This window comes from Mobula hypostoma, chromosome 1, assembly GCF_963921235.1.
Source record: "Mobula hypostoma chromosome 1, sMobHyp1.1, whole genome shotgun sequence".
Lineage (NCBI taxonomy): Eukaryota > Metazoa > Chordata > Chondrichthyes > Myliobatiformes > Myliobatidae > Mobula > Mobula hypostoma.
In genome coordinates, this window is record NC_086097.1 from 67,282,418 (window position 1) to 67,426,596 (window position 144,179).

The window sequence follows — 144,179 nt, forward strand, 5'->3', positions numbered from 1 at the left end:
TGGCCTGCTGCGTTCACCAGCAACTTTGATGTGTGTTGCTTGAATTTCCAGCATCTGCAGAATTCCTGTCGTTTGCGTTTAAATATAGACAGTAAGTTTAGATTAAAAATTTTTAATGAAAGATGTTAATATTTCACATGTATTTTCCATGTAGTTCACCCGTTATGAATCAATAACTAGAGGCAGATGGAGTATTTCATATTTGTTAGGGAATTGAGGGAAAATGTCAGGACAAGTACAGCTCCAACAACTCCGAAGCAGCACAACACGATATGAGGCATAGCAGCTCTCCTGATTGGTTCTACTGGAAACATTTATTTTCTTCACCTCTCTTGGAAGGCGAGTTGGACAACATCTTCTAACTCACAACTCTAACACCCACTTCACTTTGTGATGCCCTGTCTTCATTCAGTTCAGTTCTGAATCTGTCCAATCACTTAATGCATCTTCTCCCACTTGACTCAAGTTTGGGTCTATTTTAACAGTTGTTATTATTGTCTCTTCTGTGACGGGGATCACTGACACATTCAGAGTTTATATTTTTCTTTTCATATTCATTGTTGCCTCTTCACAAAGTAATCTCAACTGTATATTTCTATTTTAGTATAAATCAATCGATGACAGATAAATGTGATTTTAGGTGGATCTTAATTTGTCTTTATTTGTGGAATGATTTTATTTATTATTTAAATCTATTTCAAGTGCTGTAGTGAGGTTGCTGGATTAGCCACAGGGACAGAAACATTAGTGCATTTGGGAGGATGTGATAGGTTTGGGGGCACTGGAGGCACAAATTTTGCTAAATTCAACCTGGATCACCACTACGCTGATAAAGGCCATTTAGCTTGGGTAATTTCCCCTCTCACATTTCATGTGCTTTTTTAAATGATCTGAAGTATTGTATCTACAAGTAAGTAGAGTCTCTGGGTGCAGCTGGATCTTTAAAAGATTTACCCTAGTTTTGGTACTTCAGTGTGGATGTTTCAAAGTAATTTGACCCCTATGTTACATCAGTATGGGTAAATTACTCATCTGGAATTCACAAATCACTTACAAAAATATAGGATGCAGAATAAAATCTTGCTCTAATGAAATTTGTGTGAAAGGCTTAAATAAGAGTTGGGGAAAAACTTCATTTATTCTGGACACATAGATAATGCAATTGCATGTAATGGAAAATCATGAAGTGGATTGTTCTCTAGGAACACAACCACCCTCCCCTCACCATCATATTGTGGAGGTCCCCTGTAATCCCAAGACAATCTTGTGCCATTTGATATCTGACACTGATCAGATATCAATGCTATTGATTTAGCAGCAATAGGTTTAGTCAGTGACTTTTAAGACACAGTTTGATGACATAGACTGGTGGTATATGTAATAGCATTTAAAACTATTATCAATATATTTTTATCAGTAATTTGAATTGCAGGCTCTTGTTGGATAGCGTATGTGTCATGCTAGAAGTTACACAAACTGACTTCCATTAAACTCTCAGATCCACGGATTTACCCAACCATTGCATTAAATATGCTTACTGCTGAGTTCCCTGTTAGCTATTTATAAAGGCAGCTGGAAGTTGCTGTTGTAAAGGAACAAAGTGAATATCAGATTTAACATATTATTTGATGTATTCTCTTCTAAGATCCATGAACATTAAACAACTAAAAGCTGTTAGTAGAATATTTGGTTTCTTTTCTGATCTGAAGAACATCAAGTGAAGGTGGTACGAATAGTCTCTTTAAAGGTTCCTCAGCTCAAATGAAAACTTATCTGTAAATAGGAAAGGCGTGTCCTCAGATGTAGATAGCAGTCAGAGATCAGAATGCTTGCATTAGTAATTCACAAAAACCAAAAGGATGGTGGCACTTGAAGATACAATTCATAGAAAGTAAACAACAGAAATCTGCAGAAAATAACTACTTTGCCTCAACATTGGCCAGAGAGACAAAGAGGATAGATTTAAAAAAAGATTTTAAAAAGATACCGCAAGATTTAAGATAGAAAGTGAGGAGATAATAAAGCCATCAAACTTGTAGATAAGACCATTGGTCTATATGGATTGCATATTTATAAATAGTCCTTAAAATCTCTATCATTGTCACAGCTAACAGCTTATAGGTTCTCTATTTATAGAAAGTGAGAGAGAATGTCCATGAAAATTGTAAAGCAGTTTAAATGAAATTGTTGGCAGGAAGTGTAGTAGAATTGTTATTCAAAGATGTAATAAAAAATCTAGAAATTTAAAATAAACCATATACAAGTCAGTGTGGATTTGAAAAGGACAGGTTATGCCTGACTAACCTTATTGGATTCTTTGAAGAAACGATGCATAGATTAGATGAGGTAATGCAGTAGAAGTAATCAATTTGGGTTTTCAAATAGCCTTCAACAGCTACTGCACAGACACATGGCAAAGTATAAAACATGAGGGGTTGAGAGGAGCAGAACAAAAGGAAATCTGGTTAAAAAGCAGAAAGAAGATAATTATTCAGACTGGCAGAACATGAGATGTGATGGGCGTTGAAGACTGGTAGACGAATCACTGTTGCCTATCACTTACAATACATGAACAATTTGAACTTCAACACTTTAACTCCAACATTTCAAAGTTTGCAGATGAATTGGATTGGTTTATTACTGTCACATGCTCTGAGGTACAATGAAAAGCTTGTCTTGCGAACTGTTCATGCAGATCCAATCATTACCCAGTGCATTGAGGTAGATAGAACAGGGTAAAACAATAGCAGAATACAGAATCAAGTGTAGCAGCTGCAGAGAAAGTGCAGTGCAGGTAAGCAATAAGGTGCAAGATAAAATTGGAGTCTCATGAATGTAGAAGAAGGCTATTAAACTACAAAGCAATGTTAATAAATTCACTGAATGTCTATGTGCAGTAAATGCTTATCAATATAATTTTAGAGAAGTGCAAGAGGGTGTATTTCAGTTGAGGTAAAAAATAAACAGCTCTATTCTATTGCCGGTAACTAACTCCCATCTGTTCTGTCTGTCTCCAAATAGTTCCATCCTCACATCTATACGCAGGCACTTACTATATGTCAGATGCTATTCCTGTGTCTGTAGCTGGCTCCAGCCCACCATATATATTTATAACCAGTCCAATTCCCCGATGAAAAGTTATAATACTGAAATTGCAACTGCTGCTTCCTCCGCAAACACTGTTTGACTTGCTGATTTTTTCCCAGGATTTTTATTCATTTTTTCCGATTCTCTATATTTATGTAGCACCATTCCCCTGCACTCAGTTCCATTCCTTGGAGCTGCTTGTATCCAGTTCCATTGTTCTGTTTGCACCCAGCTCCATTCTACTGCATCTGTCAATATGGAGCTCCTGATATATCCCCAGTCTATCTGCATCCAGCTCCAAGCCGCTCTGTCTGAACGTATCCAGGACATCTCCAAGCAGTGATGCCTCATTGAGGACCCTCACCACCCAGGGCATACCCTCTCCTCGTTACTACCATCAGGGAGGAGGTACGGCAGCTCCACAACACACACTCAATGTTTTCGGAACAGCTTCTTCCCCTCTGCCATCAGATCTGTGAATGGACCATGAGCACCACCTCACTTTCTGCTCTCTTTTTGCAATACTTTAGTTATTTTTATATGTACATATTTCTTATTGTTACTAATAGTAATCCTTTATGTAGTGCACTGTACTGCTGCTGCAAAGTATCATATTTCATGCCATATGTGAGTGATAATAAACATTATTCTGATTCTGACTCAATTCCATTTCCTTGTGTCGTCGGTCTCCAGCTTCCTTCTCAACCTGTCTCTACCAAGCGCCATTCTCTGGGGTTTTTTCCTGCTCAGCTCTGTTTCCCTGGACCTATCTGTACCTGGCTCTATTCCCCTGCCTTTATGCACATCTCTTTTCACCCGTTCCTCTCTGCTACCAGTTCCAGTCTCCCAGACAGAACTGTTACTAGCTCCATTCTCTTATATTGGACTATTCCCAGCTCCATTTACCCATGTCTGCCTGTACCTGAGTCCATTCCCCAGTCAGTCCATTGTCCGACTGTTCGATCGCCTGTATCTCTGTATACTGAGGGGAATGAAACAGGGAGCAGAGGCAAGGAACGGAAGTTGTGTACAGGCAGAATAATGGAGATATTCCTCTGCCGCAATCTGTGTCTATATCCAGCTCCATTCTTCAGGGCTTTTCTGTGCCTTCTCCATTGTCCTCGCTACACCTGCCAGCTCCACACATTTGAATTTGTTCTTCATGCGCCTGCCTGAACCCTGCTTCATTTTCCAGTCACTATCCAAATTGCTTGTCATATGTGCCCTCTTTCATAATGGAATAGCTTGCATCTGTAATTAATTGCTGCCAATCCGGGCTGAAACCTTAAAGTTCCTATCTCTCTCACGGCATGATATAATAGTGACATGGTCGTATGATACTCCTCTTCAAGATTAAAGATCCAAGATTGTTTAATGTCATTTCCTGTACATAAGTGTAATGAGAACAAAATAATTGTTACTCTGGATCCAATGCAGCACAAAAAAACTCCCACAAAATATAAAGAACACAATAATAAAAAAATATATAATCATGTAAAATAGCTTATGTACTGTATATAGTTTGATTGTATGTTCATAAGGTGACACTAGGCTGACACAACATGACTGATGGGAAATAATCAGGAAGCGGTGGAGTTAGTGGGTGGAGGTGTTGATCAGCCTTACTGCTTGGGGAAAGTAACTGTTTCTGAATCTGGTGGTCCTGGTGTGGATGTTACGTAGCCTCCTCCCTGATGGGAGTGGGACAAACAGCAGGGTGTGTGAGATCCTTCATGATGTTACTGCCCCTTTTCTGTAAATATGTCCTTGATGGTCACTAGGCTGGTGCCAGTGATGTGTTTTTTTTTTGTTCTAGACCAATGTTTTAGGGGTTGTTCATTGTCTCTGGGTCTCTTGTTATATTTGTGGCTGGCAGAGAATGAAATTTCATATCACTCTTGCTGCCTTCTCCATGGAAGTCACAGCCTCACGTGCCCTTTATGTTCCCGGTGGGTTTGACTGGATTGCTTCATTTTAGTTTGTGCATAACTTGTTTTTGAGTGCCTGATCCAAAATATCTTCAAAGTTATAATATGTTAATGCAGCACTATAATACTCTTAGTTTTCAACTGCATGTTGGAATTTATAACTCTCATTTTGCCAAACATCTGTGGATTAAAAGTATTCTCCCAACCTTTGAACTATGCTTGCAAATGATATATCTTGAACTTTCCACGGAGCTACAGCTGGGAGCTACTTTCTGTGAGTAATTTAAGTTGCTAAAGCTTCCTTACACATCATTCAACGCCTGCTTTTTCTTCCACACTGTTTACTAGTTCAAGAATATTATTGACGTCAAAGAACATCTCCATTACTTCTGTCAATTTTCATGTATCCTCAAGCGGATTTTGGATACTGCTGGAGTTCTAAGCAGATCTACTTACCATAGCAGTCACAAGACACAGGAGGTGGATTCAGGAGTCGAACAGCAAGGGTCCCTTCCTTTTCCCGGTGATTACATCGTCATGTGTTAACATCATACAATTGGGTGACCTGATTTACTTACATGATTATACTAGTATGACAAGAGAAATTCAGGACATAAAGGATAGATGGATTTAAGGGGTGGCAAATTAGGGAGTAAAGAATAGGAGGTTAAACGGTTGGTTTTACAAAAAATTAGAGTAGCTGGAGGTCAGTGTGGGGAATGAATGTGAGCACAAATCAGTGGGTTTCTGTGCTGTAAATTTGGAGGCTTTCACCCCTCGTCCCTCACTTCTGTTTAGTATTCACTCAGCTGGTCTATCAGGTTGAGAATGTCCCTTTCTCACAAAGCAGAGCCTTGAACTGTGCCAGTCTTCTGTGATGAAATTAGATCCCATGGGTAGTCAGAGAAAGACTGAGCCATGATATAGCTGAGAAAAACTTTGTTAGATTGAAAGTCACACCTTCAACATTGTCATCTGTCAAACCCATTGAGCTGATGGATTTCTGAACATTACTGGAAACATTCTAATAAAACATAATTTTTGAAAATAATGTCATCTAAAATTCTTAAATAATTAAGAATATTATTTAAAAATGTAAGATTTTAATACTTATTTTTCATACTTGTAAAATCTCCATTGAAAGTAATAAAAATGCCATGTGATTCGACATCCTTCTGGGATCTCAATTATCATAGAAGTCTACAACAAATTCAGTTCACTCCTTGTGATAACAAAAGTGACTGAGAGTACTGGATACAGTAAAGGCTATGGGGCTTACAACATCTCAGATGTCATACCATAGGCTTGATTTCCAGAACTAGTTGTACCTTTACCAAGCTGCTCCAGAATGGTTGCATCACTGTCTGACAAGGTGGAAAATTGCTTGGGTCTGCCTTGTTCGGAAAAGGCAGGACAGATCCAAACCAGCTAATTAACAGTTAATCAGTCATCCAAGTGACGGAACATGTTGTCAACACCGTCACTGAGCATCACTTACTCACCAAACAAGCTAGAGATTGGACTCTAACCTAGGCTGGGTCCAAAATTGGATAAATAAAGGGTTAATTTCACAGGTGAAGTAAGAATGATTACCCTTGACAGCAAGGCGTCCCTGTCTAGATAAAGTTAATGAATATCAAGGGATAAGGTTTCAATGACTAGTCGAACAACACACAGAAGAAAATGGTGATGCTTGTTAGTGCAAACAGCGTATGTGCTGGGAAATCAGAGCCAGTTCACATCCAGCAATGGAGCATTTTGAAAGAGTTTCTGGCTGAAATCTGTGAATAAGTTTGGGACTTCCAAATTTGACTGCACATGTGCCAAATTCCTGGACTTACTTGCATTTATCAGGAAGATTTATCCTCATGTAATTTAAATTATTGGTATAAATTTATATTAAAACAGTGACAGTTTATGACAGTTTTTTGTCAATCAGAACTCTTCAAGAATTAAATTTGGAAAATAAATATGATGTTGAACTGCTGTGAATTGGAATAATTTTCCTAGATATTGCAAAACTAATTGACTGTTGTTATTTTACAGTTAAGAGTTAAAATGGGAAAACAAAGATGATGTTGAACTGCTGTGAATCAGATCTGTCTTACTGGACTTTTCGAGACCCCATTGACAGGCATTTGTGCCTTGATTTTATAATTCAAGGAAGGTAGATGTGTAACGATGCTTCAGGCAAACGGACCCAGGTGCAGAGTAAGCTAAGGACTCACTAGTAAAAATTAATAATGTAGATTTATTCAGAGAATAACACAGGGAATAATCAAGTTAAGAGCACACAGAACTCAAAACCAGGACTCAGTGATCAGTGCTGGTCCAGAATAACCTTAAATAGAACATAAAACACAGGAAACCCTGGTGGGTTGAAATCAAAAACTAATCACTTAAGAATGAAAAGCACATGGAAATGGCATTCACATAATGACTATCACAAAAATCACAGTGACAGTTTAATGATAAAAGTAGTTTATTTAACAACTCCAATAACTCAAATAAATGACGTTCAGGTGTGTCGAGACCTGCAATTACCCCAGTGAACGGAAGGGATCCTGACAAGAAGAAATATATTTTAAAAATCATACATTAAAGGTAATGTGTTTTCTTTGGCTTAGCTTTTGTAGTTATGGTGAGACAAACAGCACCTGTAATGGAACCTGATTTAACTGGAAAGTCATTTCAGAATCTCAGCCCCTGTTTTGAATCTGGGATATATATGATCGGGTAAATCAGTGATGTGTGTCTTTAACAAATCGATTTATAGAACTTTGATGTGTCATGCAGCATCTGAACCAGTAAGTCAATATTAGTTCAGTACCAAATGGTGTACAGAATATCGGAACATTAAGTGGAGGAATAGAGAATTGGAATTGGGCAGAGAGAGGTAAAAGAACAAAAAAGGTGTTAAATACATCAACAAAATTACTTTCAAATCTCCAACATTAAAGTAATTCAGAAGGGTTAAGGAGCTATTTTCCCAAATGTTAATTTTTAATGTTGGGGAAGTTATTTTGCAGCGATGGCACATTAATAAGCATGAAGTAACTTTTCTAGTGCATCCACTGGGTACCTTTTACATGACAAATAAGAGAAAATCTGCAGATGCTGGAAATCCAAGCAACACGCACGACACCTTTTATATGAGTATTGCATTTCCTGCTCTTCCATGTATTTTTTAAAATGTAGATTCAATCCGATCTGAGTCTCTACTAAGATGGTTGCACTATTATTTTAAATGCAAACTCAAGCTTACTATTTCTTGCCTGTACCATATTACATGCTTTAGACTACTCATAGTAAAAAAATATTTTACATTACAAAGAGATCAAAGACCCTTGTCAGTGCCCTGAGATCACTAAGACTGCCCCTGGAGCTCCAGTCTAAAATGATTTGGACACGTATTCCCCTCCAAGTTGAAGAACACAGCACATGAATTATCAATTCTTGCTGCAGGGCATCTATTGGAAAAAATCATGTATATTCTATTTAAGAAGTGAGCTTGATGAGTATTGCTAATAACGTTGGAAAATGCAACACCAGTGAGAGATGATGGGTCAGTTGAAGATCACAAATGCTTGCATCCATTCTTAATCTGAGTGCCAAAATGGACACCTGTTGAGAAGATGTCTCAACTTAGATACCAATGCATTGAAAAGAGTACTGAAAGAAAGGAGAAGTGTGCCTGATTATAATTATGTCACTCAAAAAATTATCCCAAAACATCTTCACAGATAACAATTTAGATCTCTGGAGTCTAAAGATGTATTTGTTTTTACTATTTGAATGCTGACAAGGGATTTATTGGGGAACAGACAATGAGTTGGATGATCAGCATACCTGAGGCTGCAGCAGGACACAAGCTCCATAGTTGCACATGTGGCTGGGCAAAGGTTACTTCCACTACAGGCCTGAAAATACATCAGGGCAGGAAAGGATGCCTGAAGAAGGGGCAACAGGGACCTCGCATCGACCGCTACTTTTTGAGAAGCAGGTCGAGTCAGTCAACTGAAGTTCGGCAGCAGGACAAAACCCAAAGCGTGCAGAAAGTCAATACCCCTATCCCAGCGGAGGAAGAACAAGGCACAGGAGAGCAACCCGAACCCAGCCCATTATGACCTGCAATGGAAAAGAAGATCCGGGGAGAAAGCCATTGATGAAGTGGCCAAAATCCTGCGAGAAGACAATGTGGGAGGAGGTCAATGCTGACCTCTCCAACATCTTAGAGATGCTCAGAGGCACCACCATGAAGAAGTTGGAAAGAGTGGGGGAATTAATCTATAGCTATAGAGTGGAACGTTTTGGAGTGGTAAAGAGGAAGAGAACTACATTGACGATCCCCACTAAGTCCAGGAGGCACAAGGAAATAGATCGTCTAGTCAGAGAGAGGAGGCAGCTGAAGAAACAATGGAGGAAGGCCACAGAGGAGGAGAAGGAAGGCATAAACCTGTTGCAAGCAGACATCTGGAGCAGGCTTGCGACACTGAGGAGAGCTGAGAACCTGGTAAGGAAGCGCAGGAAGGAGGAGCGAACAAGAATTCAAAGATATATAAAGATCTCTTCAAGTTTGTGAAGGGTCTCTTTACAGGGGAGAAGAGTGGAAGTCACTCAGCGTCAAAGGCAGAACTGGAAAAACACCTGGAAAAGTTATACACAGACCGCCGATGCCATGAAGAGATCATCCTCCCACCTGGCATGCCACCTGTCCATCCACCGGAACACCAACTAGATCACCTAGATGGAGTGAGGTGGAGAACATTGTGCATAGAGCAAGGGCCGCATCAGCCCCAGGTCCCAATGGAGTGCCACACAGACTCTACAAAAATGCACCAGGTGTCCTGCGGTTCCTCTGGAGGCTCATGAAGGTGGTATGGCATAAACAGGAGATACCAACATCCTGGCAGAGAGCCGGAGGAATCCTGATCCCAAAGGAAAAGGGTTCATCAGAAATCGGCCAGTTCCACCAGATTAGTCTCCTAAATGTCGAGGGCAAAATCTTCTTTAGTGTGGTGGCTCATAGGCTGTCAAGATATCTGTAAAGAAACCATCTGATTGATACATCAATCCAGAAAGCAGGGATCTCGGGCTTCTCTGGCTGTCTGGAACACGCTTGCACCATCTGGCATCAGATCCAGGTCACCAAGAAGGAGGGAACAGATCTTCATGCGGTGTTCCTGGACCTCACCAATGCCTTCAGCTCAGTCCCTCATAACCTCCTCTGGACTGCTTTTGACTTCTTCAGGGTCCCAGTGGCCCTCACAAGCCTATTAAGGCCTACTTCTAGGACGTGCAGCTATGTTTGACAACAGCAGATTACACCACAGTGTGGCAACATCTGGAAGTGGGAATCATGGCCGGTTGTACCATCTCCCTGCTAGCCTTCCCCATGGCCATGGTGGTGGTCAATGGCAGATATCCCACCCTGCAAAAACTCATTTCAAGGAGGTAGCACCATCAATTTGTGGGAGACTCCTGGAACTTCTGAGAGAGGTGGGATGTCTGCAATAGAGTAGCTCCTTAGCAGCTAGCCAGCTAGTTTAAATAACGTTAGCTATGCTAATGAATGAATGACACCTGTTAAGCTCACCTCATCATGTCTTTTACAGTCTTAACCCACCAGGGGCAATAGAAAAGTCACTGTTGCAAACAGTGCAGCGAGCAACACTGTCATTATTTTTGACTCCTATTAGGCAGGGGTACACTTTAGTGTAGTCTGGGCGATGTACGTTTTATAATTTCTTTTTTTGGAACACTCTGCCATGGCGCGCTCTCGTGCTCTCTCTTGCTTTCTCTCTCAGTCTTGCGCTCTCAAAAAAATCGATTTCCGGGATATTGTACATAATTTGCGGGCATCAGGGAGCCACTATCAATATGCCGGAGACTCCCGGAACTTCCGGGAGAGGTAGGATGTCTGCGATGGGTGGTTGGAGGACCTGGCCTGAGGCTGCGGCCTATCAGAGCATACATGGATGATCTCACAAAACTCACCACGAGCAAGGGTTATACTGTACGCCCGTTGAGAAAGCTTCAAGAGAATATCGAGCAGCTTCGGCTGAAGATCAAGCCGAGCATGTCCAGAAGCATCTCTATCGTCAAGGGGAAACTGGTAGACCAATGGTTCTACATGGGCGATGAGAGAATTCCAACAGTCTATGAGAAGCCTGTGAAGAGCCTAGGTCGGTGGTATAACGCATCCCTCAAAGGCACAGAGCAGGGAGATCAGCTCAGGAAGGATGCCGTCAGTGGCCTTGACAGCATCGACAGAACCACACTCCCTGGCAAGTTGAAGCTCTGGTGTAAGTAATTTGGGCTCCTTCCACGCATCATGTGGTCACTAACCCTGTATGAAGTTCCAATCTCGAAGGTGGAAAAGCTGGAGCGACTGATCAGCTCATACGTAAGGAAGCGGCTTGATCTTCCCAGGTGCCTCAGCAGCATAGGGCTCTACGGCAAGGGAGTCCCACAGCTACCCATTTCCAGTCTTTCAGAGGAGTACAAGTGCGCCAGAGTGAGATGGGAGATGATGTTAACAGAGGCGATTGATCCACTTGTAGCACAAGCTGCCCACATCCTGGATACTGGGAGCAAATGGACTCCATCAGAAGCAACCGAGTAAGCAAAGGCAGCACTTGAGCACAGGGAGATCGTGGGCCGAGTGCAGCAAGGGAGGAGCGGTCTTGGCCTTGGGGACAGTACACCAGCCTGGAACAAGGCCGTTCCGTCTCAGAGACGCAGGCTCGTGACGCAGGAGAAACGTCGGCAGGAGGAGGCAGCAAGGTGCGCAAAGGCCGTCACTCAGGCAAGGCAAGGACAATGGATGAGATGGGAGGGAGTGGAGAAAAGAAAGATCTCCTGGAAGAAGCTGTGGGAGATGGGGACATTCAGAGCGAGATTCACCATCAGGGCTGCCTATGATGTCTTGCCGTCTCTCATGAATCTCAGCCAGTGGTATGGAGAGGACCCCGCAGGCTCCCTCTGCCTGACTTCAGCAACACTAAAACACATTCTGCTGGGCTGCAAGACCAGCCTTACTCAAGGCCGATACACCTGGCAGCATGACCAGGTGCTACGGTGTCTTACAGCAGTGCTGGAAAGTCGGCGGATGAGCGTCAACGCTCTCCCTCCCCTTTCATCCCGCTGGCTGTTAGCAGCATTTGTCCGGGAAGGTGAGGGTCAAGCCAAACTCGACACATTGAGACCAGACACCGGGTGGCTAGGCGGGGTACGTGATTGGAGGATGGTGGCAGACTTAGGCCAGAGGCTCTGCTTCCCAACTGAAATCGCAGAAACCAACCTCAGACCAGACCTTGTGCTATGGCTGGGCTCACTCCACCTCGTTTACATCATCGAGCTTACAGTGCCCTGGGAGGATGCAGTGGAGGAGGCCGACGAGCACAAGAAGCTGAGGTACACTGAGCTTGCAGTCAATGTGCAACAACCTGGCTGGACAGCAACGGTCCGACCGGTCAAAGTAGGCTGCAGAGGATTTGTAGCCACATCAACATCAAGGCTACTCCGGGAGCTGGGAGTGAGAGGGAAGACACACCAACAAGCAGTCAAAGACCTCTCCAGAGCTGCTGAAAAGGGTAGTCAGTGACTCTGGATGAACAGAAAGGATTCCATCTGGGCCCCCAAGTGAGTGAAAGGCATCTAGGGGGTGAACCCAGGATGCCACGATTCACTGCTGAACCCTCCAGAGGTGTCATGGGCCTATCAGCAAAACACTGAGGAAAGAGGGCGCCCACTTGATAGCCCAGAAGATGCCACCACTCACTTGGCCACCCCACAGAGTCTAGGCAGCATGTCTCAAGGGTGCAAATAAGGAATAGTAACATCTAGTCCTACAAAACATACCTGCTGGCCTAGCAATTCCACTGGAAGTTGTAGCAGCAACAAAACAATGGCTGTTCTGGTCATGGATCTGTTGCTGCAGATTTCTGTCACTGAGAATGAGAGTACAGTAAATGCCAGTTTGCCAACAACATGTCCCATCACTATGATTGAGAATAGTCTGACTGATAATTATCTGGATTGGGGTTGTTCTGCTTTTGGTGAACGTAACTGGACCATTTTCCATATTGTTGAGTAGATGCTTGTGTTGTAAAAATGCATGAATAACTTGGCTGGTGATGTATCTAGCTTTGGAAACAAACATCTTGCCATGTCACTCTATGTCTAGATAATTATTTTGCTTTCATATTGTTAAATCATTTGGTAAACAAAGCTTCAGCCTGTCTACATCATGACAAGCTCTAGTAATAAGCTCTCAGTAACTCTAAATCCTGTCTGCCTGACAATCACCAGGAATTACCTTATGTCAAATGTAAGTTTCTATTTGCATTTTCTTATAGGGAAAGCTTTCAGGCTTCTCAAAATTGGAGTATTCATAACTCAAAAATACATCCCAATTTTAATGTAACCTTGACAGTAAAGGCATTAGCAGTCAGGAGCCAGCTAATTTTACCATTCCTAGCCCAGGGATATCAGAACCCATGTCAGATTCAGCTACAGAATCAGCTGACTCTGTACAGAGCAGACACGATGCAGACAATTCCAGCTCCTGTGTTGTTTAACCACACCGAGCACTGCATTTAACACCGAACCATCAACACAGCTTAATGATTTACTTTCATTCCTGGCACACGATTTGAATTGTACTGAATTTTGCTTGCCATGGTATCTTGCATGTGAATTAACAAGCAGTGGGATTGTTCTAGATAAGCTCTATATTTTTAATTTTAGTTATATAATGACATTAGGATAGGGTTTCAGAGTTATGCTGAAGAATAAGGTCACCTTCATGCTGTTCCAGTGAATTCTGCAGTAAGTCATACTTGAGTCAGCTAATTATTATGCATGATGAATATTCTCAGTCTCCAACCAGCTAATGGCTGGATCATTATTCTTTTACAGAGAAGAGCTGGGTTTCCACTTATTGAAGATGCTGAAGTCCAAGGTAAGATAGTCCACTCTTCCAGAAGCAGTAATCACCATGAGGATATGAGGATATATGACCATTCCACTCCCCATTTCTGTTTGACAATCTGGTCCAAGAAAGATTTAAGTATTTACCAAGGATATATATTTTTAGGCAGCAGTTCTGTTGGCTGGAGCATTTTTTAAATTTGAATTTAGAATCATACGGATTTTGAGGAACTGAAACTGTACAGAAATCATTGTTCCAAGATGAATGTTTGATTTAACGTGTTTCATAAGGTATTTTTTGAATTTAGTATACACTAAATGGATAATATAATGAGAAAATCTTTTCATGTTCAATAAATTGAATAAATTAGATAGGTTTTGTACTCCTGCCAAAATTTTTCAAATTCATTTTTGGGATGTTCAATCTGTTATTAGTCTAGAAATAAGAGTGCCAAATATATTCATTTAAATTGATATAATGCACATATATCATAAATATTGTTTTCCGTTAATTTATTTTTCCCTTTCTAAATTATTTATTTTATCTTCATGATGGCCTCATTTTCTAGGTGAGGTAACAACAGTAATAGCTGAGGGTGGAAAGTTTTATTGTGAAGATCTGCTGCCATATGTGAGAGGGTACAGAGGTTTCATTAATGTCACCCACTTCTAATATGTTGCAAGAGCAATATTTAAAATATTTATTATTTTTAGTGGAAGCAGCCTGGTTCAGACTTGTAGTCTTTGATTCCACCCAAAAACAAACTTACGGCATAGTTATATAGCAAGGCCATTGACCAAGCCACCTCTGCCAGCAACAAAGGTTCTTTCAGCAGAACAGATCGAGGTGCAACTAATTCACTCAGCTGCAGCTGGGGCTATCATTCACTGAAGCCAATTGCTTACTCTTTAAATTTAGAAACGAAACAATAAAATTGAACTCCAGCTACAAGTTACAAGGCAAAGTTTTTGTCACTTTCTTACTCATAAATTAGTCTGGCTAAGCATAGTCACTTTTGTACTTGGACACGATACCAAAACTTGTGCAACTGTGGTTATAAAGAAGGCCACTGTTGAAAATAAGGGACTGCTCATTTAAAACAGGTGAGGTAGAATGATATTTCTACATGAGGTCTTAAGTCTTTGGAACTGTCTTCCTCAAAGGGCAATAGAAGTAATGTTTCTGAATAGTTTTAAAGAGAGTTTGACCAATTTTTCTTAGACAATGGGATGAAAGGTCTCTGGGAGTAGGCAAAGGCATGGAGTTAGTGTTACATTTGGATTAGCTATAATCTTATGCATTAGGCCACAGGCACAACTTGTGAGGGGGTTACCCTGGTCTTAGTAAGTACGTTATTATGTAGATAGAGCTTGACTTTCCATTTTTATCATTCATTAAACTTCAGTCATCATGTCACAAGGTCAGAAGTGTGGATGTTCGCAGATGACTGAACAATGTTCTGCACCATTTGTGACACCTCAGATAGTGAAGCAGTTCATACCCAAATGCAGCAGGACCCGGACAATATCCAGGCTTGGGCTGACAATTAGCAAGTAACATTTGATATACGCAAGTGTCAGGCAATGACCATCTCTAACAAGAGAGGCTCTAACCATTGTTCCTTGACAGTCAGTGACATCACCATCACTCAATTCCCTACTATCAACTTCCTGGGGGTTACCATTGAAGGAAACTGAACTGGTCTACCTATATAAACATCGTGGCTACCAGACAGGTCAAAGGCTAGATATCCTGTGGCGTCTAACTCACCTCCTGACTCCCCAAAGCCTGTCCACCATCTACAAGGCTCAAATCAGGAGTGTAATGGAATACTCGCCACTCGCCTGGATGAGTGCAGTCCATCAAAAAGCTTGATACCATCCAGTACAAGGAAGCCCACTTGATTGGTACCCCTTCCACAAGCATCCAATCCCTCCACCATCAAGGAACAGTTGCAGTAGTGTGTACTATCTACAAGATGCACTGCAACAACACACCTTACAGACCCACGACCACTACCATCTAGAAGGACGAGATCAGCAGGTACCTCGTAACTCTTGGAAATTCCCCTCCAAGTCACGCATCATCCTGACTTGGAAACATATCACCATTCTTCCATTGTCATTGGGTCAAAATCATGGAATTCCCATTGTACAAACATTGTATCATTTCTTAATGCATACATTACTAAATGACAATAAAAGAGGACCGCGTGTCCTCATAATCTAATCTAATCTAACAGCACTGTGGGTGTAATTATATCTCAGGAACTGCAGTGGTTCAAGAAGGTAACTCAACACTACCTTCTCAAGGGCAACTAGGGATGGGCAATAAATGCTGACTTAGCTAGCGATGCCCACATCCCAAAAATAAGTAAATAAAAAAAAGCTAACTAAAGCATATGGTTAATCCATATGGTCAAGAGAAAAAATCCACACTGCAAATCATAACAATTTATGACATTTGGCAGGGTGTCTCAGATTATGACTTCTGTACGTGAACACAATATGTATGTCCATCGAAGCTTACATTTGGCTTACTTTATGTCATTTATCAGTGTTTGCACCGATTTGCCATCTAACCTTTAGCGGGAACAAAATATCCCAAATCACAGATAGGGAAATTGGGAAAGGAGGAGATTAGTGATACTGATTTAAAAAAATCTAATTTATAGCAATAAAAGGACAAGTTTTCAGAAAGGGTAAACAAGCATTGGAAATAATGTGTGAAGAGTTAAGCAGCATCAGTACATACAGGACTCTGGTAGGGCACATTTCTAGATATTTCATACACTGGTATGTTTGGGGGAAGTTTAAGTTTGGGAAATGTAGAACCATTTAGTGAAATATTGGAAACTTAATGTTCACAAAGACTGGGAGAAACAGAATAGTTCAAGCAAGGAATGTACAGGAGTTCTAAAATATGTTTGAGATATTTTATTAGGAAAAACTGCTTATGGATAATACAATAAATATAGCCAACAATCTTACAAAAAGTCATGATAATGTGACCACACTCTACATTAGGTTAGAAAGAGAGAAAGGAAAGGCATAAAGTTGATATTACATATGATATTAAGTTTAAGTAGTAGAATAAAATTTCAGAGAAAGGATGAAAAATCCAGCACTGTAACCTAAGATAAATTGTTAATGGGTAAATCTACAGCCGAAGAGTGGTACAACTTCAAGGAAGGTTTTGGTACAATATGAAACTACTTCTACTGCTAAAAGAAGCCATTTATGATCTTAACTCTTGACAACAGATAATATGAATGATTAATTCAAGCTAAGACAAATACCTTACAAAGAAAAGTGAAAGGCTTATGAACTGGAAAAGCTGTAAAAATAACTGTAAGTTAATTGAAAATGTTGGCCATTATCTCAAAAAGATTCTGTATTCAACTGTATGAAAGTGTTGTTTCAAATATACAAAACCCTGTTGTTCAATCTCCCGTTGTAATACTGTGTTCCACTTTGGACACTGAATCCCTGAAAGATATATTAACGTTGGGAAGGCTACAGTACAGATTATCAGAAATTACACAAAGGCTCAAAGGGTTAATTTATTAAGGTAGTTTGAATGTAGAAGTGTAAGGGCTGGTCCAATCTAGATGCATAGATTGGTCAAAGGTTTCAATAAAATTGAAAGTTTATTAAAAGATTTAATAAACAAAATAAATTATTTCCCTTCACGAGGAATCCTGAAATAAATATAATTTTAATATTGGAGTCAAGAAATTTCAGAGAGAAATGTGAAAATATTTTATCCATGCGTAGTGGTAACATGAAATGCAGTCCCTCAAATAACATGCGGAAGTTTAAGTTTGATCATCTGTTATTAGTAAATGCTTCAAGGATACAGAACAATGGTAGATGAATACAGCTTATGTACAGCTTAGCTGTGATGGATCTGAATTCTGGAAGAGACTTCAGGGTCTGATTGACCCACTCCAGTTTGCATGTTTGTGTGTTAATGTTTGTACCCCTTGTAAATTGATTGCAGAATTTATTAATTTATCTGTTTTAATTCATTGAATCCAATTATGTTACAGCACAGCGTGATCTAAACAAACTAACGAACAATTCTGCGCATCTTCTCCCAGCTGTACAATGCAAAACACCTAATCTCACTCACCTCCTTACACCCTCGCATTTAATATTCCTCCATTTCAAAAAGCCATCTAATTCTCTTTTAAAAGAATTTATGGACTGTGTATCAATGATGGTCTGTGTTTCAATGATGGTTTTTTCTGTGCAATGAAATTTTTCTTGACCTCTTTAAATCGTTTTGTGATTACCTTAAATTTGTGTCCTCTTGTAACTGTCATGCCAACTAGCGGAAACAACCTGTCACAATTTACCCTGTTATATTGGGTACTACTTTCCAGAGAGCTGCTAGGAGCTGAAAAATGAAATCAAATAATTGTACGCTGGCTTACAAAACTGGTGAGCACTAGTTGTTACCGTGGCAACCTGAGCCTTTTATCTGCTGCTGCATGTTCAATAATGTCAGAACCTCAAATAATTAACACTTCCAAAAAAACTGTGGCAAAATAAATTCTAACTCCTTCAAATAATCAAGTCAATCTAATTGTTTTGTTTAATAAATAAAATGATAAAGAAATCTCAGTAAGTTGGGTAAAATGGACCTTCTCACCACATATACACTGCTTCATTAAATCAGCTGCCACATGTCAATGGGTGTCATCACATGCATATTTATGGTTGGCTGTGGTTAAGCAAGCAACTGCAGTTTTAGGGATTTTTAGTCCCTACCATAAATTGTATCATCATGCACCCTTATACAAAGACTTTTGAAATCAAGTACAAAAGCAGCTTATCCACTGACCAAGGAAACATCAAAAGGGTATTTTACAGAGAGCAGGAAGATATCTACAGATAAAAGGAAGAAACAACAATTTGCCATGCAAAATTTATGCCATCTGACCAACAGCTCTTGAGAAGATTTCTAAAGGTGGAGAGAAAATTTCAGTGTTTGACAGTTTAGGAAATAGGTGTTAGAAAGGAATGCTAAGATAGCTGAAACCTACTTCACTGTTGAGTTCAGAGAGCTATATATCATCTCAGAACTGAAGGCCCAAAGGGCATGGAACAGGAAATAATTTCAGACAATGTGAAGGCCGGTAACAGAATTTTCAACAATAGGGAAGTGGAGATCAGTAAGAACAGGATAAAGTGAAGAAAAAGGAAGAAGCTGGTAGAATTTTTGCAATGTATTATTGGCAATCACATGACAAGAACCCATGTACATCTAAAGGTAACTATGCTGGAAGAACATACTGTAGGTGATTTTAAATATTCTAAATAATACTGAATTAAACTAATACATATCATGAAAGGTGGGGGGTGGATTTTCTTGTAGAAAATGTTCATTATACTTCTAATCAAACAAGGAAATAAGCAATTCCTGATTTTATTCTCAGAAGAAAAAGCCAGTTAACTAGTGTTCACAAGATAGTCAATTTCAGTGCATGAGTGAGAAAGGTCTTAATGCGTGCAAGTATAGATGGGCAAATAGGTCAGTTTGGACAGGATGGGCAAAAGGTCTTGTTTTCTATGCTTACAGCCCTATGATTCCTGGACTACTGGACTGGAGGAAGGGTGAGTTCTTTGAGATAAGATTAAAACATTGGGTTGAATGGCATAAGACCAGTGTCTTCCCTTTGTAGGATGCCAGTGCCCATACTTACCTTTCTCAGCTGTATGGGTACTGGAGTCTGCCTGCACCACCGCTAATGCTGTTCCACAAGGCTCACGCTATAAGAAGACCTTCCAAATGCAAAGTTTAAAATAACAAAAAATAATTTAAAATATTTTTTAAAATAATTAAAAAAATATTCTAAACCACTATTAAACATTGCTATTATTTAAAATAAATGAAGTAAAACTAACCACTTCGCTTTTCAGTGAAGATTACTGAATTTGTTCATCTGAATGGCTGGCTTAAAGTGAAGTGTTCAAGTATGAAGTGTATCTGGCCCTTCTGCTCAGTACATTACCACACTGCTCCTAAAGTAACTATCCAATCCACTGACCACCAGCAAACTCTGTAAGTTCGTTACTGAGTGTGAGAGCATGATGATCTAGAACCCAGCGGCAGGCACACTGCATCTGGATGAGACTTCTCTAGCGGACTGTTGGTTAGGAGTTGGTATAATCTGGTAGAAAGGAAGGTCGTGTAGGATTTAGTGATGAGAAATGAGCTAGCTTTTAACTAAATGCATGAATATTTATTTAATATCAATCATAATGTGATCACATTTTTTGCTGTACTCAAGGAGAAAATGTGAAGAAACTAGTAAAATCAAAGTTTTATGTATGAGTGACTTCCAATCAATGAGACAGGCTGTTCATGGTAAGCATGAAAATCTAAAAATGAGTAGAATGTCAGACAATTAATGGCAGGTATTCAAAAATTATTTAGTGTGATCGACAATCTGTTTGAAACTTATAGGGCAGAGCTCCTGAAGCCCCCAAAACCATAGACAACTAAAGAGATAAGGAACAACATGGAACATACAAAACAAAGGCACAAACTAACAGAGATGCCCATTCGTGGGAAAAACAACGAGTGAAGAAACCAAGACAGGAAAAACAAAGAGCTATGAGACAGGACAATGAAAAGTAACTTGCAATGAAATCAAAAACAACACTCAAAGCTAAGGGTGGGCAGAAGTAACATGAGCACTTGAACATTTGTGACAGAAATATTGTAAATGATGCATATATGCACGTGAGATAATCGCTATTTATGATAGAAGATGGTTACATGGCAAATCTCTCAAGAAACTGAATATATAATAAACATGAGGCCTCAACACAATCAATGTGCGGCAAATAAATTTAATGGACAAAATGCACTATAGACAACTAAGGAGGGAGCTTGAACAACAGCCAATCGGAGTTTGGAAGCAAAAGGTAACAGTGCCTTCACCCAGGTCGAGGAGGAATCTGTTTTCTTTTCGGAGCTTGAACAGCACTATTTGGAATTTAGGATTAATTAGCAAGATCAAATAAATATAAGGCAGGGTCTAGCAGAGTGGTTATTGTCAGAGTGGGACGGTGTTGGAATGGGGAGACTTGGCTTTGTCTCAACAGATTTGGGCAATAACAGGTGTGGGCCGCGTAAGTATCTGGTAAGCTTTTTTCTTGCACGTTTTTCATCTGTAAGTATATGGTCAGGCAGTAAGAATGGCTCTAGGGCCTATGTTTTTTGTTCTTTGTGTGAGATGTGAGAATTCTGAGAGATCTCCAACCTCCCAGATAATTACATCTGCACCAGGCGCTCTGAGCTGCAGCTCCTCAGAGAACATGTTAAAGAACTGGAGCTGCAACTCGATGACTTTGAGGAGGAACTGAGGAGATGGTAGGTAGGAGCTACAGGGAGGTAGTCCACCCCTAGGTTGCAGGAGACATGTGAATGGGTGACTGTCAGGAGAGGGAAGGGAAATAGGCAGCTGATACAGCGTACCACTGTGCCAATTCCCCTCACTAACAAGTGTACCATTTTGGATACTGTGTGTGTGTGTGTGTGTGTGTGTGTGTGTGTGTGTGGGAGGGGTGGTGGTGGTGTGGAAGAACCTACCAGGGGAAGCTGCAGTGACTGGATCTCTGATACTGAGACTGGCACTGTGTCAGAGGTGATAGGAGGTTCCATAGCTAGAGGAGTAGATAGGAGAGTCCGAGGAGTGATAGAGAGACTCAGATGCTATGTTGCCTCCCAAGTGCTAGGCCAGGGATGTCTCGGATCACATCCACAACATTCTAAAAGAGGAGAGTGAACAGCCTGATATCTTGGTACATATTGGTACCAACAACATAGGAAGGAAAAGAGAGAAGGTCCTAATGAAAGAATTTGGAGAACCAAGTAGAAAGCTGAAAAACAGGACCTCCAGTGTAACAGTCTCTGGATTATTGCCTCTGCCAATAATGGTTTGGCAGATGAATGTGTTGCTGAGGAACTGGTGCAGATGAAGGTGTAGCTGAGGAACTGGTGCAGGGGGCACGGTTTCTGATTTCTGGCTGGGATCTGTTCTGAGAAAGGTATGAACTGTATGTACAAAAGGGATGGGCCACACCAGACCCGAGGGGGACCAATATCTTTGTGGGCAAGTTGGCTAGAGTTGCTGGGAGAGTTTAAACTTATCTGGTGGGAGGATGGTAACTGGAATGATAGGGCTGAGGGTACGGATGTTGGTTTACAAACAGAGGTAGTGTATAGTGAAACTGTCAGGAAGGACAGGCAGATGATAAGGCAAAATTGTGGTCAGTGGGATAGAGTTGCAATGAAAAAGGGGGACTAAATTGAAGAGGGTGACAAATCCAGGACTGAAGGTGTTATATTTGAATGCACACTGCATACAAAATAAGATACTGTTGATCTTGTAGCACAGTTAAGGATTGGCAGGTATGACATTGTGGGTATCACAGGGTCATGGCTGAAAGACAGTTGTAGTTGGGAGCTTAATATCCAAGGACACACAATCTGCACAGACAGGGGATTAACAATTCTGGATTTGGTGTTTTGTAATGAATCGGATATGATTAGGAAAGTCAAGGTAATGGAACCCTTGGGAAACAGTGATAATAATATGATAGCATTCACCCTGCAATTTCAGAGGGAGAAACGAAAGTCAGAGTAGCACTAATACAGTGGAGTAAATGGAATTGCAGAGGGCCAAGAGAGAAGCTGCCAAAGTTGATAGGAAGGGGACACTTATGGGATGATAGCAGCGCAGCAATAGCTGGAGTTTCTGGGGGCAATTTTGAATATACAGGATAGATACATCCCAAAGAGGAAGTATTCTAAAGGCAGAACGAGGCAACAGTGGCTGACGAGGGAAGTCAAAGCCAACATAAAAGCAAAAGAGAGGGCAGAGGAGGACAAAGGGCTTAATTAGGAAGGGGAAAAAAGACTATGAGAGAAAACTGGCAGAGAACATAAAAACGGACTGTAAAAGCTTTTATAGATATGTAAAAAGGAAAAGACTGATAAAGACAAATGTAGGTCCCCTGCAAACAGAAACAGGTGAATTGATTATGGGGAGCAAGGACATGGCAGACCAATTGAATAATTACTTTGGTTCTGTCTTCACTAAGGAGGACATAAATAATCTTCCAGAAATAGTAAGGGACAGAGGGTCCAGTGAGATGGAGGAACTGAGTGAAATACATGTTAGTAGGGAAGTGGTGTTAGGTAAATTGAAGGGATTGAAGGCAGATAAATCCCCAGGGCCAGATGGTCTGCATCCCAGAGTGCTTAAGGAAGTGGCCCAAGAAATAGTGGATGCATTAGTGATAATTTTTCAAAACTCGTTAGATTCTGGACTAGTTCCTGAGGATTGGAGGGTGGCTAATGTAACCCCACTTTTTAAAAAAGGAGGGAGAGAGAAACCGGGGAATTATAGGCCGGTTAGCCTAACGTCGGTGGTGGGGAAACTGCTGGAGTCAGTTATCAAGGATGTGATAACAGCACATTTGGAAAGCGGTGAAATGATCGGACAAAGTCAGCATGGATTTGTGAAAGGAAAATCATGTCTGACGAATCTCATAGAATTTTTTGAGGATGTAACTAGTAGAGTGGATAGGGGAGAACCAGTGGATGTGGTATATTTGGATTTTCAAAAGGCTTTTGACAAGGTCCCACACAGGAGATTAGTGTGCAAACTTAAAGCACACGGTATTGGGGGTAAGGTATTGGTGTGGGTGAAGAATTGGTTAGCAGACAGGAAGCAAAGAGTGGGAATAAACGGGACCTTTTCAGAATGGCAGGCGGTGACTAGTGGGGTACCGCAAGGCTCAGTGCTGGGACCCCAGTTGTTTACAATATATATTAATGACTTGGATGAGGGAATTAAATACAGCATCTCCAAGTTTGCGGATGACACAAAGCTGGGTGGCAGTGTTAGCAGTGAGGAGGATGCTAAGAGGATGCAGGGTGACTTGGATAGGTTGGGTGAGTGGGCAAACTCATGGCAGATGCAATTTAATGTGGATAAATGTGAAGTTATCCACTTTGGTGGCAAAAATAGGAAAACAGATTATTATCTGAATGGTGGCCGATTAGGAAAAGGGGAGGTGCAACGAGACCTGGGTGTCATTATACACCAGTCATTGAAAGTGGGCATGCAGGTACAGCAGGCGGTGAAAAAGGCGAACGGTATGCTGGCATTTATAGCGAGAGGATTCGAGTACAGGAGCAGGGAGGTACTACTGCAGTTGTACAAGGCCTTGGTGAGACCACACCTGGAGTATTGTGTGCAGTTTTGGTCCCCTAATCTGAGGAAAGACATCTTTGCCATAGAGGGAGTACAAAGAAGGTTCACCAGATTGATTCCTGGGATGGCAGGTCTTTCATATGAAGAAAGACTGGATGAACTGGGCTTGTACTCGTTGGAATTTAGAAGATTGAGGGGGGATCTGATTGAAATGTATAAGATCCTAAAGGGATTGGACAGGCTAGATGCGGGAAGATTGTTCCCGATGTTGGGGAGGTCTAGAACGAGGGGTCACAGTTTGAGGATAGAGGGGAAGCCTTTTAGGACCGAGGTTAGGAAAAACTTCTTCACACAGAGAGTGGTGAATCTGTGGAATTCTCTGCCACAGCAAACTGTTGAGGCCAGTTCATTAGCTATGTTTAAAAGGAAGTTAGATATGGCCCTTGTGGCTACAGGGGTCAGGGGGTATGGAGGGAAGGCTGGGTTCTGAGTTGGATGATCAGCCATGATCATAATAAATGGCGGTGCAGGCTCGAAGGGCCGAATGGCCTACTCCTGCACCTATTTTCTATGTTTCTATGTTTCTATATAATAAAGCAAAATTATTGGGAAGCTAGAGGATTGGGACATTTTTAAAAAACCAACAGAAGGTAACAAAACCATGGTGGGGGGGGCAGGGGGACGATGAAACAAGAAGGTAAGCTAGCCAGCAATATCAAAGAGGATAACAAAATTTTGTCAGATATATAAAGAGTAAAAGAGAGGTGAGAGCAGATATTGGACCTCTGGAAAATGATGCTGGAGAGATAGTTACGGGAGCAAAGAAATGGTGGGCAAACTGAATAAATATTTTGCATTAGTCTTCACTGTGGAAAACACGAGTAGTATCCCAGAAGTTTGAGAATGTCAAGGGGCAGAAGTGAGTACAGTTGCTATTACCAAGGAGAAGGTGCTTGGAAAACTGAAAAGTCTGAAGGTAGATAAGTCACCTGGACCTGATGGACAACACCCCAGGGTTCTAAAAGAGCAAACAACAGAAATTCTGCAGATGCTGGAAATTCAAGCAACACACATCAAAGTTGCTGGTGAATGCAGCAGGCCAGGCAGCATCTGTAGGAAGAGGTGCAGTCGACGTTTCAGGCCGAGACCCTTCGTCAGGACTAACTGAAGGAAGAGCTAGTAAGAGATTTGAAAGTGGGAGGGGGAGGGGGAGGGGGAGATCCAAAATGATAGGAGAAGACAGGAGGGGGAGGGATGGAGCCAAAGGCTGGACAGGTGATTGGCAAAGGGGATATGAGAGGATCATGGGACAGGAGGCCCAGGAGAAAGACAGGGGGCGGAACCAGAGGATGGGCAAGGGGTATAGTCAGAGGGACAGAGGGAGAAAAAGGAGAGTGACAGAAAGAATATGTGTATAAAAATAAATAACAGATGGGGTACGAGGGGGAGGTGGGGCATTAGCGGAAGTTAGAGAAGTCATTGTTCATGCCATCAGGTTGGAGGCTACCCAGATGGAATATAAGGTGTTGTTCCTCCAACCTGAGTGTGGCTTCATCTTTACAGTAGAGGAGGCCGTGGATAGACATGTCAGAATGGGAATGGGATGTGGAATTAAAATGTGTGGCCACTGGGAGATCCTGCTTTCTCTGGCAGACAGAGCGTAGGTGTTCAGCAAAGCGGTCTACCTCGACACGGTTTTATCCCCCCTTGTTCAATCCCTTCCTACCTATGTTCGTGGCAGTTCTCACACTCTTAAACTTTTCGATGATTTTAAGTTCCCTGGCCCCCACCGCTTTATTTTCACCATGGATGTCCAGTCCCTATATACCACCATCCCCCATCAGGAAGGTCCCAAAGCTCTCCGCTTCTTTTTGGATTCCAGACCCAATCAGTTCCCCTCTACCACCACTCTGCTCCGTCTAGCGGAATTAGTCCTTACTCTTAATAATTTCTCCTTTGGCTCCTCCCACTTCCTCCAAACTAAAGGTGTAGCTATGGGCACCCGTATGGGACCTCGCTATGCCTGCCTTTTTGTTGGCTTTGTGGAACAATCTATGTTCCGTACCTATTCTGGTATCTGTCCCCCACTTTTCCTTCGCTACATTGACGACTGCATTGGCGCTGCTTCCTGCACACATGCTGAGCTCGTTGACTTTACTAACTTTGCCTCCAACCTTCACCCTGCCCTCAAGTTTACCTGGTCCATTTCCGACACCTCCCTCCCCTTTCTAGATCTTTCTGTCTCTGTCTCTGGAGACAGCTTATCCACTGATGTCTACTATAAGCCTACTGACTCTCACAGCTATCTGGACTATTCCTCTTCTCACCCTGTCTCTTGCAAAAATGACATCCCCTTCTCGCAATTCCTCCGTCTCCGCCGCATCTGCTCTCAGGATGAGGCTTTTCATTCTAGGACGAGGGAGATGTCTTCCTTTTTTAAAGAAAGAGGCTTCCCTTCCTCCACCATCAACTCTGCTCTCAAATGCATCGCCCCTATTTCACGTACATCCGCTCTCACTCCATCCTCCCGCCACCCCACTAGGAATAGGGTTCCCCTGGTCCTCACTTACCACCCCACCAGCCTCCGGGTCCAACATATTATTCTTCGTATCTACCGACACCTTCAACGGGATCCCACCACTAAGCACATCTTTCCCTCCCCCCTCTCTCTGCTTTCTGCAGGGATCGCTCCCTACGTGACTCCCTTGTCCATTCGTCCCCCCCATCCCTCCCCACTGATCTCCCTCCTGGCACTTATCCTTGTAAGCGGAACAAGTGCTACACATGCCCTTACCCTTCCTCCCTTACCACCATTCAGGGCCCCAGACAGTCCTTCCAGGTGAGGCAACACTTCACCTGTGAGTCGGCTGGGGTGATATACTGTGTCCGGTGCTCCCAATGTGGCCTTTTATATATTGGTGAGACCCGATGCAGACTAGGAGACAGCTTTGCTGAACACCTACGCTCTGTCCGCCAGAGAAAGCAGGATCTCCCAGTGGCCACACATTTTAATTCCACATCCCATTCCCATTCTGACATGTCTATCCACGGCCTCCTCTACTGTAAAGATGAAGCCACACTCAGGTTGGAGGAACAACACCTTATATTCCGTCTGGGTAGCCTCCAACCTGATGGCATGAACATCGACTTCTCTAACTTGCGCTAATGCCCCACCTCCCCCTCGTACCCCATCCGTTATTTATTTTTATACACACATTCTTTCTGTCACTCTCCTTTTTCTCCCTCTGTCCCTCTGACTATACCCCTTGCCCATCCCCTGGTTCCCCTCCGCCCTTGTCTTTCTCCCTGGGCCTCCTGCCCCATGATCCTCTCATATCCCCTTTGCCAATCACCTGTCCAGCTCTTGGCTCTATCCCTCCCCCTCCTGTCTTCTCCTATCATTTTGGATCTCCCCCTCCCTCTCCCACTTTAATATCTCTTACTAGCTCTTCCTTCAGTTAGTCCTGACGAAGGGTCTTGGCCTGAAACGTCAACTGTACCTCTTCCTAGAGATGCTGCCTGGCCTGCTGCGTTCACCAGCAACTTTGATGTGTGTTGCTTGGGGGTTCTAAAAGAGTTAGCTGAAGGGATTGTGGAAGCATTAGTAATGATCTTTCAAGAATCAGTAGATTCCAGCATGGTTCTGGAGGACTGGAAAATTGCTAATGTCACTCCACTCTTCAAGAAGGGATAGAGGCAGAAGACAGGAAATTATAAGCCAATTAGCCTGATCTCAGTGGTTGGGAAGACGTTGGAGTCGTTTGTAAACGATGAGGTTTCAGGGTATATGGAGGCACATGACCAAATAGACCAAAGTCAGCCTGGTTTTCTTTAAGGAAATATCTTGCCTGACAGAAATGACAAGCAGGATAGACAAAGGAGAATCAGTGGATGTTGTGTACATGGATTTTCAGAAGGCCTGTGACAAGGTGCCACACACGAGGCTGCTAAAGAAGATAAAAGCTCAGGGTATTACAGGAAAGATACTAGCTTGGATAGAGCATTGACTGATTAGCAGCAGGCAAAGAGTGGAGATAAAGGGAGCCTTTTCTTATAGGCTGCGGTGAACAGTGGTGTTCTGCAGAGGTCTGTGATGGGACCACTTCTTTTTATGTTATATGTCAATGATTTAGATGATGGAATTGATGGCTTTATGGCCAAGTATGGAGAGGAAGCAATGATAGGTGGAGGGGCAGGTAGTTTTGAGGAAGCAGAGAGGCTGCAGAAGGACTTAGACAATTTAGGAGAATGGGCAAGGAGGTGGAAGATGGAGTCCAGTGTCAGGAAGTGTATGGTCATGCATTTTGGTAGAAGGAATAAAAGCCTAGTCTATTTTCTAAACAGGGAGAAAATTCAAAAATCTGAGTTACAAAATGATTTGGGAGTCCTCGTGCAGGTTAACTGGGAGGCTGAGCCACTGTTGAGGAAAGTGAATGCAATGTTAGCATTAATTTCAAGAGGACTAAAATATAAAAGCAATTATGTAATGCTGAGGCTGTATAAGACACGTTGTGAGGCCCTCAGTTGGAATATTGTGAGCAGTTTTGGGCCTCTTGGCTGAAAAGGATGTGCTGACATTGAAGAGGGTTCAGAGGAGGTTTACAAGAATGGTTCCAGGAATGAAAGACATCACATGAGCAGCAACTGAAGGCTCTGGACCTGCTGAAAGGCCTAGCTAGAGTGATTGTGAAGAGGATGCTTCCTTTGGTGGGGGAGTCTAGGAGCAGACAGCACAGTAGCAAAATAGAGGGATGTCCATTTAGTATAGAGATGAGGAGGAATTTCTTTAGCCAGAGGGTGATGTATCTGTGGAATTCATTGCCACAGTTGGCTATGAAGGCCAGGTGCATTTAAGGCGGAGGTTGATAGGTCTTGATCAGTCAGGATGTGGAAGGATATGGGGAGAAGGCAGGAGAATGGGGTTAAAGAGGAAATGGATTAGCCGTGATAAAATGGCGGAGTAGAGTGAATGGGCCGAATGGTCTAAGTCTGCACCTATGTCTTGTGGTCTAAACATTGTCAAATGGTTTCCATTCCAGAATTTTAAAAGTAGTGGCCTAGAGCATTGTAGGTGCCATGCTATAATTTTTCCAAAGTTCTCCTGAGTTGGGAAAATTTGCATTAAAAATGAGCATGTCTCTACCATTTAAAGGAAGATGGGAGAGGGAATCAGGTGAACTGTTAGCCAGTCTATTTCTTGTAAAAATACTGGGATCTATAACTAATGGTCAAAAATTAACTGCAGCCAAAGTGGATTTGTAATTTAATTTTAGTTATGAATGTACAATTAGAATTCATTTGAGATACGGTGGATTCTGGTTAGTTGGGGCAGCTGCTTATTTGGGACAACTCTTAAAGAAGAAAAGTAATCAAGAAAAGAGTTGCGATTCCCTTCATTTATCTGAGACACAATGCGGCTTAATGAGGACAAGAGACTGTCACCGAACAGTTTCTAACTAGCGTCAGTCATGTGAACTTGTGTGGCCGTTTGATATTACATCGTGCTTAGAGCAAACAGTTTTTCAATAGCATTCCATGTTTGTGTCCAAAAAGCAGTGATTTTGTCACTGACAGTTGGCAAGAAATAGGCAGCAAGACCATTTAGAATTGTTTTGCTCACTGCACTTCCAGGCATTCAGGCTTGGAGATGCCAGAAATGGCCAGGTGTGAAACTGAAATGGTTTCACTTCTTCAACAAGTTGGGAACTATGAAGTATCAACAATCACCTTGAATGTTACAATGAAGATTTGGAGGCTATAATCTTCAAAAGCATTCTATGAAGGTAGTCCATTATCTACACTAGGTGTCTGTGCTAATTTTGTTCATTTACAGTCAATCAATAGAACATGGCAGTGTGTTGGTTGTCCGTTGTAGCCGACGATAACAGTGAAACCTGTGCGGAAGAGTTTTAAAGTGGAAAAGCCTTTGCACTGCGACAGCTCCACTCTTTCGATATCAGAAGTCCAGGTCCAGTGGTACAAGTAGTCGTCACAAATTGTGGTCTTCCTTGCATGCGGTGGGTAACCCTCATGACTTCTGTGCCTATCAAGTCCCTTGCTCCCCACAACGTGTTGTAGAACTGCCTTCCTGGTCGTCGCATCTCACTGTCCATCTCATCTGCCAAGTACGCTGGAGCTGCCTTCACGTGCAACGACTGCCGTGTGCCCACTTCACCGCGGTATGATGCCCGCCGGCTATCCTCACTTGCTTTAGCATGCCTATTGAAGCAGTCTACCAAGGTGCGGCTGCTGTCACATGCAAACAGCTATTTCAAGCCACAGGTGAGAGCTGTGTGTCCAGTGGTGACCGAAGGTGAGTGAGCTGCCCCAGAGTGGACATAACAAGCCCCTTCACCGGAGGTGCTACCACTCCCTGGACAGGGTAGCATAAGCTGGAAGACTATGAGGGACTAATACACAGTTCTATAGTGTTCTAATTTGTTGTGTATTTCATTAAATACATACTTTGTTACTCAGTTAAGCAGTAGTCTCTTTTTTACACCTTTTTAATTATTTCCATGAAACTTTGGCTAATTGGGGCAGCCACTTAATTAACCAGTTAACCAAAATCCACTGTATATAAAATTCTTAATTTTACCATTGAAAATGCCAGGGATAATTTAAATGAATAAACAAAAATCTGTTAAAAAAAGCTAAATATTTGGGAAATTGGATTTATATTGTAAATGAAGTTATCTAAATGGGGAGAAAATTCAAACATCAGAGGTGCAGAGGGACTTAGGAGTCTCTGTGCAAGGCTCCCAGAAGGTTAATCTACGGGTTGAGTCTGTGGTAAAGGAGGCAAATGCAATGTTGGCATTTATTTCAAGGGGAATAGAATATAAAAGCAAGGAGATAATGTTGAAGCTTTATAAGACATTGGCCAAGCCACACTTGAAGTAAGGCCAACAGTTTTGGACCCATATCTCTGAAAGGATGTCATTGGAGAGAGTCCAGAGGAGATTCAGGAGGATGATTCCAGGAATGAAGGGGTTAACATATGAGGAACGTTTGGCAGCTTTGGGCTGGAATTTAGAAGAATGAGGGGGGATCTCATTGAAACCTACCAAATGTTGAAAGGACTAGATAGGGTGGATGTGGAGAGGATGTTCCCTATGGCGGGGGTATCCAGAACTAGAGAGCACAGCCTCAAGATTGAGGGGCGGCCTTTTAGAACAGTTATAAGGAAGAATTTATTTAGCCAGAGAGTAATGAATCTGTGGAATGCTCTGCCATAGACTGCCGTGGAGGCCAAGTCTGTGAGTATATTTAAGGTGGAAGTTGATAGTTTCCTGATTGGTCAGGGCATCAAAGGATATGGCGAGAAGGCTGGTGTATGGGGTTGAGTGGGATCTGGGAGCAGCCATGATGGAATGGTGGAGCAGAATGGATGGGCTGAATGGCCTAATTCTGCTCCTATGTCTTATGGACATAGGTACTGCACGTATATTTTACTCAAATACCTTATAAGAGTTTGTATGACTGGAAAGGTAACTAACATACAAGAAAGATGGTTGTGATATAAGAGTATCACTAGGAACTTTAAGGGCTGGATGCAATTTTATTGAACGATCAATGATAGGTTCCACTTCTGATCATAGCAATGTATTAATGATTTGAATTTGTACACAGGGGACATGATTTTGAAGAAGGACTTTAGTCTGAAAAGAAAGTGGTGAAGGAAGCTAGGATCTTACCAGGTTTTGGAGTTTAGGATACTTCATCATCTCTTAAATCTGTTAAAAATATAAACATAATTTTAAAATATACTTGCACTCAAAACAATTATAAGGTAAAAAGTGACAGAGAAATAACTTCACTGCTAGCGGCTGGCTCTCCCATTCATGTGAATGGTGTATGGCAGTGTTTGGGCCAGGTTCACTGTGCAGCTGGGTGCTGGACATCCTAACCAACAGACCTCAGATAGTCAGCATGCACAAGTGTTCCTCCCTCCCCAACATCCTCGAGACAGGTGGCCCCCAGGTCTGTGTGCTGAACCCACTGCCCTACACTCTGCTCACACCCGACTGCATTGCCAGACGCCCAAGTAATCACATTGTTAAGTTGAGCAGTGACACGATGGCAGTGGTGGGCTCATCACCAACAATGATGAGATGGTCTACAGGGAGGAGATGGGAGAGCTTGAGGCCTGGTGCCCAGCAAATAACCCCTTCCTCAATGTTAACAAGACAAAGGTTATGGTTATTAACCAGAAGAACTTGCACTACCCACTCCCCTCTTTACATCAGCAGCAGTGAGCAGTTTCAAACTCCTGAGAGGGCACATCTAGTACAACGTTTCATGGTCTCAGAACACATCCTACACAATCAGGAAAGCTCACCAATGCCTCTACTTTCTATGGAGGCTGAAGAGGGCTGGACTACGTATATCTAAACTCACTTCATGCTACAGATGCAGAGTAAAGAGCATTCTTACAAGTTGTTTTCCTGCATAGAGTGGAAACTGCACTCCAGTGGACAGGAGGGCTTTACAACAGGTAGCCAAAACTGCCCAACATATCACTGGCTCCAGCCTACCCACCATCAAGGACATATATACAGAAAAGTGCAGGGAAAAGGCCAGTAATATCATGAAGGATCCCACCAACCCAGCTCATGGACTGTTTGCCCCACTCCCACCGGGCAGGAGGTTACGTAGAATATATGCTAGGACCACCAGACTCAAAAACAATTACTTTCCACAAGCAGTAAGGCTGCATCCCTCCACATCGCCAACTACCACTACTTTATCATTTCCCTGTCAGTCACCTTATGTACAGACACTCTGGGCATACAATCAATCTGTGTAAGTAAACTATCTTATGTATTTTTATCTATTGTATTTTTTATTACCATGTTATTTATCTTGCTGTGCTTTTTTGTAATGCATTGGATTTGGTTTAATGTCATTAAACAATCTTGAACCTTTAACCTGGTACAGAAGCAAAATGCAGCAAATACTGGAGATCTGGAAAAAAGGTAGAAAAATTTGGAAGTATTTAGCAGGCTTGGAAAGAGAAATACCCTCCACTCTCTTTCCTCTTCAATATTATGAAGGGACCATTACCTTTATGGCTTCCTGGTCTGTTCTTCCATCTTAACCACCTTCCTCGCTTCGCATGCAAATATAGCAGCTACAACAATTGTATTTTTACCTCCCCTTCTTCAGACATTCAGAAGCCCTTCTTCCAGATGAGTAAACTATATCCAGTGGCCATTACCTGGTTTTCTGTACTTCGGGGAATGCAGCTTCATTCAGTCCACAAGGGGGAGCCTTGCTTTCCAATTGTCTCACATTTTAATCTTCTGTCCCATTCCCACTCTCAATTATTTGTCTCAGATTTCCTAACTCAAATAACAGCGTCTCATCTTCCGCTGAATTCAGTAATTTCAAAAAGCCAGCAAACCCAGTTTTGCAACTCACATTTCTGGTATTCAGTTTCTGAATTCATTTTTAGCTTAGTCATTTATCAGCCTTTTACACCTCATTTCTCCTGAGTTTTTCAATCTCTCCTGGTCTCTAGCCTATCATAGAAATTCTCATTTGTTCTTTGAACCTCCAGACCCTTCTGTGATTTACAACTTGTTGCATTTCCAACTTTAGTCAGTTCTGATGGTAGATAGTAAACCTAAAACATTAATTTTGCTGCTCCCTTCGCAGATGCAACCAGACCTGCTGAGTATCTCTATCATTTGCAGTTTTTTCCCTCTGTTTCTCCTGTACTGTATTTTGACTGGTTGCAGATTCTTTGGAATACTTGGAAGCTTGTGTTGAGTTCATGCAGCTCTCAGAGGACTCCATAAGACATACAGAGGTAGCTGCATTCCCAGCAGTAGAATGTGGGATCTGTTGTTTACCTAGACCTTTGCCTGCACTGGAAAATAGGGCTTCACTAAGTCCTGGGTTACAGGTCTGTACAAGTATTTGAGCAGAATATTCGCAAAGATTCAAACCATGTGGACTGTAGGCAAAGATGGGAAGGATTGCTATGTCTGAGAACTGTCGAGAGAAAATATAGGTTAGAGAATAGCCAGCAATCGTAAATATAGAATCCTATATTTGCAAATGTTAAAATATGACTTCTTTCTCACTCCTAACCAAATTAGTCTCTCTTGAGATATGCAGCTTCCTGCTCATGAATAAATATACTGTATTCAATAATTTTGTGATTTATTTTCCATTTACCTGTACTCTTTTATGAAATGCTGCAAATTTTATAATGACTAATACAAAATTAATTTCTACTTCCCTTGGGGAATGTTTTAGATTATATTTATTATCTCTCTCACCTCATATTATTTTTGCTCCAGGCTGTTTTACTAAACTGTTTTTTACAACAATATACATGCATAGTGGAAGAAATGAGCTACATTGGACATTTCCTGATGGAAACAGCAGTTCTTGTTCTTTGGGTGTGAAATGAGCTTTATTTTTCTAAAACTTGGTGAACTACTTTCATTAATTTTGTTTGTGCCCACTATACAATGACATTAGTATAGCATTTTAGCTTAAAACTTTATGTCCAACATACTAGCACCACAGTGTTCTCAATTATAAAACAATTGCTGCCTTCAACATTTTAAGCTGTTAATTTCTAGAGCAATGGTAGATTTCTCTGTGGAGATTTACAAACCATTTGTAGAATGTTAGGAATATGTGGCCTAGTATGTGTTAAACTGCTAGCAAACCAACCACAGCTGCCAAAACAATGGACGTGTCTCCAAATTGAATCCTGTTCTGGAAAATACAGGTTTTACATTTTTTTAATACCCTTGAAAGCAGCTGTTTGTTTAAACTTAAAGTCGTCTAGTACGCTCTTTTACCCAAAAATACGGGGATTGAAGTCTGGACTGGGAAGCAATTCTGCAGAGTTCTGCCATCATCAGAAAACAAAGAGGCTGACACAGTGAGCTTGTTGCTTAAGGGCGATGATACTAAGGAAATAGTCGTTACTGGTGAGGCTGTCATTGGGGAAGCCTAAAGAAAAACTGCAGTCTTTAGAGATCTACATGTGCTGGGCTTCCAATTTTCATTTAAAAATGTATTATTTCACCAAAATGTTATGACAGTAACTTTTGAATGTACTGTACAGTAAGCTGTAACTGCTGGGAGCTGAGCAGGTCAATTTTATTGATGAATGAAAGAACACAAAACTAATCCCAGCTCATCATCTCAGTAGCAGTTTTCTTTGTGGCAGGAAAACACAATATCAGCCCAGGCTATTATACAGTAAATCACCACACTCCAATGTGTATTCGCCCTTGTCGATTTTGTGGACTTAACTTTCATCAGTTCAGAGACTCTTAAAGAAAGAAACAGCTGTATAAAGGCATGGTATGAATTCATTGTAAAACTACACATTCAGTGCGACTATAATTATAATTTAAAAACTTGCAATAACTCTATTACTCTGCAAAGCTGGATACCCAAGGGTAAAGATAAGATTTGGATCAGGGAAGCTGGAATTTAATTAAAGTTGTAATTAAAGGAGTTTTGAATGCATTGCATAAATAAATATATCTTTATTAATCATTTAGTAGAACTTTGGGGAAATCCTCTATTGCAAATAGCTGCATGTGAATCATTTATTTGGTTAACTACAAAGACACAATGGGGAATATAAACAGGACATTGTGTAATTGAGGTGAAGAACCAACCAGTGTCAAAGGTACAGCTATTAAGACTGCTCAGTGATGGAGCTAAACTTGCCTTCATCTGCCTCACAATATATTAAAACCTGTAATCTGAATGATGAATTTCATCCACACCTCATTATGCCTTGCTTTCAAATATTATACTTTATACTTTATTGTCGCCAAATAATTGATACTAGAACGTACAATCATCACAGCGATATTTGATTCTGCGCTTCGCACTCCCTGGAGTACAAATCGATAGTAAATAGTAAAAATTTAAATTATAAATCATAAATATAAAATAGAAAAGTGAAAGTTAGGTAGTGCTAAAAAACCAAGTGGCAGGTCCAGATATTTGGAGGGTACGGCCCAGATCCGGTCAGGATCCATTCAGCAGTCTTATCACAGTTGGAAAGAAGCTGTTCCCAAATCTGGCCGTATGAGTCTTCAAGCTCCTGAGCCTTCTCGCAGAGGGAAGAGGGACGAAAAGTGTGTTGGCTGGGTGGGTCATGTCCTTGATTATCCTGGCAGCTCTGCTCCGAAAGCGCGCTGTGTAAAGTGAGTCGAAGGACAGAAGGTTGGTTTATGTGTTGTGCTGGGCCGTGTTCACGATCTTCTGCAGCTTCTTTCGGTCTTGGACAGGACAACTTCCATACCGGGTTGTGATGCCCCCTAGAAGAATGCTTTCTACGGTGCATCTATAAAAATTAGTGAGGGTTTTAGGAGACAGGCCAAATTTATTTAGCTTTCTCAGGAAGTAAAGGCGCTGGTGGGCCTTCTTGGCAGTGGACTCTGCTTGGTTGACCAAGTCAAGTCATTTGTGATATTGACCCCGAGGAACTTAAAGCTTTTGACCTGTTCCACTTGTGCACCATCGATGTAAATGGAGTTGTGCGGTCCGCTACTCCTTCTGAAGTCAACAACCAATTCCTTCGTCTTGCTGATGTTGAGGGATAGGTTATTGTCTTCGCACCATGCCGCCAGGTTCTTAATTTCCTCTCTGTACTCAAACTCATCATTACCCGAGATACGGCCTACAATTTGTGGTGTCATCAGGAAACTTATATATTGAGTTTGATGGAAACTTGGCTACACAATCATGGGTGTACAGTGAGTGCAGCAGGGGGCTGAGCACACAGCCTTGCGGGGCACCGGTGCTCAGAATGATTGTAGAGGAGAGCTTGTCCCCGATTTTTACAGCCTGGGTCCTGTCTGAGGAAGTTGAAGATCCAGCTGCAGATTTCAATGCTAAGGCCCAGGTTCCGGAGCTTAGAGATCAGTTTATTTGGAATGATGGCATTAAAGGCAGAGCTGTAGTCAATGAAAAGGAGCCTTACATATGCGTCTTTATTCTCCAGGTGTTCTAAGGAGGAACGTAGGAGGAATTGACTCCATTTTCCAAACTTTTCACTTATTTTCATGTTACAATTGGAGATCACTTCTTTTGTCAAATAAGTGGACAGATGCAGCGGCCTCCACAACTGCAACTAGGGATGCCATGTCTAGGAGATGAAACTAATGATTGCTGGACACCCTAAGCACATTGCTGTAAGAATGCCACCACGATAATCCGCTCTGCGTCTTGACGTCAGTCGCTAACGTCCCGGTCCAGTCCTGAGGCTCCACCGCGCTCTCCACCACGAGGCTGTACTGTGCTCTCTCCTTCCGCCCGACGGGAACACAGTCCTGTCTTCACCACTACTGTATTAGGTATTGTATATTATACTGCATACAACAATCAGAGACCATCTGAACTGGCTTGGAATTAGCCCCACTCCTGGTACCAAATTTTGCAGCCTGGGGAAAAGTACACACTCGGGACAACAAATACTTTTTCGGGTTTTAATTCCTCTATCTGTTTTAGATGTTTAAGTACCAGAAGAGGGTCGCAAAACAAAACGAATGAATTTACAACCAGTTCTTGCCATTACAATCTCAGTTTAACTTTCGATTCACACCCTTGAGTATGGACAGAATTGCGTATGCAGCATAAAAAATACCAGAACTAATACGGTACTAATACGGTAGTGGCAATCCTGAAGGAACACAATACAAGCAACATTAGAATTTCCCCAACCCTGTATCTTATACATAGCAACGAAAAATGTAAGCGAATACATCTCATCTAAGACATACACACGTGCTGAACTTCCGAACAGAGACTAAACATTCACGTTACGCTGTCACATGCACAATTAGTCATGATACAATAAAGTTAGACAAAAGGTACACTTTGGCACAACTTTTACAGGGTATTGCCTGGTAGTTAAATTACAGGAAGACTGACCTACTTGGATGGTGAGGAACTCTGCACAAGCCACGCGATCCAGCGTTAAGGCTTTTACTCGAGAAAATCTAAAGCATCCACATGTAAAACATGTCAAATTACCGATATTCTTGATTCACCAACAAACATAAACGAATTCACATGGATATCGTCAATTAATGCTCACCTTTCCTCACCATGCCCAGTCTTGGGGAGGAACTCAATTCCAATGCCCCACCAGCTTCTTCAGCAGAAAACAAAATGTTCTCCCTACTCTCCCACACGTGCGTAATGACATCACTGTCTCCCTTAAAGGCACAGACAACTATTCTAGCATTACCCGGATGGATGCCTAAGTACACTTTTAACAATACTGAACAAGATCCGACGGTCACCCGGTTACAGCTGGACACCCGAAGCACATTGCTATAAGAATGCCACCATGATAAAGTAGATCTGCTATTAAACCACAAGTACTCTACCTGAGCAAATTACAAAAAAAAGAGGCATATGTAAAAATAGGTGATGAGGTTCGGAGAGAATTGGTAAATTAGAGAGCACTGGAAGTCATATACTGCAATATCACATTGCATGATAAATTCTTATTGATTTGACCTGATGCAGAACAAATACAAATTTATGCTCCTTCCTCCATTATCACAAAGTTAACATCAGTCAGGTCTAATCACGCTATTCATTACATACAAGTGAGCCTAAGTATGAGTGTGATGAACAATAGCGGAATCTTGATACTGCAGACTGAACTTCTTAAAGGGAAAGTGCTCAGACCCTATAACTGGAGATGAACAGGTTTTGTGAGCTTGGCAGAAGTCATGGCAGAGTGTGGTCATGTCAGGCATCAATGTTCAGAACACTTTAGTAGATGAGGTGGAGATAAGAGGAGAAGACGTCTACCAATGGACCCCAGAACACCTACGTGAAGTAGCGGGTGGAAGTTTTGGGTGTAGTGCTACAAGAGCTTAATAACCTTGACTGTGAACATGTCATCAAATAATCTCCCAGCAACTACATCTCTAGTTTCACACCCTGCTCCACACTATACTGTACATGCCAATATAAATCCCCATCAATTACAAATTCCACCTGAAGTTTATATTCCACAGCACAATCAACACTCTTGCCACTGATTGGGTTAAGCTGTTCTCCGATCTTGGCAATTTATTCTGAAACATTTCGTCACCATCCGAGAAGACATCCTCGGTGCACTGTTGATTGTGGTGTGTCCTCTGAATGCTTTGCTTTTATATACTTTTCATTCAGCTGATTGACGTTGTTTTTGAAACTCATTTGTAATGTGGGGAGGAAATTTCATCTCTGATTGGCTGTGTGGCAAACTTTGTGCGTTGTGGTCTGGAATTTTGCCCACATCGGCTCATGAACAGGATCAAGGTTTATGTGTTTGCTTACAAAATTGTTTGCGGAAAACCTCACTTCTGGAATTCCGTTGCATGCCGTGTGTTTACTTGCTGCATAAAGTTCACTAATGCCCAGTGAAATTTGTGCCCTGCTTGATCTTCATTGGTAGAGGTGAGGGAGAGTTGGAGCTTTACAGCCAGCTCAGGCTCATGGATCCTTGCACGTAGCTTTCACCTAGTTTGGCTGACGTAATATTTGCTGTAGATCACATTAGTCTCGTCTAATAGCTTTGTTTGTTCTTTTAGTTGGCAAGAACATAAAAATTCAGTCATGCACAAGCCAATGGCAACGTTGAGGCAACTACTTTGAACACAAAATTCTAAGCTCAAGCAAGCATACTACCAAATGAGGTACAGTTTACACCGCTTTGAACGTTACACAAAATGAGTTAAAAAAAAGACAGGGATTGATAGGTTAAAATTTGTTGTCAGTAAAGGTAGGTTTTGCTTTGTGTAGAATATTTGATGGATTCTATATTTGTGTAGAAGATTTGATGAATTTAAACTCCTTAAAGAACAATAGTATTGATTTTCCTAATGATTCTTACAGTAATTACTGCTATATGTGTTCTTTTAATGAAAAAGTCTTCAATTCTTTGTAGTCACTTTCACAACTTTCTCTTTTCAAAACCAACATATTTTAATTAAATGCCGACTGTGGAGGTTTTTCTTTGCAGTAAATTCAAAAATTGGAAAATTGGTTAATTATTGTTACGCATAATGAAGTACAATGGAAAACTTGTCTTGCATACTGTTCGTACAAACCTACTCATTACAATAGTGCATTGGGGCAGGTCAAGGTAAAATAATAAGAGAGTGCAGAGTAAAGTGTTAACATTACAGAGAAAGTGCATTGCAGATAGATAATAAGCTGTATGGTTAAAAGTAGGTGGATTGTCAGGTTACGAGTCCATCTTATTGTACTAGGGAAACATTTGATCATCTTATAACAGCTGTTAGAAACTGTTCTTGAGCCAAATGGTTCGCTCTTTCAGGCTTTTGTATCTTCTGCCTGACGGAAGGTAGAAGAACAAAGAGTAACGGAGGTAGGTTGACTGGCTTACTGAGGCAGCGGGAAGTATAGAAGTACAGCGGGAGTCCATAGTGGGAGGCTGGTTTCCACGAGGTGCTGAGCTGTGTCCACATCTCTCTGCTGTTCCTTTTGGTCAAGTGCCGAGCAGCTGCCGCACCAAGCCATCGGATTGGATGCTTCCATGGTGCATCAACAAAAATTTGTGAGTGTCAATGGGACACGGCAAATTTCTTTAGCCTCCAGAGTCCTGAGAGAGTACTGAGATGCGCTGTTGTACTTTCTTAGCTGACATATCTATGTGGTTTGACCTAGACAGGCTATGAGTGATAGCCTCCTAGGAATTTGAAGCTCTTAATCCTCTTGTTCTCCGTAGCATGAATCGGTCAGGAGTATGTGCATCGCCCCTCTCGTGAAGTTGATGATTGGCTCCTGTCTTCTTGACATAGAAGGAAAGGTTGTTGCCCTGACGCCATGTTACTAAGCTCTCTGTCTCCTTCCTGTACTTTGATTCATCATTATTTGAGACAAGGTCCATTTTATGGTGGCGTCGTCTGAAAACTTGTAGCTAGGGTAGAGCAGAATCTGGCCATACACTCATGAGTATGTAGGGAGTAGAGTGGGGGGGGGGCACGGGAGGGTTGAGGATGCAGTCCTGCGGCGAAACGGTGTTGAGGATAATCATGGCAAAGGTGTTGCTGCCTATCCTTACTGATTGTAGTCTGTTGGTCTGGAAATCAAAGGGAAATGCTCAACAATTCTAGTGAAAGATATGAGGTTTTTTTGTATTACTTTATGCTTACTTATTCTTTCAGCCATCATGAAGTTATTGCTACCAATGGAACTAACAGTGTTCATTCATTATGAGAAGAATTGGAGCCACTTGCAGTGTCTCATCTTTGGGTTTAACAAGCTAATGAGCCAGCAACTGCTTGCATAGCAATTTTTCTATCTCTGAGCTTTCTTGTTTATTTTCCTTTTAACAATTGAGTATCAGAAGAAAATGCCCTACTTCAAAGAGCCCAGCCTCTCTCAGTTGTGAATAATACAGAGATCTGCCTTTTAAGAGCATTACTACCTCTTCACTGTGCACAAGGGTTATGTTCAGTGACTTGTGATGCCTATTGAAAAATGAGGAAGATAAGTGATTTAATCATGAATCTCTCATTTTCAATGAGTGAAATTAAGGCATAGTGGACATTAAAAGAAATCTTTAATTTTTATTTCATAACAATTGATAAAACCAATAGAGGTAGTCGTGTTTTGAATTTAACTAATATTTCCACTTACATGTTGCTTTTAATGCAATAAACCATCTCTAAGTTCTTCATGGAAGCTTTACCCAACCAACTGCCATTGCTTGGTCAAAGCTAGGTCAAAGAGGTGAATCTTGAATATCATAAATGTGGGGAGAGAGGAAGATGGAATAGCAGATGTTTAGGGCATTGATAGTTGAGGACTGCTACATGTGAAACCACGATGATCTGGAGGTGAGAATGGGATTAGTGCACAGTAGATATGGAATATAGAACAGTACAGCACAGGAACAGGCTCTTCTGTCCATGAAGTTGTGCCAAACTAACTAAATTAGTAATCAAATGAACCACTCTTCCCTCTAAGTTGCGCAAGTGCATGGCCGCACAGTAACTACAATGCTCCCACACACGTAGCCTTTGTGCCGCACAGCTGGAATTTTCTTTCATATAATGTCATTTGAATATTCCACAATTTTCAGGTCATGTAAAAATTTTCTGCTCAGGACAATGGCTGGTCCGTGCAGCTGTTGAAAAAGTTAGCGGGAACATTGAACTGAACTAGTCCCTTCCGCCTACACAATGTCTGTATCCTTCCACTTCCTTCCTTCATGTTCATGTGCCTCCTGAACACCTCTATTGTATTTGCCGTCACCACCACCTCAGGCAACACATTCCAGGCCAGGCACCCACCACTCTGTAAAAACTTGCCCTACGCTTGCCTTTTGAGTTAACCCCCTCTCACCTTAAATGCATGAACTCTAGTATTAGATATTTCAACCCAGGGACAGAGATACTGTCAGTCTACTTTATCTGTTTCTTATAGTCTTCTAAACTTCTATCAGATCTTCTCTGAGCCTCTACCTCTCTAAAGAAAACAACACAAAGTTTGTCCAACCTCTACTTATAGTTCATGTTCTCTAATCCTGTAATCCTCTTCTGCACCCTCTCTAAAGACTATACATCTTCACTATAATGGGTTGTCCCGAATTGAGTGCACTGCTCCAGATGTGGCCTAACCAGAGTTTTATAAAGCAGCAACATAACTTCCTGACTTTTGAGCTGAATTTCTTGACTAATAAAGGCAAGTATGCCATATGCCTTCTTTACCTCCCTGGGAACCACTTCCAGGAAGCTATGGACATGAACTACAAGATCCCTCTGCACATCAACACTATTAAGGGTCTTTGTATTAACACTATCTTTTTGCCATTGATCTGCAAAAGTGCAACACTTTATATTTGGCTGGGTTAAAGTCCTTCTGCCAGTTCACTGCCCATATTTCCAACTGACCTCTACATCCCACTGCATCCTTGGTGAGTCTTCTAAGCTATCCATAACACCACCAATCTTTCTAACATCTGCACTATTACTAACTTGTCCATCTATATTTTCAGCCATGTCATTTATATATATCACACAAACAGCAGAGGTCCTAGTACAAATTCCTGTGGAACACCACTAGTCAGAATAAGTCTCATTGACCACCACCCTCTATGGGCAAGCCAATTCTGACTACAAATGGCCAACTCACCATGGATCCCATGCATCTTAGTCTTCTGGATGAGCCTCCCTTGAGGGACCTTGAGGGATGTTAGACCTTGTAACGTCCACAGCTCAACTATCACCAGCTATCTTTGTCACCTCCTGAAGAAACTCAGTCACTATTTGCTCTGCAAGAGGTCATGCTGGCTCTCCCTAATTAGGTCATGGTTTTCCAATTGCTCATAAACCCTACCCCTAAGAATCCCCTCAAGTAACTTCCCCACCAGTGAGGTTACACTCACCAACCTATAGTTTACAGGATTATGCTTGTTGCTTTTCTTGGATAATGGAGCAACATTAGCTACTCACCAGCACTCCAGGACGTCCCCCATGGCAGTGTGGACATGAAGATATTGATCAAGATTCCAGCAAACTCATCACTTGCCTATCTCAATAACCTGGGATAAATCTTATCCAGCCCTGGGACTTAGCTACCTTAATGCTTTTAAGAGACCAAACACTACCCCCTTCAACTAGAAGTACCTTAGTATAAATGCACTGGAACACCTCACAGTGATCTCACTACCTTCCACACCCTTCTCCTTCGTAGATACTGATACAAAGAGCTCATTTAGGACATCGCCCACATCCTCCACCTCCAGGCAAATGTTCCCTCCTTTGTTCTTGAATGGTCCTACTCGTTTCCTAGTTATCCTCTTGCTCTTGATGTATGTACAGAATGCATTGGAATTCTCTTTATTCCTAATTGCTAAGGACTTTAAGTGGCCCCTCTTGGCTTTCCCAAGTCCTTTCTTGTGTTATTTTCCAGGTTCTTTATAATCCTCAAGAACTCTGTTTGATTTTAGCTTCCCAAACCTTACATATTGCTTCCTTTCTCTTTTTAACCAAATTCACCACCTCTCCAAGATCCAAGGTCCCCTCTCCTTGTCCTTCCTCCTTACTGGAACATACCTGTCTAGTACTCAGTGCAGTTGGTTTTTAAACACTCTCCATTGTGGAGTTGCCCCAAAAAAAGCTGTTCATAATTAACTCACCCTAGTTTCTACCTAATACTCCTGTAATTTGCCCTGCTCCAGTTTAATACTCTCTTCCAAGGTCTTTACTCATCTACAGCTATTCTAAAACTTAAGGAGATGTGATCACTCTTTGTTAACTCTTCTCCCACTGGTAGGTCAGTCACCTGACCAAACCCATGAGCGAAAACCAGGTTCAGTACGGCCTGCCTCTTATCTTGGTGCTTACAAAGCAACTTCAGTGTTGAAGAATTTACTCTATTTTACCGAATTTTTCTGTAAGAGTTTACCCTGTTATCAAACAGAAATAAATACACAGACCGCAGTATAAAGTTCACTCTTTAATACGTGACCATGGGGACTCTGCCAATGTCATGTTACATTTTAAACTTATAAAGTAATTTTGGGCAATAGTCAACAGCTACACATACTTGGTCAGTGATTTCAGGAAGCACATTTTAGGTATCAGCCAGTCTAATTTTGGTACACAAAATAAGAACTGCATGTCCACATTCAGTTTCCCTTTTAGCCAGACAGACAACTTGTTTCTTGGACAAATGTCAGCAATACCTCATTATTGGCATGACTTTTTGTTAGCTAGCACAAGCAAGACAGAGTCTGCGTCCTATCCTGTCACCATCATGACCCAAATCTTGGGCAATGCTTAGATAGTCCAGCTTGCCAACAAAACTTAAATCAAAATTTAATTTTCTTCTACACTAGGTTACCCAATCTTCCCTCCAGCTATCATGAGATTTGCTAATGACTGTTTGTGAAGGTTCCTTAATGTATTTTCAGATCAATATACAGTAGCATGCAAATGTTTGGGCACCCCGGTCAAAATTTCTGTTACTGTGAATAGCTAAGTGAGTAAAAGATGAACTGATTTCCAAAAGGCATAAAGTTAAAGATGGGACATTTCTTTAATATTTTAAGCAAGATTACTTTTTTTAATTCCATCTTTTACAGTTTCAAAATAATAAAAAAGGAAAAGGGCCCGAAGCAAAAGTTTGAGCACCCTGCATGGCAGTACTTAGTAACACCCCCTTTTGGCAAGTATCACAGCTTGTAAATGCTTTCTGTAGCCAGCTAAGAGTCTTTCAATTCTTGTTTGGGGGATTTTCACCCATTCTTCCTTGCAAAAGGCTTCTAGTTCTGTGAGATTCTTGGGCCGCCTTGCATGCACTGCTCTTTTGAGGTCTACCCACAGATTTTCAATGATGTTTAGGTCGGGGGACTGTGAGGGCCATGGCAAAACCTTCAGCTTGCGCCTCTTGAGGTAGTCCATTGTAGATCTTGAGGTGTGCTTAGGATCGTTATCCTGTTGTAGAAGCCATCCTCTTTTCATCTTCAGCATTTTTTACAGACGGTGTGATGTTTGCTTCCAGAATTTGCTGGCATTTAATTGAATTCATTCTTCCCTCTACCAGTGAAATGTCCCCCGTACCACTGGCTGTAACACAAGCCCAAAGCATGATTGATCCACCCCTGTGCTTAACAGTTGGAGAGGTGTTTTTTTCATGAAATTCTGCACCCTTTTTTCTCCAAACATACCTTTGCTCACTGCGGCCAAAAAGTTCTATTTTAACTTCATCAGTCCACAGGACTTGTTTCCAAAATACATCAGGCTTGTTTAGATGTTCCTTTGCAAACTTCTGATGCTGAATTTTGTGGTGAGGATGCAGGAAAGGTTTTCTTCTGATGACTCTCCCATGAAGGTCATATTTGTGCAGGTGTCACTGTACAGTAGAACAGTGCACCACCACTCCAGAGTCTGCTAAATCTTCCTGAAGGTCTTTTGCAGTCAAATGGGGGCTTTTGATTTGCCTTTCTAGCAATCGTATGAGCAGTTCTCTTGGAAGGTTTTCTTGATCTTCCAGACCTCAGCTTGACCCCCACCGTTCCTGTTAACTGCCATTTCTTAATTACATTATGAACTGAGGAAATGGCTACCTGAAAACGCTTTGCTATTTTCTTATAGCCTTTTCCTGCTTTGTGGGCATCATTTATTTTAGTTTTCAGAGTGCTAGGCAGCTGCTTAGAGGAGCCCATGGATGCTGATTGTTGGGACAAGGTTTGAGGCGTCAGGGTATTTATAAAGCTTTGAAATTTGCATCACCTGGCCTTTCCTAATGATGATTATGAACAAGCCATTGCCCTAACAAGCTAATTAAGGTCTGAGACCTTGGTAAAAGTTACCTGATAGCTCAAATCTCTTAGGGTGCCCAAACTTTTGCATGGTGCTCCTTTCCTTTTTTTTACACTAAAATTGTACGAAACAAAAATAACACACTAATCTTGCTTAAAATGTTGAAAAGAATGTTTCATCTTTAGCTTTATGACTTTTGGAGATCAGTACATCTTCTACTCACTTAACTATTCACAGTAACAGAAATTTTGACCAGGGGTGCCCAAACTTTTGCATGCCACTGTATGTTCACTTCATTTGGAGCAGCTTTTATAGTTTTAAGGAGGAGGTTGCTTCACAGAGGTGTTCAAAACCTCTTCACAGCAGATGTTCTGATATTTCTTGAGTGAATGAAGTCAGCACTGGGGCCTTAAAGGACTCAAAGAGGTATTAACTGGCAACACCTGCCAGTATAACTTCCCTTCTCTCAGACCTTTACTTCATCCAGCACCTTGCTATACCCACTGCATCAGGCTTATTGGTCTGTGTTACTACATGTGTTAACCGTGAGCCAAGGGATAATGGTTTTGTGATTGACACCATTTAAGAAGGTTATAACCCCAATCTTATATCTGATAGTAAATGTTCCTCACGAGTTAAAACAAGGATTAAACTGCTGGTAATTAATTTACTTTTCCATTCATAATCCTGAGATTGTAAAATAAAGCAATGCAATACAGACCATGATTTTACTGGAATTCCACTGAATAACAATTCACATCCATCATCTCCGTAAACACTACTTCCTCCTCCAAGCTTATTGATCCTATTGTTATTTGTGCTGTGTGCTATTTGGCTGTCTGTTTCCTATGCTGCAGATGCTAATAGTTTCAAAAATACTTCATTAGCTGCAAACTATTTTTGGATATCATGAGATTACAGAAGGCACCATATAATTGTGAGCCTTTCTTATCAATGACTAACATTTGTCAAGTTTACCAATCCTGGGGGTTGGGTAATGACAGCTCCATAATGGTGATGTAATAATGGTACTCTTCACCACATTTGACTTTCTGTGAAATGGAACAGGATTAATCTACATCCATTATTTTTTCCATGCGTTTGTTACAATTAAATATACAAGGTGTGGCAAACGAGGTTTTAATCTGATGAAAGAGAAAACCTTCATTCAAATCATAAATTTACTGCAACCCCTTTATTGTCTTTCAAATATAAAAGACACTTAAAAGTGATTATGTATTTTTTCCAGTGCTGGCACTGCTGTGCATTTTGAAGAATACAATGAAGGTAAATTGAGTGAGTTGTAATTTTAGAAAAGAAGCAAAATCAGCAGGGGATAAATGATATTGTTATCTAGAACAACAAGATGTAAAAATATCTTGCCAGCTGAGCTGTAAATGGAATTGAAAGCTACTTTCTATCTCTGGTTGATCATTAATGAAAAATTATTCTCGGTTTCTAATAAGGACATCATAATTTGCATCTTGTTCCAAAAGGTCATAAATACTTTTCATAAACAAGAGAAACTCTGCAGATGCTGGATTTTCATGATTTTTTTTTAGTTCCAGGAACATACTGATAAATTCAGATTAATATCAATAGTGAAAAGAGCTGTTCACACTACCTTCTGAGAGAGGAGATTCTGATTGACACTCATATACGTTGTCTTCCACACAAATTAAGGAAACATCTAATTCATTATTTCACGTCAGAATCAGAATCAGGTTTATTATCTCTGAAATCTGTTATTCTTGTTATTCTGCAGCAGCAGTAAAGTGCATGACATAAAAATGACCATAAGTTACAAACAACTAAATCATGCCAAGGAGGAGTAACAAGGCATTGTTCACTGGCCATGGACCATTCGGAAATGTGATGGCTGAGGGGAAGGAGCTGTCCCTAAAATGTTGTGTGTGGGTCTTCAGGCTCCTGTACCTCATCCCTATAAAAGCATGAACCAGGGCATTACAGTGGTAATGAGAAGAGGGGCATATCCCAGATGGTGAATGTCCTTAATAATTCCTTCTTGAGGCACAACCTCTTCAAGGTGCCTTTGATGGCAGATGGACTGGGCCCATGTTGGAGCTGGCTGAAGCTACAACCCTCTGCAGCTTCTGTGATACTACACTTTGGAACCTCCAAATCAGGCAGTGTTGTGATCAGTCAGAATGCTCCCCACTGTATACAGTTATGTGTAGAAATTTGCAGGAGGCTTTAGTGACTTCTCAAACTAATGAAGTAGAACTCCTGGCATGCTTTCTTCATGATTGCATCAGTGTGTTGGGCCCATGATAGATACTCTGAGCCGTTGACACCCAGGAGCGTGAAGCTACTCACCCTTTTCACTGCTAACCCTTCAGTGAGGATCAGTTGTTCCTCCAACCTGAGTGTGGCTTCATCTTTATAGTAGAGGAGGCCGTGGATAGACATGTCAGAATGGGAATGGGATGTGGAATTAAAATGAGTGGCCACTGGGAGATCCTGCTTTCTCTGGCGGACAGAGCGTAGATGTTCAGCAAAGCGGTCTCCCAGTCTGCGTCGGGTCTCACCAATATATAAAAGGCCACATCGGGAGCACCGGACGCAGTATATCACCCCAGTCAACTCACAGGTGAAGTGATGCCTCACCTGGAAGGACTGTATCTCATCTGCCATTTCTTTGCCCACTCTCCTAAACTGACTAAGTCTCTCTGCAACCTTTCTGTTTCTTCAACATTTCCTGCTCCTCCACCTATCTTGGTGTCATCCGCAAATTTAGCCACAAAACCATTTAATCCATAATCCAAATCATCGATATACATCATAAAAAGAAGCGGCCCCAACACCGACCCCTGTGGAACACCACTAGTAACCGGCAACCAATCAGAATAGGATCCCTTTATTCTCGCCCTTTGCTTTCTGCCTATCATCCAATGCTCCACCCATTTCAATGTCTTTCCTATAATTCCATGGGCTCTCATCTTATCAAGCAGCCTCATATGCGGCACCTTATCGAAGGCCTTTTGAAAATCCAAATACACAACATCCACAGCCTCTCCCTTGTCAATCTTATTCAAGATTACCTCAAAAAATTCCAATAGGTTGGTGAGGCAGGATCTTCCCTTCATGAAACCATGCTGGCTTCGGCCTATCTTGTCATGTACCGCAAGATATTTCATAACCTCGTCCTTGAGGATTGACTCCAATATCTTTCCAACTACCGATGTCACACTAATAGGTCTGTAATTTTCTTCATTGAATTGATTTTGGTTAATCTCTATTGGTAGGGTCTGAAAGAGATATAGTAGTCGGGGCAGTATATTCATTTTAATAGATTCAGTCCTTGAACTGAGACCAAGAAAAGGAATTAGGTTCCATCTTGTTATATCTTCCTCAATTTTTTTATATATAGGCTGATAATTGCATTCTGATAATTTTGCCAAATCTTTTGGCATAATAATGCCCAAATATTTGACGGACTCTGTTTGCCATGCCCAAGGATATCTACTTTCAATTTCTCTTGGTGGGCTATAGTTATATGAAAGTAGTTGGGTTTTATCTATGTTGATCTTGTATCCTGATAATTGGCCATATTGTTCAAAGGATTGCATCAATTTAGGTAAAGAGTATGTTGGTTGCCCTAGATAGATCAAAAAGTCATCCGCGTAACAGGCCAATTTATGCTCTTTCCCTTTAGTAGTAATTCCCCTGAGATCTTCATTTTGTCTGATGTGTTGAGCTAATGGTTCCAGATATAATGCGAAGAGTAGTGGTGACCATGCACAACCCTGTCTCGTGCCCCTTTCTAGGGTAAAACTGCTAGATAAATATCCATTGATTTTAATCCTGGCAGTAGGATTGTCGTATAGTTCCTGTATAGTTTTAATAATTGTGTCATGTAGATGAAATCTATGTAAAACTCTGTAAAGAAAATTCCAATTAACTGAATCAAATGCCTTTTCAGCGTCCACGCTTATCACTATTGCTTCAAATTTCATTTTTTTAATACGACCCATAATGTGAAGTGTCCTTTGTATATTGTCTTGTGTTTGGCGTTGTTGTATAAAACCTGTCTGATCATTATGTGTATCAGTGTGGGTAGAAACTCTTCTATTCGTTTGGCCATGATGGAGGTAAATGTTTTATAATCCACATTAAGAACAGATATTGGTCTAAATAACCCACATTCCATTTTATCCTTGCCTTCTTTCGGTACAGCTGAGATTATCACCTCGTTCCAGCTGGGTGGCATTTGTGCCTTTCTTAGAGCCCAGTTCAGTGTGGGGAGCAAAACAGGGATTAACTCACTTCTAAACTCTTTATACCACTCTGCCGTATATCCATCCGATCTTGGTGACTTGCTTAATTTAAGCCTACTAATGGCAGTTTTTAGTTCAGCTTCAGTTATGTCAGCAGTCATCGTTTTATTTTGTTCTTTGCTTAAGGTGGGTAACTCTAAAGGATTCAGGAAGGTGTCAATTTGGGTTATGTTTCCCCCTGGAACTTTGGAATACAGTATAGAGTTTTGTAAAACATTTCAAAAGCTTCTTGAATTTCACTTAGCTTATTTTTTTTCCATCACTTTTGTACTTAGATCCCTTATTCTATGAATTGTATTTTCTGCTATCTTTTTTTTCCAGTTTCCACGCCAGTATTTTCATAGATTTAGATCCACTTTCATAGTGTCTCTGTTTCAGATACATCAAATTTTTTCTAATTTCTTGGGTAGCCAAACTATTAATTTCATTTTTAATTTTTAATTTCCTCCAGTGTATCCTGTGCCAAACTCAATTTGTGTTTTTTTCTAGTTCCTTCAGCTTATGTTGTAATTCCTCTAATGTTTTATTGCTTATTTTTTTTCTTATATGAAGATATCGCTATAATTTTCCCTCTTAAGACAGCCTTCAGAATGGGAGGTGAAACCTCTCCATTATCATTGAATTCTAAGTAAAGACCAATTTCTTTTTTAATTTGTTTCTTAAAATAGGGATCATTGAGTAGACTTGAATTTAGTTTCCAAGTGGTATTCTTTGGCTGTAGGTCAAAATCAACAGATAAATATTCAAGTGCATGGTCACTTACATCTATTGTCCCAATTCCACAGGTGTTTATTTTCTCTTTATCCTTTCCAAATGTTATGAAATAGTCTATTCCTGTATATACGGAATGGGGGGCAGAATAATGAGTGTAATCCCTTCTATCGGGGAAAAGGTCCCTCCATATATCAATTAGACCAACATCCTCAAAAACAGTGTTAACTTTCTTATGTAAGGACTTTGTCTCATAAGTTTTTCTATTGGAAGAGTCTAACTTTGGTTGTAATTGTAAATTTAAGTCTCTCCCACATATCAAGAGACCTTCTGTTTCCGTTACCATAATATTAGTAATTTCCTGGAAGAAACTAATATCACTTCCTGGGGGTGTGTATATATTCAATAAAGTTACTGGATTTGCATCTATATTCCCCCTTACCAGAATATATCTGCCCTCCTTATCTCCCATTTCGAATACTTTTTCAAAATTTAGCTTGCTTGAGATGAGAATAGCCGGTCCTCTTCTATGTCCTGATCTATATGAGGAGAAAAACAAATTAGTGAAGCCCATTCTCTTTAATTTTCCATGCTCATTATCATTTAAGTGAGTTTCCCGTAAATATACTACATGGGCTTGTTCTTTTTTCATTTTTGATAGAATTTTCTTGCGCTTGACTGGATTCAATAGCTCATTGACATTAAAGAAATGAATTTTACTTTGTCCTTATCCATGTGTATTTATCTGTTAGTATATCATTGAAATTTGCAGAATATAACTTAATCGATGTACTCCCTGAACAAATAAGAGCCAAGAAACGTGAATAATAAAAAAAAGGTAACGAAGCTGTGATTCCAAGGCTGGTGTCTCTAGATGACCCTGGGTTGAGCTAGAAGAAACGTCTAGCCGTGGGGGATAGCCCCTCCTACCTGTGAATTGAGGGCCCCCGCTGGAGTACCTATAAAAGTAAGTAAAAAAAATCTATGTCCATTACACAGAAATGATTTCCCTGTGTATTCCTCCCAAGTATATATTCTAATTTAGGTGGAGAAAAAGGAATGAATGAATGAATTTTAAAAAATTGAGTAATATAAGATCCACATTATAATATGTATTTCTCGAGATAGCTATATAACCGTCTATTTTTGCTTCCGTTTAGTTTATCAGCACTTTTAAAGTTAGCCAAACCTTATGGCTTTTCTGGAGGAGGTGAGGGCTGTCCTCGGAGAACTCACAGTCTCTCCCTAATATCCTTCTCTCGTCCTGCTCCCGTCCCCTGCTTTCTCGGTTCTCTTACTATTTCCCAAACAAATTGGGATAACTGCTCACCAGACTTTCCCTTGGTTTGACCACGCTAATGGGCAGTCCTCTGTTCTTCATGTCTGTAGTCGCCTCTTCCACCGTCTGGTAAAGTCGTATCCCTTCTTGGTAAAATACCCTCAGTTTAGCAGGGTATGGGGTTCGGAATTTAACCTTTTCTTGCTTTAATATTGGTTTTGCTTCGGAATATTCCTTCTGTTTCTGTCAGACCGCTGGGGGGTGATCATGATCGAAGTATATTAACTTCCTATTCCAAAAAACCCTCTTCTTACCGCAGGCCCTTCGTAGAATCTCCGCCTTGCTCTTGAATCGAATGAATCTAAGTACTATTGAGTGCGGCTTACTTTCTCTGTCTCCGGGAGGCCTCGGGATGAATGAACAATGTGCCCTCTCAATTTCAATCTCCATAGTCAGGGGAATCTCCTGCGCTTCCCGCAGCAGCTTTTCTACAAAGTCTATCATCGGCAATCCCTCTGCTCCTTCGGGAACATTATAAATCCTGATACTCTCCTGTCACGATCTTCCCTCCTGGTCAAGCAATTTACTTTCCTGTTGACTTAATATTTTTATCGTCTTACCTAGCATCTGTTCCACATTTTGCATGCAATATTCCACCTTCTCAATTCGAGTCTCTGCCACCACTATTTTCTGAATGACGTTGGCGAGCTCTGACTTTATATCATTTAGTTGCTGTTTTATATCTTTTTGGACTTCCCTTATCTCTTCCAGTGTTGGCTTCGCCGCCACGCGCACGTGCAGGAGAGCCGCTTGCTGCACCTCTCTCTTCCGTAGGCTCCACCGTGATGCTTTTTTATCTCCATTCTCTTTCCCCATTCTTGCCCCCTTTATCAATTCACATATTTTCGAAAGATCCTATATTTGATGGATTAACGGGGCAAAGTATGGGTTTTTCCAGAGGAGCTATTGGTTTAAGACGCCATTCTGAACGATGACGTCACTGGAACCAGCCCTCCAATGTACAACAGGTTTCACCAGTGTAGAGGAGGCTGCATCAGGGGCACTGGACACAATAGCAGGTTCGCAGGTGAAAAGTCGCCTCACCTGGAAGGACTGTTTGAGGTCCTGAATGGAGGTGAGGGTCAGGTGTAACACTTTGGCTGCTTGCAGGGCTAAGTGCCGGGAGAGAGATTAGTGGAAGGGACGAGTGGACAAGGGGGTCATGGAGGGGGCAATCCCTGTGGGAAGTGGAGAGGGAGAGGAGGTAAAGATTTGTTTGGTGGTAGTATCCATTTGGAGATAGCAGAAGTTGTGGAGAATGATATGCTGAATACAGAGGTTCTTTCTTTCTTTTTTAATCTTTTTATTAGTTTTCAAGTACATAAACATAATAACAACAGTGATACAAAGAGAATGGAATTACCTGTATCTTATTGTTATTCTGTGTACATAACATATACAAAAAAAGAATACAAATAGTATAAGTGTAATAGATTTCCAAACTCTCGATATAGTTAATCATAGAAGAAAAAATAAAAAGAAAAGGATATTACAAAGAAAACCCCCCAAAAAACCCCAGAAAATGAACCAAAAAAAACTAGTGACTGAACCCAAAAAAAGACAAACAGAACAAAACAGGGCTGAACCAATATATTAAATCGAATACATTCATTAATGTCGCCAACTCCGCTCCTCTGTTCATATATTCTAAGTTAATAAAAAGGATTCGGAAAAGGTCAAACCACATCATATGAAAATGTTGAATAAATGGCTTCCAAGGCTCTTCAAATTTAACCGAAGGATCAAAAATGACACTTCTGATTTTTTTTCGAAATTTAAACATGATATAGTTTGGGAAAACCATTGAAATGTAGTAGGAGGGTTGGTCTCTTTCCAATTCAATAAAATGGATCTTCTGGCCGTTAATGTAACTAATGCAATCATCTGACAGGCTGAAGAGGATAAAGATCCATCATTGGCAAACCAGAAATTGCCATAATAAGATGGGGTTGTAAATCAAAGTGCAAAACTGTTGAAATAATATCACAAATATCTTTCCAAAATTTTTCCAAGAGAGGGCAGGACCAGAACATATGAGACAGAGAAGCCAGCTCAGAGTGATATCTGTCACAAATAGGATTTATTTGGGGGTAAAAATGAGCTAGTTTATCTTTAGACATGTAAGCCCTATGCACTACCATAAATTGTATCAGCGTATGTTTAGCACATATAGAGGAAGAGCTAACTAACTGAAAGATTTTTTTCCCATTTCTCTATAGGTAGATGAAGTTCCCTTTCCCATTCATTTTTAACTTTATCAGATGTACCTGGCTGTATTTTCATAATTGTATCATAAATAATTGCTATTCATTCCTTCTGATAAGGATTTAAACTTAAAATTTTGTCTATGATATCAGTAGAGTGTGGAAGCGTAGGCAGCATGGTATTTAAAAAGTTTTTTACTTGTAAATACCTAAAAAATGGGATCTGGCTAAGTTATATTTATTAGGTAACTGTTCAAAAGACATGAAACAGTTATTCAGAAATAAATCACGGAAACGTTATACCCTTCATTTTCCATATCAAAAAGGCTTGATCCATAACCAAGGGTTGAAAAAAAATTAGATATAATAGGACTTGATAATATGAATTTGTTCAAACCAAAAAATTACAAAATTGGAACCATATTCGTAATGTATGTTTAATTATTGGATTAACCAATTGTTTATTCAATTTAGAAAATACAGGGAAGTGAAGTTCCTAAAATGAAAACCCTTGTACAGAGTATCCTTCAAGGTTTACCCATTGTGGACTTGGAATTATATCCCAATCTTGTGTCCAAAATATTAAATATTGAATATTAATTGCCCAGTAATAGAATCTTAAATTCAGAAATGCTAAACCACCATCTTTCTTGGACTTTTTTACTCAACCTGGGACTTTTATTCTGCCATATATAAGAGGAAATCTGAAAATCAATAGTGTCAAAAAATGATTTAGGAATAAAAATTAGTACCGCCTGAAATAAATATAAAAATTTAGGTAAAATAATCATTTTAATGGCATTGACTCGGCCAGTCAACGATAGAAGGATACAGAGGTTCATGGCGTGGTAGCTAAGGACAAGGGGAACTCTATCCTGTTAAAGCGGTGGTGAGCACGGATGTTTGGGAATTGGAGGAGATCTGGGTGAGGGCAACATCATGGTGAAGGAAAGGAACTGCTGTTCTTTGAAGAAGGAGGACATCTCTGATGCCCTGGAAAGGAAGGCCTCATCTTGGGAACAGATGCGGTGGAGATGAAGGAACTGAGAAAAGGGAATAGCATTTTTACAGGAGACAGAGTAGGAAGATAACTATGAGAATCCACAAGTTTATAAAAGATGTTGGTTGACAGTTTGTCTCCAGAGATGGAGACAGAGAGATCGAGAAAGGGAGGAGGGAGGTGTTGGAAATGGACTGAGTAGACTTAAGATCAGGGTGGAAGTTGGAGGCAAAGTTGATGAAACTGATAAACTTAGCGTGGGTTCATGAAGCAGCTTAACCATACATCTTTGGAATGTGGGGGGAAAGCCACGCAGTCATTGAAGAACATACAAACTCCTTACAGATAGCAGCGGGAATCAAACCCTGATCATACAGCTGGTGCTGTTACAGTGTTACGCTGTCTGTTACATTGTTACGCTGACTGTTACATTATCGTGCTGCCCTAGCACTGATTACACAAAAACTTGGATACAATAATAGTCTACATGTAGAATCTTGCAACAATTTTCTCCTTAGTGTGGCATGACTGAGAGTTTGGACTTGTTCAGACTGAAATGTGGTAATGAGCATTTCAAACTGATTCCCATACCACTGAAAATTCAGCAGCTGTCTGTCCAAAGTGAGTCACTCTGGTGTGCCCAGTGCAATCGGTAACAATATAAGGAAAGTTAAACCAAGTCATCATGACTGTGACCATTCTTCTTCACTCATAGGACTAGGTTTTAATAAACACATGACAGTACAGGATACTGCAGACTATGTCCCAAACTTGCCTTTGATATTTTGTCACAGAGCATCCAGATAGCACCGGTTCCTCTCTCCTCCTGATCTATCCCTTACTACTTATTTCTGAGCCTATTAATGCATAATCTTGACCATCTAATCTTGTTGCAAATCCCCGAGAGCCTGCCCAACAGCAGGTGTTAAATCCACATTTAGCCCATTCTTTCAGGAACAGAGCTGAGACTTGCTAATGAAAGCCTCCAGATTCATTTTGCATTTGGCCTGCAGATGTATGCCAGGTTTTTGCAGGAAGAGTAGGGTTAAAATTGCCCATGATAGGGGTTGAAAAAGAGGGAGAACAATCAGAAAAATGAAAAAGAGGAACACAGCACATTGCAATAACAGTTATTACCTTCTGGTTGCTGCAGGTTTTCACGTTTTAAAGTTTAAATGACACAGATACTGAATTTAACCCTTCAAGGAAATATAAGCATCATGTGCAAACTTGAAGTCTTTTGAGATTGAAGTTAGTTTGCTCTGCAGCTCTGTCCTCTCCATCTCAAAGGTGCTGTTTTTGTCCATTAGTGAGATAGCTTTGTACCGAATCTTGCTCACTAACTTACACAATCTTCACCTGCTGTGCACTTTCATTTTGCTGTTTGTGTTTGATCCCTGTGTGATTCAAGAATCTAGTCTTCAAACATTGCTTTCTTCCTCCTGGCGTGTTTAGAAAAATACATTAAAATCTGTTCATTTAACTCCATTTGTTTTAAAGTTAAATTTATCTAAAATGTTTGGGATTTATAATGGCCATACAGTATGTGCTGCTAATCTAATATACCAGATTTAAGTAAACTTTTAAATCCTCAATTAAAATTGCAATTTTCACCATTTCTCTTTTCTGAAGCCATTGTGTATTAACCTTGTAACCACATGCAACTATCAATGGTTAATGTGACTATTTCTGTTAAAACTTCCCAGTTAGTGTGAGACTGAAGGATTACTAAATGCACTCGATGAAGTTTGACATTATGCAACTGGCTTATTTTTGTGGCACTGTACTATCTTCTATGTGTTTCTCAGAATGAAAAAAAAGGTATGAAATTAAGTTGTATGATCTGACACCAAAGCTGCAATTTTGTATTTACCATCTTAGGGGTATTGTGCATAATTTAATACTTCGATGCCTTTCTTTTGTTAATTCATGGTTGATTTGCTCAAGTTGTATGGATAATTCAGTGTCCTATGATGTTTATCTGGCTAAATCTGGATCAAAGAAATCCTCCAGAGTATTCCTGCTGAAAGAAACATTTGGTTCCCTTTTCCCTCACATCATAAATAATAAATGTCATCTTACTGTTTGAACATTCTGTATCTTTCTTTAACAAAGTAGCGATGTCAAGTTTAAAGTAATATTCTCTAAAGGTAATCCTGATGAGCATTTTAATTTATCTTGTATTTACTGTACTGACCAACATCAGTCAGTGAAAATCTATTATGAATCTTCTATTTTGTTGAGGGTAATTAACTGAATTAAAATCAATTTCCCATGGATCTACTTAAAGTAAAATTGGAATAATCCTTTCCAAAATTACAGAGGTATGTTATTTATGCTCCTAATCATTTTGAGTTAATTTTTTTCAGAACTTGATGCTTTCATTTCTCAACTCTCAACTATATGCACTCATTTTTCTGATATTCACTCCAAAGTTATTTCTATGGTTCCAATAAAACGTTTATGGGTGAAGAGGTGAGGATCAATCGATCAATGCAGGTGACATTGGGAATTGGGAGAATGAACATTTCTGGCTGGTTGGAAACTGAAAGTGTGCACCAATCCTTTCATGCACATCTCATCACTTATCAAAAAATTGGAAATCTATGGCAAGGTAAAACTGGCAAGAAGAGAAGGCTTTTTAACAAACTGAACCTGGGAGGCATTAGAAATGAGCATCACCCCACTGGTCAGACACCGTCAGGAGTCCCAATTTCTTCCATTCCCCTTGCCCCATCTTTCTTTATGAGTACCCAACTCTAAGATAAAATGAAGAGGCGATTCAGATCTAGACTTGTTAAACTCCCTGGCAGGGTGGAAGGCTTGTAAAATGCATAGGGAAAAGGTGATTTGCTGTGGCTAAAGCTTGTAGATGAATTGAAGAAGTAAAATGTCTAATGGTCAAGTATTGAAAGCAGGACTTGTGAATTAAATAGAATAGTTCAGCAAAGTTTTTCTAAAAAAATCTTGCATTTTTTGTTTTCTGAAGGACAAGTAGATATAGATTATGCTAGAAAGGCTGTGGAATATCCATTAAAGTGAACAAAATGGTAAGGGAGCAGCATCCAAAACTGGAAAGGACCCACCGTGAATTCCAGCTCAGACAGAATAAATGCCAGCAAAGGAACAAAAAAACCTGCACCACAGAAGAAGTCCTCTTTGAATAAAGACAGTCCACACAATCTTCCAAGGCAATGGGTTGGTGTCAAAGAGCATTGTAAAGCCTAGTTGTCTGCAGAGCTGTCCAGTTGATTTGGAGATTTGTAGTGGGATTCCAGAGTGCCTCCTGTTAGATACAGTATATTTTATTGAGTCTTCGCTGCTATTAAATCAGAGCAGATTTTATTTCAAACTCACTCTCTTGCCTTCTCCCCGTAAACCCCCAAACCCCCTTACCAATCAAGAACCTATCAGTATACCCAATTAATTGGCACCTACAGCCATCTGTGGCAACAAATGTCACTGATTGACCTTCATGTGGCTCCACTTCTCAGTGTTGATGTGATGTCCTTTTAGTACAAGGCCATGTCCTTGCATCTTAGACTCTCCCATTAACTGAAACATCTTCTCCATGTCCACTTAATTAGTGACATTGCCCCTATGCATCAGTACCAGGTGAATTCGTGAGAATTGTGCAGACAGCAAATGCGGGAAGATGCCAAGTCTTGCATAATTAATTATTTTAAAATCCTATGTGCAGGGTTAAGACCATAAGATATAGGAGCAGAATTGGGTTATTTGGCCACTGAGTCTACTACACCATTACATCATGGCTGATTTATATCCCTCTCAATTTAATTCTCCTTCCTTCTCCTCATGACCTTTAATACGCAAGGACCTATATAAACCTCTGTTTTAAACATACAACGTGACTGGGCTCCACAGTTATCTGTGGCAACAAATTCCTCATTTTCACCACCCTCTGGCTAAAGAAATTCCTCCTCATCTCTGTTCTAAAGGGACGTCCTTCTACTCGGAGACTGTCTTCAGGTCCCAGACTCCCCTACTATGGGAAACCTCTTCTCTACATCCACTCTGTATAGGCTTTTCAATATTCGATACGTTTTAATGACATCCCCCCTCATTCCTCTAAATTCCAGTGAGTATAGGCCCAGATCCATCAGACTTTCATCATTAATAAGCCTTTCATCCCTGGGATCATTTTCATGAACCTCCTCTGGGCTGTCTCTAATACCAGCACATTCTTTCTTGGATAAGAGGCTCAAAACTGCTCACAATACTCCAAATGTGGTCTGACCAATGCCTCATAAAGCCTCAGTATTACATCCTCGCTTTTATGTTCTAGTCCTCTTGAAATGAACGATAGCGTTGCATTTGCCTTTCTTACCTCTGACTCAACCTGCAAGTTAACCTTTTGGCAATCCTGCATGATGACTCTCAAGTCCCTTTGCACCTCTAATTTCTGAATTTTCTCCCCGTTTAGAAAACAGTCTGTGCCTTTATTCCTTCCACCCAAGTGCATGACCATACACTTCTCTATACAGTATTCAACCTGTCAGTTCTTTGCCCATTCTTCTAATCTTTCTAAGGCTTTCTACATGATTCCTGCTACTTCAACACTACCTGCCACTCCAGCTCTCTTTGTATCATCTACAGATTTGGCCACAAAGCCATCAATTATGTCATCCAAATCATTGACATATAACGTGGAAAGAAATGCTCCCAACACCGACCCTGCAGAACACCATTAGTCACCAACACCCAACCAGAAAAGGCCCCATTTATTCCCACTCTTTGCCATATTAACTGTGACTGGAAGATGTTTAAATTATATACACTTGGCCACTTTATTAGGTACACCTGCACACCCGCACGTTAATGCAAATATCTAATCGACCAATCATGTGGCAGCAACGCAATGCATAAAAGCATGCAGGCATGGTCAAGAGGTTTATTTGTTGTTCAGACCAAACAGCAGATTGGGGAAGAAGTGTGACCTAGGTGGCTTTGACCGTGGAGTGATTGTTGGTGCCAGACAGGTTGGTTTGGGTAACTCAAAAACTGCCGGTCTCCTGGTATTTGCACACACAACTGTTTCTAGAGTTTACAACAAATGATGTGAAAAACAAAAAAAAAACACGCAGCGAGTAGCAGTTCTGAGGGAGAAAACACCTTGTTAATGAGAGAGATTAGAGGAGAATGGTCAGACTGGTTCAAACTGACAGGAAGGTGACAGTAGCTCGGTGGTGTGCAGAAGAGCATCTCTGAATGCACATGGTGAACCTTGAACTGGATAGGCTACAGCAGCAGAATATACATTCAGTGGCTACTTTAATAGGGATAGGAGGTACAGTACCTAATAAAGTGGCCACTGAGTTTATGTAATTGCCAAAATTATAATTATTCATGATAATACACTTTTTTATAATCCTACATTTACGGATCAGTCTAGAACCGGGGTTCCCAACTTTTTTAGGCCATGGACCCCTACCATTAACCGAGGTGTCCATGGACCTCAGGTTGGGAACCCCTTCTTTAGAAGCTATCCTGTAAATTATGTTTATATATTCAAAATACATTACATTTTTACTTCTATTTTTAACATTTCCTGGGAGAATGAAACATAATTGGATAAATCTATTAATAGAGGTAGCAATTTCTCTGCATTTTGTGTTCGTTGAGGATTTTTCCTGCTGTGTTGTCATTTTTCCTCTTGTTCCAAATGCGGGAAGATGCATCATGTTCCAACATAAAGTTGGCAGATGGCTGTGGGCGGCTAAGGGTACCTTAAGCATTGTATTGGAGGCAAAAATTTAATCCTCCATACCCAGTTATCAGAGATGTATTACATGAACTCAGATAACATGTAAACATTCTGATCTTCCTACAAGTAGTCAAGCAAACCTCTGATGAAAACATTTTTGAATCATTACTGCAGTTAAGTTGACTTCTTAGCATTGGCAGCTCCAATATTTACATTGTACAGAGATGAGATTAATGCATATTCTGTTTTTACAGGAATGCAGCTGGTCTAACATTACCCACTCAATAGAGAGGCAATAGACAGGTCAGTGTATGCTGCTGACTTATTGTATAGCCAGAGAGAGGAACTGATATCTAACAATGCACTGCCAACGACTCTTCACTTTTAACAACAGGTGCAGTACCACTCCCGTCTATCCCGTCTATCAGAATCAGAATCAAGTTTACTATCTCTGGCATGTGCTGTGAAATTTGTTGTTTTTCCACAGCAGTACAGTGAAAGACATAAAAATCAATAGAAGTTACAAAATAAATAAATAGTGCAAGGGATGAGTAATGAGGTAGTGTACATGGGTTCGTAGACTGCTCAGAGATCTGATGGCAGAAAGGAAGAAGCTGTTCTTAAGGAATTGAGTGTGGGTTTTGAGGCTCCTGTACCTCCTCCTCGACTGTAGTAATGAGAAGAGGGCATGTCTTGGATGGTGAGGGTCTTTAACGTGGGACTCTGCATTCTTGAGGTACTTTCTCTGAGAGATGTCCTTGATGGTGGGGAGGCTGTGCCCACAATGAGTATACAACCTCTGCTGGCTCTTGCAATCCTGTGCATTCGAGGCTCTGTACCAGACGGTGATGCAACCAGACAGAATGCTCTCCACTGTACTTCCATAGAAATTTGCAGAGTCTTTGGTGACATATCAAATTTCCTCAAGCTCCTGGTGAAGGAGAGCCATGGGGTGCCTTCTTCATGATTGCATCAAGATCAAGATTGTTTAATGCCATTTCCGGTACCCAAGTGTAAAGGAGAACAGAATAATTGATTCTCCAGATCTGATGCAGCAGAATAAAAAGGTAATAAGATAGAGAACAGAATAATAAAAAACACAACTAATATAAGTACATAAGATAACCTGTACATAGACTGATAGTATGTGCATAAAGTGATGCTAGGTACAGGAGTACCTAAGGAGACTGACAAGAAACGTTAAAGTGGTGGAGTGGGTGTGGTGAGGCAGGTTAGTAGGTGGAGGTGATGATCTGTCTTGCTGCTTGGGGAAAGTAACTGTTTTCGGGTCTGGTAGCCCAGGCCTGGATGCTATGTCATTTCCTCCATGATGGGAGTGGGACAAACAGTCCATGAGCAGGCGAGATGGGATGCTTCACGATATTGCTGGCCTTTCACGGCACCTTTCTGAGTGTATGTCCTTGGTGGTGCGTAGGCCGGCCGGTGTGCCAGTAGGCAGTTTTGACCATCTATGGAACCTCCCTCTCTGCTGTAGTGCTGTTTCCATACCATACAGTGATGTCCAGGATAGATCCTGTGAGATATCGACACCCAGAAACTTGAAGTTGCTCACCTATTCCACAAATGACCCCTCGACGAGGAGTCATGTGCTCTCCCGACCTTTCCTTCCTGAAGCCCACCATCAATCTCCTGGTCTTGCTGACCTCGAGTGTGAGGTTGACGTTCTGACACCACTCAACCGGCCAATCCATCTCACTCCTCTATGCCCCCTCAGTGTTATCTCAGCTTCTGCCAAAAACACAGGTGTGACTGGCAAAATTATAGATGGCATTTGAGCTGTGCTTATCCACACAGTTATGAGTGTAGAAAGACTAGAGCAGTGGGCTAAACACATATCCACAAGGTGCACCTTGTTGATTGTCAGTAAGGAGGAGATGTTGTTACTGATCCACACTGACTGGTCTCCCACTGAGGAAGCCAAGGATCCAGTTTCAGAGGGTGGTACTGAAGACCAGGTTTTGAAGCTTGTTGATTAGTAGAAGAAGGACTATAGTGTTGAATGCTGAGCTATAATCGTAGACAGCAGCCTGAATCCGCAATTGTCACAATGGGTCCGCAGACCTTGCAAAAGTATGGGTTTCTCAGTATAAATGTTTTGAATTGCCAGCAGGATACTTTTCTGAGCTTTACTGCATTTGCTGGCATTTACCAACAAACTCTGGCCAATATTCTGGAAGATTTAATCTGCTCAGTACAGCATACAAATATTCCTTGACTTTTTCCTGATTTGTATTTGTCATAATACAGTGTAATGTACCTGAATCTTCCCATCGTTTCTGTAATGGTACAGTCCCTCATCTTGTACACATCTCTGGAAAAAAAAAAGCAGGCCTTAGCCCCAAGATACTGAGTCCTGTACGTGAGATTGTTCCAGATGCGTTTACTCAGACTCTCTTCACATTACAGATTTTCAATCACAGTGGGAGACAAAGTTATTACTCTGGTGATACATTTCGATATTTTGGATATCTGAAAAAAACAACAGTACAGAGATTGGCACAGTATTTTCTGTTTCTTTGAATGGCATCAGTACAAACCAAATAAATTGGAAATGTTCCAATACCTGCTGTGCCTAGTTTTCATTAATGTACGTTAAATGAAGCAAAATTTTAACTTTTTTTTTAAGTTTAAAAGTTAAACACATACAGTATATGGTGTGATTTTCCAACAAGTGAGATTCTAATGTTTACCCATACACATAAGTTCACAAGAAGTACTAACATTACTGAAACCATCAGCACAAGAGATTTCCATGAAACAGAAACTCCCATGGTTCCCTTACCCTTTAATGAGTGACTCATCTCCTATCAACTCTGAAGTCTTCCTACCATATATGAGATACAAGACAGAGGTGTCGTGGAATATGCTCCACTCAAAATTTGAAACAATCCCAGATAAAACAAACCATTTGATTGTGCCCATCAACTCTCTCCAGTATAGATTTACAAACACTGTTATGTGTGTATTACCATCTACATTCTCACCAACTCTTAAAATTATTGCAAAAGAATGTTCGTAGAAACAGTAAAAACATTTGCCATGCTTATTACATGGCAAGCAGATAAATAGTTTCTTGACATCAATGCAACAAATAGAGGAACAGGATTACATAAATCAGAAAAATAAAGTGGAAGCAAACATTGGATGTGCAGATCTTCAAACGGGAGAAGAACAAAGAGGTACAGAGTAAAGTCAAAATAGAAATGAGAAAACAGGAAGCATTAAACAACAGGAAAACCATCTGAAAAGTGAATAACAGAGAAAAATCCAAGAGACAGAGGGATGCAGGAATTCTGATAATTTGTGAAGATTCACGATATGAAGTAATTGGCCTTATTTCTCAACAGCTGCAACCATTGTGACCCCATGTGGCACCAGAACTCAGGAAGGCTGCTTTGAAGAGAGAACAAGGTCGTCCTGTTTTTCTTCCTTCAGCGGAGATGCATAGCATTCTACAAGGAAAGGAAATCAAGTTGAGAACAAATAAAACTCGTCCTGTGGGAATAATCAAGTTTGAATGACAGTGGAATCTCACCTCTTGCAAATGGCAATCCATCTTTCATCAGCGGAACATCTGAAATTCTTTTTCAAGTTCCAACGGAGCATTCCAATGCCTTAAACTTATTTTTAGTCCCAATAACAGAAAATTTTATTGAACAAACTAGAATTAGAGAAATTGATGTGGCCTGTACACCTTTTCATTATTTTGTTATATTATTTTAAATCTACAAATGCCTTTGTTTCTTTTCATAAGTTCAATATTTTAAATTGTTTTCTTAATTCAGACAGTTTTCCCGAGAGCTCAGAAGCTGACGGAAGAGATTTAATTCAAGTCACAAAGCAAACTTGTGTTCTCTCAAGGTCCTTTAAAAGATTATTAAGGTCCTTAAAGTATATTTTTGGGAGAAATGTTACAGATACCTTTGTACAATAGATCGTGGCATATTAACAGAGCTATGGCTCCAGGAAGGACGGTGGTCTCACATCTGTGGCTTTTGTTCTAATTAGATGCTTCTCAACTTGATAAAAGTTTGAAAAGCCCAGCAGGGTTCCTGATTAGAGTCCAGTCATAAAGCAGACCTGATGGATTGCTCTATTCTGCCGAGTATTCTGCAAGTGCAGACTTTGCTTAGACCTGTCAGTTAATGAACTTCTGTCTGACCCTATGAAGCAGCTGTGATACAAAGTAATATAAACCAGCCTGCTTTCTAGCACCAGCTATTCAATATGATCCCAGGGGAAGAACCTGAGGTGCATGAAGTCTCCAGCCAAGACTGGTTCCATGGTGACCAGTTCTGCATCACAACATTGGCATGTCTCCTACTATTAGTTTCTAGCAGAACAGGCTGAACAAAGTGCACTGCTCCCTGAATAATCTATGCTAGCACTATGCTCTGCTCTTCTGGTTAGATGAAAAAACCTCATATTTCAAAAGGAATAAAGATTTCAGAATGTGAGGTAAGGGGGACGGAAAAAAAATAACAGTAACACTACAACACCTATACTGTGTACACAGCCACCACACTCTCTTATATGTCATTTACTTTCATATTCTGTCAATCTTATTTTGTTTCCAACAGACCTTGTAATTCTGTATTGTTACTACACTGAGTTTCCTCTCTTGATCAAGTTGGGCACTGCACTCCTGTAGAAACCTATTAATGTTCTTGTTATTTGTTTCCTTTTCATATTCTCTCTGTTGAATAATATTACAAACTATTTTCCCTGCCATTTCATGAAGGATTAAATGGCTTTCTTCAATTTACTCAGACTGACATGATATTGTGAATCACCACTTCTAAAAAAATCATTAAAACCGTATCTCACTTGCATTATTACAGATAGAGTAGCATTCCCTGCATTAATGTTAAACTTACCACTCCATTTTGATGGGAATTTAAAATATGCAGCCCATTTAATAAACGGTTTATGTAAAGAAGGTAGAAATCAAGAGATAAACCATTCAGCTGATACTTTCATTGGTGGGATGTCCACGCAAGGTTATGGGGGGAGTTTGGAGCCAGACACTTATGAAGTTATTCAGAACAAAGCAGATCCTTCAGCCCAACTCAGCTATGTCAATCAAGGTGCTACCTGAGCTAGTCCCATATTCCTGCGTTTAGCCCACATTCCTCTAAACCTTTCCTATTCACGTAGCTGTTCAAATTTCATATACCTATCACCTTCTGATCCCCTTTAAATTGCTCCTCTTTTACCCTAAACCTAGGCCCTCTGGTTGTAGACTTCCCTATCCTGGAACAAAGGCTATAATGTTCTACCCCATTTCTACCCTGACAATAACATTCTGACCCTCATGATTTTATATACCTCTATGAGGTCATATCTCAGCCTCCTTCACTCTGAGGGAGCAGTTCCTCTTCATCTAGAGCAGGGGTTCCCAACCTAGTGTCCATGGACCCCTCAGTTAATGGTAGGGGTCCATGGCATAAAAAAGGTGAGTAGGGTATAGGAAAACCCCAAGGCATTCTTCAATTATGTGAAGAAAAAAAGGATGACAGGAGTGAAGGTAGGACCGATTAGAGATAAAGTTGGGAAGATGTGCCTGGAGGCTGTGGAAGTGAGCGAGGTCCTCAATGAATACTTCTCTTTGGTATTCACCAATGAGAGGGAACTTGATGATGGTGAGGACAATATGAGTGAGGTTGATGTTCTGGAGCATGTTGATATTAAGGGAGAGGAGGTTTTGGAGTTGTTAAAATACATTAGGACAGATAAGTCCCCGGGGCCTGGCAGAATATTCCCCAGGCTGCTCCACGAGGTGAGAGAAGAGATTGCTGAGCCTCTGGCTAGGATCTTTATGTCCTCATTGTCCACAGGAATGGTACCGGAGGATTGGAGGGAGCCGAATGTTGTTCCCTTGTTCAAAAAAGGTAGTAGGGATAGTCCGGGTAATTATAGACCAGTGAGCCTTACGTCTGTGGTGGGAAAGCTGTTGGAAAAGATTCTTAGAGATAGGATCTATAGGCATTTGGAGAATCATGGTCTGATCAGGGACAGTCAGCATGGCTTTGTGAAGGGCAGATTGTGTCTAACAAGCCTGATAGAGTTCTTTGAGGAGGTGACCAGGCATATAGATGAGGGTAGTGCAGTGGATGTGATCTATATGGATTTTAGTAAGGCATTTGACAAGGTTCCACACGGTAGGCTTATTCAGAAAGTTAGAAGGCGTGGGATCCAGGGAAGTTTGGCCAGGTGGATTCAGAATTGGCTTGCCTGCAGAAGGCAGAGGGTGGTGGTGGAGGGAGTACAGTCAGATTGGAGGATTGTGACTAGTGGTGTCCCACAAGGATCTGTTCTGGGACCTCTACTTTTCGTGATTTTTATTAATGACCTGGATGTCGGGGTAGAAGAGTGGGTTGGCAAGTTTGCAGATGACACAAAGGTTGATGGTGTTGTAGATAGTGTAGAGGATTGTCAAAGATTGCAGAGAGACATTGACAGGATGCAGAAGTGGGCTGAGAAGTGGCAGATGGAGTTCAACCCGGAGAAGTGTGAGGTGGTACACTTTGGAAGGACAAACTCCAAGGCAGAGTACAAAGTAAATGGCAGGATACTTGGTAGTGTGAAGGAGCAGAGGGATCTCGGGGTACATGTCCACAGATCCCTGAAAGTTGCCTCACAGGTGGATAGGGTAGTTAAGAAAGCTTATGGGGTGTTAGCTTTCATAAGTCGAGGGATAGAGTTTAAGAGTTGCGATATAATGATGCAGCTCTATAAAACTCTGGTTAGGCCACACTTGGAGTACTGTGTCCATTTCTGGTCACCTCACTATAGGAAGGATGTGGAAGCATTGGAAAGGGTACAGAGGAGATTTACCAGAATGCTGCCTGGTTTAGAAAGTATGCATTATGAGCAGAGATTAAGGGAGCTAAGGCTTTACTCTTTGGAGAGAAGGAGGATGAGAGGAGACATGATAGAAGTGTACAAGATAATAAGAGGAATAGATAGAGTGGATAGCCAGTGCCTCTTCCCCAGGGCACCACTGTTCAATACAAGAGGACATGGCTTCAAGGTAAGGGGTGGGAAGTTCAAGGGGGATATTAGAGGAAGGTTTTTTACTCAGAGAGTGGTTCGTGTGTGGAATGCACTGCCTGAGTCAGTGGTAGAGGCAGATATACTAGTGAAGTTTAAGAGACTACTAGACAGGTATATGGAGGAATCTAAGGTGGGGGCTTATATGGGAGGCAGGGTTTGAGGATCGGCACAACATTGTGGGCCGAAGGGCCTGTACTGTGCTGTACTATTCTATGTTCTATGTTCTATGTAACTCCTGATCTAGTACATAGTTTAAATCTTATTGTAACCTCAGATAATCTTCTCCTCTGCCCACTATGACACCAATGTTGATGCCATCTGCAAACTTTTTTAATCATGCAGTTTCATATAATTTGTTAATATGTATGACAACTAACAGGGCATTCAGTACTGATCCCTGCAGCACACCATTGGTCACAGGTCTCCAATCTGAAAAACAGCGCTCCACTACCAGCCCCATCTCCTACCACCAGACCAATTTTGTATCCAATGGACTAGCAGACCCTGGGTAACATGTGATCTAAACTTCTGAACCATCCTACTATACCCTGTTATATAGGACCCTGTTAAAACCCTTGCCAAATTCCACCTAGAAAACATCTATCTTGGTGCTCCTTTTTATCCTCTTGGGCACCTCTTCAAAATGATCAAACATGATTTCTCTTGCATGAGGCAGTGCTGACTGTTTTAATCAGTCCTTAGCTTTATCAGAATCTCCTCCAGTAATTTTCCTACCACTAGTGTTAAACTCATTGGCTTGTAGTACCTTAGTTAATGGTTACAGGTTTTACTATATAAAGAGACAACATTTGCCATCCTTCAGTCTTTTAGTGCCTCACCTATGGCTAATGATTATATAACGATATCTGTCAGGGCCGCAGCAACTTCTTCCAAAGCTATACCAGTCAGACTCAAGGGATTTGTCCACCCTTATGTGCTTCAAGACCGCAAATGCTTATTTTGTAATGTTGAATTGTGATTTTGGAAAGTCAGAAATATGGGCAACCGGTCTGGCTTGGCTTCCAGTATTAAGCAACTAATACAGAAGAGACTGCAGCATAGGAAAGGGTATGTTTGAGAATGCAGGATCTGGGTCCTTCTTCTCCACGTCCACAAGCTGTGCTGTTACCTAAATGATATACACAGCTTTCCTTTAGCCAGGTTTTCTGGGACCCGTAGCCAATATTGTTTTAAAAATAAGCAACTCACAATCTGCCAGTGAGGCAGTCAACTACTCTCAACCTAACTCTGCTAAAAGTGCAATTATGTGGGTTTGAAACAAGTTGGATTTGAGGTGGGAATAATTACATTTTATTTTCTTGTTAGACACGACTCATCCAATTACCCTCCCACCCCAATGTTCCAACTTTTAATATGTGCAATAATATTCTTAATCCCGTGGTAGAATTTATTACTACATTGGAATTACAATTTGACACATGATTGCAGGATAGGTATTGTAATGTAGTTTACACACGCATGCAGTATTTTTGACTTCATTGGACAACATCAAAATAATATTGCAAATGAATAGTAAGTATTTCCCATATTCATCTTAAGGCAAATGAAGAAGAAGACAAGAATATAAATAGCAATTAAGTTTCTGTAGTCAATGTGAAAACTATTTTTGCAACTGATATCAACATATGGAAATCTACTTTGTAACAATGAGTTACTTTCTTATAATGTTGGCAAATATTCAACTTGCCTTTCAGATGTACTCTTTATGTAAATACACACATTTCAAAGAATTATAATGCAATTCCTGTATATTTAAAGTTATTTGGATTACTTGTTGGCATCCATTCAGTAATGTATTCAGATGAAATACTTTCTGTCTTGCGAAATGCCTAAAATAGTTGGACGGCCTCAGATGCCTTAGCCACTTGATAATGTAATCTAAATGTGGTGAACTGACGTCAATGTGCAGTTTTGTATAAGGCAAAGCCATTAAATAGTTCAGCAAACATTTTCAAACCGGTGGGCAATAAAGCATACAAGTATTGTAGTCACACCTCAAAGAGGCCAAAACTCACTAAAGTCTTTGTTGAGCTTCTGGGAACTGAAAATATCAATATTCTTGTCAGTCTATGATCTGTGAAAGTTTATCTCAAATCACAATCTCTGAAACAAATTAAACAAGTACTGATTAGTACCTTAAGCAGTTTGCCATTTTGTAAAGAATAGGACCGCTGACACATCGTGTTTCACAAGATGGGATACAGGTTTCCCCTGCCATCCGAAGGTACAGCGTTCCTATGAAACGGTTCGTAAGCCAAAATGTCGTAAAGCGAAGAAGCAATTACCATTTACTTATATGGGAAAATTTTGTGAGCATTCACAGACCCAAAAATAACCTACCAAATCATGCCAAATAACACATAAAACCTAAAATAACAGTAACATATAGTAAACGCAGGAATGATATGATAAATACACAGCATATATAAAGTAGTAATACTTTTCCACAATCATTGCCGGCACAGATCTCCGTAGCGAAAATCTCACGCAAGCGCTGTTGGCAAAAACACGGAGCAAGCGCTCTCCAGTAATCTTTAAACTATGAAGCTGCCAAATCATACCAAATAACACGTAAAAATACACAAACAACAGGAATTCTGCAGATGCTGGAAATTCAAGCAACACACATCAAAGTTGCTGGTGAACGCAGCAGGCCAGGCAGCATCTGTAGGAAGAGGTGCAGTTGACGTTTCAGGCCGAGACCCTTCGTCAGGACTAACTGAAGGAAGAGTGAGTAAGGGATTTGAAAGTTGGAGGGGGAGGGGGAGATCCAAAATGATAGGAGAAGACAGGAGGGGGAGGGATAGAGCCAAGAGCTGGACAGGTGATAGGCAAAAGGGGATACGAGAGGATCATGGGACAGGAGGTCTGGGAAGAAAGACAAGGGGGGGACGACCCAGAGGATGGGCAAGAGGTATATTCAGAGGGACAGAGGGAGAAAAAGGAGAGTGAGAGAAAGAATGTGTGTATAAAAATAAGTAACAGATGGGGTACGAGGGGGAGGTGGGGCCTTAGCGGAAGTTAGAGAAGTCGATGTTCATGCCATCAGGTTGGAGGCTACCCAGACGGAATATAAGGTGTTGTTCCTCCAACCTGAGTGTGGCTTCATCTTTACAGTAGAGGAGGCCGTGGATAGACATGTCAGAATGGGAATGGGATGTGGAATTAAAATGTGTGGCCACTGGGAGATCCTGCTTTCTCTGGCGGACAGAGCGTAGGTGTTCAGCAAAGCGGTCTCCCAGTTTGCGTCAGGTCTCGCCAATATATAAAAGGCCACATCGGGAGCACTGGATGCAGTATATCACCCCAGTCGACTCACAGGTGAAGTGTTGCCTCACCTGGAAGGACTGTTTGGGGCCCTGAATGGTGGTAAGGGAGGAAGTGTAAGGGCATGTGTAGCACTTGTTCCGCTTACAAGGATAAGTGCCAGGAGGGAGATCAGTGGGGAGGGATGGGGGGGACGAATGGACAAGGGAGTTGCGTAGGGAGAGATCCCTGCGGAATGCAGAGAGAGGGGGGGAGGGAAAGATGTGCTTAGTGGTGGGATCCCGTTGGAGGTGGCGGAAGTTATGGAGAATAATATGTTGGACCCGGAGGCTGGTGGGGTGGTAGGTGAGGACCAGGGGAACCCTATTCCTAGTGGGGTGGCGGGAGGATGGAGTGAGAGCAGATGTACGTGAAATGGGGGAGATGCGTTTAAGAGCAGAGTTGATGGTGGAGGAAGGGAAGCCCCTTTCTTTAAAAAAGGAAGATAGTGGAGGAAGGGAAGTCCCTTTCTTTAAAAAAGGAAGATAGTGGAGGAAGGGAAGCCCCTTTCTTTAAAAAACTATATCTTTCTTTTTTAAAGAAAGGGGCTTCCCTTCCTCCACTATCAACTCTGCTCTTAAACGCATCTCCCCCATTTCACGTGCATCTGCTGTCACTCCATCCTCCCGCCACCCCACTAGGAATAGGGTTCCCCTGGTCCTCACCTACCACCCCACCAGCCTCCGGGTCCAACATATTATTCTCCATAACTTCTGCCACCTCCAACGGGATCCCACCACTAAGCACATCTTTCCCTCCCCCCCCTCTGCATTGCACAGGGATCGCTCCCTACGCGACTCCCTTGTCCATTCGTACCCCCCATCCCTCCCCACTGATCTCCCTCCTGGCACTTATCTGTGTAAGCGGAACAAGTGCTACACATGCCCTTACACTTCCTCCCTTACCACCATTCAGGGCCCCAAACAGTCCTTCCAGGTGAGGCAACACTCCACCTGTGAGTCGACTGGGGTGATATACTGCGTCCGGTGCTCCCGATGTGGCCTTTTATATATTGGCAAGACCCGACGCAGACTGGGAGACCGCTTTGCTGAACATCTACGCTCTGTCCGCCAGAGAAAGCAGGATCTCCCAGTGGCCACACATTTTAATTCCACATCCCATTCCCATTCTGACATGTCTATCCACGGCCTCCTCTACTGTAAAGATGAAGCCACACTCAGGTTGGAGGAACAACACCTTATATTCTGTCTGGGTAGCCTCCAACCTGATGGCATGAACATCGACTTCTCTAATTTCCGCTAAGGCCCCACCTCCCCCTCGTACCCCATCTGTTACTTATTTTTATACACACATTCTTTCTCTCACTCTCCTTTTTCTCCCTCTGTCCCTCTGAATATACCTCTTGCCCATCCTCTGGGTCCCCCCCCTTGTCTTTCTTCCCGGACCTCCTGTCCCATGATCCTCTCGTATCCCCTTTTGCCTATCACCTGTCCAGCTCTTGGCTCTATCCCTCCCCCTCCTGTCTTCTCCTATCATTTTGGATCACCCCTCCCCCTCCAACTTTCATATCCCTTACTCACTCTTCCTCCGTAAAAATACACAGCCTATATAAAGTAGAAATAATGTATGTACTGTGTAGTATCACTTACCGGAATTGGGAAAACCGCGCTGAGCACACTGATGATGGTGTGTTAGACTGAGTCGTCGCAGGTTGGGGTGGTGCAGTGACCCCCACCTTCCAGGCTACCAACCGATACATTGCCGCGAAGCACGCAGGGGTCCAGCGGTAGCCGGGATGCACCCGGCACATCTTTAAGCAAAAAGCCGAAATAGACATGCTAATTAATTACGTGCTGCCCGATACGTAATTTTCAGCCCAGATCAGTGCCGATTGCCGATTGCATCGCCTCCGATCTGGGCCGACCATTACGTGTGGGGAGGGACCTAGTTAATTAGCATGTTTATTTCGGCTTTTTTCTTAAAGATGCGCTGCGTGCCTCCCGGCTACTGCTGCATTCTCTGCGAATCGGTACATTATCTGTCCACGGCCTGGGTGTTGGGGTAGTGGGACACTGGGGTGTCATCTCGTCATCTATTTCCATTAGGGCAGACAGCTCATCTTCTCCTATGACTGCCCGCCTCGATATCGAAGGTCGAGGTTCGTTATCTGCTGTGGCTGATGTGGAAGGCTTGCTTGACTGCTGAGCCTCGCGCATTTTTCTATCATACAGTTCTTTGTAAGGACTCAAAGAATTTTGCAAATATCCCCTAAACCTACATACCCTTTCAGAATTAAAGTCATACTTCATCATTACTCATTCAGTTTCAATTGTTATCCTTTCCTCTTCCAATTGCATCAGCTCTTCATCTATCAGTTCTTGGTGATGGGATGCCAAAACCTCTTCAACATCATCTTCGTCAGCTTCCACAAGCCAAACTCACATTGATACTATTCTGGTATCTGTCCCCCACTTTTCCTTCACTACATCGACGACTGCATTGGCGCTGCTTCCTGCATGCATGCAGAACTCGTTGACTTTATTAACTTTGCCTCCAACTTTCACCCTGCCCTCAAGTTTACCTGGTCCATTTCCGACACCTCCCTCCCCTTTCTAGATCTTTCTGTCTCTGTCTCTGGAGACAGCTTATCCACTGATATCTACTATAAGCCTACTGACTCTCACAGCTATCTGGACTATTCCTCTTCTCACCCTGTCTCTTGCAAAAATGCCATCCCCTTCTCGCAATTCCTCCGTCTCCGCCGCATCTGCTCTCAGGATGAGGCTTTTCATTCTAGGACGAGGGAGATGTCTTCATTTTTTAAAGAAAGGGGCTTCCCTTCCTCCACTATCAACTCTGCTCTTAAACGCATCTCCCCCATTTCACGTACATCTGCTCTCACTCCATCCTCCCACCACCCCACTAGGAATAGGGTTCCCCTGGTCCTCACCTACCACCCCACCAGCCTCCGGGTCCAACATATTATTCTCCGTAACTTCCGCCACCTCCAACGGGATCCCACCACTAAGCACATCTTTCCCTCCCCCCCTCTCTCTGCATTCCGCAGGGATGGCTCCCTACACAACTCCCTTGTCCATTCGTCCCCCCCATCCCTCCCCACTGATCTCCCTCCTGGCACTTATCCTTGTAAGCGGAACAAGTGCTACACATGCCCTTACACTTCCTCCCTTACCACCATTCAGGGCCCCAAACAGTCCTTCCAGGTGAGGCATCACTTCACCTGTGAGTCGACTGGGGTGATATACTGCGTCCGGTGCTCCCGATGTGGCCTTTTATATATTGGTGAGACCCGACGCAGACTGGGAGACCGCTTTGCTGAACATCTACGCTCTGTCCGCCAGAGAAAGCAGGATCTCCCAGTGGCCACACATTTTAATTCCACATCCCATTCCCATTCTGACATGTCTATCCACGGCCTCCTCTACTGTAAAGATGAAGCCACACTCAGGTTGGAGGAACAACACCTTATATTCCATCTGGGTAGCCTCCAACCTGATGGCATGAACATTGACTTCTCTAACTTCCGCTAGGCCCCACCTCCCCCTCGTACCCCATCTGTTACTCTTTTTTATGCACACATTCTTTCTCTCACTCTCCTTTTTCTCCCTCTGTCCCTCTGAATATACCTCTTGCCCATCCTCTGGGTCACCCCCCCCCGTCTTTCTTCCCGGACCTCCTGTCCCATGATCCTCTCGTATCCCCTTTTGCCTATCACCTGTCCAGCTCTTGGCTCTATCCCTCCCCCTCCTGTCTTCTCCTATCATTTTGGATCACCCCTCCCCCTCCAACTTTCATATCCCTTACTCACTCTTCCTTCAGTTAGTCCTGACGAAGGGTCTCGGCCTGAAACGTCGACTGCGCCTCTTCCTATAGATGCTGCCTGGCCTGCTGCGTTCACCAGCAACTTTTATGTGAATCTATACATGTTGTTTTGTATTGAATTGCTTTCATCATTTATTTTCTAACTGGTATTGTACATTTTGTATTTAGAGACAGCAGCAGCTGTACTCCTCCTACATTTCACAAGAAACTAGCTCCTTCCAAGTGACCCAGGAAACAGTTTGCATTGAAAGGGAATCTGGCACATATGCAGATTCAAAGTTCAAATTTAATTTATTATCAAGTACATGTATGTCACCATATACAGCCCTGAGTTTCATTTTCTTGCGGGCATTCACAGAAAATATGAAAAAACACAACACCTAACAGGATGGACAAACAACCGATGTGAAAAGACAACAAACTATGCAAATAAAATAATAATAATAATAATAGATAAATAAGCAATAAATATTGAGAACATGAAATGAAGAGTACTTGAAAGTGTGTCCTTAGGTTGTGGGTACAGTTCAGTGATGGGGCGAGTGATGTTGAGTGAAGTTAAACCCTCTGGTTCAAGAGCCTAAAGGTTGAGGGGTCATAACTGTTCCCTCTCCATCTCTGATTCCCCAATGAGGACGGGCTCATGCACCTCTGGTTTCTTCCTCCTGAAGTCAATAATCAGCTCGTTAGTCTTGCTGACATTGAGTGAGAAGATGCTGCTGAGGCAGCAACAATAATCTCCCTCCTATATGCTGGATCATCACCACCTTTGATACAGCCAACAAATGTCTGCTCGTCAGCAAACTTGAATATGGCATTGGAGCTGTGCCTGACCTTAAAGTCCCAAGCATAAAGTGAGCAGGAGAGCGTTCAACATATAGCCAGAAGTTGATATGTTTCATCACCACCTCTCAAAGCACTTCATTGCTGTGGGTCGGTGTTACTGGATGATAATCATTGAGGTAAATTACCACGTTCTTCTTAGGTTCTGGTATAATTGAAGCCTGCTTTCAGGAGTTGAGTACCTCAGTCTGCTGAAGTGAGAAGTTAAAGCTATCGGTGAACACTCCAGCCAGTTGATCAGCACGGGTCTTTAGTACTTGGCCTAGTACTCCATCTGGACTAGATAGTTTCATGGTTTCATCCTCCCGAAGGATGCTGTCATGTCGGCCTCAGAGACTGAAATCACAGGCTCATCGGGGGCTGTGAAGTTTGTGAAATTTCTTCCTGTTTTGACAGTCAAAGCGAGCATAAAAGGCATTGAGTTTATCTGGGAGTGAAGCCTTGATGTCACCTATGTCGCTTGGTTTCATTGTGTAGGAGGTTGATGGAATTCAAGCCCTGCCACAGTTGTCGAGCATCATTTAGTGATTCAAGTTTGGTCTGGAATTGCTACTTCGCACGTGAGGTGGCTTTCCAGAGATCATACCTGGACCTCTTGTATCTTACTTGGTCGCCAGAGCTGAACTCCACTGATCTGGCCCTCAGCAGGTTGTGGATCTCATGGTTCATCCAGGGCTTCTGGCTGGGAAACACTGAATGATCTTGTGGAGGACAGACTCATCCATGACTGTTTTATAAAGTCCATGACAAATGTGGTATATTCATCAAATCCTCTGATGAGGTCTTGAACATGGCCCAATTCACTGACTCGAAGCAATCCCATAGCTGCTCCTCTGACTCCTGCAACGACCTCTGTGTTGTCCTTGTCTCTGGAGCCTTGCACTTTGGCCACTGCCGACATGCAGATAGGAGGAGCGCAGCCAAATGATCAGACTTCCTGAAATGCGGTCTAGGCATGGAATGGTAGATGTTCCTAATAGCAGTATTGTAGTGACCAAGTGTGTTGGGACCCCTGGAGCTGCAAGTGATACAATGATAATAATTGGGCAGATATTTCTTCAAGCAAGCCTGAATGAAGTCCTTGACAGTGATTGGAAAGGCATCAAGGTAGGCTGTTTCTTGTTTGTTGATGGCAACACTCAGTACCTCGTGTGTCTACTTAATGTCAGCCTTTGGCGGTGTGTAAACCGTAGTAAGGATCATGGAGGAGAACTCTATTAGCAAGCAGAACAGTTGGCACTTAATCAGGTTGGGAGAACAAGAGAGTGACAAGACCGCTGCATCTGAGCACCATAAAGAGATTATCATGACACACAGATACATTCCTTTTGCCTTCACTGAACAGTAGTCTGATCCTTCCTGTGTATCATGAAGACCTCGGATTTTGCCAGCCTATCTGGCATGTCTGGAAAGAGCCATATTTCCATGAAACAGAGAATGCAGCAATTCCTCATTTCCTTCTGATACAGCAATCATGTCCTTGGGTCATTCTTGTTCTTCAGCGACTATACATTTGCTTACAAGATGCTGGGCAGAGGAAATTTTATGCCCCTTCGTTTTAGCCTGGCTTGGAGTTCTCCCCTCCTCCTTTTCTTTGGCTATGGTGATGTTCCTTCATTCATTTCAAGCATGCCTGGGAGTTAAGTCCGCTGAGTCCTTTGAAAAAATCATGAAATCATTAGTTCGTAAAGACGGTTCAAAATTATGTTACTTAAAGAAAAATTACAGAATGAAGATTGTTGTGAGAGAAGTTCGGAAGAAGTACAAAGGTATATTTAGAAATTTTGTAATCTGCCCACGTTATTGTGGTTTATCAGCACTATCTTGTTATGCACTTAGCTAGAAAGCCATGTGAGCAAAGACTTACTTTGTTGCCCATTTTAAAAGGACAATGTAGCTGCAAATCATTTTGAGTCATTACAATTTTTAAAGCTAAAGTGTTGTTCAAGAAACAGAGGTTCTCATTATGAAGGAATTTTATTGTTGTATAGTTACTTCCCCAAAATGTTTCACGATAATTTCCAGGAATTTGTAACTGGAGAGCTTCATGGAAATGTAAAAAGTCACGAACTGCACCATGTGGTTTCCGCATGATGGACATGTGAATACCCAAGCATGATCTCATTCAGTATATCCTCTTACAGAAAATATTTAGGCATTAATTACACAGAAGCAAAGGGGAATAAAAGAGATTCATTACTGAAACATGCTGGTAGAAAGAACATGCCATTCCCTAGAACGAATACTTGTTTAAGTAGGTCTTGACCCTGTTTTTGTTGTTTGGGAAAAATGGTGTAGGGTAGAATGTCAAATTTCACTGAAGAAAATGTTAGTATGTAATTTCAATTAGATGTAAGCAATGCATTATCAAGTACATTATTGAACATAATTCATCTAATTGTACTCTGTTTATAACATGACTATGCAGGATTGCAGGAATCAATTAATAATAAGATTGTAATTCATTTTTGAAAATTGTCCCAGAGATTAAACTTTGGGACTTTACAGTTATCCTTAGGAAAGACATTATCCAGTCATAAGATTTCTGGAGATCGCAGATTCCTCCCCCATTTAGCTCAATGGATCTTTTCCCAGCTGCACATGGAGATAGCACAATTGAACTAAGCTTTTCTTCTCTCATTTCTTCTTAAACAGGGTTTTTAATGAATTCTTAGAGAGTATCTAAGAATATATTGAAACTACAAACTGCTTTAAATATTTTTATCATACCACTTTCTGTTTGGATGTTCAGCCAGACACAGACAACTGAAATTGGCAGCTTATTACTTCTTCAGAAGACGAAGCCTGAATTATACTCCGCTACACATGGTAGATGTATTATGTACACACAGTCTGGTGTGGCACTGTAATGTAGACACAAATAGGTATGATATTCCACTTGAGTGTTGTGTCATGAACTAGGTGCCAGACAGGGGCATTCTTCTATCATTGCCCAGTACTGCATCAATGAAGATACAAGTTTGCATAATTCTGGGAACCACTGTGGGACTAAAAGCACAAGGAAATTTGGGAATTTCCCAGAAATCTCACAACCAAGTCAGCACAAAGAATGGACTATATGAATAATTAATATGTCTTAATTGTTTAAATTTGTTTTTTGTGTATGCTCCTTTCTGTCTTTGGATTCCCCAAATATTTTCTGTATGCTATCAGATCTTTTTTTGAGTCTGATTAGTCTTGTTTAAACAGATTTTTGATTAAAAATACAAGGCCCCGAAATCCACTGATTTCTATTTTGGTAGCTTTCACAGGCCTCTAGCGTAAAAATATTCTAAAGATCAACACCCTACGAGTGAAGAAGTTTCTCCTCATCTCAGCCCAAAACAGCTTATTTCTTATTCTGAATTTGTGACCTTGGTTCTAGAATCCTCAGCCGGAGGGATATCCTCCCCACATCCAGCCTATTAAGGCTTGTAAGAATTTTGTAAGTATCAATAAGATCTCCTCTCATTTGTTTCTATCTTATGTTTGCTAAGCTTGCTTTCTAAATAGCAACTGCCATTTGAAAAGTCACAAACAGTTGTAAGTAACCATTCAACCATATTTCTTTGTTTAACTTCTGGTCATAAATGGAAGTCAGTCCTCTTCTCTTGAAATGTAAATGCAAAGCACATTTAAGTTAAAAAACATTCTTTACAGAACAACTTTGCAAATACGCTCTGTATTTTGAAGACGCTTTGTCTGTAAAGAGTCACTGCACCTGCTTTATTATTCCTCAAGGAGTACAAGACAATGGGTTGTTTCAAACAGACAAGCTGACCCCTAAGTTACTTAGTTCAAGGTAGCTTGCAGAGCAGATGGATAATATTATCTAGCATATCAATAACTTAGGCCATAGTTGGAAGACCTTCATGTACTCAGAAGCTAGCTTTACCACATTAATGGTTGTTTCTAAGATCTATGTTTTCTGCAACAGACAATTTGTTTGTCTGTATCTTTGGTATGTCTTTTAAGTTTATAGAAAATTTATCTGTGTTTTGGAAATCTTAAAACCTTCATGTTTGAGCTATGCTTTGTACTTTGTGCTTCAGAAATGGTTTGTAATTGGGAAATGTTTAAGATCGAATACATCTGTGGGTTTTAAATTTGTTTTAAGAGTGTTGTGTGAAGTTAAATAGTCATAGTCATAGTCATACTTTATTGATCCCGGGGGAAATTGGTTTTCGTTACAGTTGCACCATAAATAATAAATAGTAATAGAACCGTAAATAGTTAAATAGTAAGATGTAAATTATGCCAGTAAATTATAAAATAAGTCCAGGACCAGCCTATTGGCTCAGGGTGTCTGACCCTCCAAGGGAGGAGTTGTAAAGTTTGATGGCCACAGGCAGGAATGACTTCCTATGACGCTCTGTGTTGCATCTTGGTGGAATGAGTCTCTGGCTGAATGTACTCCTGTGCCCACCCAGTACATTATGTAGTGGATGGGAGACATTGACCAAGATGGCATGCTACTTGGACAGCATCCTCTTTTCAGACACCACCGTCAGAGAGTACAGTTCCATCCCCACAACATCACTGGCCTTACGAATGAGTTTGTGATTCTGTTGGTGTCTGCTACCCTCAGCCTGCTGCCCCAGCACACAACAGCAAACATGATAGCATTGGCCACCACAGACTCGTAGAACATCCTCAGCATCGTCCAGTAGATGTTAAAGGACCTCAGTCTCCTCAGGAAATAGAGACAGCTCTGACCCTTCTTGTAAACAGCCTCAGTATTCTTTGACCAGTCCAGTTTATTGTCAATTCGGATCCCCAGGTATTTGTAATCCTCCACCATGTCCACACTGACCCCCTGGATGGAAACAGGGGTCACCGGTACCTTAGCTCTCCTCAGGTCTACCACCAGCTCCTTAGTCTTTTTCACATTAAGCTGCAGATAATTCTGCTCACACCATGTTACAAAGTTTCCTACCGTAGCCCTGTACTCAGCCTCATCTCCCTTGATGATGCATCCAAATATGGCAGAGTCATCAGAAAACTTCTGAAGATGACAAGACTCTGTGCAGTAGTTGAAGTCCGAGGTGTAAATGGTGAAAAGAAAGGGAGACAAGACAGATGTGCATCGTTGTAAATAAATGAACTGCTTTAAACTATTTTGTTAGCTGGAAGTATCTTTCCTTGGTAGGGAGAGGGGACCCACTGTTTGAATTGTGGGTATTGGCAGCTAAACTCACCATGGAGAATAAACAGGGACGTCTTTGAAGATTGGGTTGTTACAGTATAATCTCCCTCTAGTGAGAGTAAATGTGGCTATTTATATCCCATAGGGCTTAAAGTCTTTGTTTGAGTTTAGAATTTGTGGTTAGCAAACCCAATATCATCACATTTGGCACCCAAAGTGGTCACATTATACCAAAAGTATTATTTTAGAAAAAAAATATTGTTTAGCAGCAGTCCAACTGAGAGAGCTTTTTACAAGTGCTACGGCACCCCATCTAGTACTATAAAATGGTCGACATCTGGGTTCCCAGCAGTTGTGCAGACAAATGTTGGCTGATGATATGAATGTGTTAATAAAATAGCAGAAATGTGTTATAATACCCCCACTGCTCCTCAAATTGAACATGATGAATATTTAATTTAGTCGGAGACTAAAATGAAGAAGAGGAAGGGTTTGAACAGAGTAGGAAGTGGATTAGACAGATCAAACTCTGTGGTATGGCCTGCTGGACTCAGACCATCACTATTTGTACCAGATCCCAACAATGTAGCAGTAATTCATACCTGGAGACAACAAATTGGCCCTTTTTTTAGATAGAAACCAAACACATGGGCAGAGACCACATACTTATGTGACAGAAACTGATGACACATATCTTAATTCTGATGCACGGGGTATCATGTATCATTAAAGGCACACATAAGGTAGCGCCAACATCAGTAAATCCTACAGGTGCTAATGATGCCCGGAGAACAGACGTTTGGAAACATGCACTAGAATTGCTAAAATATTTGACTATCGCCAGTAAAAGAAGAATACAGGGACCTATTCCTATAAAGGGAGCTGCTGCATTTTCTGCAGTACAACCTTCTCACCAGGTTTTTGGACCTTTGACTATTCAGAGTTTGCAAGCAGTGTGTCCCACACCTCTAGATGATGCTGAAGGAATTCTGAAGTAGCTGCTTCTGAATGCTGGGAGGTTTCAGACCTTCTGGGCCAGTCATAGTTCCCACCACATTCAGCAATTCTTATTAATGTTATTTCCTACAACCTTGGTACTACCTCTACATCAGCGTGGAAATCCAGGTCAGATATATGAGTGGATTTATAAACAAACTAATGGTGGAGATGTACACTGAGGACATAGTACAGAATTAAGTAAAATAGTTGAAAGCCAGTGCTCAGTAACAGCTTGTAGGATGGGAGGCCAAATGGCAAGGGCAGACTGGGAGCTAGTTCATTCTATATCGTTACCCCTTTATCCCCTTAACCACGTGTGGAATAGCCCTTAATCAACACCCCATCCATGAATGATTTCAGGTTGTCGAAGTGACCCTATGCACCTTCATGGTGGTGACTTTCCCACACATGAGTAACGAGATGCCAGCACAGGATCCCTCCCTTTCCTTCTAAAGGGCATATGGGGTTAGAAATAATGTCACCAAACTAACGTTATTCCTCCGGTCGATCTCATTCACAGTGTTCTCCTACACCAGCCGCTCAGCAGGGAAGATGTAATCAACAACGCAAGCAAGTTTCCTGGAGACCATTAGCCTCAGGCTGATATATTCACTCACAACCTAGATGGCTAGATGCTAGCTCTAGGCCATGACCTTTACCTGCAGCCCCTTTCTTTTTGGAATAAAGTCCTAGACTAAGATACTCCTTCTCAGACAAAGGGAACTTTCAGAGGCCCCATCCATATGAAGGGGAAGAGCATGCAACTGAGCACATGCCATGAGGCCTCATCCTTCACCCTCTAAATATACAAAGTGATAGGGTCTATCCCAAACATCCACCCCCTACCTGCAGCTCAATGAAAACAAAATGTAAAGAAAAGAAGAGTTAATGTAATATAAACTGCACAGGAGAATTTTTGCAACAACTCTATTCAAAATGCTCCATCTGGCGAATGGAGTACAGTCCTTTTCATATGCCAAAGCTCGTATGTTGGCAAAATTTGAACCTGCCGTTTTGATACTGCAACCGTCATTACAAAAAATGCTGTATATATCTTGCATAGATCTGTCCAATGGCTTCTCATCACACCCACTCGAAAGTTCCAGACAGAGGCTTCTCCTTGACATGGAGAGGGAACCCAGCATGTGAATAGTGGGTATTGGCAGCTAAACTCACTGTGGAGAATAAACAGGGAAAGTAACTAGTCTTTGAAGATTGTGAAGTTACGGTATAATCTCCCTTTAGCGAGAGTACTCATGGCTATTTATATGCAATAGGGCTTAAAGTTTCCATCTGAGTTTAGGACCTTGCGGTCAGCAAACCCAATACCATCACAAAGGAAGCGTAGTCTACTTAGTCTTTCCTCGTTGATAAACCTACCAGTCCTGGATCTAGTCTAGTGAATCATTGCTGCATTCCCTGTTTGACAAGGACATCTCTTCTTCGATAAGAAGAACAAAAAATGTGCACAGTACTCCAAGTATGGTCTTCCAAAGGCCCTTTACAATTACAGTGCACTTTCTTACTCCTATATTCAAACCTTTTCTGCAACATATCACCCGCCTTCCTAATTATTCTTTACTCTTGCATGTTGACTTTCAGAGACTTGTATACAGGCACGATTTGGCTTCTTTATACATCAACACCACCCAATCTCTCACTGTTTAACAAGTACTCTGCTTTTCTCTTTTGTCACCAATATATATGACTCTAAGATTTTATGCATTAAATTACATCTGCCATATTCATGCCCAATCACTTAACTTGTCTATAGTAGACAGTATCCCCTTGAAACCTCTCCACATCCATCTGCAACCGCGTGATTTCACCTAGTTTATATCTCCAGAAAACCTGGAAATAAGACCATAAGCCACAGCAGCAGAATTAGGCCATTCAGCCCATTGAGTCTGCTCTGCCATTCCATCATGTCTGATCCCGGATCCCATTCAACCACATTCATCTGCCTCCCCTATATCCTTTCGAAGCTCTGACCTATCGGGAAACTATTGACTTCCGCTTTAAATGTACCCACAGACTTGGCCTTCACCACAGTCTGTGGCAGAGCATTCCACAGATTCACTACTCTCTGGCTAAATAAATTCCTTCTTGCTTCTATTCTAAAAGGTTGCCCCTCAATTTTGAGGCTGTGCCCTCTAGTTCTGGATGCCCTCACCACAGGAAACATCCTCTCCACATCCACCCTATCTAGTCCTTTCAACATTCGATAGGTTTCAATGAGATCCCCTCATATTCTTCTAAATTTCAATGAGTACAGGGCCAAAGCTGCCAAATCCTCGTCATATGTTAACCCCTTCTTTCCCGTAATTATCCTCATGAACCTTGTCTGGAGTCTCTCCAATGACAACACATCCTTTCTGAGATATGGGACCTAGAACTGTTGACAATACTCCAAGTGCGGTCTGACTAGTGTCTAATAAAGCCTCAGCATTATCTCCTTGCTTCTATATTTGATTCCCCTTGAAATAAATGCCAACATTGCATTTGCTGCCTTTACCACAGACTCAATCTATAAATTAACCTTCTGGGAGTCTTGCACAAGGACTCCTAAGTCCCTCTAGACCTCTGATGTTTGAACCTTCTCCCCATTTAGATAATAGTCCGTACTATAGTTCCTTTTACCAAAATGCATTATCATACATTTCCGACTGTATTCCATCTGCCCCACTTTTGCCCATTCTTCCAAATTGTCTAAGTCCTTCTGCAATCACGTTATTTCCTCAGCACTACCTACCCTCCATCTATCTTCATATCATTCGCAAATTTTGCCACAAAGCCATCAATTCCACTATTGAAATATTTGACAAACAATATGTAAAGTAGCAGTCCCAATACTGACCCCTGAGGAACACCACCACGAGCAGCCAACCAGAAAAGGCCCCCTTTATTCCCACTCACTCTTCCTGGCTGTCAGCCACTCCTCTATCCATGCCAGTATCTTTCCTGAAATACCACAGGATTTTGCCTTGTTGAGCAGCCTCATGTGTGGCACCATATCAAATGCCTTCTGAAAATCCAAGTTAATGACATTCACTGCCTCTCCTTTGTCCACCCTGCTTGATACTTCCTCGAAGAACTCTAAACAGATTTGTTTTGCAGGATTAGCCTTGACAGAAACCATACTGACTTTGACTTATTTTATTATTAGTCTTCAAGTACCCTGAAACCTCATCCTTAATAAAAGACTTCAACTCTTTCTGAACCACTGAGCTTAGGCTAACTGGCCTATAATTTCCTTTCTTTTGTCTTTCTCCCTTCTTAAAGAGTGGAGTGATATCTGCAATCTTTCAGTCCTCCAGGACCATGCCAGAATATGACATACAGTGTCTATAAAAAGTATTCACCCCTCCACCACCAGAAGTTTTCATGTTTTTTTGTTTTATAACATTGAATCACAGTGGATTTAATTTGGATTTCTTTTGACACTGATCAACAGAAAAAGACTCTATCATATCAAAGTGAAAATAAATCTCTACAAAGTGATCTAAATTAATTACAAATATAAAAACATAAAATAATTATTTACATAAGTATTCACCCCTCTTCAAGGCAGTATTTAGTAGATGCATCTTTGGCAGGAATTACAGCCTTGAGTCTGTGTGGGTAGGTCTCTATCAGCTTTACACATCTGAACACTGCAATTTTTCCCATTCTTCTTTACAAAACTGCTAAAGCTCTGCCAGATTGCATAGGAATCATGAGTGAACAGCCCTTTTCAAGTCCAGCCACAAATTCTCAATTGGATTGAGGTCTGGACTCTGACTTGGCCACTCCAGGACATTAACTTTGTTGTTTTTAAGTCATTCTTGTGCACCTTCGGCTTTATAATTGGGGTCATTGTTTTGCTGGAAAACAAATCTTGCAGACTGCATTAGGTTTTCCTCCAGGATCTCCCTGTATTTTGCTGCATTCATTTTACCCTCTATCTTCACAAGCCTTCCAGGGCCTGCTGCAGTGAAATATCCTCACAGCATGATGCTGCCACTACCATGCTTCATGGTAGGAATGGTATGTTCTTGATAATGTGTGGTGTTTGGCTTACGCCAAACATAACATTTAGTCTGACAGCAAAAGAGCTCAATTTTGGTTTCATCAAACCATAGAACCTTCTTACAGCTGCCTTAAGAGTCTCCTACATGCCTTCTGGCAAACTCTAGCTGAGATTACATGTGAGTTTTTTTCAACAGAGGCTTTTCCTTTGCAACTCTGGCATAAAGCTGTGACTGGTGAAGCACCCAGGCAACAGTTGTTGTAGGTGCAGTCTCTCCCATCTCAGCCACTGAAGCTAAGAGTTGTTATAGGTCTCTTGGTGATCTCCCTCACTGGTCCCCTTCTTGCATGATCACTTGGTTTTTGAGGACAGCCTGCTCTAGACAGATTTATAGCGGTGCTATATTCTTTCCATTTCTTCATGGTTAACTTAACTGTACTCCAAAGGATATTCAGTGACTTGGAAATTTTCTTGTATCCATCTCTTGACTTGTGCTTTTCAATAACCTTTTCGCAGAGTTCTTTTGGCTTCCTGGTATTGTATTTGCCAGGATATTGACTCCACCAGCAGTTGGACCTTCCAGATACAGGTGTATTTTTACACAATATTTATTGAAACACCTTGACTGCACACAAGTGATCTCCATTTAACTAATTATGTGACCTCTAAAACCAATCGGCTGTGCCAGTGATGACTTGATGAGTCATATTAAAGGGGTGAATACTTATGCAATCAATTATTTTGTGTTTTATATTTGTAAATAATTTAGATCACTTTGTAGAGATCTGTTTTCACTTTGACATGGAAGAGTTTTTTTAATGTTGATCGGTGTCAAAAAAGCCAAATTAAATCCACTATGATTCAATGTTGTAAAACAATAAAACATGAAACTTCCAATAGGAGGTGAATACTTTTTATAGGCATTATATAGTCTCTTCAAATAAATTGTTTATTGTTCATAAGCGTCTTGTTGCTTCTCTTATCACTTTTTTGTTTTCCTGTTCTCTTGATCACCTTTCTGTGCTGAAATTGCTTACTTTTCTCCCTCAGGAAGGCTAATTGTCATGAACAAAATTTCAGGTTGCAATGCACGAGGGCTCCCTTCCATTTTTATGAGTTTTTTTTTACTGTATACCTTTAATAATCAGGCAAAATGCGTTTTTGTTTTAAATTGTTGCTATATTTATGGGAAAGAAAATTAAAATTGTCATTTTTTTCCCCTTACTTCTTTGGTCACAGCGGAGCAGGCTACTCATTACTACTGCACTTCAAGAGCACCTTCAGAAATTGGAAAGAAATACCCAGAGAGCTATTTATTTAGATAAAGCTCATTTGAACTTACTGTCTCTTTTCCAACTGTTTAATAATATACTCTGAGAAAGAAGTGGCATGGGATCAGAAGATGTAGAATCCCTGTGGGTAAGGAAACTGCAAGGGTGAGAAAGACCCTGTTGGGAGTGAAATACAAGCCTTCAAACAGTAGCTAGGATGTGGAGCACAAATTACAACGGGAGATAGAAAATCTTTGGTGTTGTAGATCTTGTCCCTTTACAGCCTATCCATCATGTAGGCCCAAGAGGAAAAGATTTCTTCAGCTAGAAATAACTATACAAATCAAAATTTCTTAGATTTTGTAGTTTATCTATCCTGAGTCAGTCAGGACAGCACTTGAAATATGACAACTGGCTTCAATCTAATGAAAAATCAGCTGAAATTCTTGTTCTTGATTGCTGTGTAGTAAGTCCATTTGAAAAGTGCTTAAGGAATGGACATCAGTGATTCAGCACTATGGTAAAGTTCTCCACCAACTTTCTTGGTATCGGCATCAGTATAGATAATGGTTAATGCCTTAGAAACAGGTCCTTCAGCCCCCTGTGTCTATGTCATCCATGATGCCTATCTATATTAATCTTTCCTGCATGAGTTGCAAAAGCTTGCTATGACTTGCTCATTCAAGTACTTGTCCAACGCCTCTTAAATGCTGTCCCTGTCTCCACCATCTCTTCCAGCACTCATTCAAGATATCAATTAAACCTTATGTGAAAAAATTCCTTCCGATTCCTTTGAAACTTTCTCCCTTTCACCTTAGACCTATGCCCTGTAGTTTTAGACACCAAATCATGAGGAACAGCCTCTGTTGACCTCCTCAATTGATGCCTCTCTTACTTCTGTTTGGTCACCACAGCCAGGAAAAATAAATCCAAGCTATCCAAACTCTTCTTGTAATTCAAGCCAGCTAATCCACTGAGGTCATGATAACAAGCTAATGGCTTTTGGAATGAGTTTCTGTGAGAATCATAAGAGAGGAAGGAATTAGGAAACAATAAACTGGGAAAATTGGTAGAAATCTGGCAAAATTACAGAATGATGCATTTAGGGCACAGAGGTTAAAAGGACTGGTCATGAGGCTGAGGGTCAAGGATAGGAAATATATGCTGGTTATGGGATGACGAGGGATTTATCAACGCAGTAGAGCATACTTAAAGATTTATGTTGGCAAAATACAATAGGATTGATGGTGGTTTATTGCAAACCACAATTTTGACTCCAGTAGTGTGACCATTTACAAGTAGAGGTTTAGGACTGATAGCATTATGTAATAATTGAATATAATCATTGAATTATAAAAATCTTACTGTACAGGAGGCAATTTAACCCATTGAGTCTCTGCCAGCTTCTGGTAGAGCAATACCATCAACTCTATTTCCTGTATTTTCTTCATACGTAGCTTGACAAGTTGTTCTCTTTCATGTATCTTTCCATCTCTTCTTTATGGCGATCAAGGAAATCCATTTGAAAAATCCCTATAGGCAGAAATTCCAAGACATTAACTGGTTTCCAAGCTAAAATGTATTACCATAAGACCATAAGACATAGGAGCAGAATTAGGCCATTCAGCCCATCGAGTCTGTTCCACCATTCCGTCATGGCTGATCCCGGATCCCACTCAACCCTATAAACCTGCCTTCTCAACATATCCTTTGGTGCCCCGACCGATCAGGAAACTATCAACTTCCACCTTAAATATATACATGGGCTTGGCCTCCACTGCAGTCTGTGGCAGAGCAATCCACAGATTTGCTACTCTCTGGTTAAAATAATTCCTCCTTACCTCTGTTCTAATGGGTTGCCCCTCAATTTTGAGTCTGTGCCCCCTAGTTCTGGATACCCCCACCATAAGAAACATCCTCTACACATTCACCCTATCCAGTTCTTTCAAAATTCAGAAGGTTTCAATGAGATCCCCCTGAATGCTTCTAAATTCCAGTGAGTACAGGCCCAAAGCTGCCAAACCCTCCTCATATGTTTACCCCTTCATTCCTGGAATCATCTCGTGAACCTTCTCTGGACTCCCTCCAATGACACCACATCCTTTCTGAGATATGGGGCCTAAAACTGTTGACAATACTCCAGGTGCAGCCTGACTAGTGTCTTATAAAGCCTCAGCACTATTTCCTTATTTATATATTCTATTCCCCTTGAAATAAATGCCAACATTGCATTTGCCTTCTTTACCACAGACTCAACCTGTATATTAACCTTCTGGGAGCCTTGTACAGGGACTCCTAAGTCCCTCTGCACCCCTGATGTTTGAACCTTCTCCCCATTTAGATAATAGTCTGCACTATTGTCCCTTTTACCAAAATTCATTATCATACATTTCCCAACACTGTATTCCATCTGCCACTTTTTGTCCATTCTTCCAATTTGTCTAAGTCCTTTTCTTTCTCAGCATTACCTACCCCCCCACCTATCTTTGTATCGTCTGCAAACTTTGCCACAAAGCCATCAATTCCATTTCTAAATCATTGACAAACAATGTGAAAAGTAGCCGTCCCAATACTGACCCCTGAGGAACACCACTAGTCACCAGAAGCCAACCAGAAAAGCCCCTTTTATTCCCACTCGCTGCCTCCTGCCTGTCAGCCATTCCGCTATCCATGCCAGTATCTTTCCTGTAATGCCAAAGGATTTTATCTTGATAAGCAGCCTCATGTATAGCACCTTATCAAATGCCTTCTGAAAATCCAAGTAAATAACATCCACTGTCTTGCCTTTGTCCACCCTGCCTGTTACTTTCTTGAAGTACTCTAACAGATTTGTCAGGCAAGATTTCCCTTTACAGAAACCATGCTGACTTTGAATTATTTTATCATTAGTCTCCAATTACCCCGAAACCTCATCCTTAATAATAGACTCCAACACGTTCCAACCACTGAGGTTAGGCTAACTCATCTATAATCTCCTTTCTTTTGCTTTTCTCACTTCTTAAAGAGTGGAGTGACATTTGCAATCATCCAGCCCTCTGGGATCATGCCAGAAACATGTGATTCTTGAAAGCTCATAACCAACGCATTCGTTATCTCTTCAGTAACCTCCCTCAGGACTCTGGGACATAGTCCATCTGGGCCAGGTGACTTATCCACTTTAAGATCTTTGAGTTTGCCTAGCACTTTTTCCTTTGTAATAGCAATGGCTCTCACTGCTGTTCCCTGACACTCACAGACCTCTGGCACACTGCTGGTGTCTTCCACAGTGAAGACAAATGCAAAGTACCCATTACTTTCATCTGCCATTTCTTTGTCCCCAATACTACCCCACCAGCATCATTTTCCAGTGGTCCAATATCAACTCTCAGCTCCCTTTTACTCTTTAGATACTGAAAAAACTTTTCATATCCTGCTTTATATTATTGGCTAGAGAGGATTTCCACATCTCTCTTTATATCTTTTAGCCAAAATTATAAAACTGTTTTAAACCATCCCTGTATATCTAATGCAGTCATGATCTCTGTCTACCTTGTTCGCAGTAAGCAGAACAACCCCAAATTTATTCCACTTTATGTCAAAAGTTCCTCTTTGGACCTTTCTGGTAAATCTCACCGTCTTCGTTACACCCTACTGTAAGAATGGTGATCGTATGCAATAAGAATGAAAAGGAATCTCATTGAAACCTACTAAGTGTTGAAATGCCTGGATAGAGTGGATGTGGAGAAGATGTTTCCAGTAGTGGGAGAGTTGGGACCAGAGGGAACAGCCTCTGGATAGAAGGATGTTCCTTTAGAACAGAGATGAGAAAGAATTTCTTTAGCAAGATGTGGGTAAACGTGTGAAATTTCTTGCCACAGGTGGCTGTGGAAGCCAAGTCATTGATATTAACAGGTTCTTGATTAGTAAGGGCATTAAAGGTTACAAGTAGAAGTCAGGAGAATGGGTAGAGAAAAAAAAATACTGTAGATCAGCCACGATTGAATGGTGGAGCAGTCTTGATGGTCCAAATCACCTAATTTTGCTTCTGCGTTATGTTCTTATGATCAATATCCTGGTTGTAAATTAATCAGTGTTAGTCACATTTTCAACACTACTTCCTTCATTTGTAATCTCTGATTATGAATCCCCAGATCCTATTTGCTTTATTAACCACTGTTTCAATATATTCTTCCATTTTCAAAGATTTATATACATGCTCACCTTTCATTTCAGCATACTCTTTAGTACAGTGCTCTGTAGTCTACAATGTCCCTTATTTTCTTTTTCTGCAGAACCATAAAAGCAGCCAATTCACATTTTGAAGACTTTAAAATATATTATTAGAAATTGCATTTGTAATTTGAAAACGGTGCCCTGCGTCAGAGTGCAAATGTGGACACTGCTTTCCCTCAATTTAGGTGAGATGGCAGCACTTCCCATTCCATGTTAGAATTCACAAGTTGGTACTATTGTCTCAGTAGTACTGGATGAAAAAGGAAGTGCATTTAAAATGTAAATACTTGAAATCTCATATGGCATTGCAAATCTGGTGATTTCTTTGTTCACAAAAAAGCCTGGCTGTGATTCAAACCATCACAATAGAGAATTGTTATTTGACCAAATGGTACAAGGCTGTAGCATTGTATTAATAAGTTCTGTTATGTTCTTCATTGTCCTGTTGTCTATTTTGTTTATTATGTTTGTAATAATTTGTGAAATAAATTAGATTGAATACATTCATTACAACGAACAATTAATTTACTACTCTCTATTGACACAAGATAATTCAAAACTCTGCTGTTCTTGTCCAGATTTCGAAGTCCCATTCAACTGTTACTTTCATGCTTAATAACCTACAATGGCTGCTGTTGAACAATCCCTTAATTTTAAAATATCCTTCTATATTCTGACGTTCATCTGCGGTTTCACCCTCCTCTTTATTTGCACTAGATTTACAACTTTCAGAAATAACGGAACTCTTCCAATTCTGTCCTTTCTATCATCTTGGAATTAATCACTCCACCACTGACAGGGAGCAACCTCAGGAATTCTTTTATAAAACATTACTGGCCCTCTAGTTCTTTCCTTCTTTAATTTCCTAAAATCTATCACATTGACAAAATTTTGATCATGCCATAAAATGCTCTTGTGGTTTGGTATCAAAAAATGATTGAATATACTTCTGTAAAGATTATACTGTAATTATCTAAATTAAAACTAATCCATACAAATCATGAGAAACATGGTGGAAATATAGGCAATTTATGACCTGAAGATGGCGCCATAATGTGCTAAAATGACTGCAAAGCAATATAACTTCTTAGAAGATTCCTTATTATGGAATACGTGTGGGTTTACACACATTTTTCCCAAAGAGGGAGGTAGCATTTTGACGCAGTTTTGAAAATTCTTTATTATAACACCCTTTAATATTTTAATAGTCTTGTAAAAGTAAATCAGGTAACGCCAGAAGATGAACTGCTGCAGTGCGCTGAAATCAGTGGATAATTTTTTTTCACCATTCTACAGAAGGGCATTTCAGTTCTGGTCATTCCTCGGCCTAAAATCAATTGTCATTGTGTTCTGAAGTCCTTCAACAAAGTTTCTAAAGTATTTTAGCAAGTTTAAAAAAGACCATACTTGTCGTGTGTAAGTCTAGTTCACAGGTGCTAGACACTCTTGTGTAATATTGACTCCTGTAGTTTTCTTTATTTTAACAGAAGAATTACTTGTAATACCCTGGGTTTTGCTAGTGAATCACTTTATGAGGTTACATCTGAACAGTTTACAAGCTTGCAAGATAGTCTTTTTCCGTTTTGGCAGATCCCTCTGACCAGGGAATGTATGATGTGCTTCATGGCCACAGTACCATAAACTGGCTTCTTTTTATATTTGCTTAAGATAAAGTCAAAGTCAAGTTTATTGTATTATGCACCGGTACAATGCAAAACATACTTGCAGCACCACTCGGGCAGTAGGGTCATGATAAGCAGCATTCACAAGAAAACATAAATTAAACATAAATTACACATTTTTTTACAAGAAATAACACAATTAGAACAAAAGAAAGACAATTTTACTGCAAATTTTTATCAGAATGGTCATAGTGCTGTTAAACTGTAGGATTTTGCTACTTGTTTCAGGAAACAAATGGTTGAAGAGAAGTAGCTGTTCTGGAACCTGGCTTCTGTTACTCCTGCCCAAAATTAGCTGTGAAAAGATGGCACGACCTGTATGATGCGGGTCTTTTATAACAGATGTTGGATGCTTGAGGTGGCTCCTCCTGTATATACCACCAATAGTGGGGAAGGGTGATGTATGGGGCAGGGTTCACTACTCTCTGCAACTTCTTATGTTCCTGTGCATTTGAATTGAATTGCCATATCAGATTGTGATGCAAACAGTTAGGGTACTTCAACAGTACATCTATAGAAGTTTGTTAGAGTGTTCAGTGACAAGCTAAACCTCCTTAATCTCTTAAGAAAGTAAAGATGCTGGAGCTATTTCCTTATGATTGTATCTATTGTCTGGGACAGGTAATCCCATATGTTAATACCCTGGAGTTTAAGGCTGCTGACTCTTTCCATTGCCAATCCCCCAATGTAGATAGGCATGTGTTCATCTTTCTTCCTCCCAGCACCCTGCTCTTCAGTTTTGCTGACAGTGAGTGAAAGATTGTTGTTGAAGGAATACTCAATTATATGTTTTGATTTCAAGATTCAATACAGTAAACAGTCTATATTCCTGACCTTCCAATAAAAGCAAATTAATTTATATACGTTTGTGTATGCACAACTTAAGTTACTTCTTAGCATTACGTTGCTGTACAGTCAACATAACATTTTTATCATAATTTTCCAATGCAATAACATAAATACTCCAGGAAAATTCTAGGAGAGGTTTCAATTGGCAAAAAGTTCTCCCAGTTGCGCTGGTGGTTGGTTCATTTAGGCTTGGTTGATCCGCAGTACTCTTGTTCTGCAGCAGAAATTATGGTGTAACATCTGAGGACATAAAAGCATAAGAAAATAGGAGCAGGAGTTGGACATCAAGTTGTGGTATTCAATATGATCATGGCTGTTGGCTTGTTATCAGCTTCTATCCACCAAACCTCATCCCTAGTCTCAGGTGACATCCATTCCTATGCTAAAACCTTCCTAATTTTTACCACATCAGATCTATGCGGTGACAACAATGTATAATTATAAATTTCTGCTATCTTTCTTCTTTTTTTTCCCTCAGACACTTCACAGGAACCATTGTCAAATTGTACGATGTTGTGATCTTGCCTTATCCCTTTCTTGATACCCTTTGCTTGTAACTGGCCTTTGTTACTCTGCATTGAGTTACAAGGCAATTCTCCAGAATGCATTTCTGGCATTCCTTCTCCTTCATCCATTACTGCTGCTTGTTGTAGTACTCACATGATTTAATCTGTTCTCTCTTCCTGTAGTTCTCTTTAGATGCATGGACCAGAAACTTGTTGCTTGCTATCCAATTCATCAACCGTGGCTTTGGACAGGTCTGAGGCTATAGGATTTGGCACATCTTGCCAGGTCTAAATATATTTATCTCAACAGATATACCCTCAAACCTGAATCTCAAATTTCACATACAACATGGCTTCTTTTCTGATGTGGTAGAAATCTATCACTTTCACACCTACAGTAATCCTGTGCAACTCATGACAGCAGTTTGTTGTTTCAAGCAAATCTGTTCTTAAAGTTGATGTAACATTGAAGTCAAATGCAATGGAGACAAAATATACAGTAAATGGCAAGGTGGATTGATGTAATTAAGCATTGAAAAACACGGATCTTGGGATGTAAGTCTATTGAGCCTGGGAAATGCAACAGGTTAATAGGGTGGTTAAGAAGGTGTACAGCATGCTTGTCATCAATGGTTGGGGCATGGAGTATAAAAGTTGGGAAGTCATGTTGTAGTTGTATGAAACTTTGGTTTGTCACATTTGGAGTACAGCATGTAATTCTAGTTGCCAGGATGTGGAGGCCACGGAGAAGATACAGATAAGGTTCACTGGAATGTTCCCTGGATTGGAGTCTATTAGCTATAAAGGGAGGTTGGATGAAACTTGAATTGTTATTTTCTGTAATGACAGAGGCAGAGGAGAAAGTTGATAGACGTATCCAAAATTATGAGAGGCATTTATAGAGTAGAAAGCCAGAGTCCATTTTCCAGACTGGAAATGCCAAATACTAGATGGATAAGACCCACCCAATCCGCTCATGAATTCCATAGTGGCTGATTTATTATTCCTCTCAACCCAATTCTCCTGCCTTCTCCCCATAACCGTTGAAACCCTCACTAATCAAGAACCTAACAACCTCTGCTTTAGATATGCCCAATGACTTGGCATCCACAGCCACCTGTGGCAATGAATTCTACAGATTCACCACCCACTGGCTGAAGAAATTCCTCCTCATCTCTGTTCTAAATGAATGTCTCTCTATTCTGAAGTTGTGCTCGCTGATCCTAGATTTCCCCACTATAAGAAATATCTTCTCTCCATCTATTCTATCTAGGCCTTTCAACTCCAGTGAGTACAGGCCCAGAGCCATCAATCCCTCCTAATATATTAACCCTTTAATTTCCAGAGTCGTTCTCATGAACCTTCTTTGGACCCTCTCCAAAGTCACACACCTTTTCTTAGATAAGGGGCCCAAACCTGCTCATAGTACACCAAGTGCGGTCTGACCATTACCTTATAAAGCCTCAACATTACACCCTTGTTTTTATATTCTAGTCCTCACGAAATGAATGCTAACATTGTATTTGCCTTCCTAACCACTGACTCAACCTGTACATTAACCTTTAAGGAATCTTGCACGAGGACTTCCAAGTCCCTTTGTACCTCTGATTTTTGAATTTCCCCCATTTGGAAAATAGTCTATGGCTTTATTCCTTCTACCCAAGTGCATGACCATACACTTCCCTACACTATAGTTCATCTTCCACTTCTTTGTCCATTCTCCCAATCAGTCTAAGTCCTTCTGACGACTCCTTGCCTCCTCAACACTACTTGCCTCTCTACTTACCTTCATGTCATTCTCAAACTTGGTCAGAAAGCCATCAATTCCATCATCCAAATCGTTGACATATAATGAGAAAATAAGATGTCCCAACACTGATCCTTGATGAATGCCACTAGTCACCGGCAGCCAGCCAGTAAAGGTCACCTTTATCCCCACTCTTTGTCTTCTGCCAGTCCGCTAATCTTCTATCCATGCTAGTATCTTTCCTGTGATACCATGGGCTCTTGTTAAGCAACCTCATGTGCAGCACCATGGAAATGGCCTTCTGAAAATCAATGTAAATAATATCCACTAACTCTACTCTGTCAATCCTACCTGTTATGTTCTCATGTCCTTTGAGGAAATAAGAAATAGGAGCAGGAGTAGGCCATCCGGCCCACCGAGCCTGCCCCACCATTCAATAAGATCACGGCTGATCTGTTTGTAAACTCAGCTCCATCTACCTGCCTTTTCCCCATAACTTTTAATTCCCCTACTATGTAAAAATCTATCTAACTGTATCTTAAATATATTTAGTGAAAAAGCCTCAACTGCTTCCCTGGGCAGAGAATTCCACAGATTCACCACTCTCTGGGAAAAACAGTTTCTCCTCATCTCCATCCTAAATCTTCTCCCCTGAATCTTGAGGCAATGTCCCCCAGTTCTAGTCTCACCTACCAATGGAAACAACTTTCCTACTTCTGTCTTATCTACCCCTTTCAAAATTTTGTATGTTTCTATAAGATCCCCTCTCATCCTTCTGAATTCTAGAGAATATAGTCCCAGGTGACTCAATCATTCCTCATAGGTTAACCCCTTCATCACTGGAATCAACCTGGTGAACCTCCTCTGCACTGTCTCCAAAGCTAGTATATCCTTCCTCAAGTATGGAGACCAGAACTGCACACAGTACTCCAGGTGCAGCCTCACCAGTACCCTGTATAGTTGCAGCATGACCTCCCTGCTCTTGAATTCAGTCCCTGCAGCAATGAAGGCCAACATTCTGTTTGCCTTCTGAATCACCTGTTGTACCTGCAAGCCAACTTTTTGCAATTCATGAACAAGCACTCCCAAGTCCCTCTGCACAACACCATGCTGCAATCTTTCACCATTTAAATAATAATCTGCTCTTTTATTATTCCTTCCAAAGTGTATGATCTCGCATTTACAAATGTTGTATTCCATCTGCCAGACCTTGGCCCACTCACTTAACCTATCTATATCCCTCTGCAGACTCTCCACATCCTCTGTACAATTTGCTTTTCCACTCAGTTAGTGTCATCAGCAAATTTTGCTACACTACGCTCAGTTCCCTCTTCCAAATCATCAATGTAAATGGTAAACAGCTGCCTCATTGCACAGGACTAGATCTAAGATAGTATTTTCCCTTGTAGGTTCACTAACATGCTGCTCAAGAAAGCCATCACGGATGCATTCTATAAAGTCCTCCTCAAGACTTCCTTGACCGACCTGATTCACCCAATCCCCCATGACAACTGCCGTTCCATTCTTACAAGCCTCAGTTATTTCTTGGTTAATCGTCTCTGCCAGTGCAATATTATTATTAGGTGGCCTATAGATAACACCCACCAGTGATTTTTTTCCCTTTACTATTCTTAATCTCTACCCAGATGGACTCAATATTCTGCTCCGTAGATCTTATATCATCTCTCACAATCGCCCTGATCTCATCCCTAAACAAGAGCGCCACCCCACCTCCTCTGCTTTCCTGCCTATCTTTCTGTATTACCTGATACCCTTGGATATTTAATTCCCAGTCATCTCCACCTTGCAACTAGGTTTCTGTAATGGCCACTAAATCATATGCCTTGGTACTGATCTGTGCCACAAGTGCACTAACCCTGTTTCTAATACTATGGGCATTTAGATAAAGTGCCCTTATACTCATTGAATTCCAACAAAAATGCCAGGCAAGATTTCTCTTTAACTAAACCACGTTGACTTTGGCCTGTTTTAACATATGCCTCCAAGTGACCTGAAACCTCATCCTTAATAATGGACTCCAACATTTTCCTAACCACTGAAGTCAGGCTAACTGCCCTATAATTTCCTTTCTTCTGCCTTTTTCCCTTCTTAAAGAGTGATATTTGCAAATATTCAGTACTTCAGAACCATTCCAGAATCTAATGCTTCTTGAAAGATCACTATTACTACCTCTTTACTTTCTTCAGCTACTGTACCTCTTCCAGAACCCTAGGGCGCAGGTGACTTATCTACCTTCAGACCTTTCAGTTTCCCAAGCACATTCTCCTTTTTAATAGCAACTACACTCACTTCTGCCCCCACACACTCTCGAATTTCTGGCATATGCTAGTGCCTTCCACAGTGAAGACTGACGCAAAATGCTTATTAAGTTCATCTGCCATTTCTTTGTTCCCTATTACTACCTCTCCTGTATCATTTTCCAGGAGTCTGATATCCACTCACACCTCTCTTTTACTCTTAATATATCTGGAAAAACTTTTGGCATTCTCTTTTATGTATGTTATTGGCTAGCTTTTTCTCCACTTATGGTTTTTTAGTTGCCTTCTGTTGATTCTTAAATGCTTCCCAATCCTCTACTTCCCACTATGTTATTTGCTATATTATATGTCTTTTTTGCTTTTATGCTGTCTTTAACTTCACTTGTCAGCCATGGTTGCATCATCCTCCTATTAGTATACTTGTTCTTTGGGATTTATCTATTCTGTGACTTCCAAAATGCTCCAGAAACTCCAGCCATTGCTGTTCTCCTGGTGTCTCTTTCCAATCAACTTTGACTGGAGCCTCTCTCACGCCTCTGTAATTCCCTTTTCTCCACTGTAATGCTGATACATCTGAATTTAGCTGCTTCCTTTCAATTGCAGGGTGAATTTGATCATATTATGATCATGGACCCCTAAAGGGTCCTTTACCTTAAGCTCTCTAATCACATCTGGTTTATTACACACTATACAATCCAATGTACTTTCCCCTAGTGGGCTCAACCTCAAGCTGCTCTAAAGAGTCATCTCACAGGCATTCTACAAATTCCCTCTCTTGGGATCCAGCTCCAACCTGATTTGCCCAATCTACCTGCATATTGAAATCTCCCAATACTATCACAACATTGCCTTTTTTACAAGTCTTTTCTATTGCCCATTGTAATTTGTATCCAACAGGCTGGTTATTGGTTATTGTTCGGAGGCCTGTAGATAACTCCCAGCAGGGTCTTTTTACCCTTGCAGTTGCTTAACTCTACCCACAAGGATTGTACAACTTCTGATTCTGTCACCTCTTTCTAAGGATTTGATTTTATTTTTTTACCAACACAGTCTGCCTTATTGCCTGTCCTTTTGATACAACGTGCATCCTTGGATGTAAGCTTGCAACGATGATCTTCTTTCGGCCACGACTCAGTGATGTCTGCAATGTCATACCCGCCAAGTTCTTACTGCAATACAAGATCATCTACAGTACCTTATTCCGTATGCTGTGTGCATTCAAATATCACATCTTTAGTCCTGTATTCATATGCCTGCATATTGCACTTCAACTCATCCCACTGACTGTAATGTTTCCCAATCATTTGCATGTCCTTCCTCACAGCCTCACTACACACTACATCTACTTGTATACCAACAACCCCATCCTCAGGCTTATCACTCTGGTTCCTATTCCCCTACCAACTTAATTTAAACCCTCCCCAAAAGCTCTAGCAAACCTGTCCCCAAGGATATTTGTTCCCCTTTGGGTTCAGATGCATGTTGTCTTTTTTTTGTACAAGAATTCCAAGAAAGTTTCCAAGAAAATGATTTTTAACTAAGGGCAATCTGAAATTTGCAATGCATAATTACCTTGCCCATTTTACAGGAAACCTTATTTACATTTGTGCAGGCATTAGCAATTAAATCAGTGAACCAATCTGATCAAGGGTCAAAAGATGCAGTATGCTTCTTTAATTAGAAGACAGAAAGCTATTCAAGATTAATGATAATTGCATTGCTAGACAACCTTCAACTCCCCCTTGTCAATTTATTTCTTAGAGGTATTGAATGATGAATTCTCAGAATTATGTGACCTTGTCAGCAGAATAACAATTTTTGCATTTGAATAGTGAAGTACATTAAGCTTAACAGTTCTTCACCTAATTCTCAGAAAAAAAATGACAAACTGAACGATGGAATCATTCCAGTTCTAAGCGAAATAGTATCCCTCTGCTCCAGAAATACTTATTCTTGAAGTGTAAACATATTCATCATTTATAACCATGAAAATGTACAAAGAACATTGTGCTTTTTTTCAGCTGAGATGCTAAAATGAAGAAATGTTCCTAATTTTGTGTTTGATCTAATTTGAACATATAAAAATCTTATAAATAAATTGAGAATAAAATATTTCTGTGATAAATGAATCAATATACAGTATTATTTAAATACTACAGTTGTTTTATCTTTGTTTATGAAGAGTGTGACCATTCAACTTAATGTAAATCTAACAGCATTTGATCCAGTTCAAAGATCACTTGGTGATTTTAACCACACAAACATCAGTTACTTCATTTAATCATGAAATCCACTACTTTAGGGCACATCCATCATAAACTTAGTTAGGCCTGGTTTAATATCTACTGGTTCAGCTGGAGATTGTCACTAATCATTACTTGCACTCCAATTTCCCCTCACACACCTGATTAGAAAGTACAGTTTTATATTACCAACCACTGCTGAAGCATAACTCACACAAAAGAAAAGCCTTTTAAAATAAATGGCCCCTCCGATGGGGCGGCACGGTAGCGTAGTGGTTAGCACAATGCTTTACAGTATAGCTGATCTGGGTTCAATTCCTGCCGCTGCCTGTAAGAGTTTGTACGTTTTCACTGTGACTGTGTGGGTCTCCAACCACAGTTCAAAGACTGGAAGGTTAATTGGTCATTGTAAATCGTCCTGTGATTAGGCTAGGATGAAATGGGTGGTTTGCTGGGTGGTGTGACTCGAAGGGCCTATTCCGTGCTGTATCTCAATAAATAAATAAGGTATCCACATGTGAACGTTGGTGTGGCTCAGCAGGACAGTCTGCTGCAGATGTTAAAGATTTCTATTTAAATCTCTTACAAGTCTGAGCACATTCTTGGAACAGCACAGAGTGGCAACTTCACGATATACTGTAGCACCTGAACCTCTGCTTCCATTGAGGCACGTATGGAGGCCAGCCAAAGCCTTTTCTAACGTACTGTAGAGGCTCAGTCTATGTGGAGCTGCTTGCGCCCAGCCATCAGTGAATTATCAATTGTTGGCATGGAACTGGAGGACAGGGACAGCAGCACTGTGATCTGGTTTGCACCAGGAGAGTGCCAGTGGCACTCCAGAACAAGAAAGTGCTGATTTCTCTCAAGGATCCGGGATCTGCAGTCCAAGCGATGTTCATCCTGTGGCTGTGGTGAGCCAGATGGAAACCTCTTCCTTCCACTGGCTGTGGTAGCAGAGGGCCCTGAGAAATAAATACAAGGAGTCTGAGAATTTGAAGGCCCATCTTAAGTCAAGTCAAGTACATTTGTGATCAAGGAATGTATAAATTATACAGCTTTCAGACCTGTTTGCTTCCTGGCAGCCTCAAAGTAAGAAACCTAAAAGAACCCAATTAAAACAATAAAATAAAGACCAACCGCCAATGCACAGAGAAACGGTAAAAAAAACACAAATCATGCGAACAGTAGAAGCGAGCAACAATGTTCTGAGCCGAAGTGAGTCCTTAGGTCCGAGCCCTGGAGCACCCCAGAGTAGGCGCCAATCCTTGGTGTCAGGCCATCGTATTAGGGTATCATACGAAGGGTAAGTATTACTGCCAGTGCTTGGACTGCAGATCCCGACTTCCTGAGTGATATCAGCACTTTCTTGTACGAGAGTGTCACTGGCACCCTCCTGATACAAGCCAGATCACAGTGCTGCTATCCCTGTCCTCCAGTTCCATGCCAACAATTGATGATAGTTCTTTTACTAGGTCCAGAAAAACAATCTGGAAAGCTGCCACTAAAATGAAGCATTAGTTCCTATTTTAATTTTGAATTTATATATTTCAATTGACTTCAGTTGTTACATAGTTATGTTCTTTGTCATAATTGACTCTGCTCTCATCTTCGATTGAGTATGCAGCAAGGGTGGAGCGGATGCCACTGGAAGAGAGAATCAATGCATGTTTCTCTTGTCTTTGTATACGTCACCTTTAGGGGGTTTTTTTGAATGTGTATGACCATGGCTATATCGTGGAGGTCAGGTAGTTTTTACCATCTGTAATCAATTTAATTACCCAGCTATTTCCTCTTCCACAGCTATTTGTTACTTATGCAGAAAGAAAGTAATGTAAAGCTGAGATTGGCCTAAGGTAAGCACAGGCATGCAGATATTGTGGAGCAAGGAAATTACTCCATTATTGAGAGTGCATCCTCCAGTTTCCAAAATCAGGAGCAAATGCCTGACAGCTGCTTTCAAAATGTTAGCATTACAGACCCATTTAGAGTACAAAGTATTCAGTGAAGTAATGGAGAAAAGTTTATTTCAGACACAAGTGAATTAAGCAGAACTGTTTAATGCATTTCAGCAGAGTGAAGCATTTGATGGAAACCAGGCAATATAGTTCAAGAACCCAGCTTTTTCCTGAATCAGTTTGTTGGACCTAGTTGACCATAGTCTTTGTGTTATGAGGTCATAAGGTACAGGAGCAGAATTAGGCCATTCTACCCATCAAATCTGCTCCGTCATTCTACTGCGGCCGATTTATTATTCCCACTCTCCTGCCTTCTCCTCGTAACCTTTGATGTACTTGACTAATCAAGAAGCTGTCAACTTCTGCTTCAAATATACAATACCGAATGACTTGGCCTCCGCAACTGTCTGCAGCAATTAACTCCACAGATTTTCCACCCCGGCTAAAGAAGTTCCTCCTCATCTCTTTATTAAAGGGACATCTTCTATTCTGAGTCTGTGTCCTCTGGACCTAGACCCTCCCATACTCTTGAAGAAGGGCAGCCCACAGGGCTCCTAAACTAGAAGAGCAGGAGAATTTGATAAATTATTTCATTACTTGTAGTTTGCAGTTCACCAGCTTAGATTGCTATTTCCGGGACTGCTGAGGGGCAAGGATTTCCATAATCGGTTAAAAATAGTGAGGGGCAGCTGAATATAGCACTGAGTCAGTGTTACTTGGAACAGCAAGGAAATGCTTTGTTGCTCAACTTTTCAAAATAGGATCCTGTTATTCTGATTTATTCGTATCAATCAGAACGCCTTTGGCAAGGTGCTACACAGGAACTTCTAAACAAGATAAGAGCCCATGGTTTTACAGGAAAGATACTAGCATAGATAGAAGATCCATACACAAAATGATGGAGGAACACAGCAGGCCAGGCAACTTCTATGGAAAAAGTAGAACATAGTACATAGAAAACCTACAGCACAATACAGGCCCTTTGGCCCACAATGCTGTGTCAAACATGTACTTACTTTAGAAATTGCCTAAGGGTTACCCATAGCCCTCTGTTTTTTCTAAGCTCCATGTACCTATCCAAGAGGCTCTTAAAAGACCCTATTATATCTGCCTCCACCATCGTCACTGGCAGTTCATTCCACGCACTCACCACTCTCTGTGTAAAAATCTTACCCCTGACATCTCCTCTGTACCTACTTCCAAACACCTTAAAACTGTGCCCTCTCATGTAAACCATTTCAGCCCTGGGAAAAAGCCTCTGACTATCCACACGATCAATGCCTTTCATCATCTTATACACCTCTATCGGGTTACCTCTCATCCTCTGTCACTCTAAGGAGAAAAGGCCAAGTTCACTCAACCTATTCTCATAAAGCATGCTCCCAAATCCAGGCAACATCCTTGTAAATCTCCTCTGCACCCTTTCTATAGTTTCTACATCCTTCCTGTAGTGAGGTGACCAGAACTGAGCACAGTACTCCAAACGGGGTCTGAGTGGGGTCTGACCAGGGTCCTATACAGCTGTAACATTACCTCTCAGTTCTTGAACTCATGTTTGATGAAGGCCAATGCACCGTATGCCTTCTTAAACACACAGTCAACCTGCATAGCAGCTTTGAGTGTCCTATGGACTCGGACCTCAAGATCACTCTGATCCTCCACTCTGCCAAGAATCTTATCATTAATACTATATTCTGCCATCATATTTGACCTACCAAAATGAACCACCTCATACTTATCTTTGTTTGAACTCCATCTGCCACTTCTCAGCCCAGTTTTGCATCCTATCAAAGTCCCACTGTAACCTCTGACAGTCCTCCACACTATCCACAACACCCCCAACCTTTGTGTCATCAGCGAATTTACTAACGCATTCCTCCACTTCCTCATCCAGGTCATTTATAAAAATCACAAAGAGAAGGGGTCCCAGAACAGATCCCTGAGGCACACCACTGGTCACCGACCTCCATGTAGAATATGACAGAATATAGTCGATGTTTCGGGTCGAGACCCTTCAGCAGGACCTGCTCGTTTCCATTGACGCTGTCTGGCCTGCTAAATTCCTCCAGCATTTTGTGTGTGTTGCTTGGATTTTCCAGCATCTGCAGATTTTCTCTTGTTTATGAATAGACAGAAGATTGTCTAAATGGCAGGAGGCAGCAGGGGGCCATTTCTGGTTGTCTGCCTGTGACGAGTGGTGTTCCACAGGGGTCAGTATTGGGATTGATTCTTTGCACATTTCATGTCAAAGATTTGAATGACAAATGGATGTCTTTGTGGCAAAGTTTGCAGACAACAGAAAGACAGAGAGGCAGGTGGTATTGTAATGAAAACAAAGTTACTGCAGTGACACTGAAGCTAGTGGATACAGAAGTGTTTTATTCAAGAAAATGAGACACTCTTGGAGGAAGAGGCCTGTTCAACCCAGTATTACATGACATTTATATGCTAAAGATCAAAGGTAACAGCAGGACAATTATATAGTTCAATGTACCTATAATGCTCTATAATGCTTCCTTCCTCAATCAACAATGTCCACAGTTCCAGAAAATTATAGTCCAGGGGTGCATTTTAAATTGAATCTACAATTCATATTCATATCCATATCTGAAAATTGGCTGCTGTTATTACAGAACTTGCTGAACCTAATCCAGAATACGCCCTAACGAGTAGCGTTGAGGAAGCAGAGCATCTGCAGAAGGACTTAGACAGATTAGGAGAATGGGCAAAGAAGTGGCAGATGGAATACAGTGCATAGAAATGCATTGTCGTGCACTTTGGTAGAAGGAATAAAGGCATAGACTATTTTCTAAATGGGGAGGAAATTCAGAAATCAGAGGTGCAATGGGGCTTGGGAGTTCTCGTGCAGGATTCCCTAAAGGTTATCTTGCAGGTTAATTTGGTGGTAAGGAAGGCAAATGCAAAGTCAACATTCATTTCAGAGGACTAGTATATAAAAACAAGGTTGCGATAGTAAGGATTTCTAAGGCATCGGTCAGACTGCACTTGGAATAATATGAGCAGTTTATAGTCCTTTATCTATGAAGAGATGCACTGGTATTGGAGCGGGTCCAGAGGAGGTTCACAAGTTTAATCAGAATCAGATTTAATATCACCGGCATATGTCGTGAAGTTTGTTAATTTTACAACAGCAGTACAATGAAATACATGATAAATAAATATAGAGAAAAAAACCTGAGTTACAGTAAGTATACATATCTATTAAATAGTTAAGTTAAAAAGTAGTGCAAAAGAAACCAGAAATGAAAACAGAAATGAAAGTAGTGAGGTAGTGTTGATGGGTTTAATGTCCATTTAGAAATCAGATGGCAGAGGGGAAGAAGCTGTTCTTGAATGCTGAGTGTGTGCCTTCAGGCTCCTGTACCTCCTTCCCAATGGTAACCATTGCTAGTGGAAAGAAGTGGGATGATATTTGGAAACTTGACTTTTTGAAGCGTCATTTGGCAAGTAAATCGCATTTGGACGGTGTACAAAAGCTCAGGCAACAGAACCCATCATTACCCGTTACAAGAGTGCTACGCATGTTACAGTTGAGTGCAGATGAGTGAGAGCGAAAACGATCGAACTCAGAGGAGATCAGAGTTGAGGTACAAGAATGGTCAGCTTTTGATTTCTCCGCAATTGCAGGTTGTGACTTCACATTTGGCGATGAACAAGTTAATGCCTTATGTCTAAAATATCATGATTTTCTAGCTGAAAATATTGTAATAGTTAGACAGTTTAATGATTTCAAATTTTCCGTGCAAGAAAAAATTAAATCCAAACCGAATTCAAACTTTTCTCAAATGGTGGCATTTGTACTTCAAAATGAACAGTTTTGCGATCTTGCACAGTTGATGTTCATTGGGGGAATCTTTCTTGCGTCTAGTGCGGACTGTGAGCGGGGTTTTAGCCTAATGAATCAACTCAAAAACAAGCTGAGAAACCGTTTAGGTGAATGTCATTTGGATATGTTAATGAGAATCAAAAGCTATCAATGCGATGAAAGTTCTATTTGTCGAGACAGAGCTTACAAAGAATGGGTAAATGCCAAAGACAGGACAGAGAAAAAATAACTGAGTGACTTAAATATGATAAAAATCAAATATCTCCAACCTGATGGCATGAACATTGACTTCTCGAACTTGCGTTAATGCCCCTCCTCCCCTTCGTACCCCATCCCTTATTTATTTATTTATTATTATCATTATTATGATTTTTTCCTTTCCCCTTTTCTCTCTTTTTTCTCCCTCTGTCCCTCTCACTATAACTACTTGCCCATCCTCTGGGCTTCCCCCCCCTACCCTTTCTTTCTCCCTAGGCTTCCTGTCCCATGGTCCTCTCCCTTCTTCAGCCTCGTACCCCTTTTGCCAATCAACTTTCCAGCTTTTAGCTCCATCCCCTCCCCCTCCTGTCTTCTCCTATCATTTTGGATCTCCCCCTCCCCCTTCCACTTTCAAATCTCTTACTATCTCTTCTTTCAGTTAGTTCTGACGAAGGGTCTCGGCCCGAAACGTCGACTGTACCTCTTCCTATAGACGCTGCTCGGCCTGTTGTGTTCACTAGCATTTTTTGTGTGTGTGACTTAAATATGTATGTTATTTTGTTGTTATTCTGTGCAGTTTTATGTCAAATATTTTGTAAACCTACATAAACTGTCCCATGTGTGCATTCAGTGTCACAGGAAAAAAAATTGCACGACATAAGATTTTTGCGCACACTGACTACTAAAAATTAGAGGGAACATTGCTTACAGGTTGCTCCCAGAGTAACCCCAGCTTCACTACCACAGTTATTCCCTTTGTCTGAGCCATCATCCTCCACTCTCCCTGCTACTGATACCAACTTCTTTTCTTTTTCTCAGTTTTAATGAAGGTTCTTCTCCCTGAAACAGTAACACTGGTTCTCTTTCCACAATTAATGTAAATATGTGTGAAACCATTTCTGACATTTGTTTAACATTATATGCCTGTGTGCACTCTGAAAGCAAAATTGAATAAAAAAAGCTTTCAAACCCTTTTATAGCTTTCCATCCTACAAGTCATTGCAGTGGAATTGCACACACTGCAAGTATATATGTTTAAGGACTTTGAGGAGATTTGGTTTGTCACCAAAGAGAGTCACAAATTTCTACAGATGTACAGTGGAGAACATTCTAACTAGTTGCCTCACTATCTGGTATGGAGAGGCCACTGTACAGGACTGGAAGAAGCTGCAGAAAGTTGTAAAGTTAGTCAGCTCCATCACGGGCACTAGCATTGAGGACCCCTTCAAAAGGCGATGACTCAGATAGGCAGAATCCATCATTAATGACCTGAACATGCCCTCTTCTCATTGCTACCATCAAGGAGAAGTTACAGGAGCTTGAAGACACACACTCAACATTTCAGGAACATCTTCTTCCCCTTTGTCATCAGATTTCTGAATGGACAATGAATCCATGAACACTTCCTCAGTACTTTTCCCTCTCTTTTTGTGTGTATTTATTTTGTTAAATATACTTTTTATTGTAATTTATAGTTTTTATTATTATGTTTTGCAATGTACAGCTGCTGCAAAACAACAAATTTCACGACATATGCTGATGTTATGAAACCTGATTCTAACTCAAGTTCTACATTATAAGACAATGATTCTTGAGACTTCGGCGAAAACATGTCCCACTAAGAAAAGTGCTAATTCCGTTGAAAATGAATAACATTTTCTTATTTAAAATAATCAGGGTTGATCATCTGAGGGTCTTTTGCACACATGCAACATTTTTTGTTTTATAAATTATATGATTATATGATAGCCCAGTACCCACAAAATCAGTTGTCCTCAGACAAGAGATTATCATTTCAATTTGATAAAAAAAAGTGTGAATAAATCATTTAAAATGCATAATATATATGCCAGATGAAAGAGTAGAGTGAAAAAATACTTTAAAACTAAAAGCAGTGAATTTTCAACAATATTCATTCTTATTTTGTGGTTGCTCAAAATGTGTCCCAAGTTTTTGTCAACACCATCAGATATTTATAAAAAAAAGCAATAAAATCAGGCAACCACATGGTCAACTATATTCCTGAGGACCCCTTTTCCACACTCCACATCTGCTAAATGCAACAAGGTCAAACAAGCTCCTGTAAGTTTGCTATTTTTTCAATAATCTTAACATATTTATTGATGTTGCTATTGTCACAACCATGATGTGTCAGCACTGTCTCTTTTGTATAGAAAAAATTATTTTAATTTATGTCATAAATTTATGCATTTTAATTAGAGGCCAGAGGCAGCTAGTAACAGAGGGAAGACAAGATGGCTGCTGTATACAACTCATGCATATCATGTAAAAAAGTGTGTTTTTGTCACTACCGTTGGACGTCAACGCCGTCAGGTTTTCTGTCTGACGGTGGTGACACATGGTTTGATGGTGTTGACAAAAACATCCAAATCATCCTTAGTGGAGGCTTGAATATAATTTATGATCACAATAAATAGTAATATGGCTTGTAATGTTTCATTAACCTCTTTATTTATAATACACATAATTTCCCCCTTATTTCTTCCACACACAGGCCTACAATATTTCCTTACTATATGTATCCCCAATGACTAAAACCATAAATGAATTTAGTTGCACCATTTCATAATTATTTTATAAAATTTAATTTATAAAATAATAATTAAATTCATAGTAATTTTGCACAATTTTATAGTAATTCCATTAAATTCTGACCTTCCTTTTATATATTTTAGGAAGTTATGGCTAGGCAGCAGCTATCGGTGGAGGAGCGAAGGAGAAGAAACAGAGAATACCAAAAAAAGCAGAGAGAGAAAATATATAGTGAGCCAGAGTTAAAGGAGGAATACCTGAGAAAGGAAAAGCAAAGATGGAAGAAGAGAGTAGAGGATGGGAAGATAAAAATTATCAGCGATTTGAATGAAATGGAAAAGAGGAGTAAGAGAAAGGCATGGAAGCATAGACAGCAAGAGTTGAGAGTGTAAGAGAAAGTGCCCAGAACGCCCAGAAACTCCCCCAGATAGTCCATTGGATCAGACTATACAGGAGCCAGCTTGCAGTAGGCAGTCTATAATAGGGGAAAGGGGAAGAAAGAAAACAAGAGCAAATAACTTGAGAGAGATGAAAGCTTTGAAAAAGAAACTTTGAGATAATAAAAGATAGGAACAAATTGAAAAAGCGTTGGCGACGACAGCAAACTAGAAATATGACAGATATATTTGCTGATGTCATTAATTGTGGAGATTGGCTTGCAGTCATTTATGACCAAAATTGGTGGTTAGCAAAGGCTGTCACTGTGGATGCTTATCATCAAGATGTTCAAGTGGAGTTTTTCCACCCACATGGGCCCAACACACGCTTCCATCCAAAACCAGGTGGAAAGGATATGTGCTTTGTACCAGTTGAAGATATTCTGGTCAAACTGATGGAGCCATCAACACTGGGTCGTGCAAGCAGGACGAGGGAGATCTAACACCTGTCTGCTGAAGTCATGGACTTCATAGAGGAGGAGCATATTAATCGACTACTTCCTGATAAAGTGACTGAACGTTTTCAAAGATTTTCAAGCCCAGAAATGGTTGGAATTTTTTTTTTAGTTCCTGGTGTGTTTTCTGATGTTTATGCTTAAACATTGCAGTTGTACCGTAGTTTTTATTTTGCTGTTTACTGTTGTATTTACAGAAGGATAAAATGTACATGACAAATTGTTATTTGTTGTACCAAGTTGTTAAGCAAGGAAGCATTGACTTGAGTGGTGAAAAGGTTGGAACTGTTTGTTATAATTAGGCCACTGCCACCACCGTCAGGTCTCAGTCACCACCATCGGATGGAACTTACTTTGTTTTAAATTAATATGCTTACAATCTGTTCCTCCAAAACAGTTGATTTATTAAAGTAATTGTTTCTTTAAAATGTGTTTTTTTAATGTCCAAAATTGTTATTTTGTATATTTAATGCTAATGATAAAAGTTGCATGATGTAAGAGTTTTTAAAGGAGTACACGTGAACTAGTACGTTTGTATAAAAAATGAACAAAAGTGAATATTCAACATTTAACAGCATATATGTGTACCTATGGTGTAGACACAATGATTTAAAAGCTCTAAATCTATATAAGACTAAATAAATAGGAACAATTAGCTTTTTATTGTGTCTGTGTTGACAAAAACTAAGTAATGACAGGAAAAACACATATTTTATGAAAAAATTACAAAATCAGGTTGCACTGAAATATTGCTTGATTGCTGAGACCTTGCTCTAAAAACATATAAGTTTAGATTTCTTAACATTTAAAATTTTTTCTTTTCAAAATTAAAACCTGTTTTATCCAAATTCTGAAGAATCAGTGAAGAGTTACAGTAATATTTACCTCCGCAGAGATGTATAATTATAGCTGTGCCTATTCAATTCTTTGAATTTCTGGCACAAGTGCTCTTTTATTACGCTCCTCAGAGAGACAGGAATGTAACACTTCATGTATGGTCTTGGGGTGTAAGGTCTGCAGACTTGAGTCTTTCTTCCTAAATTTCTGTTGGAGTGAACAGGCATGTTTGCTCTGTGTATAGTCTTTTGTCTATAGCTCCAGCAGATGTGGGACAATGAGTAAGATCACTGCAGAAGTGGCTCTGGCCTTGGTTTAAGTTTGGAGAAATGTCAAGAAAGTTCATTCAAAGCAGATCAGGCTCTCCTCCTGTGGTGCCTAATAACTTCAGAACTCCTGTGCACCAGCTAGAAGCAGGGTGACAAGTAAGTCTGTTGACTGTCACAACGGTTTCTAAGATAAATTAACTGTAAAAATGAGCATTAGATGAGTATTGACAGTACCCATGTGCAACCTAAGTGGCAAGAATTTGGTGTGTACAAGCAGAAAAAGTAGAGTGAAGTTCTGGCTACCTACCTACCTACCTACCTGTGTGAATTATCAAACCACTTAATTGTCAACACTTAATTAAAATCTGGCTACCTAGCTTCTTACCTACCTGTGTGAATTATCAATCCATTTAATTGTCAACACTTAATTAAAATCCTAGAAGATTTTGTATTTCACTTGTACCTTTGGCAGCTATGGATTTTATGGTTTTCATCATGCAAACAAATAAAATTCCTTCTTTAAATTATTACCCTAAATTCATTTTTCCCAATTAGGAGCAGTAATAGAGTGTAATGTTTTGTCCTAGTACTAATTTTTAAAAGTTGTCAAAGTATCGCAGTCTTTAATCATGATCCCATAGGGGCAGTTTTCTTAAATCTTCCTTATTTGGAAAGCAACTGACTTTTAAAAAAAAATGCCTGTTGGAATTTTTCCATGCTGGTGGGACTTAGCTGCTGTAATATGGGAGGTCGGTTCAAAAGGATGCACGTAATTCACATCAATCACAGTTATAATTATCCTAAAAATGATAGAGGGAAGGAAGTGAATCTCCCACTCCACCGAGTGCTTGATCTGGAAATTTTTGTGTAAACTGTCCACACACTAAGGGAAGTCCTTTGTGTCAGGAGATTACCGATGACAATAACAGGCAAGCCAAGCTGGAAAGGGCAGTAGATCTGAAAGTATGGAAGAAGTATCATGACTTTTCCAGATACACTCACATTCAGGTTTATCTATTTATCACATGTACATTGAACTACACAGTGAAATGCATTGTTTGCATTAACAATCAACACATCCTAGGGATGGGGGTAGGTGTTGCCACACATTCCAGTGCCGATATAGCACGTCCACCATGATCAGTGGAAAAACACAAGCAAAAACAGCACGACATTACAACAAAACAGAACAACAAACAGAACGACAACGGCAAACAAACCCCTTTACCACTCACAGACACTCAGATAGGCCTCCAGCCTAGGAAAGGATGCCTCCAGTCCTTGGCCTCAGACTCTCAGACATTTGGCTTCCAACACCCAGTCCCCGGCCCAGACTTCAGACTATTTAAGACCTCCACCTTCTGGACATGCTGACCCAAGGGCCTCAACCTTTGGTCTCAGCCTCTGGACTCACTGACTTCCGTCTTTGACCTTCAGGCTTCAACCTCTGGACTCACTGATCCCTGGACTTTGACCTCCAGACTTTGCTGATCTCTGGGTATGACTCCAGGTCTCGTTGAGCCTGTAACCTCCAAGCCTTCATCTCTGGAGTCGCAAGGGCCTCAAGCCTGGGATTTGCCGACCTGGGATGGGGATTTGCTCATTGGCCTTCATGCCTCCTGCTTTGATGGACTTCTGACTCACCGAATCGGTGCGACTCACTGACTTAAGGTGTCACCAGCCTTCGTCCATGGTCTTGATGAATGACCACGGGGATTGCTGGTCTTTCTTCTCAGTGCACCTTGACTAGGACTACAATCACTGGTTCCTGCCCTGATCTCTAGCTCCCTCTCTATCCTGTGCTTAAAACCTAACTCCCCACACTGCCCCCAATTTTATTTTGATTATTTTATTTTATTTAGAGATACGGTACAGAACAGACCCCTCTAGCCTAGCAAGTCGTGTTGCCCAACGTCTCACCTATTTAGGACTAGCCTAACCACAGGACAATTTACAATGATCAATTAATCGACTAACTTATATGTCTTTGATATGACCCTGTGAACCTGAAAGACAGCCAAGTCAGCGATAGACTTTGCAGCTCGGTGCCATCTAGAATGGAAGCTCCCCAAGCTCCCTCACCTATGAAAGTCAGAAATCTACACCCAACATTTGTTATGGCTGGTTTTGCAAAACCGTGACTATTCAGACAGCAGATCACACATCCACATTCAATGTCAGTCACTCAAGTTACCTCACTCTTCTTCCACAACACAAACAGCCAAGTGATGTTACTGACCGCCAGGCAGTATACACTGCCTCTACCAACCCAACTAGGCTAACCGATAGCCAGTTAGTGACTACTCTCCAACTCCACGTTTACTAACATACCCTGACACACACATCAAGTAAGACAGACTATCTCGCTGCCAAGGTGTCACTCTAAACAGGAAAGGGCCCTCTCAGGTTCAAGGATGTACTTGATTGAAGGAGTGGTCTCTCCTCCCATCTGGCTTGGAGCAGCTACTAAGGCTGCCAAAGGCGTAGCTGTCCTGTGTGTCTTCCTCTTCTTGTTGTCCTTCGTACAACGATCAAGCTTCTTAAAAGAATCTGCATGCCCATCGGTCATTTTCTACAATGGAGCAATTCATGCAGCAACACAATGATTGTACTATGTATGTTGTGAAAGTCTTTGTAGCCAAGGCATGGAACAGACAGATCCTCCCTTCTGTTCTGCCTGCCTTTCTGTACTAAGGTTCTGTACTAAAGTACTAAGGGAGAAGGAGTCAATTTTAGAAAACCTAGCCCATTTATTTTTCAACATAGTCCCCTCCTACATTTACACACTTAGTCCAGTGGTCATGGAGCAAACGGATCCCTTCTTTGTAGAAGTCGGTGTCTTGGACCTCCAGAAAGTGGTCCACAGCAGGGGTGATTGATACGTTTGTGGCCTAAGGTAGGAGATGAGTTATGCAGCTCTCATTAAAAGCATGTGCAGTTCAACTCTGAGTGATTATGCAGAAAGTTTGAAGTTAATAACTCATCTCCTTCTACCTTAGGCCACGAACTTATGTATATACTTTTATTTTTTTTCCCAGTGAAGTACCTTTTAGGTAATTTGACAAGTGAGGTGGAAAATCTAGTCAGGTGGAAGAAGGCAGCATACATGAGGTTTAGGAAGGAAGGATCTGATGCGTCTATTGAGGAATTTAGGGTAGCAAGAAAGGAGCTTAAGAAGGGGCTGAGGAGAACAAGAAAGGCGCATGAGAAGGCCTTGGTGAGTAGGGTAAAGGAAAACCCCAAGGCATTCTTCAATTATGTGAAGAACAAAAGGATGACAGGAGTGAAGGTAGGACGGATTAGAGATAAAGGTGGGAAGATGTGCCTGGAGGCTGTGGAAGTGAGCAAGGTCCTCAATGAATACTTCTGTTCGGTATTCACCAATGAGAGGGAACTTGACGATGGTGAGGACAATATGAGTGAGGTTGATGTTCTGGAGCATGTTGATATTAAGGGAGAGGAGGTATTGGAGTTGTTAAAATACATTAGGATGGATAAGTCCCCGGGGCCTGACGGAATATTCCCCAGGGTGTTCCACGAGGCGAGGGAAGAGATTGCTGAGCCTCTGGCTAGGATCTTTATGTCCTCGTTGTCCACGGGAATGGTACCGGAGGATTGGAGGGAGGCGAATATTGTCCTCTTGTTCAAAAAAGGTAGTAGGGATAGTCCAGGTAATTATAGACCAGTGAGCCTTACGTCTGTGGTGGGAAAGCTGTTGGAAAAGATTCTTAGAGATAGGATCTCTGGGCATTTAGAGAATCATGGTCTGATCAGGGACAGTCAGCATGGCTTTGTGAAGGGCAGATCATGTCTAACAAGCCTGATAGAGTTCTTTGAGGAGGTGACCAGGCATATAGATAAGGGTAGTGCAATAGATGTGATCTATATGGATTTTAGTAAGGCATTTGACAAGGTTCCACACGGTAGGCTTATTCAGAAAGTCAGAAGGCATGGGATCCAGGGAAGTTTGGCCAGGTGGATTCAGAATTGGCTTGCCTGCAGAAGGCACAGGGTCATGGTGGAGGGAGTACATTCAGATTGGAGGGTTGTGACCAGTGGTGTCCCACAAGGATCGGTTCTGGGACCTCTACTTTTCGTGATTTTTATTAATGACCTGGATGTCGGGGTAGAAGGGTGGGTTGGCAAGTTTGCAGACGACACAAAGGCTGGTGGTGTTGTAGATAGTGTAGAGGATTGCCAAAGATTGCAGAGAGAAGTGGGCTGAGAAGTGGCAGATGGCGTTTAACCCGGAGAAGTGTGAAGTGGTACACTTTGGAAGGACAAACTCCAAGGCAGAGTACAAAGTAAATGGCAGGATACTTGGTAGTGTGGAGGAGCAGAGGGATCTGGGGGTACCTGTCCAGAGATCCTTGAAAGTTGCCTCACAGGTGGATAGGGTAGTTAAGAAAGCTTATGGGGTGTTAGCTTTCATAAGTCGAGGGATAGAGTTTAAGAGTCCGATGTAATGATGTAGCTCTATAAAACTCTGGTTAGGCCACACTTGGAGTACTGTGTCCAGTTCTGGTCGCCTCACTATAGGAAGGATGTGGAAGCATTGGAAAGGGTACAGAGGAGATTTACCAGGATGCTGCCTGGTTTGGAGAGTATGTATTATGATCAGAGGTTAAGGGAGCTAGGGTTTTACTATTTGGAGAGAAGGAGGATGACAGGAGACATGATAGAGGTGTACAAGATAATAAGAGGAATAGATAGAGTGGATAGCCAGCACCTCTTCTCCACTGCTCAATTCAAGAGGACATGGCTTTAAGGTAAGGGTTGGGAAGTTCAAGGGGGATATTAGAAGAAAGTTTTTTTACTCAGAGAGTGGTTGGTGCGTGGAATGCACTGCCTGAGTCAGTGGTGGAGGCAGATACACTAGTGAAATTTAAGAGACTACTAGGCAGGTATATGGAGGAATTTAAGGTGGGGGGTTATATGGGAGGCAGAGTTTGAGGGTCGGCACAACATTGTGGGCTGAAGGGCCTGTACTGTGCTGTATTATTCTATGTTCTATGTTCTCTAATTTTTGGTGGTTCAAGATCAAGTAAATTTCTAATAATCAGCCATTGGATTTTTTTTTTCCAGAAATCATGATTATTTGGCGTTTGGCACATTTAATATTACAAAAAGTGGAGACACAAGTGACTAAATTAGAGCACAATTGGTGCCAGGTTTCCTGGAGGTGGGATCGGGGTTTTGAGTCTGGAGCGTTGATGTGTTTCACCTTGTTTTGAAAATCTGGAACACAGAACACACAAGCTGAAGCATGCACACTAAAGTTCATCAAGTTCTATGTTCTGTACTTTCTTACTGGGACTCCATTTCCTGCTCCCTTTAAATCTACTGGGATCATGGAAAAATGTGAAACAGATGAAAAAAAGGAAAATACAAATGTATCGGGGTCTTAATAGGAATAACAACAAGTAGTCAATAAAATCTGCACCAACAAATTCCTGAATATGAGAGACCATTGGAATTTCATTGTATAATAAATAGATTATATTTTGAGGACATGACAGAATATGTGTAGAAAAAACTTGAGATGATAGTATTTTATTAACTATGAATACTTGTTCAAATGTGAAAAATACAATAGTCTTAATAGTAATCCAAACCATTGGGACTAAATCCATATTTAATGTATAAAATGCATAAGAACTGTATATCCATTGAAAATAGGTTAAAATGTCTAATTTTTCAGTGTCAGATTTGGATAAAGTATAATAGTGTCAGCATTAAATGATGTGACTGCTGTGACAGATCGAAAAAACATCAGATGTATTCAAATTATTTGCTTCAAATGCCATTAATATGACTGCACTGCTTTAGTGTTTAGTCCACCAGCTCCTCATATAATGATATATGCAGGTTTTATTGTTTGATGAGATAGTGAAAACTGATGAGGGGCTTCAAGCTTCACTGCCGTCTACCTTTAACAGCTCTGATATAAATCGTAGTTATATTCTGTCAGCACAAGAACAGCAAAATAAAATCAACACAATTAAACTCACATCAAAGTATGATGTCATTGGTGATGTTAGTTGCAACAGAAGGGAGGTGAACCAGAGACATTTTCTGTGGGTAATAGATCAATCACAGCAGATAAGAAATGCGTCATTCAGGCCAAGACAGCACACTGTATCAGAATGTTGCCAAGCAATATTAACATGCTTTCCAGCATCATACTTTCATGAATATAAGTACTTTGTTTATAATTTTATATCCTGAACCATGTCTCTTTTTGATAACATCATGTATTTTGTTTTTCTGAGGAACAGAAATGGGAAAACAGGCTTATGAGATTGTTGTGAATATAGTCCATATGTAAATAATACTTACAGAGTGTTCAACAGTTTTCTATTTTGTTGGAAATCTTTTCTAAAATATTGAAATTGTGGTAGAATTAGTTGATTTTCTATTTTTAGTAGAAAGACCACTGTAACTATGAAGAAGAGTAATTGCAGTTTAATATTTTGCAATCCTACCTTAAGCCATAAGGGCAAAAATAATTATGCATTTATCATTCCATTGTCCACACTTCTGCATACAAATAGCACCTTTCCTTACAAGAGCAATAGTTCTTCAGCAACACCTCCAGCAAATTTGATTCATGAATACAGCCACTTTTCATATATATAACCACATAACCATGTAACAATTACAGCACGGAAACAGGCCATCTCGGCCCTTCTAGTCCGTGCCGAACTCCTACTCTCACCTAGTCCCACCGACCTGCACTCGGTCCATAACCCTCTATTCCCTTCCTGTCTATATATCTATCCAATTTAACTTTAAATGACAACATCGAACTTGCCTCAACCACTTCTGCTGGAAACTCGTTCCACACAGCCACCACTCTCTGAGTAAAGAAGTTCCCCCTCATGTTATCCCTAAACTTTTGCCCTTTAACTCTCAACTCATGTCCTCTTGTTTGAATCTCCCCAACTCTCAATGGAAAAAGCCTATCCACGTCAACTCTCTCAATCCCCCTCATAATTTTTAATACCTCTATCAAGTCCCCTCTCAACCTTCTAAGCTCCAAAGAATAAACACCTAACTTGTTTCAACCTTTCTCTGTAACTTAGGAGATGAAACCCAGGCAACATTTTAGTAAACCTCCTCCGTACTCTCTCAATTTTATTGACATCTTTCCTATAATTCGATGACCAGAACTGTACACAATACTCCAAATTTGAACTTACCAATGCTTTATACAATTTCAACATTACATCCCAACTCCTATACTCAATGCTCTGATTAATAAAGGCCAGCATACCAAAAGCTTTCTTCACCACCCTATCCACATGAGATTCCACCTTCAGGGAACCATGCACCATTATTCCTAGATCCCTCTGTTCTACAGCATTCTTCAATGCCCTACCATTTACCATGTATGTCCTATTTTGATTAGTCCTACCAAAATGTAGCACCTCACATTTTCCAGCATTAAACTCCTTCTGCCATCTTCCAGCCCACTCTTCTAACTGGCCTAAATCTGTCTGCAAGCTTTGAAAACCTACTTCATTATCCACAACGCCACCTATCATCTGCATACTTACTAATCCAATTTACCACCCCATCATCCAGATCATTAATATATATGACAAACAACATTGGACCCAGTACAGATCCCTGAGGCACACCGCTACACACCATCCTCCAATCTGACACACAGTTATCCACCACTACTCTCTGGCGTCTCCCATCCAGCCACTGCTGAATCCACTTTACTACTTCGATATTAATGCCTAACGATTGAACCTTCCTAACTAACCTTCCGTGTGGAACCTTGTCAAAGGCCTTACTGAAGTCCATATAGACAACATCCACCGCTTTACCCTCGTCAACTTTCCTAGTAACCTCTTCAAAAAATTCAATAAGATTAGTCAAACATGACCTTTCACGCACAAATCCATGTTGACTGTTCCTAATCAGACCCTGTCTATCCGGATAATTATATATACCATCTCTAAGAAAACTTTCCATCAATTTACCCACCACTGACATCAAACTCACAGGCTGATAATTGCTAGGTTTACTCTTAGAAGCCTTTCAAAACAATGGAACAACATGAGCAATATGCCAATCCTCCAGCACCATCCCCGTTTCTAATGATATTTGAAATATTTCTGTCAGAGCCGCTGCTATTTCCACACTAACTTCTCTCAAGGTCCTAGGGAATATCTTGTCCGGACCCGGAGACTTATCCACTTTTATATTCCTTAAAAGCACCAGTACTTCCTCTTCTTTAATCGCCATACTTTCCATAACTACCCTTCTTGTTTCCTTTACCTTACACAATTCAATATCCTTGTCCTTAGTGAATACCGAAGAAAAGAAATTGTTCAAAATCTCCGCCATCTCTTTTGGCTCCGCACATAGCCATCCACTCTGATTCTCTAAGGGACCAATTTTATCCCTCACTATCCTCTTGCTGTTTATATAACTGTAGACTATGACTGTATAACTGTATAACTATGACTCTGCCATAGTTGGATGCATCAGCAAGGGAGATGAGGCTGAGTACAGGGCTACAGTAGGAAACTTTGTCACATGGTGTGAGCAGAATTATCTACAGTTTAATGTGAAAAAGACTAAGGAGCTGGTGGTAGACCTGAGGAGAGCTAAGGTACCAGTGACCCCTGTTTCCATCCAGGGGTCAGTGTAGACATGGTGGAGGATTACAAATACCTGGGGGTACGAATTGACAATAAACTGGACTGGTCAAAGAACACTGAGACTGTCTACAAGAAGGGTCAGAGCCGTTCTGTTTCCTGAGGAGACTGAGGTCCTTTAACATCTGCCGGATGATGCTGAGGATGTTCTACGAGTCTGTAGTGGCCAGTGCTATCATGTTTGCTGTTGTGTGCTGGGGAAGCAGGCTGAGGGTAACAGAATCAACAAAATCATTCGTAAGGCCAGTGATGTTGTGGGGATGGAACTGGACTCTCTCACGGTGGTGTCTGAAAAGAGGATGCTGTCTAAGTTGCATGCCATCTTGGTCAATGTCTCCCATCCACTACATAATGTACTGGTTGGGCACAGGAGTACATTCAGCCAGAGACTCATTCCACCGAGATGCAGCACAGAGCGTCATAGGAAGTCATTCCTGCCTGTGGCCATCAAACTTTACAACTCCTCCCTTGGAGGGTCAGACCCCCTGAGCCAATAGGCTGGTCCTGGACTTATTTCATAATTTACTGGCATAATTTACATCTTACTATTTAACTATTTATGGTTCTATTACTATTTATTATTTATGGTGCAACTGTAACAAAAACCAATTTCCCCCAGGATCAATAAAGTATGACTATGACCAGAAAGCCTTTGGATTTATTTTCACCTTACCCACTAAAGTTGCCTCGGATCTTCTTCTAGGTGTTCTAATTTCTTTCTTAAGATCCTTTTAACATTCTTTATATTTCTCGAGTACCTCATTAACTCCAAGCTGCCTATGTTTATTGTAAATCCCTCTCTTTTTCCAAACCAAGTTTCCTATGTCCCTTGAAAACCATGGCTCTCTCAAACTTTTAACCTTTCCTTTCAACCTAACAGGAACATAAAATCCTGTACCCTCAAAATTTCACCTTTAAATGATCTCCATTTCTCTATTACATCCTTCCAATAAAAAAAATTGTCCCAATCCACTCCTTCTAAATCCTTCCGCATCTCCTCAAAGTTAGCCTTTCTCCAATCAAAAATCTCAACCCTGGGTCCTGTCCTATCCTTCTCCGTAATTATATTGAAACTAATGGTATTGTGATCACTGGACCCGAAGTGCTCCCCAACACAAACCTCTGTCACCTGCCCTATCTCATTCCCTAACAGGAGATCCAACACTGCCCCTTCTCTAGTTGGTACCTCTATGTATTGCTGCAAAAAACTATCTTGCACACATTTGACAAACTTCAAACTATCCAGCCCTTTTACAGAATGGGCTTCCCAGTCTATGTGTGGAAAATTAAAATCTCCCACAATCACAACCTTGTGCTTACTACAAATATCTGCTATCTCCTTACAAATTTGTTCCTCCAGTTCTCGGTCCCCATTAGGTGGTCTATAATACACCCCTATAAGCGTCACAACACCTTTCCTATTCCTCAATTTCACCCAAATAGCCTCCTTAGATGAGTCCACTAATCTATCCTGCCAGAGGACCGCTGTTATATATTCTCTGACAAGCAATGCAACACCTCCCCCTCTTGCTCCTCCTATTCTATCACACCTGAAGCAATGAAATCCTGGAATATTTAGTTGCCAATCACACCCCTCCTGCAACCACGTTTCACTAATAGCTACAACATCATATTTCCAGGTATCAATCCATGGTCTGAGCTCATCCACCTTTCTTACAATGCTCCTAGCATTAAAATAGATGCTTTTAAGAAACTCTCCACCTCTTACTCTCTTTTTATCCTTACTGGAGCAAACAACTTTGTTATCTTTTTCTTCCTTGTCCCCTACATCTTTGGCCTGAGTGCTCCTGATCTCTGTCCCCTGCCTATCCTCCCTCACACACTGTCTACTAGCTTTCTCTATTTGTGAACTAACCTCCTCTCTCCTAGTCTCTTTAATTTGATTCCCACCCCCCCCCCCACAACCATTCTAGTTTAAAGTCACCTCAGTAGCTCTCGCAAATCTACCCGCCAGGATATTGGTCCCCCTAGGATTCAAGTGTAACCCCTCCTTTTTGTACAGGTCACACCTACGCCAAAAGAGGTCCCAATGATCCAAAAACTTGAATCCCTGCCCCCTGCTCCAATCCCTCAGCCACGCATTTATCCTCCACCTCATTGCAGTCCTACTTTCACTGTCGCGTAGCACAGGCAGTAATCCCGAGATTACTACCTTTGCGGTCCTTTTTCTCAACTCCCTTCCTAACTCCCTATATTCTCCTTTCAGGACCTCTCCCCTTTTCCTACCTATGTCGTTGGTACCTATATGTACCACAACCTCTGGCTCCTCTCCCTCCCACTTCAGGATATCTTGGACACGATCAGAAATATCCCGGAACCTGGCACCAAGGAGGCAAACTACCATCCGGGTCTCCGGACTGCGTCCACAGAATCGCCTATCTGACCCCCTTACTATTGAGTCCCCTATTACTACTGCCCTCCTCTTCCTTTCCCTACCCTGCTGAACTACAGGGCCAGACTCTGTGCTGGAGGCACAGCCGCTGTTGCTTCCCCCAGGTAAGCTGTCCCCCTCAACAGTACTCTAACAGGAGTACCTGTTGTCAAGGGGCACAGCACTGGGGTACTCTCTATTACCTGACTCTTCCTCTTCCCCGCCTAGCCGTGACCCGCTTGTCTGCCTCCCGTGGCCCTGGTGTGACCACCTAGCCTGTAACTCCTCTCTATCAACTCCTCACTCTCCCTGACCAGACGAAGGTCATCGAGCTGCAGCTCCAGTTCCCTAATGTGGTCTCTTAGGAGCTGCATCTCGACGCACCTGGCGCAGATGTGGACGTCCGGGAGGCCTGGAGACCCCAGGACCTCCCACATCCGGCACCAAGAACAACAAGCTGCCCTCACACTCATACTTCCCCTCTCCTCAAATAACAACAAAAAATGAATACCAAACCCTCTTTGCTTTGTACTAAGACCATAAGACATAGGAGCAGAATTAGGCCATTCAGCCCATCGAGTCTGCTCTGCCATTCCATCATGGCTGATCCTGGATCCCACTCAATTCTATACACCTGCCTTCCCACCATATCCTTTTAATGCCCTGACCGATCAGTAAACTATCAACTTCCGCCTTAAATATACACATGAAGTTGGCCTCCACCGCAGTCTGTGGCAGAGCAATCCACAGATTCACTACTCTCTGGCTAAAGAAATTCCTCCTTACCTCTGTTCTAAAAGGTCGCACTTCAATTTTGGGGCTGTGGCCTCTAGTTCTGGATACCCCCACCATAGGAGACATCCTCTCCACATCACCCTATCTAGTCCTTGCAACATTCAGCAGGTTTCAATGAGATCCCCCCCATATTCTTCTAAATTCCAGTGAGTACAGGTGCTGCCAAATGCTCATCATATGTTAACCCCTTCAATCCCGGAATCATCCTCATGAACCTCCTCTGGACTCTCTGCACTGACAATACATCCTTTCTGAGATATGGGGCCCAAACCTTTTGCCCATACGCCAAGTGTGGCCTGACTAGTGTCTTATAAAGACTCAGAATTATGTCCTTGCTTTTATATTCTATTCCCCTTGAAATAAATGCCAACATTGCTTTTGCCTTCTTCACCACAGACTCAACCTGTAAATTAACCTTCTGGGAGTGTACACCTCACTTAAAGTAAAGGATGAAGCCACACCTGCATTCCTGGACCTCTGTGTGTTCCTTGAATTCATTTAACGTTTTGAAGTTGCAAATAATAACATTTTGGCAATGAGATATTTTTACCGAACTGTTAAAGCGGAGTGAGACATTTGAAGTAAAAAGAAACAGTTCAGCACAGCCCAGCAGGTGGAGAGATAGTCTTCAGAAGGGAAGACATGATTGAGTTTCTTAAAGTCAGAAAATGGAAGAATTCAGGGTTGATAAAAAGTGAATACTGGGTAATACTAATCAAAAAAATCAGAAATGGCTGGCTACATCGGAAAAGTTGACAAGCTTGATTACGCGACACAATTCATGTATATTGAGCTATTGGAACAAATGAAATAACCAGTGAGAAGCGAGTCCCAATTTTGCTGAGTTCACTCAGTTTAAAGGCATACAGTTTACTTTGACGTTTGACTGCCCCAAACAAACTATCAAATAAGCTTTGCTACTATTGTAAAAGTGATGCAGGAGCATTTAGAACCAAAGTCATTGTTGATTGCAGAATTCCTTAGGTTTCACAAATGGCTCCAAAAGGAAGGGGAGTCCATTTTAGCCTATGTAGCTGAATTGAAGAGTTTGTATGAGCATTATCAGTTCGGTAATGGACTTAATGATGCACTGAGGGATCGTTTAGTTTGTGGAATCTTAAAAGAAAGCATTCAAAAATGGCTCCTAACTGAAGCACAGCTGACATTCAAACGGGCAGTGGAAATCGCTGTTTCAGTGGGAACTACCAACAGAGACACAAGTTGCAGCCAAGAATGAAAGTGAGCATGAACAAAATTGCATTGTCTAAACAGACACCAGCCTGGCCAAATAAATTGTGTTACCGTTGTGGCAGGGGATCACATGCACCAAACAAATACAGATTTAAAGGTGAAACTTGCAGAAAAGGCAACAAAGTAGGACACATACGAAGAGTATGTTGGCCAGACAAAAATAAGTGGACTGCACAGGGAAGAAAAAATGCTAAAAAGTCAAGATGTAGTTTTAAAAAGAGCACTGATCTGCACACTGTTGATGAAAAATCTGATAAGGATGTAAATGACACAGGACTGTGTAGCTTTGAGATTTATAGTGTGAAAATTAACAATAGACAAGCAATATGGTTAATGCCAGAAGTGAACTGCAAATTAATTAAAATAGAATTGGATATTGGTTCAGCTGTTTCAAACATTCCGCAAAATGAGTTTGAATAGCATTTCAAAGGTATCAAACTGAAGCCTGCAGATATCCAATTAAGGAGTTACAGTATACCGGTGAAAAGATAACTCAGAATCAGAATCAGGCTTAACATCTCCGGCATATGTCGTGAAATTTGTTCACTTTGCAGCAGCAGTATAATGCAATACATAACAATAGAGAGAAAAAACTGTGAATTATAGTAACTGTATATATATATATATAAAAATGGTTAAATTACATAAATAGAGCAAAATGGGAAAAAAAATGTAGTGTGGTAGTGTTCATGGGTTCAACGTACAGTCAGAAATTGGATGGCAGAGGGAAAGAAGCTGTTTCTGAATCACCGAGTGCGTGTCTTCAGACTTCTGTACCCCCTACCTACCTGATAGCAACAATAAGAGGACATGTTCTGGGTGGTGGAGGTCCTTAATGATGGACACCACCTTTTTGAGGCACTGCTCCTTGAAGATGTTTTGGATACTATGGAGGCTAGTACCCATGATTGACTGACTAATTTTACAACTCTCTGCAGCGTACTTACACTCTGTGCAGTAGCTATGCCCCTCTTCATTCTAAATGGTGATGCACCCAGTTAGAATGCTCTCTACTGTACATCTGTAGTAATTTTGCAAGTGTTTTTGGTGACATATCAAATCTCGTCTAACTCCTAATGAAATATAGCTATTGTTTTGCTATAGCCGTATCAATATATTGCATCCAGGTTGGGTCCTCAGAGAGGCTGACACCCAGGACTCGGAAATCTCCACTTCTGATCCCTCTATGAGGATTGGAGTGTGTTCCCTTGTCTTATCTTTTCTGAAGTCCATGCTCATCTCTTTGATTACTGAGTGCACGGTTGTTGCTGTGACACCATTCAGCTAGCTGGTATATCTTGCTCCTATATGCCCTCTTGTCACCACCTGAGATTCTGCCAACAATGGATGTATTGTCAGCAAGTTTATAGATGCAATTTGAGTTATGCCTGTGGGAATAACATCCGTAACAGTGAAATACAACAACCAACAAGCCACATTGAGCTTGTATGTGGTAAGAACAGAAGGAACAGTATTGTGGGGGTGTGATTGGCCGAGGCAACTACAACTTGATTGAAGATCCATCCACCATTTGCCTGCTACTTTTCCTGCAATGAAGCCAACTGAAAGTGAATTAAGAAAGGTAGTGGATGACACCACAATTGTCTCCATGTTGAACATCGTGAAATGTTGTCGAACAGAGAACAAACAAGTGTTGATGACAACCTCTAAGCCTCTGGTTGGAAAATATGTTGGACCAAGGAAGAACCACACTGCTTAGAAGAAGCATAGAAGTGACAAATGCAGTGGTCTGGCTACAACAGTTTTTGTAGGCAACGTTTCTGAGAAAACTTCTGATATGTTAATCAGGTAGTTACTTGCAAAATGTGGCTTGGTTTTAAGATGGAAGTTCAAGGAGCTTCAGAAGAATTGCAAGCATTCAGCTTTTGTGAGTTTCAAGAACCAGAATCTACTCTGCGTGCATTCAGGTTATTAGTGGGAAACAACAAGTTGCTTGTAAATGTAGATGCGAAGACCAAAGCCCAGCTGGATGAATGGAAGGTCAAAAAGAAAAGAATGAATGGAGATACGGAAACAGAGGATTTGTCAGATGATGCTGTGGATGCGGAAACTAAAAGCTGAGATCAGATCATAAGTGAATGAATTGACTTTATTTCTTACAGCCTTCACGTACATGAGTAAAAATCTTTACATTACGTCTCTGTTTAAATGTGCAATGTGCAATCATAGTAATTTATAATAATTAATAATAAATAGAACAGACAATGTAACAGAAATACATTCAAATCAGCGTGAGTTAATCAGTCTGATGGCCTGGTGGAAGAAGCTGTCCTGGAGCCTGTTGGTCCTGGCTTTTAATGCTGCAGTACTGTTTTCTGGATGGTAGCAGATGGAACAGTTTGTGGTTGGGCTGACTTGCGTCCCCAACGATCCTTCGGGCCCTTTTTACACACCTGTCTACAGATGCGCTGGGCTGTCCGCACCACTCTCTGCAGAGTCCTGTGATTGAGGGAAGTACGGTTCCCATACCAGGCGGTGATGCAGCCAGTCAGGATGCTCCTGTAGAAAGGAGCAATTGTGCCCCTGTAGAAAGTTCTTAGGATAAAGGATTAATAAGAGAATACTCCAGTGAACTAAATGCACTTTCCCAAGATCAAGATGCACAAACAAGAAGAAGAAAAAGGACCAGATTGAGAAAGGGAATGTGAGAAAGAAAAAGAAAGGGAACAAAGTAGATTCAGAAAAAGAAAATGAGAAGAAATGTGTTCAGCGCTGTCAGAACCACTTCCTGCAGTCTCAGAGTAAACTCCTATACTCGCCACAGAGGGGGCTTCAGACCTGAGATTGCTTCACACCCACAAGTCTCACCTGCCAAGGAGAGTGATCTCCCTTGTCAAGAAGGATGTTATCCCTCAAGAGTAAGAAAGCCTCCACAGCGATGAAATCTTTCGGCCTGAATGGGACAATTAATTATGAGTTATATGTAAAAATACATTAATTGCAGACGTCATCACGCTACCACATGATAAATCTGTGCCTTGTTTAAAGTAAAAGACAAAGCTAGACCTGCATTCCTGGACTCCTGTGTGTTCCTTGAATTAGTTTGTTTTGAAGTTTCAAAACATAACAATCAGCCAGCCATATCTATGAATCAAATTATTCAGCTAGAATAATGATAGTGAATGTGCATTTGTCAAAATGTACTTAGATGGAGGGCATGCTGCTATCATTGCCGACTTTACAAATTGGATGGCAGTGTGAGCAACGTAAAAGATGCAAAGGAGTTTCAGGAGATACAGGCGAGCCACGTTTGTGAATGAGTGAAGACATGGCAGGTAGAATATATGTAGAAAAATCTGAGGTACTGATAAAAAATGGAAACAGACAATAGTTTTATATGGTAAAGAATTGCATAGTATCAGCATTCAAAGGGACCTGAATGTCTTTTTATACAATCACTGAAAGATTATGTACAAGTAGAACAAGAAAATACAGATGGAACAGCTGAGCCGGAGTGAGCAGGATGTAAATGAGTGGGGTTAGAAGAGGATACTCAAAGTGAAGAGTTAAAGCAGCACGAAAAACTGAGAATATGAGGTGTCAGAGCGATTGGGAGGCAGTGAAAAAAAGACATTTTAGCACAAGAGTCCTTGTGCGAGAGAGGAAGGGGAGTGCCTTGTTGCTGAGTCTACTAACCAGTGTGTGACCATTAACTCCAATGGACCTAGACCTAGTCTCCTTTTGTCTAGGTTTCCCTCTGCCTCTGAATCAACATCTGCTATCTGGTCTGCAAGTGCTAGCCCACTTTAAAGAAGTCACATGTTGGCAAACTTCAATGAGTGTGGGGTGCTGCAAACCTGTTAATACTGTAGACATACCACAAAAACATGCTAGTTATTTTTTAATGAGTGGTATGTCTTCATGTATATTTTGACCTTTATGGGCTGCTGTCAAGCTTCTCTGTGTGTTATGTACTGAACGAAATGTGAGAGGGCATTCAGAGTAGATGACTTCCAAGCAAAATAAACAGCTGCATGTTTGTACCTCACCTCTCTCTTGTGTTTGTGCTCTTTACGACCACCTGGCTTCCCAGTACCACAAACAGAACAATTGCAACGAGGTGACAAGGCCTCACATGATATTTATTGTTTTGTTCCCTTTGGCAAAAAAAAGTCAATGCTGATGGTGTACTGCTGTGTAATGTGGTAAAGCGAAAAGAAGACACCATGTGAAAACGGCCACAGGAAGTGTGGTGAGTGAAGAATACAAAGGGAGAGAATGAGAATGGGACAGTTAATTAAAACAAATGAGAGAGATGGATACACCAGATAACTTTTCTGGAACATTTGAAAATGGTAACAATGTTTGGAAGAATGATGAAAGGTCATGTGATGAAATGACAGAGCAATGGTCTGTGTATTGAGGCGGTTCAAAAACATTTGCTTACAGAAGACAGACTAATATTACAGAAGGCAATTTAGATTAGTACACCTATGGAAATGGCAGCTAAAGAATCAGAATCAGGTTTATTATCACCGGCATGTGATGTGAAATTTGTTAACTTAGCAGCAGCAGTTCAATACAATACATAATACAGAAGAGAAAAAAAACAAAATAAAAAAATAAATGAGTAAATCAATTACAGTATACGTATATTGAATAGATTAAAAAATGTGCAAAAATCAGAAATACTGTATATTAAAAAAAACTGAGGTAGTGTCCAAGGGTTCAATGTCCATTTAGGAATTCGGATTGCAGAGGGGAAGAAGCTGTTCCTGAATCGCTGAGCATGTGCCTTCAGGCTTCTGTACCTCCTCCCTGATGGTAACAATGAGAAGAGGGCATGTCCTGGGTGATGGGGGTCCTTAATAATGGACATTGCCTTTCTGCGGCATTGCTCATTGAAGATGTCTTGGATACTATAGAGGCTTGTACACAAGATGGAGCTGACTAAATTTACAACCTGCTGCAGCTTCTTTAGGTCCTGTGCAGTAGTCCCTCCATACCAGACAGTGATGCAGCCTGTCAGAATGCTCTCCACAGTACATCTATAGAAGTTTTTGAGTGCATTTGTTGACATGCCAAATCTTTTCAAACTCCTAATGAAGTATAGCCATTGTCTTGCTTTCTTTATAACTGCATCTATATGTTGGGACCAGGTTAGATCCTCAGAGATCTTGACACCCAGGAACCTGAAACTGCTCACTCTCTCCACTTTTGATCCCTCCATGAGGATTGGTATGTGTTCCTTCATCTTACCCTTCCTGAATTCCACAATCAGCTCTTTCGTCTTACTGACACTGAGCGCCAGGTCGTTGCTGTGGCACCACTCCACTAGTTGGCATATCTCACCACCTGAGATTCTGTCAGCAATAGTTGTATTGTCAGAAAATTTATAGATGGTATTTGAGCTGTGTCTAGCCACATAGTCATGTGTATATAGAGAGTAGAGCAGTGGGCTAACTGCAACTTCTCAGTCAGGATTGTGGGAATGATGGTATTAAATACTGAGCTATAGTTGATGAACAGCAAAACTGTTCATCAACGGTAGGTGTTTGTGTTGTCCAGGTAGCCTAAAGCCATGTGGAGAGCCATTGAGATTGTGTCTGCCGTTGACCTATTGTGGTGATGGGCAAGTTGCAATGGGTCCAGGTCCTTGCTGAGGCAGGAGTTCGGTCTACTCATGACCAACCTCTCAAAGCATTTCATCACTGTCGATGTGAGTGCTTCTGGGCAATAGTCATTTAGGCAGCTCACATTATTCTTCTTAGGCAGTGTTGTCTTTTTGAAGCAAGTGGGGACTTCAGCCGATAGCAGTGAGAGGTTGAAAATGTCTTTGAATGCTCCCGCTAGTTGGTTGACACAGGTTTTCAGAGCCTTACCAGGTACTCCATCTGGACCTTCCACCTTGTGAGGGTTCACTCTCTTTAAAAACAGCCTAACATTGGCCTCTGAGATGGAGATCACAGGGTCATCAGGTGCAGCAGGGATCTTCACAGCTGTAGTTATATTCTCCCTTTCAAAGCGGGCATAGAAGGCGTCGTTCATCTGGTAGTGAGGCATCACTGTCATTCACGCTATTGGGTTTTGCTTTGTATGAAGTAATGTCCTACAAACCCTGCCAGAGTTGGCGTGCATCCGACGAAGCCTCCAACCTCATTTGAAATTGTCTCTTCGCCCTTGAAATAGCCCTCTGCAAATCATACCTGGTTTTCTGGTACAGGCCTGGGTTGCCAGACTTGAATGCCACAGATCTAGCCTTCAGCAGATGATGTACCTCCTGGTTCATCCATAGCTTTTGGTTTGGGAATATACAGCAAGTCTTTGTGGGCACACACTCATACACACAGGCTTTAATGAAGTTGGCAACAACTGCAGCATACTCATTTAGGTTCAAAGATGAATCCCTGAATACAGGGATTAAGCCCATAAGTGCAGCCAGTAAGCCCATCTTCCCATGAAGGGTCTCGGTCTGAAACGTCGACTGTACCTCTTCCTAGAGATGCTGCCTGGCCTGCTGCGTTCACCAGCAACTTTGATGTGTGTTGCTTGAATTTCCAGCATCTGCAGAATTCCTGTTGTTTCCCACGTTAATAAAGTTTTCACGGACTATTGGCAATCAATGTTACCATTGTGGCAAAACTGGGCATTCAACAAAAGAATGCTGGTATAAGGACTTAGACTGCTGAAGCTCTGGCAAAAAACGACATACTGAACGCACCTGTAGAAGTAAAAAGACACTGTCAACCAAAAACAATGTAATACAGAAAAATGACTTTGAAAAATAAAAAGAAATGTTAACAAGATGGTGCATACTGAGGACGGACTCTGTGGTTGAAGAAGGTTTGCATGTTCTATCTGTTTCATGACACAATGATGGCTATTGAGTGATCTTGCAGTTGGATGGGGCCACAGTGAGGATGCAGGTGGACAGGGGCATTGCAGTATCACTGGTGTCAGAGACAGTATACAAGGAAAAATTGCAGCATCTCACCCCAGAAGGGGCAAGACTTTCACTGGTGAGGTTGTTTCAGTGAGGGAAGTAGCACATGTTACCGTGGAGATTAATGAACAGAGAAAGACGTTTCCACTGTACACTGTTAAAGGTGAATATCCAATGCTTCTGGTCCGCTCATGCAGATGCATGTGGAGCCAGGGTCGCAGGAACTGTTGACCATAGTGACTCACAAAGGGATGTCCAGGTGCTGAAGGCTTCCATTTGGCATCATCTTGGCTCCTGCACTTTTTCAGTGAGCAATGAACCAGATCCTGAGCTGGTTGACAGGAGTGCAGTGTTACTTGGATGACTTGCCCATTACTGGGAAAAATGAGTGTGAGCACCTACAAAGCCTGGATGCTACACTGCAAAGACTCAAAGGAATATAGGCCAAGGGTCAGGAAGGACAAGTGTGTCCTTTCGACCTTTGATTGAATATTTAGGCTACGTGATCGACAACTCAGGACTTTACAAGGAACCATCAAAGGTGCAGGCAACCATGGGCGCTCCATCATCATAGAATGTAAGTCAATTAAGCTCTTTCTTAGAATTACTAACATACTACACAAAGTTTGTTCCTAATCTAGCTAACATGCTGAAACCACTTCATGGGCTTTTAAATAAATCAACACACTGGTAATAGATCACTGTGAAGAGGCTTTTAAAAAGGGTCTAAGCAGCTTTGTCACAATCTGAAGCACTGACACACTTCAACACTGTCATTGCTCACACAGTTGTCTTGTGACTCATCACCCTATGGTGTGGGGGCAGTTATTTCACACATCGACTGAAGAGCGTCCAATCGCTTTCACATCAGGGATATTAGGCAAGGTAGGATGCCACGATGCCCAGATTGAGTGGGAAGCAATCACAATTGTCTTTGGAGTTAAGGAATTCCATCAATTCCTCTTTGGTTGATGATTTTTACAGAACTGACAGGTCATCACCCCTTGATGCCAATTTTTGGTCCGCATGTGGCTATTCCTTCCCTGGCTGCTACTTGAATGCAACATTGGGCTCTATTACTATCCACACGTCAGTACGATATAAAGCACAGGAGGTCCGAGCACCATTCGAATACTGATGGACTATCTGGCCTTCCATTAGCTGTTACAGCTCCAGACCCATCTCTGAAAGAGATCTTTTTATTTATTTATTTATTGAGATACAGCACAGAGAAGGCCTTCCTGACCCTTCATGCTGTGCTGCCAGTAATTCCCCGATTTAAAAAAAAACTTTATTTTAAAAAAAAATAATGAAATCAACAAAAACATACCAGCTCAGACATGTATAAAAAAGAAATAAGCAAAAAAAAAGATATAACATTAGAGGGATTGTACAAAGTGCTCAAAAATACTAAACATTAAATCTCAAATGAGGGCCATGAGAAATCAGCTGGGGGGGAAGTTGCTCATCCACCCCCGGCCTCGGCCAGGTAGGCAATAAATAGATCCCAGATAGCTGAAAAATTTTAATTGAATTGGTTCTCAAGAACCTAAGTTTCTCCATCTATATGACTGAGATCATATCAGCCATCCATCTCCGAAAGGAAGGGGGAGAGAGTGATTTCCATTTCCTCAAGATAAGTCTTTTGGCAGCAATCATCCCCAGCATCAGAGACTGTTGTATGGCTGCAGGGAAACAAATAGTAGATTGCGAGCAGCCAAATATGGCGAGATCGGCTTCCAAGGGGAAGGATCTTTTATAGGCCTTTGAGTACCAGTCGAATATTTTTGCACCAAAATCCAGTCAGTAATGGGCAAAACCAAAAGGTGTGTGACAACATGGCTTCCATCCCTTGGCATCTATCACACATTGGCGAGACAGAAGGGTAAATCCTGTGCAATCTAAGTTTAGAGTAATGGAGACGGTGGACAACTTTAAAGTGGATCAGTTGGTGCCTGCTGTTAACAGAGCAAGCCTGTATCATAGACAAACACTTATCCCAGGCAGTTTCAGATAATTCAATGCCCAACTCCTCTCTCCAGGCGTCTCTAATCTTCACAGTAGACGCTACAGTGCAATTATCAAACAAATGTACAAACTTAGAAACGAGATGCCTGGAGTCAGGAGGGTTCTTTAAAATACCAAAAAAAAACATATGTTTCCCTGGAAGGATTTCAAAATTACGAATCTTTGATTGAATGTAGTGTCTAATTTGTAAATAATGAAAAAAGTGCGAATGAGGCAGCTCAAATTTCTCTTTCAGCAGACTAAATGTTGCAAACCATCCCTCTAAGTACAGGTCTTCAGTAGAAACTAGACCCTTCTTCCTCCAAGCATGGTAGGTTTTATCTGACCATGAGGGTAGAAAGGAGTGATTGAAACAGATTGGTGTTTGTACAGAGGTCTCTGGTAAATTCAGAACGCTCCTAATCTGATTTAGAATTCTGACGAAATTTTTCAAAACAAAACTCAAACTTTTTGAGGACCCAGGCCTCTCTAACTTAGAGAACAGCATGGCTGGCAAGGAGGAATTGACAACAGAGTTGGACTCCATACATAGCCACAAGGGAGCCCCAGGGGCTAGGTTATCCGGAGCCCCCTGTTGCCAAAACATTAAAGCCCTAGCATTGACAGCCCAATAATAGTGTCTAAATACAGGTAATCCCAGCCCTCCTTCAGATTCGGGCTTTTGTAAATGAATTTCCAAAATCGTGTGATTCTTATAATTCCAGATATAAGACGATATTATGGAGTCCAACTCTTTAAAGAAAGCTGATGTAAGAAAAATGGGGAGATTTTGGCAGAGATAGAGAAACCTAGGAAGGGAAACCATTTTAATTGAATTTATACAACCAATCATGGAGGTAGGGTTTTCCTGCTTTCTCTATTCTGTTTAAGTTTTGAAATAAACTCCGCGAAGTTTAATTTGAATATTAATTTAGGATCTTTGGGGATTGTCAAGCCGAGATAAGTAAAGTGATCTTTAACTACTTTGAACGGGACAGTTTCCAAAAAACCCCGCGTGTAGTCGTTGGAGAGGGGCACAAAGTCACTTTTTGTCCAATTGATTGAGTATCCCGATAGTCTGCCAAAAGAGGTGATTAAAATCTAGAAGAGGGACTGACTTTTTGAGTTTTGTAATTAGAGTATCACATCATCAGCATTTAAACTAATAGGTGTTTCAATGCCCCCCACTTTCAAACCCAGAATATTTGGGTGACTTCTTATTTTTAAGGCAAGGGGCTCTACCGCGATGGCAAAAAGGGCCGGCGAGAGAGGGCACCCCTGCTGGACTGAACGGTGTAGGGGAACCAGAGTTGACTTGTCACCATTAGTTATAATAGAACACACTGGGCTGGCATATATCAGTTTTACCCAAGATACAGATGACTCCCTGAACCCAAACCTGTACAGTGACTCAAACATGTAAGGCCACTCAATCTGATCAAAAGCCTTTTGTGCATCAAGAGATAAAATTGCTGCCCCATTAGCTTTCCCATGATCAGCATATATAGTACTAAGGAGGCATCTGACATTGGGAAAAGAGAACCTACCCAGGACAAATCCTGTCTGATCAGGATGAATGATAGATGACAAATGCTTATTTAGTCGGTTAGCCAGCATTTTACTAATTACCTTTCTATAAAAATTCTGGAGAGCAATGGGCCTATAGCTGGCCGGGTCTGTTTCCTCTTTATCTTTCTTTAGAATGAGGGAAATGTTAGCCTTGTACAATGTCCTAGGCAAGGCTTTATCTCTCTTAGAGCAAGATATCATTCTGGGGAAAAGTGGGACAAGGATATCACAGAATTTCTTATAAAATTCACAGCCAAATCCATCCGGCCCAGCAGCCTTGCCGGACAGAAATGACTTAATGGCAGAAGTTATTTCTTCCAATGTGAAGTCAGAATCTAAGTCCTCCCTAGCAGCGTCACTAAGTCTCGGCTCTAAGTCAGAGGCAAAGAAGTCATTCAAATCAGATTGAGTGGCATTGCATTTAGAAGTGTAGAGTTCACTGTAAAATTCTTTAAAACAGTCATTTATCTCCTTGAGGTTAGTTAACAGGGTACCCGTCCTCGACCTAATGCAGTGGATTGACCTTAGGGCCTGGGTGCCCCTGAGCTGCCGCGCCAGGAGCCCCTCAGGCTTGTCCCCCATTTCATTCCCTCCTGATGAAGGGTCTCGGCCTGAAACGTCGACTATACCTCTTCCTAGAGATGCTGCCTGGCCTGCTGCGTTCACCAGCAACTTTGATGTGTGTTGCTTGAATTTCCAGCATCTGCAGAATTCCTGTTGTTTGCCCCCATTTCAAAATGCTTTTGTCTTAATTTTAAGAGGAGATTACTTATTTGACTACCCAAGATACAATTGTACTCGTATTTAAGCTTCATTATTTTATTATAATCTTCAGAGGATTTTGAAGCCTGGTATGTCGCTTTGAGGGTTGGGAGAGTATTCTCAATCTCTAATAATTGCCCTTCTCTCTCCCCCTTAGCAGCGGATTCATATGAAATTATATACCAACGAATTACAACTTTTAATGTCTTCCAGAGTGTGAAATCTGACACCTCGCCATTATCGTTAATTTCTATAAAATCTTTTAATCTGGTGGTGATATATTCTATAAATTTCTTATGGGTGAGTAAGCAGGGGTTAAAACGCCAGGAATAGATTCGTTTGGAAAGGCAGAGATTTAGGGACATTGTGAAGGGGCTATGGTCAGAAATTACTCTATTATGATATTTTATATTGGTAACACGAGATATTAAATGAGAATCAACCAAAAAATAGTCTATTCTACTATAAGATTTGTGAACATGAGAATAATAAGAATAATCCTTGTCGGTGGGATGTTGAATTCGCCAAATATCTACTAAATTCCTAGATCTAATCAAATTAATTTGGACCTGCACTGACACAATATTTGAGGGCGGGCGGGAGGACAATCTATCTAAATATGGATCTAGGTAGCAATTCAAGTCACCACTGATTATTATATTTGAATTACTGGCATCCGGAAGTAAATCAAAGACTTTCCTAAAAAAAATTTGGGTCTTCTGTGTTTGGACCATAAATATTAAGGAAGGTTAGCGGAAACGAATTAATGGTGCCAGAGATCATAATAAACCTGCCGAGAGGATCTGTGGTAATGGAAGTGAGTTGAAATGGAATATTTTTCCTAAAGAGGATAGCCACACCATGGGCATGAGAAGTAAATGGTGACTGGTAAACCTGCAATATGCAGTTAGTCCTCAATCTGCGTTGCTCAGTTACTTTGATATGGGTTTCCAGTAGAAAAATCACATCTGCAGATAGAGATTTGAGATGGCTAAAAACTTTATCCCTCTTAACAACATGACCAAGGCCCTTAACATTCCACAAGACTATTGTAATATCTTTACCCCCTAGCTGCGTTCTACCACAAGGCCTCTGCATATGAGAATAAAGAGATTATTAGAGTTGAGCACAAACATAGTAAACAATGCAAAATAACTGGTAGCCTCATAAGAACACAACATACACAAAAAAGGCATGTCTGAGCTATAAACAAAAACACACATCCTAACCCACCCCCCTTCCTGTCTCCCTAAACCAGACACATTGTTCCCCATTTCCATCCCAAAAGGAGCTGCTGGGCAGGTAACTAACATTACACAATTATCACAAACCCCCTCTCCGAGAAAATTTATAATACAAATTATATAATACCGTTAAACAAATGCTATTAGGGCTGGGGAGAGTTATCCAGTGTCCGCACCTGAAGCTGAACATTCATGACATCAACTCAAATTTAACCCTTATAATAACAAAAATATTTAGAACATTCTCTGCAATTAAATCCCAGTGCGGCATACAGCATCACAAAACTACATATAACAATCAGGTCCCTCCCCGTATCCCAACATGGAAACCGGCACAAATATAAGCTGAATAAACAGTGTCAATATATCTACTCCCTTTTTTGTGCATTATTCCTTTCCAAGAATTGTGCTGCTTCTATCAGGTCGTCATATACTTTATGCGCTCTTCCATCTTGATGATAAATATAGAGCCTAGCCGAATATCGCAGGGTGCGCTTGATTCCTCCATCAGGCAGAGTTGGCAGTACATCACGAAAGACAGGGCTTTGAGCCATCATCTCTTTAGTATAGTCCGGGAAGATCAAGACCTTATTTCCCTTGTACTCCATGGGTTGTAGTCTGCTGCGGTGCAGGATCAGCTCCTTCACTGGAAAGTGATGGATATGTGCCAAGATGGTGCGTGGTTTCCCGCCACCGGCAACTGGCTTCGGCTGGAGAGAGCGATGCCTGCGATCGACTTTAACCGGGTACGGGAAATGCTCTTCCCCGAGCAACTTGGGAATCAGTCTGGAAACAAATTCAGTAGGTTTACCATCCTCCTCACCCTCTTATATCCCTATAATCTTAATTTTATGTCTCTGGCAACAACCCTCTAAGTCATGCACTTTAGCTTCAAGCTGGCTATTTTGTCTCATTAGCTCTGAATACTTAACTTCAAGCTCTTGCACGGGTGTTTCAAGGTCACTGGTGGTTAGTTCTTGATTAGCCACACGGGCTTGTAAGTCAGCCTGGGAGGCCCCAAGTGCCTCAAACTTGGTCTCAGAAACACCAAAGCGGTCGTTAATGCCGTGCAGAATTGACTCAGAAATCTCCTGACCTAATTCCTTGCACATGGCCTAAGTTTTATCGGGCGGTATCTCAGACGCGGAGAAGTGCTTTACCGACCCGTTGTTAGCACTAACTTCGGTAGTTTGGCAGTCGGCGGTCTTGGCCTTATTTGCCTTCGGCATTGTCAAACCTTTCCAGACACTTAGTTTAAACATACACTGTTGGCCTATGAATAAATAAAACAGGGTATAATAGTAATTTCGTCGAGGCCTCGGAAAGGAGCACTGACCAAACACGTCTAATCCATACGCATGTGCACTAGCGCCCCCGCAATTCCCCAATTTAACCCTAGCCTAATCACGGGACAATTTACAATGACTAATTAATGTTTCAACTGGTATGCTGTGGACTGTGGGAGGAAACCGGAGCACTCAGAGGAAACCCACATGGTCAGGGGGAGAACGTACAAACTCCTTACAGACAGCGCGGGAATTGAACGCTGGTCACCTGTACTGTAAAGCCTCGTGCTAATCACTAATCACTGTGCTGCCCATTTTACTTCATAATCATAGTCGTACTTTATTGATCCTAGGGGAAATTAGTTTTCATTACAGTTGCACCATAAATAATAAATAGTAATAGAACCATAAATAGTTAAATAGTAAGATGTAAATTATGCCAGTAAATTATGAAATAAGTCCAGGACCAGCCTATTGGCTCAGTGTGTCTGACCCTCCAAGGGAGGAGTTGTAAAGTTTGATGGCCACAGGCAGGAATGACTTCCTATGACGCTCTGTGCTGCATCTCGGTGGAATGAGTCTCTGGCTGAATGTACTCCTGTGCCCACCCAGTACATTATGTAGTGGATGGGAGACATTGACCAAGATAGCATGCAACTTAGACAGCATCCTCTTTTCAGACACCACCGTGAGAGAGTCCAGTTCCATCCCCACAACATCACTGGCCTTACGAATGAGTTTGTTGATTCTGTTGGTGTCTGCTACCCTCAGCCTGCTGCCCCAGCACACAACAACAAACATGATAGCACTGGCCACCACAGGCTTGTAGAACATCCTCAGCATCATCCAGCAGATGTTAAAGGACCTCAGGAAATAGAGACGGCTCTGACCCTTCTTGTAGACAGCCTCAGTGTTCTTAGACCAGTCCAGTTTATTGTCAATTCGTACCCCAGGTATTTGTAATCCTCCACCATGTCCACACTGACCCCCTGGATGGAAACAGGGGTCACCAGTACCTTCGCTCTCCTCAGGTCTACCACCAGCTCCTTAGTCTTTTTCACATTAAGCTGTAGATAATTCTGCTCACACCATGTGACAAAGTTTCCTACCGTCGCCCTGTACTCAACCGCATCTCCCTTGCTGATGCATCCAACTATGGCAGAGTCATCCGAAAACTTCTGAAGATGACAAGACTCTGTGCAGTAGTTGAAGTCCGAGGTGTAAATGGTGAAGAGGAAGGGAGACAAGACAGTCCCCTGTGGAGCCCCAGTGCTGCTGATCACTCTGTCAGACACACAGTGTTGCAAGCACACGTACTGTGGTCTGCCAGAAGGTACTTCACAGAAGTACATACAGCTCTGATAACTGCGGCACACGTCCAGAAGCACACACACATACTGACCCTTTTCTATCTAAAGTGGTGGATATGGTAATTCATGAATGGAAAGGAGAATTGAAACCTTACCAGGCTTGATGGAGGGAGCTCACAGTCCAAGCTATGACTTATGTTTACTATGGGGCAACCATGTTGTCATTCCTCCACCATTAAGAAAGCAAGTGCTTGATAAGCTACATGCAGGACACTGGCATAGTGTGCATGAAAGAAAACACCTGCAGCTACTTCTGGTGGCCAGAACTGGATGTAACCATTGAAGGGAAGGCCAAAGCGTGTCTAGATTTTCAGCGGGTGAGGAATGTTCCTCGACTTGCTCCTTCGCATCCATGGGAATGGCCTAAGGAACCATGGCCAAGGATCCACATAGATTTTGCAGGACCTGTAGAAGGCCACATGTTCTTGGTCGTAGTAAAACCACACAGCAAATGGCCCAAGGTTGCCATCATGAAGAGCACTACATCTGAAAAATGCATTGAGGAGCTACATTCCATCTTTAGCCATTTTGGGCCTCCTCAATAGCTTGTAAGTGACAATGGCCCACTGCTCCTGTCTGAAGAGTTCAAGGCATTTAAGGAAGCAAATGGTATTTGGCACATCAAGTCAGCACCATATCATCCAGCCACTAACGGCTTTGCTGAATGATTTGTATAAGCAATGAAACAAGACGTCAAGACCTCAGTGGGAAGTGGATCCCTTAACCAGCATCTTAATACTTTCTTGCTGACATACTGTAACACACCTCACTCCACCAACAAAATGGCTCCAGCAGCTGCACTGATGAAAAGACAGTTTCACACCCAGCTTGACCTGCTTAGACACCCAAACACAAAATAGATCATGCAAAGCAAACAGAAAACCCAAGCAGAGAGATGCGCCAAAGTATAGTACAGAAGTTTCACAGCAGGAGAGAGGGTACTTGTCTGGAACTACATCTCTGGAACAAAGTGGATGCCTGCAACTGGTCCTGTGTCATACTCAGTAGAAACCAGTAACCATAACATGTGGAGAAGGCATGTTGACCAGCTGTTGCCCACTTCTGAGGCTACTGAAAACCAGCTACAAACTGACCAAACCAGATCAGTTATAGAAATGGGACAGAATTCTAAGACAATGACTGCAGAGCCTCCATTACGATCAAATGACACAGCTAGTACACACACCCCATCACCTGTGCTTTCTGAGGTGCCCAAGCAGCACCCAAGCCAAGATCTATGCATACTCCACCAAGAGATAAAATGACTTTGGCATCCTGTCTGGGTGGTTGGTACTCTCACAGGAGCAGGCAGCCTCCAGGCAGATTGAATCTCTTATTTAGTGACTAACCCTCAGCATATGGAGCAGACTAATCCCCAAGGTTACATCTGGGAATAGAGGCAGTCTGTCCTCTTTCCCTAGTTTAGAAGAAAAAAACATTGTCGTTGGTTGAATTTGATGATTATTCCATTGAATGTTAATAGTTCAGCAGCTGCTCTGAGTATGGGAAGGTGAGAAACTTTTAAGATAAGTGGGGGAGGGATATGTCATGTATTCATATATGTTTAACCCTTATGGGTTGCTGTCCAACTTCCTGTGCCTTACGTACTGAACATGATGTGAGGGGGCACTCTGGGTAGATGACTTCCAAGCAAACTAAACAGCAGCCGGTTTGTTCCTTACCCCTCTGTCTCTCGTATGTGTTATTCACAGTCACCCAGTTTTCCAGTACCACAAACATAACAATGAGAACCTTCAAAAAAATGTGATTTTGAAGAAAGCACATTGGTTGCTAACCACAACAGTGTGATTAATCAGACATGGAAGAAATTTTCAATTTCTCGTGACAATCCAATTGAAGTTGTTCAGTACATTTGAACAGAAAAATAACCTCAAGGATGCTGATTGAAGTTTCTGTGTATAAATCCAGTATTTCACATTTCTTTGTAAGGCAAAGTACAAAGATACAGAACATATTCATGCATGTGAAGAACGGTTTGCTTAATCTCCTACGCACCGCAGAGACACTTTCAGATCTAATGATGGTATATTACAATTGATTAAGGAAGTTTACCAACTGAAACTTTTCTCCAATGGATAAAATTAAAGACAATCATATGCAATGTTTTAGTGCCATTGGGAAATGAAGGACTACAAGGTGGTTTGAAGGAATATTTGTTTATTTCACGAGCTGTTTTAGTTCTGGTGCAATATTTTCTTTCAACAATCAGGGCGATAGCTAAAATCCTCATCTTTACATGCCTGACAGACGAAAAATATGACTTGCAATGTGAATTTCTTCATCTACTGATAGGGGAAAATCACCTTAGTGGAGAGCTTTTTGCATTTTTTGTGCACAATGCCAATATAAATTTTGGTCATTTTGAAGAAGCTGGAAAAAACATCGTGAAAATGACAGCACAAATTAGGGACAAAAGATACTTGGTTTTGGTTATGGTGCTCATATTGTTCATCATTTAATTAAGAGGAGGGGTTCTGAGGAACCAGATTTATTTGCACTTGGAAAACAAGGACTGATTAGAGATTTTTAGCATGGCTTTGTTTGTGGGAGAGCATGTCTCACAAGTTTGATTGAGTTTCTTCAGGAAGTGAACAAGAGTATCAATGAGGGTAGGTCAGTTAATGTTGTCTTATTGGACTTTAGCAAGGCTCTTAGCAAGGTCCACATGGGTAGGCTAGTCCAGAAGGTTAGAATAATGGGGCATCATGGTTGTGTAATGGTCAGCACAATGCTATTACAGTTTGGGGTGTCAGAGTTCGAAGTTCAATTCCAGCATCCTCTGTAAGAAAGTTTGTACTTTCTACCCATGAGCATGTGGGATTCCTCCAGGTCCTCCCATTCCCTCTCACAGTCCAAAGATGTACCGGTTAATAGGTTAATTGGTCAATGTAAATTGTTCTGTGATTAGGTTAGGGTTAAATAGGAGGGTTGATGAGTGGTGCAGCTTGTTGGGCCAGAAGGGCATGTTCCGCACTGTATCTCTAAATAAAAATAAACAACTGCGTGGGTTGAAGGTGAGGTAGGTAGGAGATGTAGCATGGTAGTGGAGGGTAGATTTTCAGAGTGGTATTGGGTCCTTTATTGTTCATTATATACCACAATTATTTAAAAGACAAAGTTGTTGGCATGATTAGTAAGTTTGTACCAAAATTAATGTTATAGTGGACTGTATCAAAGGTCACTGAGAATGTGGGCAAGGGAATACTGAGGGAATATAATTCAGACAAATGTAAGATGATGCGTTTTGGAAAGTTAAACCAGGCCAGGACATGCACAGTGTCCTGAGAAGTATTATTGGAAAATAAGACCTTAGGGTATAAATACAATACCCTGAGAGTAAAAACAGGGGTATTTAGTATGCTATGACTATAGGAGTTGGGACTTTATATTACAATTGTATAAATTGTTGGTTAGGCAGCCCTTGCAATTCTGGAAGGTGATATTCGATAGGCTGGAACTACTTTCTGTGCGGTGAAAGGAGCTGAGGGGTGACCTTGGGGAGGTTTTGTAAAATTATGAAGGGAATACATGGAGTAGATAATCAGGGTTATTTTCCTCGGTCAAGAGAATTAAGACACAAGAGGGCACAAGTTTAAGCTGAAAGG

The 144,179-nt window shown here is 41.2% G+C and overlaps 1 long non-coding RNA gene across 1 annotated transcript; it reads left to right on the forward strand.

Moving 5' to 3' along the window:
- Positions 1-13,944: 13,944 nt before the first annotated feature.
- LOC134347786 (uncharacterized) lies at positions 13,945-111,532 on the forward strand. The gene is made up of 3 exons (XR_010018249.1): positions 13,945-13,980; positions 39,772-39,876; positions 110,444-111,532. It is a non-coding gene; the product is annotated as an uncharacterized LOC134347786 (long non-coding RNA).
- Positions 111,533-144,179: the final 32,647 nt, after the last annotated feature.